This window comes from Lampetra planeri, chromosome 22 (genome assembly GCF_965212315.1).
Source record: "Lampetra planeri chromosome 22, kcLamPlan1.2.h2, whole genome shotgun sequence".
In the NCBI taxonomy this organism is placed as follows: Eukaryota; Metazoa; Chordata; class Hyperoartia; order Petromyzontiformes; family Petromyzontidae; genus Lampetra; species Lampetra planeri.
Genome location: NC_136128.1, coordinates 11196366 through 11301634, shown reverse-complemented (window position 1 = coordinate 11301634; position 105269 = coordinate 11196366). Strand labels below are relative to the sequence as shown.

The 105269-nt window shown below is 51.9% G+C and overlaps 3 protein-coding genes across 4 annotated transcripts; 1 reads left to right on the top strand and 2 right to left on the bottom strand.

Moving 5' to 3' along the window:
- Window positions 1-377: 377 nt before the first annotated feature.
- On the bottom strand, window positions 378-55804 carry LOC144725025 (rho-associated protein kinase 2-like). The gene is given in 35 exon segments (XM_078604461.1): window positions 378-523; window positions 1741-1975; window positions 2361-2409; window positions 2411-2632; window positions 3462-3540; window positions 3866-3954; window positions 4217-4287; window positions 10055-10226; window positions 11588-11776; window positions 12001-12095; window positions 12742-12835; window positions 13434-13620; window positions 14993-15096; window positions 15515-15584; window positions 16033-16217; window positions 16599-16759; window positions 17556-17706; window positions 18463-18569; window positions 19294-19540; window positions 19878-19969; window positions 20587-20722; window positions 21134-21182; window positions 21355-21443; window positions 21997-22008; window positions 23080-23155; window positions 23732-23894; window positions 24348-24439; window positions 27164-27302; window positions 28570-28714; window positions 29364-29448; window positions 29980-30155; window positions 30676-30813; window positions 31275-31375; window positions 35355-35436; window positions 55247-55804. Coding segments are annotated over 35 exon segments (4161 nt in total). The 5' UTR covers window positions 55322-55804; the 3' UTR covers window positions 378-519.
- A 1479-nt stretch (window positions 55805-57283) lies between these two features.
- LOC144725022 (uncharacterized) lies at window positions 57284-75318 on the bottom strand. Of its 2 annotated transcripts, none has more exons than XM_078604457.1 (12): window positions 75244-75318; window positions 70380-70441; window positions 69032-69227; window positions 66321-68042; window positions 65767-65857; window positions 64403-64472; window positions 63534-63762; window positions 62830-62961; window positions 61601-61690; window positions 60632-60775; window positions 59661-60106; window positions 57284-58994 (listed from the first exon to the last, which is right to left on the bottom strand). In XM_078604457.1, the coding sequence occupies exons 2-12, from the start codon at window positions 70430-70432 to the stop codon at window positions 58862-58864; spliced, it is 3306 nt and encodes a 1101-aa protein (XP_078460583.1). In that variant the 5' UTR covers window positions 70433-70441; window positions 75244-75318; the 3' UTR covers window positions 57284-58861. The 2 variants fall into 2 exon arrangements, with proteins under 2 accessions (XP_078460583.1, XP_078460581.1); XM_078604455.1 differs by lacking the exon at window positions 75244-75318 and adding an exon at window positions 73232-73899.
- LOC144725024 (transmembrane protein 256 homolog) lies at window positions 74342-80227 on the top strand. Its single transcript, XM_078604460.1, has 4 exons — window positions 74342-74558; window positions 75902-75939; window positions 76890-76970; window positions 78569-80227. The coding sequence occupies exons 1-4, from the start codon at window positions 74480-74482 to the stop codon at window positions 78710-78712; spliced, it is 342 nt and encodes a 113-aa protein (XP_078460586.1). The 5' UTR covers window positions 74342-74479; the 3' UTR covers window positions 78713-80227.
- Window positions 80228-105269: the final 25042 nt, after the last annotated feature.

Sequence of the window (105269 nt, the reverse complement as noted above, 5' to 3'; positions counted from 1 at the left end):
GATTTGAGGCCCTAAGCAAGGAAAAGGTTCCTCAAACCACCGGCTCGACAGAAAATCCTGCTTTGACGCCTTCCCCGTAAGACGGCAAGGACCGCAGAAAGACAGCGACCATCACCGCCACCGTCGTTTCTTCGGCTCCCCGCAGCGTTGCCCACAACTCCCTGGGGACAAGCAGGCTGGGCCACAGGCCGTCATCAACACAATTATACGAACCATAATTACAATCATCACAAGCAACGGAGGCATTAAAACAGCGTCGTGTTTAAGATGTGCCCGACGTGTAATTCCTTTCCGGCGGCAGTGTTCGCACGGCTCGGCCGAGATGGCACCCAACGATCCGAGCCGCGATTCTTCATGGCGATGGGGGGGGAAGGACGTTTTTTTTTTTTGAAGTAGAGTCTTCGTGTTTTGAACGCCGGGTAAACATCGCGCCGAGCGTTCCGTCTCGGGGGAATGAGCGGGACAGCGTGGGGGGATGATGGCGGGACACAGCGGGGTGGATCTTCACAATGGCCGACATTAACTAAAAGGCACGGGGGACGACAGGGGGGGTGGCACACGACACAAAAGCAAATAAAAGCGAACGTTAAAAATAAATCGCAGCAAAACTAAAACGGACAAAATCAACAATGGAAAGGAGATGGGGTGCAGACAAAAAACATGTAAAATTAAAGTGCAAGTTAAAAAATAATATGCGTGTGTGCTCAAAAATGAAACAATTTAAAAGTGCGAGGGACACGGGGAGAAATAACAGACAATGACAACGGTGGAGAACGGAATGACTGGCGGACAACGATGGATGGGAGTGGCGGTCGGAGCCTCTGACGTTCCTGCGCCCAACTCGAGCTGTGAGCGAGCAGCTTTGCCATCCGACGGACGGCCGGCCAGTCGGCCGGCCTTCTCCGATGCCCCGCTACCCACGCGCGCCAGCTCAGCGCCGCAACCAGGCTGCGCAAAACGTGCCCTCGTCCCCACGGCAAGCCGGTCCCCTAACCGAACCGATCCCGTGCGGTTCGTGAGAATAGCGCCACTGCGCGGAGGGCGAGGCCTCGTGGCTCACGGCACGAGGCCCGGCCCCTTGTGCCATAGGCCGAGACCCGGGCCGCTCCGAGCATGGCGGCGAACCGTCGGCGTTACTCGCTTTCCTCTTCGCCATCGACCGTTTCCGGGGAGGCCCCGGCGGGCGGTTCGGTCGACGTTCCGGCACGTGCCGGGACGTGAGCGGGGACGGCGGACCGGGCGACGATCGCCGACGAGAAAACCGACGCCAGCACGGAGGCGAGCGCGGAGGCCGACCCGGAGCCGTGCGGCGCCGGCTGGCCCGTCGCAAACCCCGACGAGGCCAGCACGGACGCCAGCACGGAGCCCGGGCCGGCAAAGATAGCCGGAAGCGACTGCTGCGGCCACGCCGCCGCCGACAACGGCGGCTCCGGAACCGTCGCCGAGAGCGACGGCGGCGGTTCCGGAGACGTCGACGCGGCCGGAACAGAAGCGGCCGTCGCGCCTTCCGGCTCGGGATCCGGCTCGGCCACGGCCGGATCCGAGGGCCGGGCCACGCCGGCCGGTGCGCACGGGGTCCCCAAGTCCGAGCCGGAATCCGTCTCGGACTCGCGCCCGGCCCAGCACTCCAGTGCCGACACCGAACCGTACGTGCACGCCGAACCCAGCTCCCCCGCCGACCCGGTCCACGCCGCGGCGGCGGCCGCCATGGCGGAGGCGCCGCGCTCCAGCGATGCTGACCTGGTCTTGGCGGCGGCGGCGGCATTGGGCGGCGGCGGGCGGGCCTGGCGCCGGAACGAGTCCTTGGTGGCCTGGGCCCGGCCAGAGGCGCGGGGAGAGCCGCGCAGGAATTGGTCGGCGAGGCCCGGTGGCTTCTTGGGCACGCGCTTGAGCAGACGGGACACCCACTGCTTCTGCTCGTCCGGCGTGGACGCCAGCAGCAGCAGCACCTTGGCGCAGGTTATGTCGAAGGTCACTGCGGCGTGGGAGGGAGCGGACAGTGGGGAGGGGCACGGGTGGGGAGAGAGAGAGACAGGGGAGAGATGCGTCCGTGGTGATATTGAAACACTAACGTTGATGCACCAGCTCTGACGGCTGCCAAACGTGCGCCATGCAGTGCTGCAAGGTCACCACCACCCCGGGGCGTCTCGGATCGCTTTGCGTGCGATAAGCGAGTCGCGTAACATCGCATCTCACACATTTGAAAGGACCCCCCCTCCCCCATGAATCGGACCTCTTGTGAATGGGATGACCGGTGATTGAGATGATCGGTGATCGGGATCACCGGGTGAGCGGGATTGACCGGCGTACGCGATCACCGGGAGAACGACTCCGTCGGTGTGGCACGCGCTGCGGCTCACCCTTGCAGAGCGGCACGACCTCCTCGCCGCGCTCCATGTGGTCGCGGTGGGCAGCGGAAGTGGCAGCGCTGGCACTCGAGCGCGGCGGGCGGCTTGAAGACGTTCCACAGCGGCTTGGCGCACGCCTCGCAGCCGGTGGGGAAGTGGTAGAGCGTGGGGATGAACTCGTGGCCGCGGTGCGGCAGGCAGGCTGCCGCCGGCGGCGGCGGCGGGGCGCCCGTCGACTCGGGGTCCTGGTCCTTGCGGCTCTCGCCCTCGTTCGCGTACAGGATCTGGGGAGAGGAGCGAGGGGAGAGCGAGAGGAGAGGGGGGGAGAGGGGGGGAGAGGGGGGAGGAGAGGGAGGGGAGAGGGGGGTAGGGGGAGGGTAGAGCGAGGGGAGAGGGAGGGGAGAGCGAGGGGAGAGGGAGTGGAGAGAGAGGGGAGAGGGGGGGGAGAGAGAGGGGAGAGGGAGTGGAGAGAGAGGGGAGAGGGAGTGGAGAGGGAGGGGAGAGGTGGGGGAGAGCGAGGGGGAGAGCGAGAGGAGAGGGGGGGAGAGGGGGGGGAGAGGGGGGGGGAGAGGGAGGTAGGGGGAGGGGGAGAGCGAGGGGAGAGGGAGTGGAGAGGGAGGGGAGAGGGGGGGAGAGCGAGGGGAGAGGGAGTGGAGAGGGAGGGGAGAGGGGGGGGAGAGCGAGGGGAGAGCGAGAGGAGAGGGGGGGAGAGGGGGGGAGAAGGGGGGGGAGATGGAGGGGAGAGGGAGGTAGGGGGAGGGGGAGAGCGAGGGGAGAGGGAGGGGAGAGCGAGGGGAGAGGGAGTGGAGAGGGGGGGAGAGGGGGGGAGAGGGGGGGGAGAGGGAGGGGAGAGGGAGGTAGGGGGAGGGGAGAGCGAGGGGAGAGCGAGGTGGTGATATCGACCGTCTTGGTGTTGCCTCTCTCGGCGGTGTGAAGCACAACCTGCAACGTACCACTCTGTGAACGCCGGTACTGGCAATAGGAGGGCCTTCATCCAGCAGTGGATTGATGATGACTGATTATGATGAGGATGATGCCCGTGGGTTTTTCCAAAGACGTGGTGGAGCAAAATGTTTACGAAGAGGCAAAGCGCAACAGCATCACGACCACCACCTGAAATATCTGCGGGATGTCCTTGGCGTCGGCCCTGTAAACGTCTCCTTGCGTGACCGCCCTCACGTGGAACAGTTTGCTGTGGACGCACACGCACGCACAGACACGATCACACGAGCGCACGCAATGCCCGATCGGCACTCAGCGCTCACCACCAGCAATGCACAATGGGAATTACGCAAACGTGTCCCGTGGCCCGGCGGTCGAGCGAGTTCAGCTCCCGCTTCAGGTGCCGAGTCCACCTCGCGCCTCACAGGGACAGCTGCCACTGGGGGTGCCCCCTTTCAAACGTGTTGTGAGGGCGCGCTCGCGATCAAAGCTGAAACTCGTGCTTGTGTTTATTATCGGAGCGGCGTTGCCGAGCGAGGTCAGGGAGCGAGGATGGAAGTCTGCGAGCGACTCACTCGAGGTCGATCACCATGCTGGGACTGGCGTGGACTCGGTCCTGCTCGTCGTTGTAGAAGAGGATCTTCTTGCTGCTGACCACCACAAACTGCGGCGGAGACAAACGGTGGGGTGACGCGCGGCGGGGTCGGGGGTCTGGGGGGACGCACGGCGACACGCACGCACGGGCGCAGAGGCCCAAACGGTTGCGCAGAAGCACAAAATGCGCGTGCAGACGCAAGGATTCTGACGCGCGGATATCGCTCGCAGACACGCGGACGCGGTCATCACAAGGGAGACAATGGCGGTCGTCTCCACCGTCACCGGGGTTGCATGCCGTGTGAGCGGCGCGTGGCGTAAACGGCGGTCACCTGCTTCTTCCAGCCGTAGCGCTTGATGTTGCTCTTGTTTGGCAGCGAAAGCCACCCTTCGAGGCGCGAGTCTGGAGGGCAGAGGTCGTCAAGGGTTGGGGACACGGGGGGGAGGGTACGGCATGGAGAGTCAGGGGTGGCAATAACGGCTCGCCTGCGCTGACGATTTCAAAGAAAGGTGAAACCGGGGCATCGTCGTACAGACGCATCATTGTCCTGCTGCTGACCACAACGATAGGGAAGACATCGGATGTGGAAAGCCCAGAGGGTGATGAAGGCAACGTTATTTTGGGGGGGGGGGAATTCAACGAAGCCGCGTGTTTTTTACAGAGTCGCAAGAGCGTCGACTCTGGCGCTCCGTCTGAACGGGCAGGTCTCCATCCACAAACGCCCCCTCCACCCCACTTCAGCTCCTCCAGCGTCCCGATCCTCTGCCTACCACTCGTCCCCTTCCCCCTCCGTCCTTCCATCCAACGTCCTCGTTCACCGACCCCGTGGCCTCGTATCGACTGCGTTCAACGCAGATCTTTCTCTCTAGCTCTGGTAAACTTCCATCGGCTTACAAGCACAACAACTTTAAATGTTATAGAGCGTCTCCCCGACAAACATGCCCATGTATACACAGGAATCGGGGAGGGGGGGGGGCGAATGCATTTCTACAGAAAACACAATTACAAGTACAGATGGAGCAAAAGAAAATAAGTTGGTTACGATGCAGAGATGGATTTAGCGGCACACAAAGAAGGTGCGCAGCAGCACTGTACGCAGGTTTCTGGGTGGATCGGTGGGTAGTTTGCTGGGTGGATTGGTGGGTAGTTTTCTGAGCAGGTAGGTGGGTAGTTTGCTGGGTGTGTAGGTGGGTAGTTTTCAGGGCAGGTAGGTGAGTAGTTTGCTGGGTAGGTAGGTGGGTACGTGGGTAGTTTTCTGGGCAGGTAGGTGGGTAGTTTGCTGGGTGGGTAGGTGGGTACGTGTATAGGTGGGTGGATAGCTTGGCTAGGCGGGTAGGTGTGTTGCTGGATAGACATGTGTGGGATAGGTCATCTGCAAAAAAACCACAGAGGCCACAGGCAGCCATAGAGTCAACAGCGCACAGCCGCCGCCACGCTACTCCCACGCACGGCAAATTCCAGCGGGTCGCCCGCCACCAGCGCGCCCGCCACCCCTGCCACGATCCTGTCCTGTGGCAGCCGGCCGCCCTACCTGACTAATAAATCACGAGGACAACGCTGGCCATTGTGAACGCAGCGTGAGAGCGAGTCTGGGAGGCAGCGTGCATCCAGGAGTACGAGTTTGGCAACTTGTTTGAAGAGTGGAGCACTTGGGGGGGGGGGGGTATTGGCGTGAAGCGTTGAAACCCGTATTTTTGAAAGGAATATTAAACACAAAAAGACGATAAGGTCGCTCGGAATCAAATTATAGACCTCTGTTCCATATCCCTGGGTATGCCCCACTGGCTCCGTCCACCGTCCTGAGACGCGCCCGCATTCGGACGCCCTGCGAGTCTACGCGGTAATTGTTGATAAAATAATTATATTAATTCAGTTCATCGGACTCCTGGACTTACAATAAAATCCGATACTTCGGAATAATTTTATGATGAAAGTGCAAAAATTGTTGCTTGCTCTTCAACATTGGCCGTATATTGGGTGGTTTAGGGTTAAAGTATTAAAAAAAAGTGGCAATGACATGACCAAAAACACATTAATTATGAATCGTAATATCGCTTGATTGAGCCGATGTATAAAGAGTGAAGAACATGCAGCTGCATTATGCGTCACAAAGCATCTCAAACGAAACGAGCGAGTGGGCGAGCGGGCGGGTCAACCGTTCAGCAGACCAGATCAAGCGGAGAACGAATTACAGCAGCGGGGCAGGGAGGGCTCTGACGCCGCAGACACAGGATGTGATGTGGCAACACGAGTGGGTAGTATGAAAAATAAGAATAGTCTCTGCCCTATCTGGCAATGAAACAGGAGTTGTGTTAAGACGTTCAAACACCAAACAAAAACCTTTTAGCAAGGACTCAACTCTGCATTAACCACACATACTTGTGGTGAGCATGCATGTAAACATGTGGCTCTGGTAATATTTGCATTGTCTTTTAAAATGATTGGCCTACACCAGAGACAGCAGCCTTCTTTATGGCCTTGCCTCACCTGTGTCAGACCAGAGAACGCCAAGAGGCGAACAACACAAAGACAATACGAGTATCGGAGCGTTTATAGCTCAGGTTGAGCAGCTGTATCCATGGAACAATCGGGTCGGTGGATACCGTCCGCTGGAAGTCGCACGAATCGGAAGCGCCGACCTTCGCGAGGGGAACACAAAAGCTGCCACCGAAGCGTTCACCTCTCCATGCAAAGCAGCACGGAGAGGTGCATGCTGGGAATGACACAGAGACAGGAAGAGGAGCACGTGCATGGGAGAACGCACGCAGGCCAGGGGACGGCACATTCGACTGCTAAGAAAAGTTCAGCGGCCTTGGACAGTGCGTGTCGCGAGAAGGCCGGTGGGTCGCGAGACGGCCGACGATGACCAGTGGCCCGAGACTAAACGACGGAACGGCAGCCCTAAGAGGCTACTCGCCCGAGAGGAGAGTGTACGTCCACCCGAGAGATGGAGCGATGAAATGGGGGTCGTGTGCCGGTGCCAGGTGAATCGCTGCATTGCAGGATTGTGAAGGACGTTGATGGCCTGGGAAGGATGTCATACAGCAGCGGACTGATCATGGCTGGTAGATGATGACAGTGGATAGACGACCCGCCACGCTTCTTGCTTTGTGCGGGACCAACAGTTTTCCCCATTGTGCACCAAGGCCTAAATATTTGTCTTCTTCGTGCCACGTGTCTTTTTAAACACTGAAGGGGTGTATATTTACACACGTGCACGCGCGTGCACGTGTGTGTGTGTGATGTCTTGTGGGGAGCGGTGGTGCAGCGGTTAACGCTACGCTGCGCAACGAACCTGAAGACCTGGGTTCGATTCCCGCTCACGGCCAACACCAGTGACGATTATTTGAACCGGTCAAGGGCCTCCCCTAGGTCGACTCAGCCTCAAATGAGTACCTGGTGCAATGTGTAAACATTGCCGCTAGGAGGACAAAGGCGGCCGGGCGTGGTGTTAGCCACCCGCCCCCTCGTGTGCCGTGCCGGCCTTTATAGGTGCTCGCTAACAACACTTGCCCCAACAGTCTGCTGAGGCTATACGGGGGAGCTTTGTCTTTTTTGTCTTTTTGACGACTCGTCTGACTCGGTCTCAGTTGCAAGTGCTGTTGCTGCTGACAATAGCATCACGGACAGACGGCTGTACACATACACACACGACGTACGTGCGCACGCACCCACGTACGTACTCCTGCTTCTGACAGACGGAAGACCCGGGTGGCTCTGAGGGTTCAGTGCGCCGCTCTCCCACCACTGAGATCCTCGGTTCGGATCGCCGGTGTTAACCGCTGCCCGTGATGAAAGCGGATTCTCAAGTGCAGCGAGTTGATGGTCTCAGCCCAGTCGCCGCAGGCTGCACCCCAATGTTGCTAAATTCAAACACTTGAGAATGATCGGACCGACCGCCATAGCGACAGACGTCACTCTCGGTGAACGAGAGGTCACTCGAAGAGATTTCAGAAGCGGTTCTGCGATGTCCGCTTTCCACTGCTGGTATCTCGCAGCACTCAGCCTGCACTAGGCCATCGCAGAGCAGAACAAAGTTGCACTCAGAAGGTCTCCGATCTCATCAGATAGCAAAAAGCTAAGCGGGCTTGAGAGCCTGGTTCGTACTTGAATGGGTGGCCATCAGAGTACTAACCTCATGCCTATGTGGTTGTGGTCGAACAACCCACAACCCTACTACTGACATGGCACGGGAGGGGGGGGCCTTCATCCAGCAGTTGATTGACAAAGGACTATAATTTATTGTTATTAGAAATTATGTCAACGTGCCGAGGTTTTGTGAAAAGCCTGTGTCAATAAACGCCACTTAAGAGAGAAGAACAGGCAGACGAGGAAGCACAATGTTATCGCTTATCAGACGGCAGGGCCTTTTCAAATCCTTCAGTAAATATTTCAAGAGGGCTCTCTCTCTCTGCAAGGCAACAGAGGTGGTGGTGGTGGCGGCACTGGACCCGAGTCGTCTCCGACTCCACCAAACAAACATTGCCCAAAGCTTTCCCAGCCACTGGGCGAGTGGTGAAGGTGAGAGGGAGGAAGGGCGGTGTGGGGGGTAACTGGGTGGTTGAGATGATAAGGAGGAGGAAGAGGCAGAGGAGATAAGGGACCAGATAATGCCGGAGTTAGCCAGAAGCCGGCGGCGGGATTTTCCCCCTGCACGCAACGTGTGGGTCAACGCGGAATACCGTTAGCGGCTAGCTGCGGGTAGAGTGGTGGTGCAGTGGTTAGCGCACTGCGCCATGAACCCAGCCGACACCTCCAGTATTTACTCCTGGTCACGGTTAACATCGGTGGCGAGTGATGTCTGAAACCGGTCCCCGTAGTCTTCTTGTTATTCACCCGCCCGCACAGGTGGTGAAGTATGGTCAAACAACCACCCAAGATCAAGACGACGTGGGGAGGCTTTTCATGCAGTGGTGGAGCGAGCGAGGGCTGAGAAATGTTATATTTCGATATATCCACGTGTGAAAGAAGGGGGTACACATTCAGCTCAAGTGATTCTTTTGCATAATCTAGAGATCAACTGTGCGTGTCTCTGTGTGTGATCAATTCCCAGCACACACACACACAGGGTCACGGGGACGAAAATGTTTAATCTTAAATGGCAGCTGAAGACAGCGAGACAGCAGCAGCAGCAGCAGCAGGAGTCCTTTTGGTTGTTAAACGAGCAGAAAAATTAGGAATGAAATAAAAGTGGGCAAACGAGAAAATCGAGGGCGGCTTCAGTTTCCGGGGGAAAGTGTTCATGGAAGCCCTCTGGCTTTGTCAAACGAATACCGAAAAATCCAGCGATGTTTGTTTAACAGGCCTGAGACAATGCCGATGAGAACCCATGAAGCCGAAACTGGTCATGTATGTTTGTTGAACTTCTTTCGCGACCGTGCTAATTGGAGGTGCAGGTCTGAAAATGATGATTATTACTCTTTGGTATTTTTCGGTAAAGTCACGTAGGTTAAAATAAAATAAATGAAAACAACTAAATTTAATCACGACGTTTCAGAGGCAACACAAGCTTACGTCTTCCACCTGAAGATTTAATTTAGTTGTTTTCACTTATTTAATTTTATTTTTTACCTACGTGACTTGACCGAAAAAACCAGAGTATAAATCCTTGCAGTCACGAAAGCTTAAAATCTAGAATTATGATTATTGTTATATGCTCAGCTCCGGCCCTCTCGACCATACGGCGTCCCACGACCACCGCTCGTCAGCTGCGTGCAGCCGAGCGGCGGTGGCTACGCTGCACGTGCCTGCCTCTAACCCACAGCACTGGGGCCTGATTGGCGCGTGCCAACGTACGATCGGAAATCACGACAAGGTCGCGACGAGGGACTGGAGTTGAGAAGCCCAGGTGGAGTTGGTGCAGAATCGAGTTCGTGATGATATTGCAAGCGATGCAGAACGATGCCCCCAACGCCCCGACCCCCCCTCCCGCACTCCGCCCCCCACCCCGGCCAGGGGGAGGGCGATGATGATAATGAGAAGGAGGATTCTATGGTGGAGGATGAGCAGGGAGAAGGAGGATGGCGAGGGGGAGCTAAAGGAGGAGAGATGAGCAGGATGATGGAGGGCGACGTTGACAACGATGACGACGTTGACGACGATGATGATGTTGACGACGATGACGACGATGAGGCGTGGTGGCGCATGCGACCCCCCCAAGGCCCCTCACCGTCGGCGAGGCCGTGCACAAGCGTCCACGCGGGGTCGGCGTGCGGCACCAGCGCCCCGGTGGCGTCCGTGCCAGCGCTGTGCTGGGCGGCGCGCAGCTGCTCCATGTCGCTGTCGCGGCTGTCCAGAGCCATCTGCAGCTCCAGCACCTTCTGGCTCTCCTCCAGCATTTGCTGTGCAGGGCAGCATGCCATGGGGGGGGGGGGCACGTGGGGAGTGGGGGGGGGGGCACCGGTCAAACATCACGAATCGCCATCATCGCAATCATCGCCATCCTCGCAATCATCGCCGTCGTGGGGTCAACTGATAGCTCACTGCGGCCGGGTGGCTCAGAGGTCAGATGGTTGAGCTGGTTACCACTGAGATCCTGGGTTCGAATCCAGCCACGGGCCTGGGATTATTAAACGGGGTACTCAAGGGTAGTGGGGTTGACGGTCTCTCCCTGGCCCCTCAATGCTTGACATCCGCAGGCATGCAGAGAGACTCACAGACTTCCACATCAAAGATCCCCCGGCAAACCTTAACAGACGGATGGGGCAAGTGCTGTCAGCAAACACCTACGAAGGTCGGAACGGCGCACGAGGCAGTGGGCGTGGCCAGCAGCCGCCTTTGCCGAGCGGCGATGTTTACTCACCGCACCGGCTTCAATTCCAGCGCTGAGAATTCGAAATCTCGGTTTGACTCAAATGCCATGGAAGTGACTCCCTGTGGCAGGGCGGCTTAGTGCTGCCCTCTACTGCATTGACCGGAGGTCACTTGCAGGGTTCTCGGAGGGAGCTCTGTGATATCCGCCTCCGCGGACCGTTCTCGAACACCATTCCGAATGTGATTCCTCGACATCGTGACCATGCGACTTCGATCGGCATAGAATTGGGGAAACATAGAAAAAAAACATTGCTGCTTTCAAGGCGACAGCGAGAGAGACTCGGCCAACATTAGGGCATGATCACAATCAGAATCTCTATTTATACTGCAGGAGGAATCCGGTGGTGGAGGTGGTGGAGGTGGGAAGGGGTTCCAAAACGTCCGAGCCTCCCACAAATTTGCCATCAAGCCACCGCAGCGACGACGACCGGCACGCGCACACACACCACACACACACACCACACACACACACACGCACACACACCACACACACACACCACACACACACACCACACACACACCACACAGACACACACTACCCACACACCACACACACACACTACCCACACACCACACACACACACACTACACACACACCACACACACACACACCACACACACACACACCACACACACACACACGCACACACACCACACACACACACGCACACACACCACACACACACACCACACACACACCACACACACACACCACACACACACACACCACACACACACACCTCACCACACACAATCACAACACACACACCACACACAATCACAACACACACACACCACACACACACACCACACACACACCACACACACACCACACGCACACACCACACACACACACACCACACACAGGCGGATGCGGAGAAAGACCCACGTTCTGCATGTCGTTGACCTCGCGCTGGTACTTGGCCTCCATCTGCCCGTACTTGTCGCGCTCCTGGTTCAGCTCCAGCTGCAGCTTGCGGTTTTCCTTTTCCTTGCGCTTCAGGTCGGTGGCGCTCGCCTGACGTCGGTCCATCTTCATGTCCTTGCGGTTCATCACCTCCGCCAGCTTGTTCACGGCCTGCCGGGCGCGCCCGCACGCACGCATCCAACGGTACGACAGGGCCCAACGTCAGTCTGTAGGTCCCTATGAGAGTCTACGGGTCCCTGTGCACGTCCATAGGTTTCTACATAAGTCTACGGGGAACTATGCGAGTCAGTGCACGCACACGCATGGACACGCAAACACGCAAACGCATGAACACACGGACGCATAGGCGTGCGCGCACACGCACGCCAGCGCACCTGAGTCTTGAGCGTTTTCTCCACCTGCAGCTGCTTCTCCACCTGAGCCTTGACGATGGACAGAGTCGCATGCTCCTTCTTCAGGCTGTCGAGCTCTGCTTGCCACACACATACGTGACACATGCATGACGCGCAATGATACACGTGTACGTATGAATGTATGTTGAACTTTTTTCGCGCCGTAAGTAGCTAACCGTGCGAATCGGAGGTGCTAACATGGCGCATACCGACACATGCATGACACACACATGACGCACATGGTACGCACACGACAGCCACGCGCTGAGCCGGCGCCAACAAATGCCCAAGCGCTGCGGTCCTCTACATATTAAGGTGTTATCGGTGAATTCATGAGCATTTTTTACCGGAGCACCCAGACAAAACCCCACTCGTGCGAGGGGGCAACACCCTATACCGCCTTCTCCTGGCGAGCCAGGGTAGCGGGCCCCTTCTCGACTCCCACTGGAAGAAGGGGAGTTTCAGAACACCCGTGTGTGTGTGTGCGGCGATCCGCCAACCCCTCGCTGCTGTCTCCACAACGCTGGATCGCAGCAGTCATGTGCAGCGTGGTTGCCACCATCGCAGGCCGGCTAAGGGTCGCTTGCGTGCGTGTGTGCGTGCGAGCGTGTATGCGTGTGTGCGTGCGTGCGAGCGTGTGTGCGTGTGTGCGTGCGTGCGTGCGTGCGAGCGTGTGTGCGTGTGTGCGTGCAAGCGAAGTTTTTTCTGCAGTGAGGTGCCCACCTTCTTGCATCGCGGTGAACTTCTGCGTCAGTTCCTCCTTCTCGGCCGTCAGAGCAGCGATGTCGTCCGTCAGCTTCTTGTTGGCCTCTGCGAGCTACAGAGCAGCCACAGGGGTCATCGATATCGCTTATAACATTAAAATTAATTAATAATCATCTTCTTCATTTATACGGTGTTTGCTTAAATGCATCGACAACTCAAAGCGCCTTGCACCGCATCTCGTCTTCAATTATTTGAAGGGCACCTTCCTAGTGGCAGCCATCCCAGAATCGTCACCAATAATTACCCAAGTTCTGCGGTCCGATATTGAAATGTTGGGCCAACTCCATCAACGTGTGTTTTTGTACACAAAGATCCCCCGTGTAGCCTTAACAGACTGTTGGGGCAAGTGCTGTTAGCAGGTTCCTAAGAAGGCTGGCACAGCACACTAGGGGGTGGGTGGCCAGCACCACGCCCGGCCGCCTTTGTCTCCCCGGTTGGCGATGTTTACACACCGCATAAGGTACTCATTTGAGGCTGAGTAGACCTAGGGCAGGCCCAGGACCGATTCAGATAATTGTCACTGGTACCAATTGTGAGCGGGAATCGCATGTGTGTGCGTGGGTGTGTCACTGTGCGTACGTGTCACCGTGCGTGTCACTGTGCGTGTGTATCACCGTGCGTGTGTATCACCGTGCGTGCGTTCGACTCACGGCGGAGCGCTGTGCCTCAAGGTCCCCGGTGTCGGTGCGGTGCCGCGTCACCAGCTCCTTCAACTCCAGCTCCTTCATGGTCTTCTCCTTCTCCAGGTCCGAGTACTGCTCCTCCGCGATGGAGCGCGCCAGCTGCTCCGAGTCCGCCTTGGTCAGCGTCAGCTCCAGCTGAGCCGCCAGAGAGTCCCTGCCACCGCCGCCACCGACAAAACAACAAACAGCAACAATCAACACAAAACTGCTTTTTAAAATCCTTTATATTAAGTTCACTTGCTTGCTTGCTTGCGCGCTTACGACCGTGCAAATCTTTCGGTCGTTTTTTAACCCACTTCCCGTGATCCAATCGAGCTGACATTTTGCACACAGACTCGTTGTGCGTGACAATTTATTTTCGTGAAAATTTTTTTCCAAAAATTTCCACTTTTTACGAAAAAAAATGTCATATTTTATTTAAAATACCAATGTGATAAAAATAAAACCCTTACTCAACAAAAACAGAAATGAATAATAAAATAAAACCGATGCCATGCATATAAAGGATTTATAGTGAAAAACTTTGTTTTTACGGGTTAATTTTTGTGTTTTATTTTGTTGGCCTTCCCCCGCATCTCCAATTAGCGCGGTGGGCTACGTACGGTGCGAAAGAAGTTCAACCTACGTACATACATAGAACTAGAATAACATCGTCATACATTAAATTCCAACGGTTAACATCAGGATTCAATCTGATTGCTTGTTCCTGGGAGGTCATGACACCGACTGAAAGAAGCTGGGTCAGGTGACGCGGTGGTTCCGACTTCCTGGGTCCTGACCTGGCGATGCCTAAATGCAGTTTCAAGCGACAAGTCGCGTATCGAACTGTAAAGTTAAGGTGAGAATTATTTTATTATGTTGATTTTTAATATTTTATTATTTCCCTTCTACGTGACTTTACCGAAATAACCAAGAAGATGAATCCCTGCAGTCACGAAAGCTTTAAATCGAAAGTTAAGGTTAATTATGAATAACAACAATACAAAAAGCAGAAAAGTTGTACAAAACAAGCTGTCCAGCCAGTCCACAAAGAGAGCCTCCAATTAAAGCAAAAACTAAAACTGTTGGCGTGAAGTGAGGCATGGCGATGGTGGTGAAATGGTGCGAGTGACGGTGTTGATGGCGACGTTGCAGTGCGAGCAACGTGCTTGCGGACGTAACGGCAAAGCGCTCAACCTCCGGCCGGGTCTGTCCGGTGTCGGGCGACCCAGGAAATATTCCCGCGCACCCCGGCACACCACGTCCAGCATACACCTCTCTCGCTGTGGCTGGCTACGAGTCACGTGTCACGTACCACCCTTGCTCCGCACTCGCCCAGCAAAACCGGAGAATACTTCAGCGAGGAACGGATCCCCGGGGTGAGGTTCACGGTGACGGTGAGGGTCACGGTGACGGTGAGTTTCACGGTGACGGTGAGTTTCACGGTGACGGTGAGGGTCACGGTGACGGTGAGGTTCACGGTGAGGGTCACGGTGACGGTGAGTTTCACGGTGACGGTGAGGTTCACGGTGAAGTTCGAGTCTCACCGCTCGTCGCGCAGCTCCTGCTCCTGCGTCTGGAGCTCCTTGCACGCTCTCAGCCTCTCCTCGGCATCCTCCTTCAGCTCCCGCACCTGCGTCTTGTACAGCGTCTGCGTGCCCACAGGAGGGCGGAGAGCGGACGGACAGCGGCCGGTCAGACCCTCGACGGCGCTCGCGGCGAACGGGGTGATGGTGGGCGAGTTCATTTGCGGAATAACCGGAGGTCACCCGGGGGGGGGGGGGGGGGTTAAAGTTCAAGCCAAGTTCCCGGCAGCCTCTGGCCGCCCGGGTGTATGTTGTCGCAGATCGGTGGAACTCCCCCGTCCCCCCCCCCCCCCCGAGGTCTCACAACAACAACAACAACCCGGCTCAATTCAAGAAACGCTTCTCTACTGCAACTTCAAAGGTGCTGCTTGTTGCTGGGCCCTGTGCTCAGCACCACTGATAATACAACAACAAAATACAAAAATAAAACCCGAAAGGGAATCGAACCCGGACGCTTAAAGCTTTGTGGCGGCGGCGACTCACGGAGAAGTAGTGCTCAGCCTCCAGCTGCTCCTGCAGCTCCCGCATCTGCCCCTCGTTGTCCTGCTTCTCCCTGCGCACGCGCACGGACGGACACAGTCATCGTTGCGTCGTCATCATCACATCAGCGTCACAATCGTCACATCACCACATTATCGTCGTCATCATATCGTCGTCGTTATCACCATCATCGTCGTCATCATCACATCATTGTCATCAGCATCACCATCATCACATCATCCTCGTTGTCATCATCACATCATCGTCATCATCATCACCATCATCTCATCATCCTCGTTGTCATCATCATCAAATCATCGTGGTCGTCATCATCACCATCATCACATCATCCTCGTTGTCATCATCATCAAATCATCGTCATCATCATCACCATCATCACATCATCATCGTTGTCATCATCATCAAATCATTGTCGTCATCATCATCACATCATCGTCACATCATCGTCATCAAATCATCATCACTGTCACCATCGCCACGCTCGTGCGTGAGTGATGCACCTGCGCATGTGAGCGAGCTGCTTCTCCAGAGCGATGCGCGCTTCCTGCAGCGCGTTCATCTCCTGCTTCAGCTGCTTCTCGCTCGTGCGCAGCGCCGTCGCCTGCTGCGCCTGCTGCTTCAGGTCGCCCTGCGTCAGCTGCCTCCGCTGCGCCTCCTGCTCCACCTTCAGCGACAGCGTCTTCACCTGGGGGGGCGGCCGGGGGTGAGGGGGGAGAGACGGGGGGGGGGGGTCGGTGGGTGGGTCAGTGGTTTGGTGGGTCGTTGGGTGGGTGGGTGGTTGGGTGGGTGGTTGGGTCGGTGGGTGGGTGGGTCGTTGGGTGGGTGGGTGGTTGGGTGGGTGGGTGGATCAGTGGTTTGGTGGGTCGTTGGGTGGGTGGGTGGTTGGGTCGGTGGGTGGGTGGGTCGGTTGGTCGGTGGGTGGGTGGTCTGGTAGGTGGGTCAGTGTCAGTGCGTCGGTGGGTGGGTGGCTAGGTCTGTGAGCCGGTGGGTCGGTGCGTGGCTGGTTGCGCAAGTGGTTAGGTCGGTGGGTCAGCGGGCGGGTGGCCCGGCTGGGGAGGGGGCTCACCTGCTCCTCCAGCGCCTCCCGGCTGAGGCCGAGCTGCGTCGCTTTGTGCCGCGCCTGTCGCACGTCGCACTCGGCCTCGTGCAGGCGCCTCTCCAGCGCGACGGCGTGCGCCTCGGCGCGCTGGCGCCACGACCGCTCCTCCGCCACCATCTTCTCCGTCTCTGCTCGCGACGAGCGCACGCAGGGCGGTGACGCGGCCCGACGGGGGTCGCGGTCAACGTGGGGCGTCGCGGGTCGAGCCCGGCCCCTCGTGTGCGCTCATGCCGCACGTGCCGCCGCTCGCCAAACACCAGCACTCACCACTTACCACTCAAAAGACACTCACCACTCCCCAGACACTCACCACCACTCACCACTCACCACTCCCCAGACACTCACCACTCCCCAGACACTCACCACTCCCCAGACACTCACCACTCCCCAGACACTCACCACCACTCACCACTCCCCAGACACTCACCACTCCCCAGACACTCACCAATCACCAGACACTCACCACTCACCACTCACCAGACACTCACCACTCCCCAGACACTCACCACCACTCACCACTCCCCAGACACTCACCACTCCCCAGACACTCACCACTCACCACTCACCAGACACTCACCACTCCCCAGACACTCACCACCACTCACCAATCAGCACTCTCCAGACACTCACCACTCCCAAGACACTCACCACCACTCACCACTCACCAGACACTCACTACTCCCCAGACACTCACCACCACTCACCACTCACCAGACACTCACCACTCCCCAGACACTCACCACTCACCAGACACTCACTACTCACCACTCACCAGACACTCACCACTCCCCAGACACTCACCACTCACCAGACACTCACCACTCACCAGACACTCACCACTCCCCAGACACTCACCACTCCCCAGACACTCACCACTCACCACTCACCACCACTCACCACTGCTCACCGAGCGCCGCCACTCACCGCGCACGGCTTGTGACTTGGCACCCTCGATGGATGTGTGCTTGTCGTCGAGCCGCGCCATCGTGGCTCGGTGCGCCGCCACCTCGTGCTCCAGGCTCTGCTGGGCGGCGCGCAGCTTGTAGCTCAGCTCGATCTCCGCGCCGTTCTTCTCCTGCGGTGGGAGGAGGGGTCACGGGGTCACCGAGTTGTTACAGAGCGGCCCCCTCACCCCGAGTCTCTCATCGCCCCCCCGTTCAGATTTGGCTGGCCGGCGTCAGGGGGCGGAAGTTTGCGACGGCTGAGCTTGCAACGTTGCGAATCGCGAGTTAAGCGCGGCGTGATGAAACCGCGTTCTAATGTGGAGCGAGCTGAATTGCAGATTTGAACCCAGGTCTCAAGTCGGTGGGGCTGGTTCAGCACTCCGACCCCCAGAACAACCCGGGCACCTCATCCCCCCAAAGATACAGCCGATATAGATGGGGAGGGCTGACAGAAATATCTATTTTTCCACTGCACATCCGAGCCGTGCCGAGCTAGCCCGGCACGGCTCTCGAGGCGCCAATGCTGGTTTTCCACTGCACATCCGAGCCGTGCTGCTGACGTCGCGCGCAACGGCAGGCAGCGAGAGACGCGTGCAGACGATTGCCGTGACGATGCCTTCGCAGACGTCGCGCGCTCGTTCAACGCATTATTAGTGTCGCCCCCTGGCCCTGCCTTGGCCCCGAGCCAGATTACAGGCGTCTTGCGAGGCAAGCAGCGCATCACGGCCTGGTTCCGGCTCGGCACGGGTAACGGCCAGTGGAAAACCACCCGTGCCCCGTGAGGGCCCCCGCGCTGGCACGGCTCGGGTGTGCCAGTGGAAAAGGGTTAAGAGACAGAGTTGAGGCGGGGGGGGGGTGATGAGAGGCAGGTCGGGGAGTGCGCTGACCTTCTCCAGGTCAATGAGTCGCTCCTGGAGATGCCGGCTCTCCGTCTCGGCCTTCGTCAGGCTGAGCTTCAGGCCCCGAGCCTCCTCCTCCAGCGCGGACACGCGACCTGGGGACACCACACGGACACACAAACGCATGGACACACGCATGTACACAGATAGAAAGATTCCCCGAATATCCTACAACAAACTCTTGGGGCATTTTCTTGTCCATGGACCCACCCACCCACTCACCCACCCACCCACTCACCCACCCACCCACCCACTCACCCACTCACCCACCCATCCACCCACTCACCCATCCACCCAATCACCCACTCACCCACCCACCCACTCACCCACCTACTCACCTACCCACTCACTCACCCACCCACCCACCCAACCACTCACCCACGCACTCACTCACCCACCCACCCAACCCCACTCACCCACCCAACCACTCACCCACCCACCCACTCACCCACCCACCCAACCACTCACCCACCCACCCGCTCACGCAAGAGATAAATGAAGCACTGAAGGCACTGAAGGCACATGGTTGAGCAGCACGGAGACTTGAAAGCAAAGAGAGATGGGAGCCGTCGTTGGTTATTGAGTGGTTTGTTGGGTGGTTGACCGGTTGAGTGATTGGGTGGTTGAGTGATTTGGTGATTGGGTGGGTTGAGTGGTTGAGTGGCTGGGTGGTTGAGTGGTTGGGCGTTTGCGTGGCTGGGTGGTTAAGTGGCTGGGTGGTTGGGCGTTTACGTGGCTAAGTGGTTGAGTGGTTGGGCGTTTGCGTGGCGAGTGGTTGAGTGGCTGGGCGATTGAGTGGCTGGCGCCGCCCGTCCGCACCTTGTGCCTCTGTGAACGCCTCGTGCCCGGTGGTGCGGTCCCTCCGCTCGGCCTCCAGCGCCGACTGCAGCGAGATGCGCTCCTTCTCCAGCGCCAGCTTGATGCCCTCCAGGCCTCGGGCCTTCTCCTGAAGCTCCGAGTGCGCGGCCTCCAGGGCGGCGAGCGAGCGCGCCGAGTCGGCCTGCGCCTTGCGGTGCCGCGCCGAGCCCTCCCCCTCCGCCTTGAGCAGGGACGTCACCTCCTCCAGCTGCGGGGAGACGTGCGGGGACGCGGGGACACGGAGACACGGGGACGCGGGGACGCGGGGACGCGGAGACACGGGGACACGGGGACACGGGGACACGGGGACACGGTTACACAGAGACACCGAGACGAGCTAACCCCTCCAACCTCCGCCTTGAGCAGGGACGACATCTCCTCCAGCTACATGGGGACATGCGGGGACGCGGAGACACGCAGACCTCTCCACCCCCGCCCTGAGCAGCGACAAGACCTCTCTCCTTCAGCGGTGGGCGGGCAAGAGAGGTCAAGAGGTCACAAGAGGAGATGGGGGGGGTGAGTGTGAGCGAGGGCGAGCACCCCACCTGCTTCTGCAGCTGGACGGCCCTCTCGCTGGACGCCTGCGAGCTCTGGTTCCGCTTGCGAGTCTCCTCCAGCTGCTCTTTGAGCGACAGCACTGCAAGGACGGCACAGCAGTAGCAGCAGCAGCAGCAGCAGCAGCAGTGTCGCAGACTTCAACCGCGGACGGACGAACAAAAACAGCAGCCGCCGTTCCCTATTAAGTGAAGTTTTTTTTCTTTTCTTGGGTTAGACGGCATAAGTACGTCGTACTCGACTTGTGGATGTTGTGGGTTTACTCTCCAACACACCGTTGTGCTGAAGTAGAAAGTAATTGTCAAGTTTAGTTTACGTGACAAACCTTACTAATTGGCTGCGTCGGGTGGTGACGGGTTTATATTGACGCGATCTATGTATGTATGTAGAACTTATTTCGCACCATATGTAGCCAACCGTGCTAATATAACCCAAAAAAAAAACCTTTTATTATCAGTAGATTGCGTGTTTATTATTTTATCTCGTGGGTCGCTCATTGCTAGGCCCGGAATGCACGACTCTCACGCGTCTCCCGTCAGCTCGCCCATCCGCTGGTCCGTTTCTCCTGGGGTCAACGTCAAGGTCAACTGTGACTGCCTAAGTGCGGCGGTGGGGCGTGGCGGTGGCGGTGGGGCGTGTGGTGGCGGTGGGGCGTGGTGGTGGGGCGTGGCGGTGGGGCGTGCGGTGGCGCTCGCGGACCTTCGGCCTCCTGGGCGCGCCTCCTCTCCGACTCCTGCTCTGCACGGCGCTGCCCGTCCGCCGCCCGGTGCTGCAGCAGCGCCCTGTCCCGCTCCAGCTGGCGCAGAGCCGCCTCCAGGGCCTTGCGCCCCTCCACCTGCGCAAAGACGGAGATCCCCCACCACCACCCCCCCGTGCAGCCTTAGCACGCTGTTGGGGAAAGTGTCGCGCGTATGAAGGCGAGTAGCACCTACGGAGGCCGGCGCGGCACACGAGGGGAGGGGGACGTGGCCAGCCTTCGTCACCCTCGTGGCAATGTTTTATACGCATCGCACCGGGTACTCATTTGAGGCCGAGTCGACCTAGGAGAGTCCCAGGACTGGTTCATATAATGGTCACCCGGTGTTGGCGGTGAATCGGACTCGGGTCGCTGGATTCGTCGCGCGCCGCGCAGACCGCTACACGCACACACATGCGCACGCACGCACCCACCCCGCGCGTGCACGAACGCACGAAGTGATCGTGCGTGGCCCAACCGCCCCCCACCACCACCACCACCACCCCTCACCTCCGTGTCCCACTCGGTGATGAGTTTCTCCAGGCGCACGTTGGTCGACCTGCACACGGGCGCACAGAGCAGCGGCAGAGATAGTCGCTCGCACAGCAGCGACGGCGGCAGAGTTCAGTACCATTGGTTCTGCCGGGGGAACAAACACCTCATTCATCCTGGACAAATGTTCGCGGGCGATCAAACCACTCTCAGACACTGGTAGCAGGCGCCCCCCCCACCTGAATTTCTGCTCCGTCTCATCCTTGGCCTGCATCTCCGCGTGCAGCTGCTCCTTCAGCTGGAGAACTTCCAGCTGCAGGGCCTCCACCTGGTGGATGCAGGATGGACGATGGTGGGGGGAGGGAGGGTGAGAGGGGAGGGTGAGAGGGGAGGGGAGGGGAGGGGAGGGGAGGGAGGGGAGGGAGGGAGGGGAAGAAGACAGGGGTGGATCGCGCCTCTAAGTTGAGGAGACACTGTGTGGGTGTTTCAGCAAAATTAGCTAAATAAATAAAATAATTTCTTGAGTATTTTGCTGCTGTAAATGTCCACATGATAAGCCACTTCGGTGAGCTATCATTTGTGGCCAGGTCTCTTTTGAAATAAGTAAATAGCTCAGTGGGCTTTAGCTGGTAAGATAAGTAGTTTAGTTTTCTTTGAATATTTTTTGCAAGTGATGTGTTTACCTTTCCTATACTTTGCACTCCTATCGTGTTTTTTGTACCGTTTGTTGTTGTAACTTCGTGACCAGCCCCTACTGGACACGTGTATATAGCTCATCGGTCCCTCCAGCGTAAAGAAATAAAATCAACATTCTGGTTGTGACTCGGCGATTCAAGGTGGTTGCTGCTGCGATGGCACGAAAGCCACGGCACCGCCCTCACCTGCTCCTTGGTCTGCTTGCGACGTGACGGCGGCGGCGACGGGGTCGGCAGCGTCGGAACACAAACGCAGGAAGAAAGAATAATTAGACGGCACGGAAGCACGGAGGTGGTGGTGGTGGTGGTGGCGAGTCGCGAGTCGGTCACGATCGGGTGGGTCGGTCACGGGCCCGTGACCAAATCACGCGGAACGCGCCCAACCTCGACACATCTCGGATGCCAAGCAAAGGTCAGCGGCGCAGGAGGCAGGGCCAAGTGCTGTTATGCGAGCACCTACGAAGGCCGGCACGGCGCACGAGGGGGTGGGTGGTCTGCACCGCGCCTGGCCGCCTTTGTCTCCCCAATGGCGACGTTTACACCCCGCACCAGGTACTCATTTGAGGCCGAGTCGACTTAGGAGAGGAGCAGCCGCGGATCAGATAACGGTCACTGGTGTTGACCGTGAGCGGGAATCGAACTCGGGCCACCGGGTTCGCAGCGCAGCGGGTGGTATACTGGACGTGGTGGGCCGTGTAGGGAAATATTTTTTGCGGGTGGCCGACCCGGACAGACCCGTCCGTTTCGACGCCGCTTTTGTTGAAATCACATCCTCGTCGCTCGGCGTTCCCGTCAACGGAAGCGAAGGCCGTCCCCCCGTTCCAGCTACGGCTCAACGACGACGACAACACCGGACAGATCTCCCACGAGGGTCCGGGTTGTACCACGCCATGCCCCACGTTTCGGGCCTGGGTTCGATTTCTGGCTCGGGCACTTTCGCTGCGTGAGGGTTTGTATGACCTGCCTCTATCCTGCAATGTGAGCGAGTGCAATTTCTACGTACGTGTGTTGAACTTCTTTCGCACGGTACGTAGCAAATCGTGCAAATATTGGTAGGTGTTAGTGTGTGCGTGTGAGAGTGTGGAGCTGATACGTTCTCCCCCCTGTTCTGCATGGTTTCCTCCGAAAGATAAACAAACGCACACGTGCAACGGAACTGATGTGGGCTAAAACATCTACATGCTGAAAAATGACACTGCAATTTACTCAATTGGGATCGTGCACGGCAGCAATCATCAGCACAGGGTGGCACAAGGGCAGAGCACTCGCCTGGTTGTCTCCTCCTCGAGTCGTTGTGCCACCTCCTCGTCCACACGGTGTGTCCACCTCGTCGGTTTCCAGCAGCCTGCAGTCGTCGCCGACACGACCAACGACAAGTCCACCGACACGACCGGCGACACGACCCGATGATCCGGGTTGCGCATTAAACGGTGAAAGTAACTTCACACGCGCGCCGCTTTAACTATCGCTGCTCCTCACTCACCTAGGGTCGGCTGACACGGCGCCGACAAAAGCCGATTACCTTCTTTAAAAAAATATGATTACTTTAACAAGTAATCATATTACTTTGACTCGCAATAAAAACCGACGGCGTGCTTAGCGTCTACACTCCCGCTCGGTCTCGCTAAACTCACGTGTGGTCTACATCCTCACGGACGCGAGTTTTACATCATCCCCAATTTTGTCTTATCCGGCCCAAGTCTTCGTGCCAATATTTATCCCGAATGCTCGAGAATTTCCTATTTAAGTGGGAGACTTAAAAAACCAGACAAACTTTCGACGAGACGAAGCGACGAATATCGGCTAGTGCTAGAATGGATTGTTACATCGCAGGATCGTGAGGCTTGGGGGAGGCCATCATCTAGCAACGGATAGACCACGGCTGGTGGTGATGACGAGCGGTAGAAAGCGGTCGGCGTACCGGTAGGTGCTGTGGTACGTGAAGCCGATGAAGGGAAGCTGGTTGCCCAGGAAGGCCTTGGGCACGGAGAAGGCCTCCTCCTCGGCCTTCTCCTGCTCGGAGACGTCGTCGAAGCAGCTGGCGTCCGCATCGCTCGCCAGCTCGGGCACCACGGGGGCCACGGCTACGCGGGGAGACACCCCGGGGACAAGGGGCGGCACGGGAAGACGGAGAGCGTTATGGAAATGTAGGGACATGGAGACGTGGAGGGTCAAAGCGACTCGGAGACACGGAGAGCTGGGCGCATGGAGAGACGGGGACATTGAGACGTGTGGACACGGAGACACGGGGACACGGGGACACGGGGACATGGGGACATGGGGACAAAAGATCACGGAGACGTGGACAGATGGGGACACGAAGACATGGGGGGATGGCGACATGGAGAAAGAGACGCAGAAACATGGACAGATGGTAAGATGAACAGGTGGAGACGAAGAGAGATACAGACGGATAGGAACGCCGACTAATCTAGACACGCTAAGGAACGTGGCGAGAGGCACAAACCGACGAGGACAGACGGAGACACGGGCGGAAGACCACAGAAACGGGAAACGACAGCGACGGGCGCACGCACTCTCTCTGATGTTCTGCCACGTCCACTGGTCGTTGCGGAAAAACGGGTGCCTCTTGATCTCATCCACACCGGTCCGCCCTAGGCGAACCTCCCTGGAATAAACAAACAAACAAACAATAAATAAATAAATAACACCAGCGAGTCGCTGCTAGCCCACGGGACCCAACACGGCGTCAAGCACACAAGGAATGTGTGCTCGACGCTGTGGGGATGCGAGTGACTCCATCAAGTAGATCCACGTGGCGATGACACCGCCACGCACTCGCCCGCCCGCCCGCCCGCACACACACTAACCAGCAAAACTGTTTTTTATAATGTAGTACGATACGCGTCACATTTCACCCGCGTGCTCGTGGACAAATCAATACGTTCATCAATAAGACCGCCCAGAAGAGGAAAGGAAAATGTATTGAGCGACGTCGTGGGCAATGGCCCTTCAACAAGGCTGATCTTTCTGTTACGAAGAAGAACCATCTGTTGTGAAAGCCCGACGTTCCGTTTGTCCGTCAACTAAATGACGAGAGCCTTTCAGAAGGCCTGAATCTAAAAGTTAAACAAAGTGGACCCCCCCCCCCCCCCAGATGTGGGTGTAAAAAGTTGATCCAACAGGTTGACAACAATTATCGACCTCCTCCCTACTAAGAAGTTTCACTCCCCCCTCACCCCCCTCCAATAAAAAAGACATTTCTTCTGTAGGCGCCTACACACACTACCCTACCCGATACCCGGCTACCTGTACCCGGCCAGGTACGGGTAGCCGTTTGCGACCCTGGTGCGGCCGGGTACGGGTAGGCCGTGAGTCACTGTTGAGTAACCGTTTGTCACTCATTTCGGGTAGGGTACGGGTAAGGAACGGGTACCTGTACCCGGCCGGGTACGGGTACCCATTTGCGACCCTGGTGCGGCTGGGTACGGGTACGGGTAAGGAATCAAAACCCGTTTGCGACCTCTGCCCTACATGCGGTCGAGTCAGTAGTGTCTGCACACTTTGGGGGAGTGAGGGGGGGGGAAGAAGAGGACATCAGTGGGGGCGACGGGAGAGGCGCGAAGTGTCGAGAAGCCCTTGGCAGGAACTAGAACAAGGCGGTCACAGGCCGCCCAAATCCTCGCGACGCAAAATGCCACCCCTGGTACAACGTTTCCTCATTCGTGCCACGGTGGTGTTCACGATCGTGTCGAGTTATTCGATATCCGTGCTGGTGCATCACTACCAGCGCGGTATCCCAACACTTCCGTGCGCGTCTGTCCGAGAAGGAAGCTCATTTGTTCCGTCAGGTTCAAAGTGGTTTGTGTTGATGCCGTTGAGACCGGGACGAGCCGACCAGGTGCCATGATCTACCATGATGAGCCACGCACAACCTACGAACTTTGACCTACGTAAACAAAAACACGGCCCGAGTGAAAATAAATATTCACGCCACCGCCACCAGAGGGCAGTCGCGACAAGGTCCTCCCCTTCCGTCTTTCGGTGTTTGCCATCGATGGCCAATATCCGAGTCACTCGACCAGATTGATGGTTTCCTACTCGAGGCTTCTAACCCAAACCTTCTGGCCGCTGTAACGGAGAGTCCTCAACAACGTGCCAAGCCGCACTGCTGGGGCGGAGACGCAGTCACGTGCAGCGCACGTGACGCACAAGCCGAGAAGCTACCAACAATTACCCAAGCTCTGTGGTCCTCTCTATATTAAGATGTTTTCAGGCAATTCGGGGGAAAAAACCCACAGGTGCGAAAGGGGCCAACGCTATCCCATACCAAAGAGACAGATGTTAGGAGTCCACATTTGCTGTACTGCCTTCTGACGAGCCAGGGTATGGCACCTCGATGCCCACGGGAAGGGAGTTTCGCAACGTTTCTGTGATCCACCAACCCTCGCTGCCTCCACGGTGCTGGTTTGCAGGTGTAATTCACAGCAGCAACAACAAAAATAATCGCCGTGCCGGCGTGCTGGAACATAATTTAGGGAAGTTAAAACCAAAAACGATCCAGGGATCTACCCTGCACCCGATGATACAAGTCCACATGTGTGGGCGCAGGGTAGAGCCCTGCATCGTTTTGGATTGACCAAGGTCAACTAGGAATGCACCCGATGAGATCGATGAGATCGGGCACATTTCCGAGTCGATTTGCTCATCCGCTTTGATGGGCGACTTCCACGCATTAGACAAGTAGGCCACAGGCTGCTGTGGAGCCACGCGGTGGTCAACAGGAGCCTGTGGCAGCAAATCCACCGCTGCACAGCGATGCCGCGCTCCCACTGCCCACAGCACGGGGGGAGAGGGCCCGCCATCCAGCGGTGGCCTAGACAAACAACAGGGCTGCGCGTGGCCGTGATTTCGTTGTAAATCTCGAACGGCGCGAGCGACCTTGCTATTCGTGCGCAACATCTTTTTTTTGTCGCCACTAGGTGGCGGACATGACCAACGATGGGGGCGCCCTTGCACAGCTGCACATTGGGAGAGAGGGGATGGGTTCATCTTCTTGGTTCTTTCGGTAAAGTCACGTAGAAGGGAAATAATAAAATAATATAAATAAAACATAATAAAATACAATTCTCACGATGTTTCGGCCGCAACGCAAGCAGCCGTCCTCGGGTGAAGAACAGCTCTGTCGGAAAGACAGCGTCTAAATTATTTTATTTTTATTATTTTATTATTTCCCTTCTACGTGACTTTACCGAAAGAACCAAGAAGACGAATCCCTGCAGTCACGAAAGCTTTAAATCGAAAAAGGGGATGGGTTATTCTTATTGTTTGGGGCCAACATGTGTGTGTGTGTATATTCAAACCCCCCCGTGGCTCCACAACCGTCTCGCACCTGTCGGTGAGGAAGGCGCAGATGAGGCTGCGCGCCTCCTTGGAGACGCTGGCGTCGTCCGGGAAGCAGAGCGAGTTGCGGTGATCCATGATCTTGCTGTACGTCCCCACGAGCGACTCCGCGTAGAACGGGGTGTCGCCTGCGTGTGTGTGTGCGTGCACGCAAGGCAGCGGTGGCGCAGCGGTTAAGAGCACTGCGCTACGAACGAGGCGACCCGAGTTCGATTCCCGCTCATGCCCAACACCGGCATCGAATGTCGGAACTGGGGCTTGTGCCCTCCCCTACGTCGACTCGGCTTTGTGCACCGAGTAAATATCAGCACTTGGGAGACAAAGGTGACCAGGCATGAGAGCCAGCCACACGATCCCTCGTGTGCCGTGCTGACCTTCACAGATGCTTGCTAACACAGCACTTGGCCAAGACAGCCTGTGTAGGCTACACAGGGGACCTTTGACTTTGTGTGCGTGTATGTCAGCAACTTGGTGGGCGGTAACCAGCAATTCTGAGATTTTGGGGCCTATCCCTGGGGCCGATTCACTCCCTGGTCTAAGAGGAGGGGGGGGTTATAATGGCCACGTGCAGCGAGCCAGTACTGCTAAGATCCTGGGTCCAAGCCCTGGGGCTGTGCATGTCTCTTTCACTATCTCTGGGGGCTCGTGAAGACCGTGTCAAACAAACTGCACAGCAGTGGAAGAGCATCTGGAACGTTCCTTACGATATCAGGAAGCAACTGGAGCTATGGACTTTCAAATATAGGTTGAAAACGTATTTCTTTAGAGCTGATTTTCGTGTTTAGTTTGTTGTCCTTCCTCCGCACCTCCGATTAGTGCGGTTGGCTCCGTACGGTGTGAAAGAAGTTCAACATACATACACACATACACATCTTGGTAACCAATGTGTGTCACTGAACGTGTTACTGAACGTGTTGGTGGTATCGGTTCGGCCACGCCAACAACACTCCCCTAGAGCTCATGTCTAAGAGGGCCAACCTCGGTGATTGGCTCGTGTCACATGTGACGTGGGGCAGTCTTGCGACACGGGGTGGTCATGTGTACGGTGCGGTGCGGTAGCGTGACGTGGGGGGGGGGGGGGAAGGGGGGCGCGATCACATGACCCGAGTCGGTGGACGACGTGGCTCAGAGATGGATCGCGCGACCCGGGGTGGCCGCACTGACCTAGCCCGACGGCCGCCACTTGGTCGCGGCTCGTCGTAGCCAAACAGGACCATAGAAGGACCACAGAAGGACCACAGAAGGACCACAGAGCCTCGGGCAGTTTGTTTCGGCGCCTATTCTGGCCGCGTTTCCCACTGCCTCTGGACGCGAGCCCCGTGGGGGGGGAAGGGGGGGGGGCGGGGGGGGGCGGGGGGGGGGAAGGTCGCTCGGCCGCCGTCGCGTGCGGCTCACCGACGAGCATCTCGAAGAGGAAGACGCCCACGGACCACCAGTCGCACTCGCGGCCGTAGTAGCCGTCCCCGCCCTGCGACTTGAGAACCTCGGGGGAGATGTAGTCCGGCGTGCCCACCGCCGTGTTAGAGCGCACCATGCCCTCCTGCGCAGACAAAGGTGCCCCCCCCCCACGGAACCTTTAACGGGGGGCGTTGGGGCGAGTGCCGTCACAGCGAGTGGCGCGGCACCCGTGAAGGCCGGCGCGGCACACGAGGGGGTGGGGGCGGCCAGCGTCACGCGTCCGGCCGCCTCCGTTGTCTCCCCAGTGGCGATGTCGACGCGCCACACCAGGTCCTCTTTGAAGGCCGAGTCGACCGCGTGCACGTTTAGATGCGCGAGTGCGTTGACGCACGGGTACGTGTACTTATACACGGGCACGCGCAGAGGTACACACGAACAAATATACACCCGCACACTTACACATACACGCATGCACATTTGTAACAAAGCCAAAGATGCCCCAATAGCCTGACCAGGCAAGTGCTGTTCGCATGGGACATTTGTTTTCGTGCCAATTTCTATTTGTTGCACCGCTGTACTTTATTCGATTCGCTTTGCTTTTGTCATTTCGAGTGACGCAGGCCACTCTTGCGAACGAGACTCGTCCTGCCCTCCCGCTGAGTTTCTCACCCTTGGTCACACGTGAAGCAACAAACCTGATCACCACTTGGGGAGACAAAGGTGGCCAGGAGAGCCGGCGAAGGCCAAGTGGGAGGTGAGGGTGGGGGTGGGCAGTTAAGCGGGTCACTCACGGCATCCATCTTCATGCAGGTGCCGAAGTCGGCGAGCTTGAGGTGGCCGAGCTTGTCCAGCAGCATGTTGTCCGGCTTGATGTCCCTGCACCGAAGACACACGTCCCCCCGCACAAAGAGGTCCACTGCATAGCCTTGAACGGACACCGTTGGGGCATTTGCTGTCAGCGTGCACCCGTTAACCCTTTCCCGTCCCTATGACGTCCGTAAATTTGCAGGCTGGGTGGTGTCCCGTTCGCCCCCGAATCTCAGAACGTGCAAGCGGTCAAGGGTTAATTGTATTTAGAGAGGCGTAGCGGCGCCGTTGTTTTTAAAGACGTTGTACTCACCCCGGAGAACTGTAGCGACACGACCGCACCCTACGATAGCTGGCGCCGAACTGTGCCACACGCATCACTCACTCACTCCCTCCAAGCTTCAGCGGTCGCAAAGTCACGAACGCCGTCAACGAAATTCAAAGACACGTTTTTGTTTTTTTGACGACTGGCCGCGCCGCCGTCACTCCGCTGTTACTTCTACAGGGAACGGAGGGCCTACACAATATGAGGGCCTAAGGCCTCATTGGCCTACGGGTCAATCCGGCCCTGGTGGCACCACGGCCGTGGCGGGCGCCCACCGGTGGATGAAGCCCATGGAGTGGATGGCGTCGAGGGCCAGCACCACCTCGGCCGTGTAGAAGCGTGCCCACTTCTCGGGGACGTCGTAGTTGCTCATGAGGCTGACGAGGTCGCCCCCCGGCATGTACTCCATCACCATGTAGAGGTAGCGCTCGTCCTGGAACGCCGAGAACAGCTGGGCAGAGAGCGTGGGGGGGAGAGGGGGTGGGCTCCATTGTGAGATGCAATTTTCGTGAACGACGCGATGTAAAATTCATCATCACGATCCATGGGCAGATAGCCCCGTAGGTGTCCACTGCACATTTCGTCGTTTGTTTTCGCTTTCCTCTCTGTCTTGTGTCAATTTGGGTCAAGTAGTGGCCACATCTTCCTAGCACCCATCTCTGAATGTCGTCGTCAACCCATTCTCTGTTAGCTCTTCCTCTCTTTCAATGCAAAACTAAACACTGTTACTCCCCCCGCACTTCCGGTATTCTTAAATATTCTTTCTTCCCACGACGACAGTTTCCTGGTATGTTGTGCCTTAGAGGTGCCACCCCTAGCGGCGAGCGACGCTACCTGTGACCGGGAGTCGAACCCAGGGGAGCCGGCATCGTACCGCGGCGTGCCTAACCGCTGCACCACCCACCACTCACGGCGATCATCACCACGATCACCGGCGGCCATGCGGTGGCGGCACGAGACGGGAGTCGAACCTGGATGATCCAGGAGCTGTTGGCGAAGGCCATGATGTCCCTCTCCTCCCAGAAGAAGGCCGAGTCGGAGCGCTTGAGCATCTCGCCCTTGTTAAGCCGCTTCATTGCGTGGACGCGCCGCGTCTGCTTGTGCCGCACCTGCGTCGCGCCAAGGGGCACCGGGATATGAGGCACCGACACATCATCGTGATCGTCATCATCGTTATAATAATGAGGCACGTCACATCATCACGATCATCGTCACGATCATCATCATAACGAGGCATGTTACATTATCACGATCATCGTCATAATGAGGCACGTCACATCATCGTGCTCAGGGGTCGCCAACCTGCGGCTCCGGAGCCTAAACGGGGCTCTTTAAGGACTGATTTGTGACGTTATTTATTATTTATTAAGGAGCCACCGTTTCGTATTTCACATGCAATGCGGCTCTTGAAATATTGAGGTTTTTTTACGGAATTCGAAAAAAATCTCTTCTTCTTATTCCGGTTTCTGACCCATGATCATCATCATCATCGTCATCGAAATAATCAAGGTAAAGAATCCACAAATTTGCATCAAAGAGCGACTTTGGATGGCACAGCGACCAAACTCACCAGCTGCACCACACCGAAGGCTCCTCTGCCGATCACCTTGAGGAGCTCGAAGTCGTGGACGTTCATGCGCAGGTCGTGCACCTTGCCCACCGCCTTCTCATCTGTGCGGTGACACGCGCCGGCGGTGTGCCGTTGGCCAAGGCGCACGCTTCAACTCGATTTCGCTCAACCAAGGTGAAGGTCGACCAGACACCGAACCGCTTCATTTCACCAACCGCGTGTGGACAGTGACTCGCTCGCTCACGCACACTTACGCTTGCTCGTTCACTCACTCACTCGCTCACCCGCTCGCATGCTCACTCGCCCGCTCGTCCGCCGACCCGCTCACCACACAGCAGCTCACAACGCTTATAGTTCAGCTTCTTCCCTCACACTGCTCCATCTTGGAATTCCCCCTCCTCCTCCTCCCATCATCATCATCATCTTCACCGTCTGTTTTCCCCAAGCTCTTACAATAACATGAATAACCTTGCACAATGCAAGAAATGTGTTAATGCCCATCCATGACAACCTTTATTGCGCTGTCAACCCGCGATTAATAATGCAGGAGGCAGCAGCGGAGGATTACCCTCACGCACTTCGAGTCTTCTCCGTGGCATTTGAATAGCGACAGACCGCGAGCGTGCACGTGTGTGTGTGTGTTTACGGAGCGGTAGTGTTGCAGTGGGCGCGCTGCGCTATAAATGTGGCAACCCGAGTGCGATTCCGATACACGGCTAACATCGGTGGTGAGTGAAATCCGAACCAGTCCTGTGCCACAGCGCTGTCCAGCACGGACAACATCGTGCGGGGAGGGAGGCCTTCACCCAGCTGCTAATTGACAAATGGCTGTAACAAAAAGAAAGCATTTGAGATGTGTAGAAATCACATATATACCTTGAGTGCACATTTAAGAGTGGATTATGGGTCCCGATTTTGCTCGTACGCAACAACGAGTGGGCGACACTTCACCGGCAGTGTTGCACAAGGAGACATAATGAAGACAACTCGACGATTCACCACTAACGACGCCCCGAAGGACAACGCATGCGATGGGCGACGTTCAGGGCAACAGGCCCCATGGGTCACGCGGATCAGTGTCTCGGACTCCTTACTTCAACTATAAACTAAAACAATATTTAATTTGACCAAGTAAGGCCCCCCGAGCTGCGTAGCTCTCTTTCAGAAGCGACCCTGGCCACAAATGATAGCTCAACGAAGTGGCTTATCAGGTGGAAATGTATAGCAGCCAAACACTTTAAATGAATATTTCTGACTGTGGAGGGAAATACCGGAGGACGACAGAGGAAAATCCACGCGACCACGGAGAGAGAGACACGCAAACTCCAAATATACTGGTGTCAGGGTCGGGATCGAACCCGCGACCTCCTGTATACCAGGCGAGGTAGTTAACACCTCCTAGCCACCGTGACACCCTGGAATGTCTCCTCTCAGACTTTGTCAGAATCAGAACGATTATTTATCCTGGAGGAATCTTTTTCACAGATGTCCACCAGTAGGGGTGGCTCAGCAAGTTACAACGACGAATAAATAAATATGAGAGCAAGATGGAGAAAAGGTAAGCAAGTCACTCAAAATAAATAAAGACATTTAAATTAAACATAGTAGTGCAAGGCAGCGAAACAACAATAACAACAACAGTCCAAGACAACAACAAAAACAATCCTAGACCACACCAAGACAACAACAACAACTCCCGGACCACACAAAGACAAAAAGTCATTAACCACACCAAAACAACAACAACAACAACAATAAACCCAGACCACACCAAGACAACAACAAACAGTCCCTCAATTACATTAACACTGAACTATCGAAAAGGTACGCGGCTAACGTTCAAAGTTACAAATCACATTTGCAAAATGTGTCCGTATCCGGCAACAATCTTCTGCCTCAGGATATTTGGTTTTGAAGGCAGACCTGACGATGTCAAGGGAGGAAACGGGGTTGTCCCAGAGCATCGGTGCCGCAACGGCCAAGTCTGTTTGCTCCCTCGCTTAGCAGCGGTGTTACTGCCCAGTGATTGTAATTCTTCATCTTGCCGCTCTTGTTCATACGTCTCGAGTGGCATTCATTACGAATCTGCCACCTCGCCGGGACCTCCCGGGATGCAAGACGGAATCTCAAGGGCCGCTCCCCGCCGATGAAGAGCAACGTCAATTATTCAAGCAGCGGTGTGTCGGTGGGGGGGGGGGGCTCGTCACATACACGACAACGCTAACATCTCCCCCCCCCCCCACCAAGTGATTTCCAACAGCACTCGGGTCAAGTGTCAAGTCGATGTTGTCACGTGGCCAGCTGACGACAACTCCGGGGGGACCAGGATGAGTCTCGTTTTGTGTGCGAGAGTGACTGACGTGGGTCGCAATAAAAGCGATGACAAAACAAATAAATAATAATAAGAAGAACAACAATGAAGGGTACACCAACATTTTGCGATTATAAACCGGAGGGGAAACCACCGCGTCCGCATGAGCTACCAAGGCTACTGCACAGACATGAATCTACGCAAACTAAAGTCGGCCCGGGCAGACGATCGCATTGTCGAATTCGCAGCGGCACACGCACACACACACGCAGCTCAAGTATTCTACGTGCACATGTGATCACATTACCCGTAATGCGCCCGAAATCATCGGATCTCGGAAGCTAAGCTGGGTTGAGCCTGGACAGCGCTGGGATTTGTGGCACCACCGTGTTGCAGGCTACGTTGTCGCCAGAGGGCAGTCCAGCAACGTCCATTGTTGTACTGCATTTCTACGCTCCAACAATGATGCTCCCCGCCTTTCACCAAACCGGCACGGACCAACGTGGTGAAGTACGATCAAATAGCCCCTCACAACCCCACGCGGCGCGGCGAGGCCCTCATCCAACAGTAGATTGTCAAAAGGGCTGCACGCATGCGGTCATATCCCAGGCACGGTACTGCGGCAGCAGTCATCGCACGTTGGCCAGAGTGGACAACGGCCAGCGGAGGACTTTCAGTGTAACCTCGTGAGGGACTGGGTTCAACGCCGGACTGAGCCATGGCCCATCCACTGCTGGATGAAGGCCAGCGACGAGATGTGGCCCAACGACCCTTACAACCGAACAGGGCGCTGCCGCGTGGGGGAGCCCTTCGCCCAACGGCGGAACGGCAAAAGGGGGCTGTCAATTCAACAATGTATTCATCATTTATTTACTCGCGTGGGTTATCATTTAATATTCCGAGCGCGTCAATAAACACGTGACGCGCGTCAGCCTGGATGCGTCGGTGTATAAGGAAATGTTGCCGGGTCTTGGGGGAGGGGGGGGGGGAGCGGGGGGGGGGGGTGGCACCACGACGACGCGGCGACGGGAAGTGTCGTTGAGTTTTACTGCTGACGCTGCGCACGCGACATCAGCTTGTAACACGGCGCCACCGCACGATACTCGCACGCCCGCCCTGGCAGTACTCGCCCGCACAAGAAGAGAACGACTCCCAGCTCCGAGGAGCCACAGACGAGGAGCTGGAAAGGAAGGAGGGCAGACGCAAAGCAGCGAGCCGGTGACAAATTCTCCCCCGCCAAGCTCTGCCGTCCTCTATACATCAAGGTGTTACTGGCCAATTCGTGAGCGATTACTACAAGCCGGAGGAAACCGGAGAAAACTCACACGTGCGAGGGGACCAAAGCTATCCCACGCAGAAGACACGGATGACACGAGTCCACAATTGCTGTACTGTCTTCTCCCGGCGAGCGAGGGTACGGGCTTCCTCCTCGACGCCCACGGGAAGGGAGTTTCGCAACATCCGTGTGTGGTCCACCAACCCTCGCCGCTGCCTCCACGGTGCTGGATTACGGGCAGCCACGTGCAGCAGCAGCAGCAGCGCAGCCACCGCCGCCCGGACTCATTCGAGAAGATGTCACGTTAGAAGTAGGGGGCTCGGTGGGTTCGTGACGGCAACGTCGGAGGCAACGAGCCAGCACCGACAACAACGAGCACAGGGTCTGTTGGTTATCAACCATCAGAATCAGCCACGGTCATTCCGCTGCTGGATGAAGGCCTTCCCAAGCCGTGAGCGGTCAAGTTCTGGAGCGCCGGCATCCCGAGACTTACATCTGTTGAGGAAGCTTTCGATGTTCTTGTTCTTGCGCAACGCCGGGAAGTCCAGGTCCTGCACCAACGCCTCAAAGCCGTCCTGCGAGAGAGACAGGAAACGTATCACTGTTAATCGTCATTAAAAAAATATCACAATTATTCACCACTAACAGACGTGATCTGTCCACCGCTGGACGAAGGCTTCCCCAATCCGGCACCACCTCTCACGGTCTCACGACAAGAGCATCCGCCCAGCGCCCGCTCACGGAGCCGGTTTTTCGCGGTTCCGTCTCCGCGGCGAGCGTGATCCAGGCCGTGGTTTCGCCCTCGTCTTGGTCTCTGGCCATGAGATCGTTCTTGTGACGAGTTCCTGTCAATGCCCACTCACTCTCATTGTGACGAGTCCCTGTCAATGCCCACTCACTCTCCTCAGCGCTCCTCTTCGTGTCTCCCGGTGTACATTCCAAGTGTGCGTCTCTCCGACGCTTCTTTGCGCACTCTGCCCTCTGCGCGGCATCGCGTGGAAATGGATCGTGTAGGAGTACACAACTCTGTGGGTCTGTACGCAAATCTATGGACCATGTAGGAGTACGCAAGTGTGTGGATCTCTATGCAAGGGCATCATTTGTTGCCAGGTCGCCTCTGGAAAATAAGTTCATAACCTCAGTGGGGGAGCCTTTACCTGCTAAGATAAAAAAAAAATTGTTTAATTGGTATATTTTTAAGCGACTCGTGTTTGCGTACTGTTTGTTGTTGTAGCGGTCTGGCCTGCCCCGACCGCACATCTCTGAAAAAGAGATTCATAGCTCATCGGATTTCTCCAGTCACAAGTACGGAGATTCCGATGTGACCCAGAGAAGAGGCGCGGCAGAATGGAAGCACGTGGGAGGCAGAAACTCATCCGAGCCGCCGACGCGACGCATCAACGCATCAACGCATCAACGCGTCAACGCGTCAACGCACCGACGCGTGACTCTCGGCTCAGAAAGAGAGAGGCGGCAAATATTTGTGGACGCTCATTTCCCACGGGCAGAACGAACGCCGGCCCGCGGCGGTAAAGAACTTCGTGTTGTGCTTCTGTCGCCGTCTGGAACGCACTTCCTTCCGATATTAGGAAACCACTGAAGCTATGCACTTTTAAATCTAGATTTGAAAACCCATTTCTTCAAAACGGCTTTTTGTGTTGAGCACGGTTGTTTACGTGTGGTGCGGAAGAAGCTCGACACACACGTACAGTGCCGAGTGCGAGCGTTCGGTCAATAAAGCGGCCAGTGAAGGCGCGCTCCTGTAACGGCGCATCCTGGAGGCGAGGGGGGCAGGATACGCGAGCCGCCGCGTCATCGCTTCCTCTTGGCCAAGGGAGAGGCGCGCGGGCGAGCGCTGAGCAAGGCAGATAAACACGGGCGCCCCGAAAACACAGAACGCGGGCGACGGGCGAACGCTGGCGGGCGGGCGGGCCGGGCGGGCGTCTCGTTCAGCCGCAGGGGAGATGGAGTGGCGCAAGCGGATGAGAATTCCTGGGGTCCGTTACGAAAGCGAACCTCTCGCCCGGGGAAGGGGGGCAGCGTGCCCTCGATAGCACGCGGGGCGGTGGTGGTGGAGAGAGGGAACGTGTCCCGCAAACTGCCGAGTGGGGGGTTATGGGTGGAAAGATCCCAAAAGTTGGAGATTTTAACAATTCGGAAATTGCATCCCGGAAGCTCGATGATGATGATGATGATAACAAAAGTGGGGCTTATGATGATAACCAGATATGACCAATAAAAAGACTGGATTATTTAGTCAATTACGGGAATAACAATGATACTAAAATACTGGCAATGAAGTCGGTGTTGGTTTAATCACTGCCGATGATGAATACAATGACGGCAAGACATATGGACTTGTAGTCTACTTATTGCAAGCCAAGTGCTCATTCTTGCACAAACAAACACACAAAGATCAAAAATCCCCCATATAGCCTTAACAGACTGTAGGGGCAAATGCTGCTAGCGAGCACCTATGAAGGCCAGCACGGCACACAAGGGGGTGGGTGGCCAACACCACGCCCGGCCGCCTTTGTCTCCCCAGTGGCGATGTTTACACATCGCACCAGGTACTCATTTGAGGCTGAGTCGACCTAGGGAAGGCCCAGGACCGGTTCAGATAATCGTCACCGGTGTTGGCCGTGAGCGGGAATCGAACCCAGGTCGCCAAGTTGATAGCGCAGCGCGCTAACCGCTACACCACCGCTCCCCACAAACACACACACACAGACATGCAGACAAACAGACACACATATACAGACAGACAGACACACAGACAAACATACATACATACAAACAAACACATACACAACTCCCCTCTCCTCCTCCTCCTCTATCCTCTCCTCTTCCCTCCCCCTCTCTCCTCTGACCCTCCCCATCCCATCTCTACCCACAGGTCCAGTGGCCCGGCCCCGACGAGAGAAGCTCAATCACAAGGCCCCCCCCCACTCCCTTCCCCCCACTCCCTTCACCCCCCCCCCCCAAATCCTTCCCCCCACTACCTTCACCCCCCCCCCACTCCTTCCCCCCCCCACTCCCTTCCCCCCACTCCCTTCACCCCCCCACTCCTTCCCCCCCCCCACTCCTTCCCCCCCCACTCCCTTCCCCCCACTCCTTTCACCCCCCAACTCCTTTCACCCCCCCACTCCTTTCACCCCCCCCCCGCCCCGGTGACTGACGTCAGAAACCGAGTCCCGCCGACCAAAAGCCCAGAGGCAGCTCCATGTTTGGCGTTGATGGTCGAGGGGCGTTGGGGACACGAGCCAGGGCTGGGGGAGCGAGGGGGGGGGTCTCAGACGGTGGCGAGCAAGCGACGGCATCGTTCGTTCGTTCTTTCATTGTTGTTGTTGTTGTTAAATTTCGATTTAAAGCTTTCGTGGCTGCAGGGATTCATCTTCTTGGTTCTTTCGGTAAAGTCACGTAGAAGGGAAGTAATAAATAATAAAAATAAAACATTTCTTTTATTATGTTTTATTTTATTATTTCCCTTCTACGTGACTTTACCGAAAGAACCAAGAAGTGAATGTTGTTGTTGTTGCAATAACTGTGTTCCGGACCCAGCGAAGCACAGTTTTAAGACACCCGAACCGGTGCTACGCCTCCCCCAACCCCTTCACCAATCCCCACTGACCAGCGTGGTGAAGTATGGTCAAACAACCCCCTGTGACAAATCGGACGTGGGGAGGCCTCCATCCAGCAGTGAGACTGTACATTCAGCGCGTGATGATTCCAAACAAAGCGTCCCTCTTCTGTACAAGTCGATGTTGAGTCAAACGGACGGGGAAGACTTTTATGAACAGACGAGAAATTTTGTTCAAATAAGCACAGCGAACACAGAGCGCAGACCCGCAGACTCACACAGAGAGCCACAGGCTCAGAGAGACCCACAGACTCACACAGAGAGCCACAGGCTCAGAGAGACCCACAGACTCACACAGAGAGCCACAGGCTCAGAGAGACCCGCAGACTCACACAGAGAGCCACAGGCTCAGAGAGACCCACAGACTCACACAGAGAGCCACAGGCTCAGAGAGACCCACAGACTCACAGAGAGCCACAGGCTCAGAGAGACCCGCAGACTCACACAGAGAGCCACAGGCTCAGAGAGACCCGCAGACTCACACAGAGAGCCACAGGCTCAGAGAGACCCGCAGACTCACACAGAGAGCCACAGGCTCAGAGAGACCCACAGACTCACACAGAGAGCCACAGGCTCAGAGAGACCCACAGACTCACACAGAGAGCCACAGGCTCAGAGAGACCCGCAGACTCACAGAGAGCCACAGGCTCAGAGAGACCCACAGACTCACACAGAGAGCCACAGGCTCAGAGAGACCCACAGACTCACACAGAGAGCCACAGGCTCAGAGAGACCCGCAGACTCACAGAGAGCCACAGGCTCAGAGAGACCCACAGACTCACACAGAGAGCCACAGGCTCAGAGAGACCCACAAACTCACACAGAGACCCACAGGCTCAGAGAGACCCACAGACTCACACAGAGAGCCACAGGTTCAGAGAGACCCACAGGCTCATGGAGAGACCCACAGACTCAGATAGACCCACAGGCTCATGGTGAGACCCACAGACTCAGAGAGACCCACAGACTCACAGAAAGACACAGGGTCATGTAGAGACCCACAGACTCACACAGAGACCCACAGACTCACAGAGAGTCCCACAGACTCACACAGAGACCCACATCCTTACAAAGAGACCCAATAGCCTTACAAAGACAACCATAGCCTTACAAAGAGGCGGGGAGTGGCTGGACGGCTCAGAGGTCATCATGCTGCGGTGAGATCCTAGGTTTAAATTCAGGTCACCAACGAATGTAACAAAAAAAATTAGCTCTGCACTTAATTCAGCCAAATACCAGCTCGGAGCTTTAAAAATAAAAGTTTGACGGTCGCGCGACGAACATTGCTCTTTGAAGCAGGGCGCTTGGCAGAGTGCCGCCCTTGACTCTGTGGACCAAAGGTCGCTGGAAGAGACCTCAGGGGTAGGTCTGCGATACCCTCGTCCGTGGGTTGCTCTCCGAACACGAAGGGTCGCGACATTTCCGAAAGGATTCTTCGTCTCGTGCCCACGTGACCGCTGACGGCGCAATCGCGATTAACATTGCGGAGCGGGACAGAAAAATGCACTAAAATGACTGCAAGACCTCACCGACCCTACACGGACAGCAAATTCCGAGAGTCACGTGACCACGCGCCATGGCATGATCGGCAACAGAAACGAGGATGCAGTCTTTGAACCAGAAAACACCTTCCAAACGCCGACTGGTCGGTCACGCGGCCCACGTACCCGACGGAAGAGTCAGACATTCATACACAAGTCCTGGAACGCATGTACGTGTGCTGAACTTCTTTCGCAGGGTACGTAGCCAGCCGTGCGAGTCGAAGGTGCGGGGGAAGAACAACGCCTCTGGTCAATCATCCATGAAAGCCACTACTCGGAGAATTAAGAGATCCTTTTATCGGGAGCGTGCTGCTCCATTGGTGATGCTCGGCGAATTCCATTGACGTTTATCTTCACGGGGAAGACAACGGGAAAACGCGGGGGAAATCTCCCACGGCATACGAGGGGGCGAACGCGCACGACACAGGAGCCGGCGTCTTGCGTCACGAGCGTGAGAATCGATTCCAGTCGATGAATCGACGGCGGCACTCCCAGCCGTGTGTTCAAGTTTCAAGTAGATTTTTCATTTTTTTTAGCCGGGTGAGAGCTCGTTTTCATGAGCGAGCCCTGAGAAATCCGATGAGCTATGAAGCTCTTTTTCACAGGTGTCCAGTAGGGACCCTCACGTGGTGTACAACTCGACTGAACGTTCCGCGGGGAGGTGGGGGGGTAGTGGAAATTTAGGGTTTCGTTTTTTTTTCCTTTCAAGTATTGGTGATAATCGTTGGCAAGAACCGAGAGTTCCCCTTCGGTAAATATTTCATGACACCCCGTAAGCCGGTGGAGCAACAGGAAGCAGTTTTAATCCTTCGCAGGTTTTTTTTTCTTCTGCTCCTGCAAAAAGATTATCAGGGAACCCAAAAGCGCCCCGCCGTTTGTTTTTTTAAGACACCGAAAAGCTATTTTGGGTTTGGGGATGAAGCAGCAATGAATTATTAAATATCTTGGCCGCGATAGCATGCGGAGGGCTAAACTATTCCCGAAACCGGCCGCTGCGAGATTTACGCGACAAAAAACAAGGAATTTAAAAAGCAAACCGAGAGCTGTGAAAAATGTTTTGGGGAATTTGTGTTTTTTTTCTCTCTCTCTCTCTGCTGTTTTCATTTCAGAAGAATGTTCGCGTCGGGTCGACTCCCCCCACCCCCCCACACCTCAAAGGCAGCGAGCGCTGCCTACGTAGCCAACCATGAGTCTACGGGTCTCTGTGTGGGCATACGGGTCGACGCGAGTCTACGGGTCTCTGCGTGAGCCTACGTATGCGTGCATGTTGAACTTCTTTCACACCGTAAGAAGCCAACCATGCTAATCGGAGGTGCGCGTGAAGGACAAACAAACTAACCGCAAAAATCAGTTCGAAAGAAATTCGTTTTCGATCTAGATGATTTCAAAGTGCATAGGTCCCAGCAGCTTCCTAATCTAGGAAGAGCATTCCAGAAGGACAAGGAGAGAACGCGACCACCGCCGGGAGAGCCGTCGCGGCGCCACCGCGCGGCATCGGCCGGGCATGATGCCCGACGTTTCGCACCACACGCCGGCAGCAGCTTCTTCTCCTCCTCCAGCAACCAAAGTGATCGTCGCGCAGGATTCCATTGTGCCCACTCGACGGCGTTGGCTGCGTTCACAACGCGTGGGGGAGGGGGGTGGCGATCAACACGAGGACACCGTCTCCAACCACACCAACTGTCTCCCCGTGACGCCCTCGCTTCGTGGCCTGCAGCAGCAGACCTCGACATCGGCATCGAGCTCCCGAACCGCATCGCTGCTGCCATCGTGCGCGAGAAGAGGCTAGAACTCCCATGTTAACCACCCACGTGACCACACACGTGACCACCCACGGGCTCGCGGTGTGGTGACCGCGATAATTAAGTGGGCAGCGCGGGGGAACGAGCCCCCCAATTTTTTGTTTATTAAGAAATGCAATTAAATATTTTTCTTCCACAAAATAAAAACTCCGAACTCTTGCCCATCCTCAGCGCAGCTCGCAGGAGGCAGCCCGAATCGGCGACGAGAAGCAGCAGAAGTGCCGACAGCAGACGACGGGAATTGTGGCGCTCGCCTTGGCGGACCGCGGATCCTTTTGGGGTCACTGCCGGTCCCAAGAAAAAAATCACCCAGCCTGCCCCACCCCTCCCCCCCCAGGACAAAAAGAAAACCACGGGGATCGTTGCAACACCAAATTTGTGTGCGAGGAACGAGCCTGGCAGATTTTTGGCGGAGAGGCGGAGTTGAGGCCGATTTAAAAGCCACATCTTGTGATAAACTGCCTTTTAATGGCAAAGTTTAAAAATATCTATGCTGTTAAAAAAATATATACATGCCAAATACCGCAGCTAAAAAAAGGAAGCAAATTAAGTTCAGAGCCGTGCTCTGAACGTGCGGGACGTTGTGTTTTGTTTTTCCCATCAGCGCCAAGACCGGCAACTGTTGGGAGGTTCTGCCATGGCTCCGCCTGCTGCTGCATGTTTCCCCACCGACCCTTCCCCTGTGGGCGAAAGGAGGCTGTTTAACCGCGTACTCACCGCTTGCGAGTTAACTTAAAAAAATTAGTCAAACTGGGACTGTGGTGCCAGCAACACAATGGACAACTCCTCCTAGAATCTGCAAACGCTCGCTGTGAAGGGGCTGCGTATTTTGCGGTTAATACACCCGGCAGCATTAGCCAAGGCTGCCTGTCCAATTCGAACCACGAAAATCACCGCGACAAGCTGCAAGAAACAAACGCGCTATGGCTGGGCCGTGTAACATTCATTTGTCATTGGACACAATTTGACGCCCATATTGTTGCATTTGCGAGCATTAGGAATGGGCGTTTTTACTCTCGGTGTATCGACGTGTCGTTTGTCCTTCCCCCACACCTCCGATTAGCACGGCTGGCTATGTACGGTACGAAAGAAGTTCGACAGACTTACACATGTACAACGTGCATACAAAGACAAAGATCCCCCGTATAGCCTTAGACTGTAGGGGCAAGTGCTGTTAGCGAGCACCTATGAAGGCCGGCACGGCACACGAGGGGGTGGGTGGCCAACACCACGCCCGGCCGCCTTTGTCTCCCTAGTGGCAATGCTCACACATCGCACCAGGTACTCATTTGAGGCTGAGTCGACCTAGGGGAGGCACAGGACCGGTTCAGAGAATCGAACTCGGGTCGCCAGGTTCGTAGCGCAGTGCCCTAACCGCTACACACACGTACACACGTACCCACACCTCGATTCTACAGACTCCACACCAAGGCCACTGGCAGGGGCTGCACCACGCCATGTTTGCCAAGCAAGGCCGCGTCTGGAACCATCACAAACTTGGCCCCACTTAAATCCCCCAACCGAGGGGCTACAGCGACGCGACGACTCGGAGTGGAAGAGTGGGCGGCCGTGACCGCGTCGCAAGATGCCGCCGCCGTGCGAACAGCACGAAGCCGTGACCCCAAGAGCGCATCGGAGCGGTTTGCACGACGGCAAACTTTTCGCACTCGGGTTGTACCGCGTGGTGTTCATCATGACAATGATTTCGACTCGCTGCGCCACCACTGCCGCCGCCGCACGGTATTCGCTCGTCGCTCTCGTCGAGAGAGACACAGAGAGAGGACGACTGGGAGGCGCGAGGAGGCACCGCAGAGGAGTGGGAAGTCAGCAGCAGGAGCAGCCAGGCGGTGAGCCAGCAACAACAAATGCCCAAGCTCTGTGGTCCTCTATATATTAAGTCGTTTTCAGCCAAGTCATGAATGAGACGGCGACTCGGATGGCTCGGACACGTTCTCACAATGGACCAGGGACGTACAGTATTCCAAAAATTGCCCACAGATGGACACCGCCGGGCAAAAGGAGACCCGGGAGAGCCGAGACCAACGTGGCGCGAGACCGTGAAGGACGAGCTGGTGGCAGCGATCGACCTCTCTCGGGGCGAGGCTCAACATGTTGCCAAGGACAGGAAGAGGTGGAGGGAAACTCATTGCGGCCTTTATGTCCCATATAGGGGATGAAGAGGATTAACTAAATAAATGAGTGTTTGCATGTGGCAATAAATCGGAGGGAGCGGAGAAAACCCACGGGTGTGTGCGAGGGGGCAACGCTCTATCCCATACAGACGGAACACTTTCGAGGTCCAACATTTGCTGTGTTGCTTTCTGCCGGCGAACCAGGGTATGGCACCTCGAGGCCCACGGGAAGGGAGATTCACAACACGAGTGTGATCCATCAACCCCCACATCCAAAGTGCTGGACTACAGGCGTGCCCGCTACCACCTCGGCATTCTGTCTCGACGTGCTGGGGGCTGCCGCCGCAGGGACTAAATTGAACGGAAACTCTGCTGCTCTACGCAGTTCCTGAAGAGGCTGCCGGCACGTCAGAGCGAAACGTCGGACATCGTGCCGCACGGCTCAAAAACACGAGGGAGAGCCGGACTCTCTCCCCCATGGATCGCAGCGACAGGTCACGGGGTCACCAACAGAAAGTCTGAGCACACGCACAGCTCTTTTGTCAATCCACTGCTGCATGAGGGCCTCCCCCACGTCGTGCTGCTTGTCGGGTTGGCGACAGCGGAGAGGAGCTTCGAGCCTCGGAGGGAATGCCCCCCCCCCCCTTTATTAAGATGACGATTCAAGACAAAGGCCTTGTGCCAATGCGGCACCGGTTGCCAGCATTCCATCACCGGTGCAGATCCGTCAGCGACGCCCGTAACCAGACGCAGGCAGCGCCCCGTACAAGCCGGGTGCAGGGGGACGCCCTTTCAAAAAGGAGGACCGCATGGACAGAAATGTGAGGGTGCCACAGCAGATCTGGTGTGTAACGTGGAAAGTCCACCCGAATTATGCAACGATGTTGTGAGGCCAGCGTGGGTGGTCTGGCATTGTCGTGATGGAGGAGGTGGAGGAGGGGGGTGGGTGGTGGGGAGGGCAGGGATGGTGGAGAGGGAGGAGGAGGAGGAGGGCTCCTGCCATCAAACAATCCGGACACATTTACCAAAATACGGACTGGGGCATCCTTCATCACCATCAGACGCGACCTATCCCACCCCAGGACGAATGGCCTCCCAAAATCCATCGCCATCCCTCACGACATTGCGGTGGCATGCGGGGCACACGAGCCGATCCCGCTGCTCCATCTCCACAGCCGACGTGCCCTCGGCGACGTCGCCTCCTCCGGCCGCGGGCCGTGACGCGTCCTGCCCCGTCGACGAGCATGCACCTCTCTTCCGGCGCGGTGGTCCCGACGCGCGAGTTGCATGTTTTCTGCGCTGCTTTCCTTACCAGGGTCCACATTCTGTCGTCGCGCCGCGTGCGTGCGTGCGTGCGCTCTAATCCGCGCGCTCCTCTTCCGCCTCGATGCAACTCCAGAATCAAATCAGAATGTTTATTTATATTGGAGGAACCAGGCGAGCTATAAAGCTCTTTTCTCACAGATGTCCACTCAAAAACAGGCACCACGCCCCCCCCCCTCACGCTTCTGCGTGCACCTTTTTTTTGGGAAACGGAACGGGGCAGGGGGGGGGGGCATAAGTGGGTGCTACGAGAGATGCTGGACTGTGAACCGCCGGAGTTGTAGGGGGGCACCTTCCCCTCCAGCGCGCCGCAGGAGGAGTTTCGCAGAGGGTCCCACTTCAATGAGAGTGCTCTTCTGCACGGGCGCAATTCTAAACAATCACTCCATTGTCATAAACAGCTCGAGGGGTCTCACAGGCGGCCATTGTGTTGAACGTGAAGAGAGCAAAGAACGTGGCGGGGGGGGGAACCACTGAATATTCACCAAGTTCCACCGCCGCCGTCGATGAGCTGCAGCTTTAGCGGTCACAGGGCGATCGACCCGCCGGCACTTATTGCAAACACTGCCGCAGCATCTTCGCACGTTGACGCGGCAACCTCGTCGTCGGGTGGTGGAGGGTCAATGGCACAACAACAAACGTCGTTATCATCGCCGTCCGTTAACCTCTACACCTTTGTCAAAGAGGTGTCAGGGCAACACGCTCGCTCGCTTGTTTGTTCACAAACTCACAAACTCATCTCTCAATCCGGACTTCCTCAATGTTTGCCTTGCGACGTAATTGCTATTGAGTTCATGAAGAGAAACGCTGCACTGCACGTGTGATACTCTAAACAGGCGGGTTTAACGACACATTTATATATTTAAGCGATCTAACCCAACAAAAACCTGTATTATCGTGAAGGATGCTACTGGCCAGTTGGAGGCAGTCGTCCTCCAACATATGGACCAACGTTGGCCTCACATTCCATCTTTACGGTGTCTCTACTACGAGCAACTTGTTGCAGAGGACGTCCACGCACAAGCGGTATCGGTCGCGTGCAACTCCGCCGCACACGAGCCACTCCGCTCGCCACTTCGGTCCGTCAGTCAGCCGCCGTTCCGTTCGACGCAGCGAACTACTCGGACGACAGGCGGAGAACAAACCTCGTCCCCGTCGACTGAGCGTAACAAGATGACGATCTGCAAGAGGGGGGGGGGGGTTGGGGGGGGAAGCACCGCTGCTCTCATCCCGCCCGCGCTGCTCGTACAGTGCGATTGTTTATTTTCTCTCTCCGAGTTTGAATCCCGGCTCTCAACGGCCCATCTCCGTTGTGGCTGCGCGCTTGTTTACACGTCGGTGGGTGCGCTATGTTAATTGACTGCGGTCGTTTTTGACCGTGCCCCCTCGGCTGGCTGGCAGCATACGGCAGCTCTCAACACGTTTGTGAATTTTATCGTGGCCCTTTTTTGTCGATCCGGCCTTTGGGATGCAACGTGTCCGTCAGGGGGTTGGGGGAGAGATGGAGCGATGAAATCAGCGGGTGCCGCCTGGCGAGCGTGGAACGTGGTTGGGCCAAGGTCGGTACAAGCACGTGCCAGCATTGGCCCAGCGTTGGCCCAGCATTGGCCCAGCGTTGGCCCAGCGTCGGCATGCTCACCGGGCGAGTTGATTATTGCATCGCAGGATCGCGAGAGGTGGCAGTGTCTTGGGGACACTTTCATTCAGCAGTGGATTAAGCATGGCTCACGACGACAATGATGACGATGTCAATGTATCTGCTGGATGAAGGCATCCCCAAGCAGCACTCGTGCAGCTCCAGATTGTATTTTGAGCGGCGGGGGCAGGGGGCTCCGGCCTGCCCGTGACGGAATAGCGCGTTCACAGCAAGCCGCGGACATCTGGCACAATCAGTGCGATTATTTTTATAGCGTGAGGCTTGAACCTCCGTCCGTTCTGCCAAGTAGAGTTTTGCAAGGAGCAATGCAATTCCCACTCCTCCCTCCAGCAACACCACCGGGCGATGGGATCGAAGATCGCCCCTCGCGAGACAGGCAATGCCGCGTCATGCGTCTTAATGGGTTTAGTTCGCCATGGGTGGCGAGATATTAACTACCTCGCCTGCTATACAGGATGTCGTGGGTTCGATCCCGACCCTGAGGCCTGCTGTATATTTGGAGTGTGTGTGTTCTTTCCGTGGTCAGGTGGATTTTTTCCAGGTCCTCCGGTTTTTCCCTCCACATTTCGAATCCACATTACGCGTTTTTGGCTGCTATAAATTTCGACGTGATAAGCCGCTTCATTGGGCTATCATTTGCGACCAGGTCGCTTATGAAAAAGAGCTGTATTATAGCTCAGTGGGCCTTACCTGTTAAAATAAAAAAAATAGTTAGTATTTATGGTTTAATAGTTTAACCATGAGGCACATGAATCAATAACCTTGTAATCAAGTTGGCAGACTACGCTTAATTGATCGGAGATATATTTTTACTAATTGCAATTCCAAGCCTTAAATGCTGTACTACACCTCTGTATCATCACTACGGTACAACACGTGGCCGTTATAAAAACTAATAACCGTCCCCAAGTGGCTCGAACGGCCTCACATTCAACATCGGCAACAATCAGTATAATAATGAATGGGGTTGAAATTTGCTCATTTAAAAAATGACATCGCAAATGACTCAATTGGGATTCTACATGCACAGCAGCAATCATCGCCCCCCAGCCGACAAGACAAATGGGCCTGGTCGCGCTCGCAAATGAAACTCATCCTGTTCCCACGATTCATCACCTTGTTAAACAAAATAAACGTGAAACTCGAACGGCCTGGCAAGCCCAGGCAGACGGTGACCTTGATGCATTTCACGAATCTGTGCGATCCACCAACCCTCGCCGCCTCCACGGTGTTTGCCACGCGCACAACCAGCGCCGGGTCGAATGCAAAGTTCAGGGAAGATTTCTCTTCCATCGCCCACTCACGTACTGCCTAGCAGATTTTACGCATCGGTCGATTTGTCACTAGTCAATTGCAAGAATCGAATGTCTTTTGCCCGCGGAGATGCGTGCTTGGGATTACGGAGGAACACGTGAATTAGAAAACAGGTGCAAGTTGGGAAACTTCACTCAAACTGTTAAGGAGAGTGGACAGGCCACGTAGCTTGCAAGGGATGATGGTCGGTGGTCGTGGTGACTCACGAAGAAGTCACAGGCCAAGGAGAGAAGCAACAAACTCAAGTTGGTTTGCAAGCGAGACATGGCTAACAACTTTTGGAAGCCTTCATTCAGCAGCGGACAGATCACGGCTACTGATGATGAGTGCAAGCCACTGAAGCTATGCACTTTTAAATCTGGATTGAAAAGTACTTTCTTTAGAACTGCTTTTTGTGTTTAGTTTGTTGTCCTTCCCCCGCACCACCGATCAGCGCGGTTGGCTACGTACGGTGCAGAGGAAGTTCAACATAATACGTTAAAAATAATTTGAATCAAGTAATTATTACAGTACTATTTAAAGGACACTGAAGTTATCCGCGAGAAAACTGGTATAACAGGAAGGGTAGCAGCAGCGTCAGTAGGAGGAGCAGCAGCAGCAGTATCAGCAGGAAAAGCAGCAGTAGCAGCAGCAACATGAGCAGCCGCAGCAGCAGCAGGAGCAGCAGCAGGAGCAGCAGTAGCAGGAGCAGCAGCAGCAGCAGCAGGAGCAGCAGCAGCAGCAGGAGCAGCAGCAGGAGCAGGAGCAGCAGCAGGAGAAGCAGCAAGAGGAGCATCAGCAGCGCGCGCAACACATCACGCCTGGGATTGCCAATCGCTAGAGGGTGGCTTCCTGCCCGGCAACAAACACCGACCCTGGTGGCCCGCACTTCCCGCTCGACGCGGGGCCTGTTTGGCGAGCGACGCGGATAATCGCGGCGCGATTTTGTTTCGTTTCCTACTCTTGTCCAGTGCGGCCCGGCGGAACGCGCCTCTTGCTTTCGCACGGCCGTGACTTCCCATGCATACATGTGGGATTCACTCAGAGCCAGGCCTGTGTGAGCACAACACTTAGATTGATTTTATTGGAATGAAATAAAAATTCGCGGCCGAGTCGCCAAGTCATGGGTGATGACGGCCCATGGGCCTTCGAGGCGTTACGTTACCCAGCAGAATTTGTTTAAACGCTCTCCAGCGTGACTTATCGGAAGCAAAACCGAAACAACGGTGTTTCAGTTCCATGAGATTTGTGAGTTGCAGGGAGCCCCCAACTGTGTTGAACATTTTTGTATCTAAGTTTTAATTTTATTTTACCAGTAAAGGTCCACACTGAGCTACATAGCTCTTTTTCAGAAGTGACCTAACCACAAATGATAGCTCAACGAAGTGGCTTATCACGTGGAAACTTATAGCAGGCAAGTCCTCTAAACGCACGTCTATTCTAAACGTGGAGGGGAAAACCGGAGGACCCGGGTGAAAAATCCACGAGTCCACAGGGAGAGAGGCATGAAAACTCCAAATATACAGCAGCAGGCGTCAAGGGTCGGGATCGAACCCACGACCTGCTGTATACCGGGCGAGGCAGTTAACATCTCGCCACCGCAGCGCCCATCCCCATGACAAGGTCTCTTCACCATGAGGACGGCGCTGACTTGTGACAGTTCGTAGGATCGCTGATGGTTAGAGTTGTCACGAGGCCCCTCTGTTCAAATGTAGCATTAGACTTGCAAACATATGCACGAATGGGTCATCACGGACGACAAGCCACCACGCTTTTATCTGATCGGCGAGGTCCATTATCTCACGCAATGGAAACCAGGACCAACTCTAGCTGCAAAGGCCAACTGATGTAGGCTTTTTATTTCATTATTTTATGTAAAGTACATTTTTGATACAGTTACCAAATGAACTGGAATGCTCCCGACCTCGTTTGAAGTCGGAAGCTGAGCTGGTTTGAGCCTGGGGTGACCGCCAGGGCATTCCAGGTGCAATAGGAGTGAGGCAACGGGCTGCAAGGTGGCCAGGTAAGGCAGTGGCCTTCAATTCACATTTTAATCGGCCATTGTCTATCCACTGCTGCACGGTGCCACAAACCGTCTCACTCCTGCGCATGAACCGATATCATCACTCATGTCCAGTGGGCATACGCATAACGAATGTATTGGGTCGGTTTGTTAACTGAATCTATGTTTGCGGAGTATTGAGCGTCACCTCCCCACCCGAGTATGCGTGGTGGATTTTCCTCAGGCTCTGCCGTTTCCTCCCAACGCGAAGATAAACTCTCAATCACGGAATTGGCCAAACGTCCCAAAACAGCAAAACCCTCTTAAAAAAGAAGAGTCTTGAGACTCAGTGAGGCTCTTCCTGAGTAACATAAACAGCAATATATTACATTACTAAAGTCTCTGGACGACAGGAATGGTGGCCATTTAGCACCCACACAAAAGACTTCAAAAAGAGGGCAATGAATCACAACGAGAGTGGACATCTCACGTCAGTTGAGAATGTTTGGCTGCTAATAAATGTCCACGTGATAAGCCACCTTCGTTGAGCTATCATTTGTGGCCAAGACGCTTCTGAAAAAGAGCTACGTAGCTCATTGGCGGGGCCTTAGCTGGTAAAATGTTGAAAAAATTAGGCAACTCGTGCACAGGAACGTTTTGCAGGAGGAAAGATGAAAGCACAGCGAGGATGCTTCAAATACGTTGCGACGGAGTTTAACTCTTAAGTAAAAAAAATGAAATTAAAATTAATTAAATAAAATTATAAAATAATTTTTATTTCATTTCTTTTAACTACGTGACTTTACCGAAAAAACTAAGAGTATGAATCCTTGCAGTCACGAAAGCTTCAAATCTAGAATTTAACTCTTAAGTCCACGACTCATTTCCCACCATCTGCACTCAATGTGCCATCTCGGTTTTAAACATTATGTGCAGATGACCAGTCACACCCATCCATTATCATCGTCGTCACAAGCCAATAACACTCCACTGCTGGATGAAGGCCTCCCCGAAGCCATTACCCTGTCTCACGACCCTGCTATGTCACTGAGCGCGTGCCCACAAGCCGATTTCATCGCTCCATCTCCGTGGCGGATGAGGTCTCTTAGCATGCGTATGTTCACTGCTCCACGTGTTCCATTAAAACACTCATTAACGGATCTGGCCAAACATTCCAAAGAGCATGGCTCCTCTTGAATAGCAGTCTTGAGACTCCACAAGTAAATATTCCCCGGATAAACAGAGGACGCATTTTTTCCCTGATCATGTGAACCAAGGTGTTTAACTACTGCCTGTACTGTACATGTCAACCCACTGATGGATGAGTGGCCTCTCCACACCGTGCAGATCATGGGGTTTCCGTCGACCATACTTCACCACCCTCGTCTGCGCAGGTTGGTGGAGAGCACAGATGTGGCGTGGGGCTATAGAAGTACAGTATAACAATGGATTATTTTTGTTCTGCTCTGGCCTCTATCCACCACGCATCCCCAGAGCCTATAGCACTTGTTACGCACCGCGGTCACCCTTCGAGGCACTGTCCACGCTCCGCATTGCTTAGATTCTGAGATCTGATGAGATAGGGCGCATTCCAGGTGAACTGGTCACTTCAACTCCACTTACTCCGACACACACCGCTGGATTTAATAATGGCTGTTTACATCACGACACCGCTGCTTCATGAATCAAACGTCGTTGTTTTGATTACTTTCACGTGTGTCAGTCAACAGTGTCTCCGTGCTCACACGCCCGATGGGCGGAGTCCCTGGGCCTGTGGTGGAAATTCCACATTCCTCTGGTGGGGCCCAGCACATACGTAACATGACCGCAAGCAAATTACAACGGTGTTTGTAGGGATGGCAATACGTATTACAAATCCACGTTTGCAAATTCATTTGTATTGCAGAGCCCACGGATAACATCAGTGTCTTGCGGTATAAGAACCTATCCTGGTCCTTCTTCGAGTTATGAACATGCCCTTTCATCAATCCACTACCGGATGAAGGCCGACCCCACGCACCACGGTGGCCATTGCAGGTAGCGGTCCGCCAACTTCATCCTCAAATGAGATGCCAAGGTCGGTGTGCAAACATCGCCACTGGGGATCGCAGCGGCAGCTGCAGCCTCACACTCCACGCGACAAATACCAAGGAGGGCGAGAGACGGAAGCGAGTGTGGACCGTGGCCCACGTCAACGTCCAACGTCGCGTGCGGAGACCCGACCAGCGAACCTCCCCGGTTGCAACCTTCCACGCCGCCAGCGATCGACCCGTCACCCGAATCAGGGAGCCGGGGCCACGTGGCCGACGCGGCCGCCCCAACGATGCCACAGATGGCGCCATCGAAGATTCGGCGGCCTGCGAGTGGTGCGGCCACGGATCCCAAACCGTCGTCGGCTCGCGCATTGTAAACACTCCGCCGCCGCCGCTGCTGCTGCCACATTCACCCCTTTGAAGGAGGAACGGGACGAGATCCACTCCGCTTCTGAACAGACAATTGAGTCAGATAACAACATCTAAAATTGCAACTTTAATCTGCGGCTATTCATCCATACGAAAAGAGAAGAGGCACCGAGGGAGACAAAGACGGCCGTGGTTGCTGGTCACACGCCACCCGATTCCAACCTCAAACTGCGTGAGAGGTTCCCGCAAGCGGCATCGGAATGCAAAATTGGCGATCTTTATCTGTGCCATTATGAAACAGCCACCAATCGTGATGGTCGCCCTCTCTCTCTCCGTCTTATCAGTCCTCTCACTCGGCTGAGATTCGCTATCTCTTTGTGATGGAGGGCCAGAGACCACCACCCCACCACCACCACCACACCTCAACTTGTCGGGAAGATTCGTCTCACTGGAGCCCCCCTGGAGCTCCACAGTGGCAGCTCTTCCGCCAGGAGGAGTGGAATCGTCGTCTTCGTCGTCTTGCCGTCGTCGTCGTAAGACCGACGATGTCGATGGAGAGCAACTTCTACAATGTCGCATTCAGGTACTGCGATATTTTGCTGTCTTTTCTTGGATTTTCTGTTTGCACATAGTCACTTTAAGATGTTTTCTTGTTCATGTTTTTTGTTTTTTGCGGTTGCACCCGATTCAAGAGCCGAATGGCTCACAGGGCTACACCAAATAAATGAAACTTGAGGTGGCCAAGCCCTGATAACCGCGTAAGGAGCAGCGGAGTGGTCTGTCACCATCATCATCATTCGTGTGAGGACTCCTTCGCATTTGTGGATCGGGGCATTGCGTCGCTTTACGTTGTCACGGTGTCTGCTCTGGATGGCCACAGTTGAACATTTCCCCTCTGTGCATCACCAGGTTGGCATCTGCGTCTACTGCTGCCACAGCGGATGCGGTTTTAGGGTGGACCACGGCCAACGGGGGGAAGATCTAAACCCAGGAAGATCTTCTGCATTGGGTATTTCACAACGAGCTTGTCCGTCCCGTGAGTTCTTTCGGTCTCCCCAATCAGCTCTCCAAGCGTCAGGAGTGGAGCGAAGCCCACTTGTGATAACTTCTGCCGAGTGGCCGAGTGACATTGGTTCGAACTTTGGCAATGCCCTCCCGCTAAGCCGACAGCACGGCTTGCCCTGCAAACAACCTCAATACTTTTCCTCCAAGCAAGGGGCGTACAGTGTGCCCATGTCCCAATCTTTGGAGCGACTTCCCCTTTCTGCATGTGACCCGGAGAACACGCACAAAGAAGCAACGTTTCGTTCACCCAACGAATACACTCAAACACGCTTTCGAAAACCTTCGCACGCACGGAATCGGTCACCCGGTGGTGGGAATCGGACCCAGGTGGGTTTTCGGTGCCATTAAACACAACAACAGCAACAACAAAAACTCAAAGACTCTCCCTACAGTCTTACACAGGCTGTTGTTAGCGAGCACCTATTAAGACAGGCACGTGTACGAGGACATGGACATGCGAACCGGCACCACGCCCGGACGCCTTTGATGTTTTAAACACACCAGACTCGTTTACGGCTGAGTAGACCTAGGCGATGCCCAGAAACGATGTAATTTTGCCACTCACACGGTCATGTTAACCGTGGCGGGGGCTCCAACTCTGTTCACCAGGTTCGTAGCGCAGTGCGCTAACCGATGCGCCCACCGCTCCTCTCCCAAACAAAGGTCCCCCGTATAGCTTCAAACAGACGATTGGGACGAGTGCTGTGGGCGAGTAGCACCTATGAAGGGTCGGCACACACGAGGGGGCGGGTGGCCATCATCACCACGCTCGCCAGCCTTTGCCCACACAAGCGCCGACGTTTAATTTCAATGCCGAGTCGACCTAGGCTAGACCCGGGACCGGCTCGGATTACGCTCACAGACAACTAAATACCCGCAATGGAGCTGTTGACCCCGAGCGGGAATCGAACTCTGTTCACCGAGGTTGGAGCGTAGTGCGCTGATCACTGCACCACCGCTCCCCCCCCCACACCCACACACTACACACCCACACACTACACACACACTACACTACACACACACTACACACACTACACACACTACACACACTACACACTACACACACTACACACACTACACACACTACACACACCACACACTACACACACTACACACACACACACACACACACTACACACACCCCACCCACCCACCCCCCACACACACCACGCCCACACACACCACGCCCACACACACCACGCCCACACACACCACGCCCACACACCACACCCACACTACACCCACACACTACACACACTACACACCGCTACACCACACCCACCATCACACACACAGCCACACCACATACACACTACACACACCCACCACACACACCACACACACCTACACTAAACCCACCCACACCACACACACTCCCACACACTACATCGCCCACACCACACACCACTCACACCACACACAGCACACCACTACCCACGCCCCACACACACCACACACACATCACACACCACACACACACACCCCACACACTACACCCCACACCACACACACACACCCCATTCCTTACCAGCAGAGTCCCGGCGCTCACACGCGAGTGGCAGTCCCGGACCAACTTGTCCAGAATCTTCATTCGCTCCTCCATCGCGGACTCGGGGCAATGGAGCCAGCCGCTTCGGGCGGCTGCCGATCCAAACACTGAAACTATCACTCGCGTCAATCAATTCGATTTAAAACTGACTTAAGGTGGGGGTGGGGGGCAGCCCCCCCTCCTCCTGGGGGGGGGGGCTGTTTGCAAAAACGAGCCTCTCCAAAAATTCCAAATCCTTTCGTGAGATATGAAAAAGACAACAGCTTTTGCGCCTCTCCTCCAAAACACGGGGAGGGAGGAGGCAGGGTGGGAAGACCGCTCAGACGTTTCGAGCGACGCTAAGCTTCTCAAACCAGCCCCGTGGCTTATGAAAGGACTTTCACGCTGCCTGCTAAAGGCGTTCGTCACAGCACATCGAACCGGCCGGCAAATTGGTGGTTGTGGAGGCTCTTAAAAACTGATTTGCCACTCCGGGACTTGCTGCTGCTGTCTGTGTGGTGTGGTGCCTGCCTGCTGATGATTCTCCTCCCCCCCACCGGTTCGGCACGCCACGTGGGCGTGGTTGAAGCCTGGCTCGGCCGAAGAGTTCCACTCCTCCGATTAGCCGGCGCTGTCAGCCAATGCGATTTGTCCGTGAAAACAAACTTTGGGGAGACGGGGGAGGAGGAGGAGGTGGCGGTGGTGGGGTTGGTCTGTGTGTGTGTTGGGGAGATGGAGGTGATGGTGGCAGTAGTGGAGTTGGTCTGTGTGTGTTGGGGAGATGGAGGTGATGGTGGTAGTAGTGGGGTTGGTCTGTGTGTGTGTGTTGGGGAGATGGAGGTGGCGGTAGTGGGGTGGTCTGTTTGTGTGTGTTGATTTTCTCTCGGTGTGAAACGGGGAACGCACCGAATAGATTTAAATCAGGTCGTGGTTGATGCTGTCAAATATATTTCGAGAGTAAAAACAGATAGGTGGTATTAGAACGCTGTAAGATATGGGGTAGCAACGGGGCATCGCAGCCTGTTGCATCCTTATCGAGCTTCTATCGCTACGACCAATGCGACGTGTTCCCATGGACTTCACTCATCGATATCCTCGACCGATGTTGAGGGCTGGGTGTACCACACGGTCTCGTCTCATTCACTGTTCAGTCCCCACACGTAACACGACTTTCCCTTTCTACCTTCTCACATTGCTCGGCTTGGAACTCCCTTCCACGGTCTGTTTTCCCCAAACTCCTATAACCGTGGTTAATTCAAGAAGTGCTCTTTTCTATTACAACCGTGATCGCGTTGTTTTTGCTGACGTTTCAGGCACGTGCTCAGTAATGGTGCTGAAGTTCGTCCTGTTATTGCGTGGGGTTTTTTTTATTCTGAAAATCCTCACTAAAGCTCAAGTTATTTTTTCACGCGCGTCCTGCCATTCACATATTTCCATCATGCTAAGCTACATTTTGTTTGGGCGGAAACTGGACCGAGACATCTAATTTCAACTGTACTGCCACCTCCTGGCCACATCCACCCCGCAGGCTTCAGCTTCAACATCCGATCCCACAAACCAGAAGCTTGCCCCCCTCCCCCCCCGTCAAATGTATCCTCCTGGGCACCCCCCACGTCAAATGTATCCCCCCTCGGTGCCCCCCTCCACCGTAAAATTTACATCTTTTCCTCTTTATTGTCCAGCGCATTGGGCCCCCTTCGGCCTGTGGGTTCCATTGCACTGTGAGCCTTGAATTCAAAGCAGCAGACTACGTATAGGCACGCTCAGTGGACAAAGGTTTCACTTCACAAATACTATTATACTCTGACTCTGCAAACATGTACTTTGCAGACTTTACATTGCCTTGTACGGTATTCTAGATTTAGCCATGCTGTCCAAATTCAAATATTTTAGCCAAACAACATGGTTATTTTTTTTAGCCAAAAGAAATATTTTCTAAGTTGATTGCAGATCCTCTTTGCAGAAAATGTGTGCGTGGCTTGTAAGACGGTTGTTAGCACCAGCACGCACGACCATCAAAAACAAAGCACAAGAAAATACAATCAATGTTTTATTCCTTTTTAAAGGTTCAAATAACGCTTTTTGTTAAAAAAAATGATCACAACATATACTAACTTCATCCCAAAATAAATGTCTCAATGCTGCAACACTCATGAACAGGATGAAATACTCCAATGCCCCAACTGCTACCGTAGGCATTAAAAGCAAAACGGACTCTCAAACGCACTTTGATTAAGCAACACTGTCGAGTGTTGGCACTTGGTCTTGAACTTGTGAAAAACTTCAACACTCCCTGCCATCAACAGATGCAGGGGCAAGACGAATGGAGGGGGTGGGGGGGGGGCAGCTGATGGCCACACATACCAGGAAGGCACGCAAGGTAGCAAAGGTCCGAGTGGAAATGCTTATGCAGTGCAGTGGGCTTTCCAGATCCCCCCCGTGAAAGGTTTGGTTAAATACCAGCTCTGTGCCATACTAAAAGGGCACTGACCAGCATAATAAAATATGGCCAAAAAAACCCTCATGACCAACAGAGCGTGTGGTGACCTTCATCCAGCAGTGGATTGACAAGGGGCTGAACATTATTGTTATTTTATACTGAAGGGCACACGGCAATGGGCACCATTAGTCATTAATCCTAGGAAAGGGCTTTTACACGAGCTGCTAGGATACTGGCTCAAATTTATCCCAAAAAGGGTATTTTCTGATCGCTATCAGGGCAAACCCGTGGCTAACAGTTTCCGTAAAAAGCCCAACATGGTAGTGGCCTGCAGCTCTTAACAGCCACATTCTCCCAAAGTGAGGATATCTGGGCACAATCCACCCACCACTCTAGTACTGTACATTCATATTTACGGCAACTTGCAAGCCAGCTTTCAGGTCTCGGCAAATGCGCTGACAGGGTCTCCGATTCACGTGTTTTGAGAATTTTCTCCCTCTGTACCATTTCTGGCCAAAAGTGTGACGATGTCTTCTTTACTAACAATGTTGAAAATTGCGCAAGCAAAGAGTGTTGGCCACTTGGTTTAGATGTAAATCTGACCCTTGGCGTATAATAACTTGAAAATGCCCACAAGGGTTGGATCTGCAGCACAGATTAATCGGCAGGGTCGTAGCTATCAAGTGTGCAGTTAAAACTGCAGCAAGGCCCATAGGTTGGATGGGCCCCAGCGTCGGGCTACGAAGGAGTGGACCATTTTTGACAGGGGCCCCAATTTCACGCCTTGCACCAGAGCCCATGGCAACCACGCTATGCCATTGAGCATGGATGTGGCTGCTGCAGAGGCACAGGCTTGATGGTGCACGGACGAGAGCGGGTGGAAGAGACAAAGTTAAAGCTCTCTGCGGGCTCCCGAGGTCACGCGCAGCGCACAAACCGCAGCACAGGTAAACTTTGAAGGCATTTAAAACGAAATGAAAACCAACGCTTACAGTGGAACCCACTTGATAGCACTCTCTAGTGGCCAATGTAGAAAAATCGACCTGTAATCAGCAAGGCTCCACCATCATCTCAACATCCTGAATTAATCCTTGCCGCAAACACCAGACATCGATCTTTGGCTGCAGCAGTCGGGAGGTTTCACAGCACGACCCGTCCGTCCCGGGCGGGTCTCGTCAGTTGATGAAGTTGTAGACGAGGAAGCGTGGAGTCTGGCAGTAGCGCATGGCGAACAGCTTGCCGTCCGGAGTGGGGTCCGAGAAGGCCAGCTCGTTCTTGCTCAGGTACACTCCGTACGAGAAGTTCCTCCTGTGACACCCATGCAGCAGGAGTAAGTGGTAAAAATGGGCATCGTGTGGACATAAAGCGCAGTCAAAGCTTTGCATTAGGGACTTAAACACATTGTAAAATGTGGTCTCATAAACAGAGTACCGAAAATATATCTGGCTTCCATCTCTCTTCTGCAGATCCATTACCCAAAACCTTACAAAATCCTTCACTTTCCATTAAAAAGCCACTTAAGTGCCTTACAGTAGGCATATTCCAAATAACACTCAATCGTAACCGACTATATATTTCTGCTGTGATTAGGGGTCGGCACGGTTTGAACCGACTCAAACTGGTTTCAAATTGAGCAATCCAAACCAAACCAGCGACGACTGAACCAAACCAAACCAAAACCAAACCAAACTAAGCTAAACCAAACCTCTTAAGTTGGCTTGAACCAAACTAGTTTGAGCCGGTTCCACCCTGTCCGAGCCAAACCGAGTCGGTTTTCGTAGCCCCAAACCAAACCGAACCAGTTCAAACAGAGCCAAACCAAACCGATTTGGTTCGGTTCAAACCGCGGTTTGGTGGTTTGAGCCAAACCGTGCCGACCCCTAGCTGTGATTCAATGAGATGATTTGGTCTGTGTGAACCACCTAGTGCCATCGTCCTCTGGTTACCTAAACATAAGGACAAACCGTCGCTCACCGCAGACAGTCCACCATGCGAGTGGCGATGCCACGCCGGCGCATGAGGCTGAACACCCAGATGCGGCTCACGCCACAGATGGCTGGCTCTGCCACGGAGGAGCAGCACCACGCCTGCTGCCTCTCCAGAAGCGCCTCGAGCGGCTCGCCGAGACCCTGCGCTGCTGCCGCCACCGGCACCGCCGCCACGGCCACCGCCGCTCCATCACCCTCTCCTCGCCCGACCCCTTCCTCGGGGGGTCTGCTGCTCTGCTCCGGTGAAGCCTCAACTTTGGTCGTCGCCGCCGTGGGCTGCGGGGATCTGGTTGCCCCATTGATGTCAGCCAGCTCGCCATCCAGCAGTGGAGCCGCTCCGGGTTTCGTGTCGTCGCCAGCGCTGGCCGTCTGTGGCGAGGCGGCGGCATCCTGGTCTGGCTTTGGCTGCTTATCTGGCAAAACTCGGTAACCCTGCAGCGTAAATAATTGCAGCATGGATTAAAAGTGGAAGAAACCGGATGAGTCTTCAGGACCTGGTGAAGGATCGAGAGATGAAGGAGCTTGACTATACATTAATAGCCAGACACAGCCTAAAGACCCTAACCTGACATGATTAATTAATTATGATTTAAGGCTCGCAACCTTCCAAAAGCTGATGATAAACAATCAATAAAATGTCATTAAGAGTGAGCAAATCTATGGTGGGAAAATTAAAAACCAACACACACTGCAATTAACAGGCAGGGCCAACATGTATAATGATTAAATAATTCAATGGCTATCATATGTAACTGCCAATATTCATTAGCAGCATTCAATAATAAACCATCCATTATGGTTAGAGATGAATGCAGGACTCACAAAACTTACTTCAAAATAAAAAAAACAGCAAACCATCTACTTTCCCAGCAGCTGCTTTAAATATACAACACACGTTTGGAAGTTCCAATGAGCAAACAGCAATGAGTGAAATCATCAAGAGGATGGACATCTTACCTTGGTGATGTGCTCGGCGATGAGACAGCCCACCACCTTTTTGTCGTTGGACACAAAGAGCAGAGTCTTCGTGCGGGATGGATTGCGCAAGCCCGCCACGTGGAAGCCGAGATCTGCGTCCACCAACTCCCGCACCTCCTCTACCTGACAACATGAAAACCAAAAAATAAAAACCGTCATTCACGAACTAATTGGCGGTAATATCACCAAGGCACATGAGTCAGGTGAGGTACACAGCAACAAAGGAAAGTGCAGGACAGATGCTCACAACAAGCATTGCGCTGGGTGGATTAAACTTTAACAGATCTCAAATTGCACCTATCATGCTAACCACATGCCCACTCACGCACACATCCCGCCCATGCAATAAAAATGCCATTATGCCAAAGCACATGCCGAGAAGTGCAAACTCATACACATCAGTTTTGTAAAGAACAGTGAGTGCAGTATGTTTTGTGGGTTTTTTTGTGCCACACTAATACACACCTGACATTGAACAGTGTTGAGTGTTTAACATCGAACCCATAATCCACCCAAAACTCCCTATAAAAGGAGCAGATACTTATTTTAACAGGCACAGCCATTGGTTACGATCCATCATGCAAGCGCAACACAAGAGTATTCTATATCTGCCAAAAAATGCTGAAAAGTGCTGATATTGTAACGGTGAAGACATATTCCTCCCAACAATTCCCATCCACAGCTGATGAATCATTTTGACGAAAACACCCATGAAAGTCATAATATCTTTAATTGTATTTTGCCCCATGTTAGGGACACACATTGTACACTGTGCAGACAATTATGCATATTTCACTGTCACATATCACAACAATAAACTACCTACATGCAAATAACAGACTTGAGCCCTCAGATATTGACAGCCTCATCGCATAAAAAAAACTATTAAAAACACAACTTTTTACACAGAAGGCAATATTGACAGTGTGAATGTTTGCGCTGGAGCACCTTTTTCAGAGCGTATTTGGGGTCCCCGGGAAGTACTAGGATGATCTTTCCGTCAGGAAACTCCCCAATCACCCTCTCTTTCTTCCAGCCCTATACGTTACACACCACGTGTTAGGAGAACCAGTGCTTGCACAACGGTTTACAACAGCCCTTTGAAATAAATGCTGGCAACTATGAAAAGCACATCATGTTCCTCTGTACCTGCCAACAATATTCTTGTTCTACTTTCCATATTAAACACTACCCTGTGCTCACTCTAAAACCATTTCTTTGAAGGATCGATTACAACTTATATTAATGAGATCAATATAATTAAATTTTAGTTGTCACACTGTCTGGCTTAAGCTGCCATTATACCCACTTACATAACCCCTCATATGCACTACAGTCTTTATTATTTAACAACTGTGCCCACCATATACTTCATTACACTGACAAAAACACAAACAGGGTGCTTCAAAAAACTGTTCACACTTCTGAGAATTTGCAATAATACAACAAGATGTGTGCCTCCGCACTCTGCAGTCCACCTGGAGAAGATTCCAGGCATGTGTTGACAATGATGGCGAACAAGTGGAGACGGACTTTTTGAAGCTATTAAAATACATGTTACAGTGTATTATCCATTCTTTTTCCATTAAAAACGATAGTCCCATATAAGTGCTAACATTTTTTTGAAGCACCCTGTACAATAGGCTAAGTATTGAGAAATGTCTCTTCTTCAAAATAGGAAAGACAGACGTTAATATACCTCTTCTTGGTTCTTTCGTTAAAGTCACGTAGAATGGAAAAAATAAAATAATAAAAATAAAACATAATTAAATAATATATTTTATTATGTTTTATTTTTGTTATTTTATTAAAAATAAAACATAATAAAGTAATATAATAAAATATGATTTTTTTTATTACGTTTTATTTGACTTATTTTATTATTTCCATTCTACGTGACTTTACCGAAAGAACCAAGAAGATGAATCCCTGCAGTCACGAAAGCTTTAAATCGGAACGTTAATATACGTTGACAAATTACCACATTTTTAATTGCTACATGTCGTGGGGTGTTTTTTTGCCAAAAAACACTTCATTACACGAATAACAAAACTGACAAAGTATGAAAGCGCCAAGGATGACGGAATCCAAGTTAATAAAAACATTGATGGTGACACGTTTAGTGTAAATGTGAAGTTGAGAACAGGCAGGCGGGCAGGCAGGAGGGGGCACCTCACCACAAAGCGGATGGTGCTGATGAAGCGCTTGTGGAATTGCAGGTGCTGGGCCTCATCCTCGGGGCTGGCAGCCGAGTACATCATCCCGCACGTGTCACAAGTCTGCACGCCCACCCGCGTCTGCCCCGCATCCTGCCAACGCACAGCACCGTCACACACTGCGACACGTGGTGGCTCTCACAGCGCCTGCTCCCCCCAACAGACCCTTTTGTCAATCCATTGCTGGATGGCATGCCCACAACATGTGTCGTGGAGGTTATTTTAACCATACTTCACCATGCTGGTCGGTACGGGTTGTTCAAGGCAAGAAAGCTGTCGAGACTACAGTAATGGTCTGATGCCATTACTATGGGCTGTACAAAATGAGTATTAAAACTTTTAATGAGAAAAGAGGACTTTTAAAGTGATTTTCAGGCATACCCAAGTGCTGCCACTGATGTGACAATTTTTTTACTTTTCACTGCAGTGAATGCTGCGAGGGCACCAAAACTAGATAAAGTTAATTTTAAAAGCTTAAATTCTTACTAAAAGCCTCAAACTCAGGCCAGAGCCCAGGACACAAAGCCTTGGGTGGTTTTCAACAAGAAAGATGGTTTTTTTTGTGATGCAACTTCCTTTAAAACTCCCATTATATGCAGGAGATGATATACCCGCCAATTTTATTTGCGGGCACACGCTGAACGCCGCTGCCACTCGACACTCACAATGATGAGCTGTTCGTCGTCATCCGTCTGCTTGCGAGGCCTCCGGAGTTTGTGGGTGGACACGGGGTCCGGTTTGACGGCAGGAGTAACAGCGGGTGGTGGCGACGACGAGGCAACGTCCACAGCATTTTCCGGGGAACATGGTGGTGACGGAGGGGGCAGCACGGGTGTGGTGGGGGGCACCGGCGTGCCCTGCCGTGGTGAAAGTGGATGCTTGCCCCCCTTTAACCTGCAGAATCACGTCAAAATGGCCTTGAGAGATGCATGCATCTGAAAAAAGTCAATATAGATCAAGAGTTCAATGTATCCAATGATGTTTATGACCAAATAACCTGGAAGGTGCCAACTCTCCTTTTGTATCTCAGATGCAAACCAGGGTTGAGCTTGCAGATCAGATTGTAAGTAGCTCCAAGGCCATACTACGTGGTCAGCAGTACATCAGGATCAATTGTTGCACTGCACTTATTTTCACCCGCATCTACGCTCCCAAGCTTTCACCTTCCTGTACGTCTTCTTCTTTCGTACGGCTGATGATGTAAATGCAGAGCAACAACTACAATAATTTCACTTTCAGGTGGATTAAGCCAGACAACTGGGTCAAGAACAGCAGCGGAGTGTATCGCTGTGTTGTCTCCTTTTGTATTTGTGGATCGGGCATTGCGTTGTTATACGCTGTACAGTCTGCTTTTGATGACCAAAGTCTGGATGACCACAGCCCACCTGTACTAACCAGCGTGAAGCGTGGTCAAATAACCGGCCCACAACCAATACGGCGTGGGGGAAGGCTCTCATCATCCCGCAGTGGACTGACAAAAGGGCCAAAACGTTTCGACGCCGATGTCGCCTGGTGCGAGGTACCCCCAACTGACCTCCCACAAGGTGGTCCAGGGCGGCCTGCCGTGCCGAATATCGGGTACACGGCTTTCGTCACCGGAGACTCTGAACACAGCACAAAACAACCACGATTACAGCACATGTCAATGCCTGACAATTGTGTTCGCGATTCATATGCAATAAACACGGTAACACCCAGGCCGAGGTTTTACCTCACAGCACTGGGCAATAGCCCAGAAGCCAAACGTGCTAATCGGAGGTGCATGGGAAGGACAACGCAACACAAAAAACTATAATGAAAAAAAATGCAAGACTCATATGCGGTCTTGAGTTATTGTTCCAAGGGTATAATTTTCTTTCCACTATTTAAAGTTGTATCATGTGTTAAAACGTTCTATATTTTAGCATACAGTGGGATTGTTATCATCTTTTGTCTTGCCTAAGCTGAGGACACTCACAATTGATCCAGGACAAACCTGTTTGACTGAATAAGAGCAAATATGAACACACCTCTGAATACCAAATGTAATACTTAATTACCAGCAACCAGTTGGTGTGAAGGGGTTATATTAAGAATGTTTGTGAAGAGAGAAACCCCACTAGAAAATCTTGAATGCATAAAAAACGTACTTAGGGTTCTTTTGAGGTGTTCGATATGTAGTAGACAAGCACTAGACTAAGCCGTGCTATTGTAAAACCACAGCACTGATATAATAAAATATATGGGAGTGACATCACAGTCATCCATGCCATGGACACACCTACCCATGATTTTAAAGTCTATTTTATCAATAATAAAACTTTAAAGTCATTTCAGACACTCCATGATGCACAAGAGCTATTATATTTTGAGGTTGAATGAAATTTCCTGCGTGTAAATATTGTATTTACAAGTATATCACAATCAGAATATGGTTATGCAATGCCACCAAAGGGTTTCTACAACATGAGCAGCAAAAATTGCAATTCATGAGAATACACAGCCTGGACAACAACATTTGCAATGTACACAATAAACTGGAAAATATATTTGTGCTTCCAGCTGAGTGGTAAATAGAAGATAACAAGTTTGGAAACATCATGCATATACATGGATTATTTCATTCAGAAAGTTTGTGCATCTAGGTTTTGGCCAACGTTGATCAATTTGGCCCGTTTCAATACAGGAAGTCCCCGATAGTATCAACACTCTACGCTACAGGTTCTTTCACAATGGATCATCTTTCTGAAAGTTATAATGTGCCATTACGAATGGATAGCCAATTAATGCACCAAACATTTTCAACCTTAGTTGTAAAGCATGAACAAAACCATGAGCTGTGGCTCTATCGATGTACTCGTACATATATAAACAATTAAAACTGCTTGTGATTGCGACAGACGTCGCAGCAAGTGTTACCATTGCTCTCCCTGTCGTCCCCAGCTTTGCAGGCATGTTTTTTACATGACGATAGCGACACTGCATCCTCCGATGGCGCCAGCTCTGCGTCCTGAAATGAAGCAAGTGGATATTACACGCTTACATCAGCAGCCGTGAAGATTTGTGAAACCGCGTAAATCGGCTGAGCGGGACGGGTAGATGGTTCGGGAAACAGAATATCCAAACTTTTAGAGTATTAATCCCATCAAAGTGTGAGTTTTCTCCAATCTCATTCCACATGCTATGCACTCATTAAATAGTGGAACGAACACTAGGCAAGTTACAAGAAATTTGCAAAAATGCTTCAATGCAGGTTCTTCCTAAAATAGACTTCGGTACTCGGTGAGGCTTTTTAAGACAAATTAAAAGTACAGTATAATTTTTTATGCCATCATTAAATCAGGATATGCAATTAATGTGACAATAGACAATTTAATATTTTCATCATAATAAGCCATACCATTTGTAAGACCACCACCCAGGGACATGCGGAGGCTCGTGGATTAGTGGGGGGGGGGGGGTTAGATAAGCACCTTGGACAAAGCTGTACCACTCTCAGCCGCAATCTCCTCCCAGTCCTCACATAAGCTCTTCACGCTGAAATTCATCCCTCTCGATTGTCCACTCCCACATTCACCACCCTCATCCACCGCTTCCACTGCCGCAGTGCCATCATCTGCATCATCATAATGACTGATCCTGTCGGCGCCAGCAACTGGTGCAACCACTCGGGGTTTGCAATCGGCGGCCGATGCTTCATACACGAAGGATGTAGAGGGAATCAGCATCTTTGACTCGTGGCTCTCAGCAAAGAGTCTGGAGCCTCTGCTAGTGCCGGTGGCTGGTGAGGCTGTCCCAATCGCCAGCTTTCTAATGCCATTGCTTGCATTGCCTACCCGTGCCACGTTACTGCGCATTTTTCCTGGCCGAATTAGCTTAGGGCTGAAGAACGCAGCTCCCACGTAAATCCGTGGCTTCTGTTTGGCTGCGTCCGACTCCGTCTTCTTCCAGATCTTCTTCCAGGGCTCCTCTGCCACTAAAGCAACGTCGTTCGCTGCGCTTTTCTCCGCCTCTTCATCAGTCTCATCGGCTGGCACCTCGTCAAATACGTGTTCACCATTGCTGGTCTCGCCATTCTCAGCTTCACACTTTTTCCTCTTTGCCTCCTTGAGCTCCTCCTCCGCCTCCTCCCCCAATTCCGCGAATCGTTTTCTCAGGTCGGAGAGCTGGTTCATGGGGCTGGTCGGACTCCTGTCAGCACTACCACTACCGACCTTGCTTACGAGATGCCCTTCACCCTTCGAAGATGACGGTTTCACTTCCGCTGTTGTGGCTGCCTTACTCTGGACCTGTATTACTTCTGTCTTTGAGATGTCTCCAGAATGAGAAATTTTGTCGCAAACAATCTTTGCTTGTTTGTGTACCTCCTCCTCCTCTTTGAGTCGCCCTGCCTTCCTGTCCAGTGGTGTCTTGTAACAAGCTTTTCCACTTTTGTCCAATATAGTTCCGTAAAATGACTTTATTGTCAGCTTATTTTGAGAATTATCTTCAAGCGGTGAATTTTGGGAGCTTTGTGGAGACTCTCGCTCAGGGCTGCAGGTTTTTTTGTCTTTCGTTGAGGAGTCTACTTTCAGCAGTTCGCTGGAGAGACTCTTCACAACTTTACTGAGTGTTGTGGAAAGAGAAATTCCCTTACGCTGCGACCTCAGCATCCGCATACCACTCACAGAGCTCTCTATCTCCTTGTCGTTCTTCACGCTGCTGGGAGACAATTTTACGCAGGTTGTTTCAAGCTTCTTTAAGGGCGTGAGCCTCACGATAGGCATACACTTTGTGGGCGACAGATTGTTACGCTCCAAAGCATGCAAGAGGCGGCTCGAGCTGGGCAACGAAGACGGAACTGGCAGCGTCCTCCTCGTCCTGGTGACGGGCGACCTCTGTGTCACAGCATGCCCCAATTCCACAAGCAATACCGGAACCCTGACGACCTTGGTTAATTTTCTGGATGAAGACGAAAGTGCGGGCGACTGTGGCTGTTTTGGCGAGCGGCTGAGAGTAGAGTTCTTCCCCTGGGTGGATGGACGCGAGGAGACCGCAAACGAGTTGGGAGTTTTGATCGAGGCCGGCCCAGATGGTTGCTTGCTTGTCCTCGGCGCCGGAGATTTTTGCGGTGTGCGTTTGGCTGAAACCGTGGCCGGTGAAGCACTGCTACCTCTGGTCGAACGGCGAGGCTGTGCCACCTTCTGCGTCGGACTCTAAAAGTGTGAAGCGAATTGACATGCAAATCATTAGTTCAATTAATACAGCACTGGTCATTCATGAAAGACAGAACAAAATTGCTTGCATTTACATTACATGATAGTCCTTGTTCAAGTACAATTTTCTTCAACATACGCCAAACAGGAAAAAAATGTGATTATTAATAACTATATTCAATAAAACGAATAGGAAACTTTCTAAATGCAACTTCTAATGTTCATTGCAAAGGGGAGAACAGCATGCGGCAATCCCTTCTATTTCATGAGAAGCCTGTATTAATGTGCCTCTTTATTTAATGCAATACCAATAAAAAGCCTACATTGATTTTATTACACTAACAGTACATGCAATGAACATTAGAATTATTTACATTTCACACAAATTATGTTCAAATGTTAACTTGAGGCAAATTAAATGGGTCAAAATAAATGAGACCGCAGCAGAAATAATGCTAACTAGACTACATATTAGATAAAATAATCAATGTCACCTAAATTATTGGAAATCAAAAAACTGATCGAATCCCAGCATGTTCTTGAAATACCAGGCTCATTTTGGGGCATACATGCCTTTCCTCAAAAAACCCCTTTACACCAATTTAACATATTTATAACATGTAACATTGTTTACATAGTTTTTTAGTTCATAAAAATACAAGAGGAAAAATATTAATTCCATTAAAACCACTGAAAATCTGGATCGCACAATCCAATGCAAAAGTAATTACATGGCAGTACTAGCCTAGGACTGCCTGGTACGTGACGTTCCTGCACAGTGTTAAGATGCAGCTAATAGTCAGCATTTCCTTGCAGGCTTTTCATTATTTCCAGAGTGCAATTTAGATTTTTCTCCCGACTCTTGGGTTTTGACACGATATATCCGCCTGCGTAAGTCCTTTATTTATCCAGACAGGTCCCCCCGCCTCCAACCCTCAGAGCTCTTTCTGCAGAGTTCTGCCTCAAAGATGGGAAGAAGGGAACCGCACCCCGTGCTTGGCGGGGGAGCGCGGCTTGTCCGGCGAGCGAGTGGCGGGTGTACGCGGCGCCGCGCTCCGCGGAGACTCGGGACGCTGCCGCAGGGAGGCGCGGCCGATGAGGTTCGGGGTCCCCACGTGTGCGCATCGCTTCTTGGTGGCGGGCGAGTGTGGACTGCTAGGCCTGGAGTCCACCGCTTTCACGGACCTAGCGGGAATATTTACATCCAATTAACAGCGCGCTTAAGACCACACTTAAGAACATATTCTGTTGGTTTGTACTTTAAGACAAGGTTATTAAAAACTCGTCGGCCATGGGCCAGATGTGGCCCGCTAAGGCTCTTGCAAGTGACCCGCCGAGTTACGATCCACTGGGCGACACGGCTTGCCATATAGATGAGTGATGAAAGAGATAAACAGGAGATAGTGGTGAGAGAATTGTGGACAATGAATATTAGCGAGATGAAAATTAGTTAAACAAGAGAGAACAGGAAAAACCATGCACAGAACTGTGATCACAAGTACATGTGGATTGTCTGTACTGCCATAAAATTCCTACTCCTGACACAATACATCAAGTCGTCCTCTGCAAACACAATGCTATTTTGTGGTCTGCCAGAAAATTAAGTTAAAGAACATTGTTTTAAGACGTTTTAATGTCAAAGCAGCAGTCACTGGAGAGCCATGCATTTTAAGAACTGTTCCTCAGAAAATTTGAAAGTGGCCGATCTCTCCTGAAATGATCATGAACTCTCTCAAATAATTTATTTGAGAATGGTCATTTTTAATTGGCCTGTTCAGCCTTTATATATACTTGACCAAAGCATGAAAAAATAACGAAGCTAATAATGCTTTTGATTGAACGTAGTACATAATAAACAATGTTGTATATTGCAATGGTGTCTTAAATGCAAATTATAAAATTATCCCTCGTTTTATATTCATGAACAATGTACACCCTAATGTGGATTTCATCTACATGCAGTTGGAAGGCCCTCATCCAGCCATGGATTGACAAACGGCTGTATTATCTAACATTTAACACAGGTTCTATGCTCTGAATCTGGCAACCAGTTATATTTTTGACTACAGCTAACATCAGTGGTGAGCGATATATGAACTCGTGCTGGGTCTCCCAAGTTCACCAACCGGCAATCACTACAATTATGAGATTTGATAAATCAACTACTCTCTTCATCGACACAGCGTGGTGAGGCCTTCATCCAACAGTGGACTGATACATTTCCAAATAAAATTATTTCATTGTAAACACAAGTTCTGTTATAGATGACCCAAATGAGGTGTCATTTAAATGTGTAAAATATGCATGCAAGGGAAACATGAAACAAGTAGATCTTACGCGTGTCCAGCCAGCTCTTTAGGCTCTGCTGTCTGTAAGTTTCTGGTGTGCATTACGCAAACCTAAATAATAAACACAAAAAAAACAATGAGTTAAGGATAAAACAAGTTATGAAATGCGGTGAGTGAATCATTGGTTTTATACCAATTGTGAAATAATCATTAAACACAACTACACTGCTAAGTTACAACCAATCCGGGGCTCACATGCAATTTCATAAATAATTTCACATTTTGGAGTATGACCACATACAATTCTAGAGAACAATGCACTTTTCACACCACGTGTATAAAGTTGATTTCTATGTTCAAATGGCATTCTAAATACTGAAATCTGCCGAGGCAAATAACTCCAATTGGAATTATGCCTAGCAACCACCGCCCCCTAATGGCCGATTAATGTCTATGCAGACCAGGTGCTGCCAGTGGTGGGGGGGGGGGTGCCCTTTCAAATGTTTGAGATGAGATGTAACGTAAAGCGCTGTACAGGGCGCTATCAAAAAATCAATACAGCAATTCTTAAAAGGGAAACCTGATTTGTAAAAAACCAAGCAAGTAATTTAATCATTGTAAAAACTAGTATGACTTCAGGGTAATTAAGCATCTCAAAACAACAGCATACAGCGGAACTAAGTTCAACACAGTGACATACAAAAAGAAAGCAATCTTTCGGTAAACAAATAGCAACTGCTATTAAGGCAGTGGAAGCACTTTAATATTCCAAAATTGTATAATTTGCAGGGTTTTGTCAATCCACTGCTAGAAGAAGGCCTCCCAAAGCAGTAGATCATGAGAATTGTTCATGATTATCAGTGTAGTAATAATGTAACAATTGATAAATAAATAACAATGATCAGTGCAAACTGCACTCAAGTCAACACGACCAAAGATCGCATTGCTAAGGGTCACTCATCTACAGACAAAATGTCATCTACCATTGTGGCACAACATCAAATTAACCATGACCATAAACTTTCATTCAAGATCATCGAACCCATCCGCCGCCACCTCACAATACTGCAATGTACTAAGGGGCCGTCCATAAATGACGTCACGCACCTAGGGGGGGGGGGGGTCAGACATTTGTGACGATATGTAACGAGGGGGGGGGGTTTGAGAAATGTGACGTCACCTCAAAATGCGCAACTTTAAATAAACATAAACATGTTTTACTTAATTAAGTAGACTTTTTAATAAATGTTTTCTCCTACAACATCAGAGTGCAGCGCCACATTAAATACGAACTGCAATGACAATAGTTTAAAGCAATTTGAAGCATGTGTTTTTCTTGGGGGGGGGGGGGGCAGAGCTTTGTGACGTCATATTTGAGGGGGGGTCTGACTTTTGCGACGATGGGGGGGGGGGGTCAAAAATCGTCGAAAATCGCGTGACGTCATTTATGGACGGCCCCTATAACACCTTTTCTTGGCTGTCACTGTCTTTATTCTTGATCATCCTTTATCATCCTCCTCTGAAGCCATTACTTATCATGTACAAACCAATTGCCTGTTCTTAAGTTTGGTTTATGCCATTAACCAGCATGTTTTCTGCGTCTCAATGTAACTTTCAAACATCTCTCCATGCTTCTCCGTGCACTTTTCAGTCTTTGTTCCGTACTTTTCGTGAATGACCACGTTACGTAAAGACAAAACCCAAATAAACATCTAATATTGCTCCGACACAAGTGAGATGATTATTCGCCGACGACACGTTGAGTAACAACATCACATATTGGCGCGGCGACAAACACAATTATATAACGCCATTAATACTGTATTGTGCATCGCTATCAGCGTCGTGGAGAATGTAATGAAATAAACAAGCACACACACGTCTCCTTCACTCACGTCCCTATACACACACATAGAAAAATCAAGGTTTCACGCATTTCATTAGCAACAGCAATGGTTCAACACAAGTACAACTCTTGGGTCGGTTTTGACATTCAGTGCCTCATCAGCAGCCAGGCTGGTGAACTGCCAGATGTCCACGTGTTTATATACATATCCCTTATCGAAGTTATGGGTCCTAGTTCGCCATAAAACTATATTATACGTAACACAGCAATCAGCATCGTTCTGGAAAATATAATTAGTGGCAACTTGCATCTTTTTTTTTAGGGAACGATTATATGAAGGCGTGCATTTGCTTATTTCAGTGCTACAACAGCACGAACCGTTGTTTTAAACATTGCTAGAATTCCATTACAACATTATTGACCGCAATATTAAAGTGTTATTCCCTATTTATTGCAGAATATAAACTCACGTCAGACAAGCCCGGAACAAACCATATGCATCTACAATTTAACAACTATTTCAGTGGGCTACGTATAAATCCAATAAATGCACAATCAATATTGCAGCAACAACAACAACTGTTTGTGTTCATTCTAGATACTATTGTAATAGTATTTAAAGTATAAAGTTAAATTTTGTGAATTCAAGGGGCCTGGGTCCAAACAGAGGGCCTTCACATGGACCCATCTCGCCCCACCGACGAATCGCCACGAACCCCACAGCCACACACAGTCCCAACAATGCACGCTCGCAACCGCAGACCAATTAACACAACTTAATTCATGTCGGCGATTGCAAATAGCGGTAATTTAATTGTAAAACGAGTCACTTCTCAGCAGCGATTTGACGCCAACCGAGGCCAGCAGGTGCCGCCATTTTGAGCGAACGGACCCCGCCGCCGCTCGCGAACCTGAGGCGAGCCAAGCGACAGCGGAGAATTCCCCTCAAAATCGCCGGCGGGAACGTATCTCGAGAGGAGGCGTTGAGGTCAAATCCCCCCGCCGAAAGAATGAAGGCGAAAGACGCCGATAACGACGCCAACGACGACCCTCACCGCTGAGAGAAGTCGCCTCCGCCAACCTTCCACTGCTGATTCTCGACAGCGAGCGCGGTGGGGTGGGGGGTGGGGGGCGCCGCACCTGATTGGCCAGCGTCGTCAACCCCTTTAGCCAATGGCTGCGAGGCAACGGCGATGACGGCGGTGCTCTCTGCCAATGGGCGAGCGAACGAGCGAGCGAGCGCGCGCTGTGGGAATTTAGCAGTTTTGGCGGGAAACGTTTTTCAGTTTGTTTTCATTTATTTGGTACGAGGGGGTGGGTTGACAGTAGCACGCCCGGCCGCCTTTGTCTCCCCAGTGGTGATGTTCACACACAGCAGTTACTCGTTTGAGGCTGAGTCGACCTAGGGGAGGCCCAGGAGCGGTTGAAATAATCGTCACCGTTGGTGGCCGTGAGCGGGAATCGAACTCGGGTCGCCGGGTTCGTAGCGCGGCGCGCTAACCACTACACCACAACGCGTGACGCTTCCACGTGCGCGGGTCACGTGACAGATGTGACGTCACAGCTCACTTGCCGTGCAAAAAAGCTATGCATTATTGAGCTCCCCCGCCCCCCCAAAAAACTAAAGTGTATTTTTATCATTTTTGCATGGTGTACAGTCTGGAAAGTACCCACATGGGAAATTTCAAGTTTGTTGCATGTCGGGAAGTACGCTAAACATTTTGAACAGACACACAATCACAATTTAACACGTAGGCTAATATACACATAATCACAACTTTGCCTTTCATATATATATAGTCCTGTGAGCCATCCGGCTCTTGAATCGGGTGCAACAAACAAAAAACACGAACAAGAAAACATCTTAAAGTGACTACGCAAACAGAAAAAATCCAGGAAAAAACAGCAAAATATTTCAGAAAAAGCATATTTTTGAGGGGGGGGGGGTGTTTGCACAGCGAGAGGGACATCCGCCGCGGAGACGGAGCGTTGAAAGATCAGCCGCGCGTGCGAACGCGACGTTGGATTTGGCCGCTTCGCGACTGCAGAGGCTTGCGCCTTCACCTGGAGGTAAACCCTCTGATGTGGCAAGGTGAAAGCTGACTTCCGCATTACATTTGTTACACTGGACAAGCATGCACCGGCCCTATCCGCTCTATGTTATTGCAACAGCGAGCTGCAGTTGCTTAGGTTACGCAATCGACGCAGGCCCCATAGGCGCAACGTTTCCTACTCATCTCTGCTCGAGCCGAGTAAACTAACTTATTTTTACTTCAAAGCATTACATCGATTATCGGGACTCCATGGCGGAGAAAGTGTTCCTGACGGTGGCCGGGATCTCGGGGTTCTTAGCGGTCGGTCTGGGCGCGTACGGAGCGCACAGTGCGTACAGTGTAGTGCGTGTACAGTGCAGCACGAAGACTACGCACACACACACACACTACTACTTACTACATCTTACTACTTCTTACTACTTACTACTTCTTACTACTTAACATACTCTTACTTCTTTACATCTTACTACTTACCACACACTACTTAACATCTGAACTTACCATACACTTCTTAACACTTACCACACACTACTTTACATCTTACTACTTAACACACTACACAACACTTACTACACACTTACTACTTACTTCTTAACATCTTACTACTTACTACACACTTACTACTTAACATCTTAACATACACTTACTTCTTAACATATTACTACTTACCATACACTTACCATGTTACTACTTACCATACACTTACTACTACTTACTACTTAACATCTTGCTACTTACCATACACTTACCATGTTACTACTTACCATACACTTACTACTACTTACTACTTAACATCTTGCTACTTACCATACACTTACCATACACTTACCTCTTAACATCTTAACACTTAACATACACTTACCTCTTACCACACACTTACCTCTTACTACTTACCATATACTTACCTCTTAACATCTTAACCCTTACCATACACTTACCATCTTACCTCTTAACATACACTTACCATACACTTACCATCTTACCCATACACTTACCACTTACCATACACTTACCAGTCACCATGAACCGAGATGTCTGTCCAAGTTGCACGCCTGTCAGCAGAAGTGTTGCCACATTAGGAGACGTCTCCTCCTTGCCCTCTTGAGACAGATTCTATCAGACGCGCTCTGACTCGCTGCTATATTGTCTTGAGCAATTAAAGTCGGGGAGGGAGCCTCTTTGTTAATGTTTTGCTTTACACATATAGTCATATAGTATATATGTTGATCCACTGCTGGATGAGGGCATCCCCTGCGAAACAGGTGGCGATTCGACCATACTTCACCCATAGCTGTCAACCCATACGGTTTAACCGTATTCTTGTACAGGGAAATTTAGATTTTAGTCTATTTGTGTTTCTCCCTTGTGATAGGATGAACGTTGAGATTTATAAGGGCACGGGGTGACCAATAAGATCTGAATTGGTCTGTGATAAGGTGATAAGGGGTTGACGGGTATGAATAAGGTAGACACTGCAGTATTTGCTCATTCATCCAGTCAGCGTGCAAAAGTCGGGCTTATTTTGGTCCAAAGTTAAATTTTTACCAAGTAGCCTCAGCCTATGTGTGCTCTGTCACAGTGTGTAGAACCACCATCATTAAACTCACTTGTGTGCGTGTGTTTTAGTCCACGTGATCAATGCATGCAATATACATTGTCTCTCCTGTGCAGAGTTCAAGCCTGCGACTTCAGATGCTTACCTCAAAAGTGTATGTACCTCCTACACACGCACACACAGACCATATCACTGGGGGTCGTGCGACTGTTTACAACCAATAGCCAGAATCTATTCACTGCTGGATAAAGGCCTCGCCTGTCGCCGGACCACGTGGTCTTGCTACCCAACAAGCCCATAGAACTTCTATCTCATGCACGTGGGCTCATGTTGTTGCTCATGCTGAGTGAGTTCCCTCTTGGCCGCATGAATCGTGAAGTCTCCACCTCCGGCCATGAACCTCCTTCAGCCAAGTGTCCTGACCAAGCCCCACTCCTCTACACTACACTACGCACTACATTATACACTACACTATACCATACCTGTCAACCCCTTATCAGAGCCCTACCTTATTACAGACCAATTCAGAACTTATTGGTCACCCCGTGCCCCTTATAAATCTCAACGTTCATCCTACAAAGTTCTCCCATCACAAGGGAGAAACACAAACAAATTAGACAGATTTTTTTTTGTTGCCTTTATTGAAACGGCTGTACGCCATATGAACTTGAAAACTAAATTTTCGTGTACAAGAATACGGGTAAACCGTATGGGTTGACAGAAATGGGTGGTGCACGTTCTTCAATCCACATGTTCCATTTTCCTGTCTCAATGCGTGCTTGCTGCCCCCTGATGGGTGCGTTGACACGTTAGGGTGCAGCACTTACCTACTCTGCCACCAGGAGTAACAACGTTCTGTCGCTCGACAGAAACAACTCATATTTTTCATTCTTGGAGACTAAATTTATCCAAGAAACAAATTCTGGGGAGTTTTTTGTACGGTCTTTACTGACCAGCATGAGACCATAACTTAACCATACCAGAGAACCCCGTTCAATCACAGGCGCCTGCCTGGTTTCAAACCCAGGATTTCGTTCATTCCAGCTCAATGATTTGACGTCTGAGCCACCCGGCCACCGACGCATGTGTTGTGCCCGTGTGCAGGTGTTCGAGACGGCGAACCGGTACCACTTCATACACACGCTGGCGATGCTGGCTGCCCCGCAGGCCAGTCGGCCCTTGCTGGTGAGTCTACAAATGTCTGCGTGGTGCTCAAGCGTTGCGTGAGGCCGAGTGGAATCATAATTTACCGTAACGGGGAAACGTGACCAAATCGCCATGCACCCGGAATGCATCTCATTGTGTCATATATCGGAAGCAAAAGTGGGATTTTGTAGCCTGGACAGTGCTTCAATGGGTGACCACCATGCACATCAGGTTGTTATAGGCTCCAGCGATAAGTAGAGGGCACTGCAGCACAGTCCATCACAATCCTCAACCCACACTGACCAGCATGGTGAAGTATGGTCAAAACTCCCACAACCCGCATGGCATGGGCAACCCCTGATCCAGCAGTGGGGTGATCATGTACATAGATGTAAGAGGAGTGTGTGGCATTTGTCCGGGTACCACATGACAAGGATGCATTTTGGTTTATGGACGAGAATTGCGAAGGAGAATGTCAGCCGAATAAGAAAATCTTCTTGAGAGGATGGAGCACCACGGAGATGGAGAGAGATGGATGCTGGCATCACGGGATTTAATGGGTGCTGGTGGAATTTGGGGGCCTTCATCTGGCAGTGGATAGACAATGACCGATGTTGATTTGACCATGCCCGTTGTTTGAACTTGAAAATAAACCCACGATTGCTCAATGGGGTTGTGCGTCTGAGGATCAATTCCCATGCTTAATGATACGAAAGTAATGTTAGCATTATTATTATTAGTCAGCAATGTGAATTATTAGTGTTTTTATTAATAGATGATATGTATTTAATAGCCCTGTATAAATAAGTATCGTGCAGAAATAGAATGGACTTTGCCAAGGTTAATAATAACTGACATTAATCTTGATGCACATGGTGTGTTGTCTGCCCTAGACCTTATTTGGCAACCATTGCAAACAACATGGGATAGATTTTTAAGAATTGGGAAAATGTGTATTGTGAATAGTTAGGCTTACAACAACACTGCTTGTCTGGCTGATGGTGAAACCAAACCCTTTTATTTGAAGTATTGTACAATGCAATTGGATTTTGCATTTCACCCCTCTGACTTTCGTTTTGTGGTCTGGCCTTTAAAACTTACCCTTTTACTACTTTTAATAAATGTTAAGCACTGTTGTTCGAGATACGTTGTGTGCCCCTGTTTATGAATACATCACTTGGGTTCATTTACAAGGATGGTAGGTGAATGATGTCTATAGGTTTGGCACTTTGTATTGTATTGTACGGCAGGGAGGTGCCTTGGAGTGGTCCTCCAACAAAAAAACTTCTCTTTACTGAAATGAGAAATTGACGGGCGCAAACCTTTCCGAGCGAGTGGTAGAAATTAAACATTTTAATGGAAGGAGTTAATCGCAGCTTCGGACAGCCACTGTTTATTTCCTCATAAAGTGGTACTTATTGCATCGTTCCTGGAGTGATGATGGGCTGACTCAATTCTCAACCAGCTTTTGAACTCGCAACCTTCCCAATGTGAGCCGCACTATCTACGGCTGAGCCATGCCTACTAAGGCATGATGGAATATTACTGAGTGTGCATGCCCTTTGCTCACCGAGCAGCTGTGTGTGCCCACCCGCTCGCCACGTGTGTGTCCCTACCCATCTCTGCCGACCTCACAGGCAGGGTCGCTGATGACCACCGGGATATTGCTCTTCTCCGGGTCATGCTATCTGCTCAGCCTGACGGGCCATCGCTCGCTGGGCCGGGTCACGCCCTTCGGAGGCCTGTGCCTCATGGCCGCGTGGCTCGCCATGGCACTGTAGCCTGCACTGGGACCGGTGCTACGGGGTGACGCACAACAATACTCTGCTACGCTGTGGAAACTGGGAATGTAACGATGCGTCCATCCGGTGATTAAAAATGTTTCCCTCGCTAGCGGGCGGGGGGGCGGCGTAGCGTGGTTTAATTAGTTCAGAATCTATATTTAGACTGGAGGAATCCGATGAGCTATGAAGCTTTCTTTCACAGATGCCTTCGTAGCCCGGCAACTGATGCTCTCTGGCCTGTGGGCCCTGATGCAGTTGGACTGCCTGCACACTCGATAGCTCACCACTGCTCGATTGCCCTCATGATGCATGCATTAAGTTGCGTGTGAGAAGATGTAATGGTGAAATCCGTCTTATCCTCGTGTCTGTTATTCATTGTTTCCGCTATCTGTGACCCTGAATCGATTAGGTGCACAAACTTTATTTTTTACTTGATTCTGTTATTCGAGTATTTGTGCGGAAAACAGAGTAATCTGAAATTGATGGGAATTTCATCCTATTTGCCACATCAATTTCGCTTAGAGGTGATTAAATGTGTTTATGATTTATGCAGCGAGTATTCTAAGTAAGGTTGCATAGCTTTCGAGTGTGCAAATGGTGCGACTGCACTGGGAACCACGGGCTGGAGGGGCCCAGACACGGCTACAAAAATAAAAAATAAACTTCTTCTTGGTTCTTTCGGTAAAGTCACGTAGAAGGGAAATAATAAAAGAATACAAATAAAACATAATAAAATAAAAATTCTCACGACGTTTCGGCCACAACACAAGCAGCCGTCCTTACGAGGGCTTGTGTTGTGGCCGAAACCTCGTGAGAATTTTTATTTTATGTTTTATTTTATTTATTTTATTATTTCCCTTCTACGTGACTTTACGGAAAAAACCAAGAAGATGAATCCTTGCAGTCACGAAAGCTTTAAATCGAAAAATTAACTTGTTTTTTTTATTTACCAGGTAAAACCCACTGAGCTATGTAGCTCTTTTTCAGAAGCGACCTGGCCACAAATGATAGCTCAACGAAGTGGCTTATCGTGTGTAAATGTATAGCAGCCAAATACTCTTCAATGCATGTTTCTAAATGTAGAAGGAAAAACCGGAGGGCCCGGAGGAATATCCACGCGACCACGGGGAGAACATGCAAACTCCAAATATACAGGTGTCAGGGTCGGGATGAAATCCACGACCTGTATACCAGGCAAGGTAGATAACATCTCACCTCGGCACCGATCTCGCCAAAAAGGCGGACAAGCGGCCCTGTTTTGTCAGGGCCCATGCCAACCACACCATACCAATGTACGCTGTTACATTTAGGCTAATGGAGCAGACTAAATTGTACCGATTGGATATTAAGAAATGAGGAATACAAAAGAGGTGTTAAAACTCCGACAAGAAAATACGAATTGCTATCCTGAATCGTGAAAAATAAAATCGCTGGGTTGGTGAATTGTTACATGCCTACTAGATACGCCACACTTACAACTCATTACAATAAAGTCAGACAATCTGCTCATGATTTGCTCCTTGTATACTTTTATAATAATATTTTATAAAATTGTATCTGAATTGAAATCTGAAGTCATGAGACATGAATTTTCACTGTGTTGATATTCACGCTTGTGCTGTATTTCTACGATATGTTATTGGGGTTCTGCTGTGTGTTGTTTGGTGCGATGTCCGATGTTTTTCTGCACGTGCTGGGAGCTTCCTCAGGATCTGAAAAAAAAAGGATCTGAAAATGTTTACTTTCTAATGTTCAATTCCTCAGGAAGCTCCCCGCATGTGTAGTCTTCGTGCCGAACAACACACGGTAAAACTTTACAACTCATCGGAGGGCCAACCGGAATTAGTATTTACAAGTTTTACACAAAATAAGCTCTGAAGGGTGACATTGCCTTTCGTCTACACTAGGTGGTGCATCTCCCTCATGCTCTGATACATACAGAGTGATTAGGGAGATGCTGGAATATTCCAAAAGTGGAAAGGAATTTTTGAAAGGAATATTAGATTTTTTAAAAAGTTATTCACACTCGGGGGGGATGTACCCCCCCACATGCCCTGCTACTACAGAGATTTGTTATTGCGTGGCAGGCAAACTAAATGGGGTTTTTTTTAATTTCATTTCACAGCTAAAAATGTGCCAAACTACGTGATTAACCAAAATGTATGTGGAGGTTTTATTTAGTTTGTAGTCATTGGCGATCGTGCCAGGACCGTCAGCTGGCTACAATTTGAGAACCTGGAGTGATAACCGGCGGCTGAAATATAAATTCCAATATTCGGCAAACATTTTGCCTCCTGACTTATTTGTACCCCGGGATGAGGATTAGAGGTCCAGGGCGAGATTATCGAGGACGGCGTTTGGCCCCAACATTGTATGAGAAACTTTAAACTATCCTGAAAGAAAACCGAGCAGCTGTTTCACAAATATGTTTGGAAATTACTTGGTTATAGACTTATGCGCAACAACAAAAAAACACTTTGTTACACCAAAATAAGGGGGTGCAAAAATATGTAAGGGGAACCAATCACCATGAATAGTCAGGATCATTTGTTGCTGTGGGGAGATCGTATGTATTACCCGGGAGAGCATGTAATCGGAAAAAAGAGTAAACACATTGTCCTGCGGAGGGAGCTGGTAGGAACGTTGGGTTGCTCGGTCAATGGCCAGGGTCAACGGCGGCGTGGTGTATTCCGCAAATATGCCCGACTGTGAGGGCGGGCACAAGCCGGCGTGAGTAGGTTAAACGTTGAGTTTTATAAGGGCACCACGGGATGACCAGCACCTCCCCACTCCTCACACCCTCCACCCAGCCCCTCCCCACCCAGCACCTCCCTGCACGACGGACGGACACAATAATCCCCTGTGGGCTGGTGGATCCAGGTGGTTCCTACCAGTATAATACGCTTTCCATCCTAGGACCCCAATCCGCAGACAACGGCTCGGTGCCCTGCCCCTCTGCTGATCCCCTGAGTCACCTGGACACCTCATGCCTTTAGAATTCTGTGCACTCGTAGCACTTCACTCGGAATTATGTCATCTCTTCCGCTCTGTCGAGCAGCATTGACCACGGTCGCTTTAGAGGAGGGAGCTCATAAGCTCAGCGCTTTATCAACAACCTCCAATCCAACCGCACCCATACTTTCCACTCGTACGTAAGTCTCGCTATAAACATTAGCTCACGTGCAGGTGATTGATGGATTGTTGCATCGCAGGATCGTAAGAGTTGGAGGTGGCTTGGACGAGGACATCCGGCAGTAGATTAATATCTCATATTTGGTGGCTGAAGAGCAAGCATTCCATTGTTTGATGGAAGTGATGTGCCCATTGAATTGCTTTGAGAGTTGGTGAATGAGGGAGTGGTGTGACCGACACAATGCCTGTCCGCCTTTGTCCAATGTTCATGTTTTCACGCTGCACGATGTATACTCATTTAAGACTGAGTCGACCTAGGTGAGGCCCATGCCCAGTTTCGTTCCTACTCGCCACTGACAGTGACAGGGACTCAAACTCACGTCGTCATGTGTTGTAGCACCGCTTCCCATACAATTACACAAACTCGCTCTGTACGTCATGAATGTACCGACGCATGTATTTCATTTCACGCTTAGAAAGGAAAGAAAGTATCCCCATATAGCCTTACACATTTACACACACGTGTGTATGCATTCATGCATTCATTATACCAGTGATGTACACCGACTTAGCCTTATGAATATGCAACCTGACACCTGCAGTACTGCCCTCGAATATCAATCATAAGCCACACACGAACTTATGCATTGCGTATATATCGTGCTTGTGAACACAACCGCTTTATGCGGAAGTCTATCGATATTCAAAACTATTTACAACGCTTTTTTTGCTTCGAACATTGGTGCGCGGTTAGAAAGGTTCCACATTGGCAAGCCTATCTCTAAGATCAGTGGCGTTGGCAAGTGTGACGTCCATGTTCACCCACATGCGATGGCGATTGCCTCCTGTTCTTTCGCAGAGCGCAACTGAGTTGGAGCGAGATAATGATGCAAGCGAAATGGGGAAAGAAAAAACACCCATAAATCATTCCTTAAGCCATTCTTATAAGGCCGCACCTGCCACTGGAACGCTAAAACAACAACAGCAGCAGCAGCAAACTGAAATCTTAAAAGCCAGACTTGGCTAGAGAGACGACCAGCATGGAACATCAAGTTTTCCAAAGAGTAGCAGGTGGGTCAGAGCACGGAGCCAGCATCCCTGAGAACCTGGGTTCGAATCCATGCAGCTGTTTGTGATGAAGCTGGGCTCTCAAGTGTCATGAGTTCGATGGTCTTAGCGCCGGTCACATTAATGCGTAATCTCGTCATTAGATGTGGTTTTGCACGTTCGGCTACATTCCAGCTCTGAGAAAAACACATTGGGTTGTCATGCCACAAACTACTTCCATGTGTAGGGCGAGGAGAAACAAGTTCTCCCCCTTATTGTGTGGATTAAGTGGCTTAAAGGGATGTCAGAGTTAGCTTTGTGATATCTTCTTCTATGGGCTGTTCTCTAACAAGAAGTGTTGCATGATTCTGCACAAGATCCCAACTGATATTGAGTCTTGTGACGACGCCGATAGCACAATCAGGATAAAACTATGGGGGGGGGGAGGGAATGAAAACATTTAAGAAATAAAATAATTACAAAGTAAGTTTCCAAACTGTATTGAAAGTTGATATTGATCATTGGTGTCTTCAGTGTCCCATTGTCTGCACACACAAGCACGTGGTCAGGATTCAAACGAAGGTTTCATCGCGATATGTGCGAACCACTCCGCCACAGTTCCACCCCAAAGTCATGAATGTGGGAATGTAATCACGGGTGATGTTGTCTTACTTGAAAACGCCGGAGTTTGTATATCAAAGGTTTATTAGGGCTGGCAGGATATCAACACTTGAGGAGCGGGCGGGGGGGGGGACCACCAAGTGGGAGCCGGCTGAGCAACACATTCTTGTAACGTCCTCCCCACTGTGGCACAAACCCTGCCAAAGAAATCAAATGCCACCGCACAGATGGTTGGAGCGAGAAACTCTGCGGCACACGAGAACGAAGCCGCGTCGGACCCCGACGCAATCACGCGTCTCGCGCTGGCTCCATCCCACGGGTGGAGGAGGTGGGGACGACACTCGTTTCCAATGAAGTGACCAACCCTAACAAGGAGTTGCAGATCGAATGTTTTCGTGGAGGAAGTCGGTAGGGGAGGAGGGGAGAATGAGGTTTGTAATAAGTATAACCCGTAAAAACAAAGTTTTTCACTATACATCCTTTATATGCGTGGCGGCTAGAGTCCTCTCGTCCTCTGGCTTGAGATGGCTGCCACCTATGGGTCAGATGATTGCATGGCAGCATTAAGCAATTGGTAATTAAATATAATATTTTTGTCCTAAAAAGTGTAAAATTTTGCAAAAAAATGTTCACGAACATTAATTGTCACGCACAACGAGTCTGTGTGGAAAATGTCAGCTCGATTGGATCACGGGAAGTGGGTTAAAAAACGACCGAAAGATTTGCACGGTCCTAAGCAAGCAAGCGAACTTAATATAAAGGATTTAAAAAAAAACTATAATCGATTGTGCCAACACCGGCGTTGCGTCGTGAGAAAATCACGGTGTCGCAGAATGGGTCGTGGAAGGATGTTTCGTCGAATGACTGCCGTGACACCAGAGAAGTAGCCTTTGTTGTTGTGCACGTCACGGGGGGGGGGCGGGGGGGGCAGCGTGCTTTCAAACACGCTCTGCTCGGGAGAAATGTTCGTCGGCACGCCAAGTAGCATTAACGAGACCTGGCTTGTATCGTCGTCGGGGGAAGGACGAACACGGCGATTGGAACCCAGGTTTTGGTCGACGCTTTTGTTCTCAGCGCTCGTTCCTACCCCCCCACCACCCCTCTCGAGGCCGTTCGACCTGGTAACAACACGTTTCTGTTTGAACGTTCGCCGCGGCGAGAAGGATCGCAGACAATGTGCGAACGTTACGCGTCTCGGTCGGGTGAGCCTCGGCACAGCCCCGTGAGTGGAGCCAGCTGGAGGGGAGGTGGACGTGGCAAAGGTAATTGTCAAATTATGCGAGAGCAAATCTGGGTGGCTGTTCCATTAGTTAAAACACACTCCCCGATAAAACCTAGCCGCCCTTAATCGCTTGCACACGCCCCTAGACAGCCGGCCCTATAAGGGCACCCACGTGTTGACTATTATGTGTGGGATGTGCCACTTCGTGTGTCGGGGGGAGATGTTTGGTTGCTGAATCTGTCACTCCTGAATGGGCCGTGCCACTTTCACTAAACGGGGGGGGAGGGGGGTACAAACATCGCGGATAATATCTACGATGTTGTAATTAAATGTACCCCACTTATCAACAAAATATTGTTTTGAATGTATCGATTGAACTTCATTTATCCGAGGGAATGTTGCGGATTACAGGATGTTGCTCCTTAAATGGGGGAGAGGAGAAAATGCGAATAATCGGACGCAGTGTAATCGGGAAGTGTAGGAGCGCAGATAACTGACTGCATGGCCTTTCCACCGCCCCTGCAGCTTTCGCGGATAACAAAAATAATAAAGAGTTGCGAGCAAGAGAGTTGCAGATAAGAGGGGTTATGTAGTTTGTAGTTGCGCTACACATTTTACACTAACACAGATATCCACAGACAATAAAACACATTCCTGCGGAGGGAGCTGGTAGGAACGTTGGGTTGCTCGGTCAATGGCCAGGGTCAACGGCGGCGTGGTGTATTCCGCAAATATGCCAGACTGAGGGCGGGCACAAGCCGGCGTGAGTAGGTTAAACGTTGAGTTTCATAAGGGCACCACGGGGTGACCAGCCCCTCCCTCCCCACCCCTCCCCACCCTCCCCTCCACACCCAGCCCCTCCCCACCCTCCCCTCCCCACCCAGCCCTTCCCTCCCCACCAGCTCCTCCCTGCACGACGGACACAATAATCCCCTGTGGGCTGGTGTAACCAGGAGGTTCCTACCAGTATAAGGTTCTGTAGTTTGTCGTTGCGCTACACATTTTACACTAACACACAGATAATTATCGGCGCTGCGAGACGGCCGATACAATCCCACCACGTGGCTTTGTTGTGGCGTTGTCGTTATTCCGTTCGAAAACAATCTACGTACAGTATACGTATTCAAGTGATTGTGAGAGTAACAATGGCAGTAGTGTGCGTTTATGATATACACGTTGGCGGACAATTAATCATTTATTTTCCAAACGGTGTGAAAATACATTGGGAGGAGATCCGGGTTAAAAAAAAGGGGACACGGGGCAAAATGAGAAATAAAATATATTTCTCAACAAGAAAATTAAGTGTCAAAATATGTCTAAAATACACCCTTATGAGGAAGACAAGAGAGTCGAAAACCAAACGGAGGCACGGCAAATGCCGTCGGATATGAAGCGTGGAGGGCCGGTGAACGACATCGTCCGGAATGCTCTCGCCCGCCCTCATCGGGTCTCGGAAGCTCAGCAGATTTGAGCGGAGACGGCGCTTGGATAGGCGGCCACTATGCACAACAGGTTGTTGTTGTTGTCATAGGTTATAGGGGGTTTTCTTTTTCGCGGCACTACCCCTTGGTGCAGTTCAGCAAAATCTCTTGCTCAGCACACGTGAGTGTGGTGTCTGTGTGTGTGTTCGTTCCGGTTGGCGCCTCTTGAGTTTCAGTGGAAACCCAGGGACGCGTCGAGAGAATAAAAATGTCAGAAGAATATCTCGCGTATTCTTGGTTCTTTCGGTAAAGTCACGTAGAAGGGAAATAATAAATTAATAAAAAATAAAACAATAAAATTCTCACGACGTTATGCTTTAGTTGTATTATTTCCCTTCTACGTGACTTTACCGAAAGAACCAAGAATATGAATCCCTGCAGTCACGAAAGCTTTGAATCGAAAAATATCTCGCATTGCCAGAAGCGGTGAGAACAGCGCGTCCTGCGACGTGGTGTGGGAAGGCTTACGCGTTTCCCAGAACTGTTAGCACACAAAGAGGATGACCCTGGGAAAACCAGAACAGGTGGCAACCCTGTGTTGTCTACACACGTTTGTGTCAATAACACAAAGATTGAGCAATCGTTTGTCAACATATATCAATCTTCTCTCCGCGTACAAAAATAGCTTTTTTATTTTTGGATTCTGTAAAAAAAGGGCATTTATATTTTACGTGGAGAGACAGACACATTTGCCTGCTTGTCAGTTCTGTTACTTATATTCTCCACATGGCCGCTCATGATTGTTTTGTGTCGTGCGTGAACGCATTTGAACAAACGCCACTACGGATGTCAGCTGTTTTGTTTGCTTTCCCTCTGTACCAACTTCTTACGTACAAACGCAATCAAATAGGCTCTGCTTATCGGCTGCCATCCTTACAAACAGCGCAATCTGCCAAATCAAAGCTGCCTCAGCTATTTGTGGGCGCATGGTGTGCGCAGAGAACACAAGCCACGTGGAGGGAGACGATGTCCGTTTACCGTGTGTCCAGGTCGCATTGCGCCACAACTCTTCACCGCCAAGTAAAATAAAAAATAAAAAATCGCTATCAAAGTGATGTCTTGCTCACATGATGGAGCATCGATGCGGTTGGTCATCTCCCGTTTACAGCCCTGAGCCGAGTGGTGGAAATCCCCCGTTCTCGTGGCACGGATCGATCACTCCACAGGATAACCCAGCTGTTGATTTCCCTACAAAGTGGTGCTTATTGTATCGTCCCCGGAGAGATGATGGGCTGAGTCGACCCCCGGAACAGGATATGAAGTATACTCATTGTTTTTTTCGGTAAAGTCACGTATGTAGAAATAAAATTAAATTAAATTAAAATAAATCACGACGTTTCGAACGCAACACATCATCATCCGGTGGAAAAAGCCAATGAGTATAGTAATTTCTGCGGTCACGAAAGCTTCAATTCTATAGGATATGAACTCGCAAGCTTCCAATAGCACCCGGCTGGCAATAATCAGCAGAAATCGTGACGAAGTCAATGCCACGGTGGAGTCTCTGTCTGCTGCGGGCTTTGTCGAATCTCTTCCGTCTGTTGACCACACCATTGTGTACGACTGTATTGGGATATGCTGCCGCGGTGTGATGGTTAATCAGCACGCCGAGATTAAAATCATGAGGACGACGGCTCGATTCGAACTCCCCACGCGGCAGCTGAAACAATGGGGGCAAATGTATTAAATGCAACCTTCGCCGCCTCTGACCACCCAGGCAATATAAATGGGTAACACCACACAGTGTTAGAGGAGTTAAAGGATGAGTACTCACACATCTTATAAAGATTAACTACCTCATACGCTTTGGTTCTTTCGGAAAAGTCACGTAGGTAGAAAAATAATAGATCACGACGTTTCGATCGCAACACAAGCAATCGTCATCAGGTGGGACTGCAGTTTTTTCTCTGCTTTGGTTGTCCCACCTGATGACGATGGCTTGTGTTGCGATCGACACGTCGTGATCTATTATTTTTCTACCTACGTGACTTTACCGAAAGAACCAAAGAGTATGGATTCCTGCAGTCACGAAAGCTTCAAATCAAGATTCACTACCTCGCCTGGTGTACAGGAGGTCGTCGGTTCGATCCCGACCCTGACGCCCGCATATTTGGATGTTGTGTGTGTGTCTCTCTCTCTCTCCGTGGTCGTGTGGATTTTTCTCCGGGTCCTACGATTTTTCCCTCCATATTTAGAATGAGCATGCGCTTAGAGTATTCGGCTGCTATAAATGTTCACATGATAAGCCACATCGTTGAGCTGTCATTTATGGCCAGGTTGCTTCTGAAAAAGGGCTACATAACCCAGTGGGCCTTACCCCGTAAAATACAACGTAGTTTAGTTTTTCTTATAGGACTTTTTTGCCAGCATCAAAGTATGAAAAATAAGAATACGTTTTACTCTTTCTGGCAATAAAACTAGTGTTAAGATGTTCAAACACCAAATAAATACCTTTTGCAAGAAAATATATTACCAGACCATGTTTGTTTGCATGTTCACCACATGTACCTGTGGTTAATGCAGACTTGATTCCTTGAAAACGGTGTTTGATCATCTTAACACCTGTTTTATTGCCTGAAAAAGGGCAAAACCCTATTGATTTTCATAGTTTAGTTGCAATCTGGCCAGTGTGCAAGAAGTAGGCCAAATATCAGATGGCTTGACACACTCCCGGCGATTTGCTCAGAGGCAGAGAGCAGTGGCCGGTTAACCGAACTAACACGCTGTGTGATTAATAGTCCCTTGGACACAGAGGTACAACAACAACAACATTGGTACCACGTTAATGGTTCCCATTTATTTTTGCGGCCAATAAAAGTTAATTCGGGCGTGATAACCTTTGCAGAGGGGTAGGTTATCAGTGTTACTGTTTAACATGTCTACCGTATACAGTACTTTGTATACAAGCGTGCGTGACCTTTCGTCAGAGCTGTTCGTAGGCTAGCTGGATATACAGTAATGGTGACCCATTTGCAGACACCACAGTAACGAAGATAACTTCTTATATTACGAGCGGTCTGCTTCACGGGAGGGGGGGTGTTAAAGATCCCGTGACGACATTCGCAAGAGTCGGCCCGCTGTGCCGACGTCAAGGTCCAATTTTAAAACTTATAAATGCATGTGTGTACGTGTCGAACTTCTTTCGCACCGTACGTGAACGGCCGTGCTAATTCGGAGGCGCGGGCGGGGAAGAACAACAGGCGCAAACACGCAAACTGCAGTTCGAAAGAAATTGGGTTTTCAAATGGGAACACGGAGCAGCATCGACCACCGGGCTGCGAAAACTTGGAAGGATCCTCTTGGAAAAACATGTCGTGAGACGCAGTCTTTGCTGGGTAAACAAGCACAATGACGATGATGAATTAATGATGAAGAGAGAAACCTAGATTTGTTTTTAAATCTCCAAGCCTCTACACGTCTCCCATGCACCGATGCCAAAGCACGTATTTCGTCTTGGGATGCTCTCTTCTGGAAGACATGGAGCCATCGCTCTCTCAGTAGCTCTCGCCTGGTATACAGGAGGTCGTGGGTTCGATCCCGACCCTGACGATGCCTGCTGCTGTCTTTTTGGAGTATGCGTGTCTCTCTCCCTGTGGTAGCGTGGATTTTTGTCTCTGCGTCCTCCGGGTTTTCCCTCCACGTTTAGAAACACGCGTTTAGAGTATTTGGCTGTAATACATTTCCACGTGATAAGACACTAGTTTGAGCTGTCGTTTGTGGCCAGGTACCTTTTTTTATTGTATAAGAACTTTGGGAAAATAGACTATGCCAGGGAGTTATATTTAACACATTCCTGCGGAGGGAGCTGGTAGGAACGTTGGGTTGCTCTGTCAATGGCCAGGGTCAACGGCGGCGTGGTGTATTCCGCAAATATGCCCGACTGTGAGGGCGGGCACAAGCCGGCATGAGTAGGTTAAACGTTGAGTTTTATAAGGGCACCACGGGATGACCAGCCCCTCCCCACCCAGCCCCACTCCTCCCACCCCCCACCCAGCCCCACCCTCCCCACCCAGCCCCTTCCTGCACGACGGACGGGCACAATAATCCCCTGTGGGCTGGTGTAACCAGGAGGTCCTATCAGTAATATCATTTCCTGAATACCCGTGTGTGTGTGAGCGAGTTGGAGCGGTGGCGCAGTCGTTAGCACACTGTATTTTGGACCCAGTGACCCCGAATTACAAACCGGGCCACGGCTAAGATCAGTGGTGAGTGGTAACCGTTTGCAGGTCATCGTCCAAGCTGTGGATTCACAGAAGGAGTGTACACTCAGCATTCGTGGGCAAACATCCCAGTGTCGGAGCCTCCTGGAGAAAGAGGAAGTCATCAGACGCCTTGAGGCTTCCCTGGATAAATTAGTCTACAGCCGCTATCCTACAGGAAGACACGCACCCCCATCGTGGGAATATAGAATTTCCACCACCGACGTATGTATATCTTCTTGGTTCTTTCGGTAAAGTCACATAAAAGGGAAATAATAAAAATTAAACATAATACAAATTGTATTATGTTTTAATGAAATAATAAAAATAAAACAATATTTTTTTTATTATGTTTTATTGTATTACTTTATTATTTCCCTTCTACGTGACTTTACCGAAAGAACCAAGAAGATGAATCCCTGCCGTCACGAAAGCTTTAAATCGAGACGTATGTATAGTTGAACTTATTTCCCATCGTACGTAGCCTGCCGCGCTAATGGGAGCCGCGGGAGAAAGACAACAAGCTGAAGCACAGGGCTGCAAACTGCACACAAGCACCGCCTTGTTGCTCGTGCGCGCCGGGACATCACGCTCACTTATTGACGACTGTGAGTCATTATGAACTCTGCAGTCACGGGCGTCCGCCTCGTTGGCTGTCATCAGACAGAGAGAGAGAGACCAGTGGAATGGTTGGGGGGGGGGTCGATCATTAAACAATTACGCCCTTCAGGAGCGGCATCGCTCATCGCGATGGAATTATGGTCGCTCACCTATGTGGCTCTTAGCCCACTGACTCGGAATCGTTGTTGTTTAGTTACTTGGTGTTTTCTTTTGGGTGAGTCGGGGCCGGGTGGGTGCTCGAGTCGCGTCTGAGCGCATGACCCCCCCCCCCTCCTTCCATCGTGCGTGGGACGCGTTACACTAAACAAAGACAAGAGATGCCCCCCAAAATAGACTTTAATAGACTGCTGGGAGTGAGTGCCGCTGTCGGCTTGCGCCTATGAAGGGCGCCTACACCGCACGAGGGGCGATGCAGAGTGGCTAACTCCACGCCTCGCCGCCTCTGTCCCCCACCCGCCCCGCGTTGATATTTAGACAAAGCCTCAGATCTTCGTCACCGATGTTGGCCCTGAGCGGGAATTCGAACAGGTTGGCTGGGTTCGTAGCGCAGGGTTGTCACAGCTGTATGCCCCTTATCAGTACCCTACCTTATTACAGACCCATTCGGACCTTATTGGTCACCACGTGCCCCATATAAATCTCAACGTTCATCCCACAAAGTCCCATCACAAAGGTGAAACACAAACAAATGGACACATTTTTGTGCCCGTATTGAAACGACTGTACGCCGTATGGACCTGAAAACTCAATTCCCCTGTACAAGAACACGGGGGTGGACCCGTATGAGTGGACACGGTATGAGTTGCTAACCACTGCGCCACCGCTCCCCACAATCGCACACCGACCTATATCCCCTGCTGTGCGGGCGAGGGCCTACTTCAGGGTTAATGTATAACCATTCACTCTCCCCGCGTTGCTCGCAGGTTTATTACCCCCCGCGTTGTCGCCGAGGCTGTATAACGCGCAGCACTCATTGTCGCCTCTACGGATTGACTGCTCTGCCGGACCGCGTGGCATCACCAGCAGAAGCCAACAACAACCGCCGTTCACCACGAAGTTGGCGGTGGCGCCACCACGGCACTTGTGCCAGGCTAGGTGCACGTTGAGATGCACGCGAAGTGTCAGGAAGGCCTCGCTGGCAGGAGGCCACGGGGCAGACCCAGCAGCTGCCATGGGTTGACCGAGACGTGTACACAAAAAAGCAAAGATCCCCCGTATAGCCTTAACAGACTGTAGGGGCAAGTGCTGTTTGCGAGCACCTATGAAGGCCGAAACGGTACACGACGGGGTGGGTGGCCAGCACCACGCTCGACCGCCGTTGTCTCCCCAGTGGCGATGTTTACACACCACACCAAATACTCATTTGAGTCTGAGTCGACCTAGGGGAAGGCCCGGGACCGGTTCAAATAACCGTCACTGGTGTTGGCCGTGAGTGGAAATCGAACCCGGGTCGCCGGGTTCATAGCGCAGCGCGCTAACCGCTACACCACCACACACACAAACGGAGACGCACAAGTTCAACTGCACAATCACCTTCCAGGGACCTTGTAAAACGTCAAGCGGTGGGTTTGGTAACTCAAGAGGGTGACGCCGCAAGGGGCCCCCAGGCACAGCGGCACGAACCTTTCGGGTCACGCGGCACACGAGGAGTGGGGTTTTTTTTATCCCTTTGAATTGTGGAATTATTATTTTTGGATCCGAGTTGGGGCGAAGCGGTGGTGAAGAGGAAGGAGGCTGGACTGTCTGCCTGTGCGTCTGTGCGTACCGTGCGCTCGAGAGTACGGCACCGGGGGGCAGCTTCACTTCCTCTGCATGGCGAAGAGGGGGGGGGCCCAGCGAGTGGCTCTCGAAGTTTCCGAGAAGCGCAAATCGCAATCCTGTGCGGGTCCGCACGTATGCGGCGACAAACTCCTCCACACGCAGATCGAATTCGCTCGCGCGTGGCCATGCGGTCGGACGTGGGACGTCAAGTGCGTCAAACTTCTTTCGCACCGTACGTTGGTCAACGGCGATCTTCGGAGGTGCGCGCGGTGAACGACAACAAACTAAACACAAAAAGTAGTTCCAAAGAAATTAGTTGTTTGTGTACTGTGTGTGTGTCCTATGTGTACTGTGTATACCGCGTGTGTGTAATGTATGTGTACCGTGTGCATTGTGCGTACTCTGTGTGGGTACGGTGTGCGCTACGAGGCAGCCAGCTGTCTCCTCGTTCGGTTTCGCCTTGTTTTAGGAACGCATCTACTACAACTGGCGCATCGCGCGCGGGGGGGAAACCCCGCAGGAGTAGCAATAACAATGACGGAGCGGCAGCCAGGAGAGTACGTCCACCGCAGCGATGGAGCGATGAAATCAGCTCTCGCGTGCCGGCTCTCGATAGGTCGGTTCGCAGGACCGTGGGAGTACGGCGACGGCTCGGGGGAGGCCTTCACCCAAAACTTCCGTGGGCGTTCGGCGCCGTACCCTGGCTCGCCGGCAGAGGGCGATACAGCGAGTGGACTAATCGCCATCCCGTGTCCATCTGTTCGGGGTACGGAGTGTTGCCCTCCTCGCGCGCGTGGCTTTTCTCTGCGGGTGCTCCGGCTCCCTCCCCACTTGCGTAGCAAGACACGCGTCATTCATTGGCTGAAAACGTCTTCGTTAAGTCAAAACACAATGTAGCGGCAGGACCCTGCTGAAAAAGAGCCCTGTACGACTCAGTGTGGATTTCCTTGATTAATGAGCAAAATATCATTATGAGGTATGGTAAAACAACTCCCCTACGACCCACACACACGCGGCATTGTGGAGTAACAAAGGTGCTGTGAACGATGACAGTCCTGTCCACGTCGACACGTGACCTGCAATTGTTCACTGCTTTCCGTGCCAGACGAGTTTTTCAACTTCACTAAAAACCCGACCGGAGAGGGTGGATACATCTGCTCAGGTGCATTGTTCCCGGCGTGAGAGTAAGCGCACTAAAACTCAACCCGTGCCCTGGAAGGTCAAGACCACAGAGTGCATATCGGTGACCTTTCGGTCGAAGCCCTTTCTTCAGCAGAATCAGAATATGTATTTATACTGGAGGAATCCGATGAGCAATAAAGCTCTTTTTCACAGATGCCCAGTAGACATAGCAGACCGGTCAACGAAGGCGAGAGAGCATTCACCTCTCTCTCTCTCTGCCTACGAATAAGGGCCATGACCTGAAACGTCTGTTTTATTAAAAACGAAAACCGTTTAGGGCCACGGTGCTATTGACAAAAGTATGGAGCGCTGTTGTCGCTTGTGTGGCACTGCCGACGCAGCGCCACGCGCATCATTTCGAGGGTGCACGTTGCGTCTCCTTTAGTGTTTGAAAGTGCGTGCTCATTCTCCTGCTCGCCCCCCCCCAAAACATGGGGCTTGCAAACTCTTAGATTTAGCGTCACAGCGAATTACTTGGTCCGCCGACGACAGGGACGGCGTATTTACGAATACTAAAGGCAAGAAGTGAAACAACGAAAGACTTCAGGCTTTACATACACTGCGTTTGGTTTGCTGGTCCTTCCCCCGCACCTCCGATTAGCACGGTTGGCTACGTACGGTGCGAAAGAAGTACAACACACGTCCGTACAAATCCACTTTGCCTGTGACAAATGCTCTGCTCTCGAGCCCTTCGTGAACATCAGCACATCAACGCCATCGGATCAGCCAGTCGCTCAGTCACGATTGCGCTCGTGCCTTTGATTATTATTTGACGGATTGCACAGCAAGCACCACACGTTTTGATCCGTTCTTGCACAAGCTGCCCTTTCCCGCTTGTTTGTGATTCCTCCTCCTCGCCCCTCCGAGTCATGCTGTGTCTCTCTCTCTCGCTGTGTGTGAGAGCGAGCGAACGCAGTGCGGTGGCGCGCCGCGGTACAAAGTTGACATTATTATTTGGCCAGAGAGTGGGATGGGAACATGTGGTCACAAATTCCACATTTGTAGCTCTCGTAATGAGCAGAGAGGCAAGTCTGTTTTTGATTTCCCGGCAGTCGTCGTGTGTGCGGTTAGACAACACGAAGTCGCCCCATCGGGACCCAGGCCATCTGACAAGTCAAACTTGGCAACAACGGAACAATGAGTTATTTAACTGGGCTCACAACTCGGGGCATCCACAGCTCACGTGTGGCGGATGGATTGGAATATGACGCATGGTATGAATCACCCCCCGCCGCGACTCAATGGGTTGTGGTGAGTCATGGTCACAGCTTTATCAACACTTTGTTCGTTTCCTTTGTGCGTCCCTTCTCTGTCGTTCGCTCCTTCGTACGCTCCGTCTTGCTCGAGCTTCTGCGGGGAGTGGCAGTGTAACGGGTAGCGCGTTGCCGCAGTCAAACCGGGGACGCCTGGAGTTCGATTCCGGGCGGTGGCGAACGTCAGCGGCGTGTGATGTCTTGAACGCAGTCCCTGCCTCCCTGGGCGAACCATTTCACTAAAGCTGTGCTGACCGGCGGGGTGAAGTATGGTCAAACAACCCCCGCGATAAACGTGGCAGGGGAGAGAGGCCTTCATCCAGTATTGAATTGACAAAAAGGTTGTACAATTGAAGTCAGTCTGTCGATCTCGAGGCACGTTAACATGTCATTTGCATTATGGGAACCTCATTTGCCAGTAAAAATATGATAATTGGTTCTTTACCCTTCTGCTGTTGCTACTCCTTGTAAAAAAGGTGTCAGTTTTGTTGCCAGATAGAAGGGTAAAGAACCAATTATCATGTCATTTGCATGTTGCAAATAAGCATGGCAGTTGTATGATGCCATGCAGGAACTGTGATGTCATAGTTGCTTCTGGTTTTGAAACCGAATAACAGAAGCATAATAAATTATAATTTTGATATATTACATTTACCAGGCCGCCATTTGAGAACTCAATGTGCTATTCGTTAGAAAATAAAAAAATAAATAAACCAGAGGGCCAAGGAGGAGGAATCAAGAGGAGAGAAGCTGCTTCAGGGAAGTGATCGGGAGGTTGCATCGAACCGACGACCTTTAGGCTCGCAAGACCCACTGTCAAATGTGCTGAGACCACTCCTGACACCACGGCAATCAGCGGGGTATCTACAACTGGATCAGCCTGGACATGGTGGTCCAGATGTCTTGTGACGGGAAGGGGGGCGGGGCTATGGTTTCGCGTTATCCGTGACGTTCGTCACTCACGATTGCGCAACAACGAGTGACGCGGGCGTGCCTCGCTCCTTCAGGCTGACGTCGACGTAACCCCACGACTGCTGCTGCTGCTATTGCTGCTGCTGGGGCAGCTGCTGCTGCTGCTGGGGCAGTTGCTGTTGTTGCTGCTGCTGCTGGGGCAGCTGCTGTTGGGGCAGCTGCTGTTGCTGCTGCTGCTGTTGCTGCTGTTGCTGTTGCTGCTGCTGTTGCTGCTGCTGCTGTTGCTGCTGTTGCTGCTGGGGCTGTTGCTGGGGCAGCTGCTGTTGTTGCTGTTGTTGCTGCTGCTGCTGCTGGGGCAGCTGCTGTTGGGGCAGCTGCTGCTGCTGCTGTTGCTGCTGCTGCTGCTGTTGCTGCTGTTGCTGTTGCTGCTGCTGTTGCTGCTGCTGCTGTTGCTGCTGCTGCTGCTGCTGGGGCTGCTGCTGCTGCTGGGGCTGCTGTTGCTGCTGCTGCTGCTGTTGTTGCTGTTGCTACTGCTTCTGGGGCAGCTGCTGCTGCTGTTGCTGCTGTTGCTGCTGATGCTGCTGCTGATGCTGCTGTTGTTGCTGTTGCTGCTGCTGTTGCTCCTGCTGTTGCTGCTATTGCTGCTGCTGCTGCTGGGGCAGCTGCTGCTGTTGCTGATGTTGCTGCTGTTGCTGCTGCTGTTGCTGCTATTGCTGCTGCTGCTGGGGCAGCTGCTGCGGTTGCTGATGTTGCTGCTGATGCTGCTGTTGTTGCTGCTGGGGCTGCTACTACTGCTGCAGCTGCTGCTGGGGCTGCTGCTAATATCCACGTGACGACGCAGGCCACCACCGTTGAGCGGTTGTCAATTGTGTGGCCAGGTGACTTCTGAATCAGAGGCCAATGGCTCGGTGGGGTTTGCCTGGTAAAATACAAAACAAAAACTGTTTCGTTTTATTCGCATGTTTTGTTTCAGCGATTTATTTTCCTTTCCTCTACTCTGCACTTCCATCGAGTCGTTGTATTCGTATTTGTTGTCGGAACGTTCTGATCCCCCCGTGTCCCTATTGTACACCTGTGAAAAAGAGCTTTGCAGCTCATCGGATTCCTCCAGTAATAAATAAATATTCCCATCGTTCGCAGCATCAGCTACATCGTCGGCAGCTGCATCACCATCATAACCCACAGGAACGGATGTAACCCTCACTAGCATCAGCTGCTGCTGATGCATCATCGGTAGTAATGACCACAACTCCGCGCCATATTAATCAGGAGACTCAGCAGCAGCAGCTGCTGCATCGTCATCGATGAAGGCGACGTCGTGAGAAACGTCGTCGTCATCATTCCCGGCAGCACAGCAGCAACAACACCATTGTTGTGACTGGAATAACCACCACCACCACCATCATCATCGTTGTCGTCGTTGTCGTCATGAGCAACATCACCGTCGTCTAAGTACAGCAGCAGCAGCAGCCTAAACATCATCACCGTGGTGGTGGTGGTGGTGAAGAGCTGGAACAAGAATTATACTGGTAGGAACCTCCTGGTTACACCAGCCCATAGGGGATTATTGTGTCCGTCCGTCCGTCGTGCATCCAAAAATGGGAGGGGTGGGGCTGGGTGGAGAAGGGAGGGTGGGGAGGGGAGGGTGGGGAGGGTGGGGCTGGGTGGGGGGTGGGAGGGGTGGGGCTGAGTGGGGGGTGAGAGGGGTGGGGAGGGGCTGGGTGGGGGGTGGGAGGGGTGGGGCTGGGTGGGGAGGGGCTGGTCACCCCCGTGGTGCCCTTATAAAACTCAACGTTTAACCTACTCACGCCGGCTTGTGCCCACCCTCACAGTCGGCCATATTTGCGGAATACACCACGCCGCCGTTGACCCTGGCCATTGACCGAGCAACCCAACGTTCCTGCCAGCTCCCACCGCAGGAATGTGTTTATTTCGCTTGTTTACCCAAGCAGAGCCTCACCGAGTCTCGAGACTACTTTCAGGAGGGTCTCTGCCACGTGTTCGCGGTCAAGGGGGCAATGCTGTTGCTGTTGCTGCGGTAAATTGTCGGTAACTTACCAGCATTGTGGGTTGTTTGCTTGTGGTAGGGATGACATCTGAGAAACCGGAGGGAACCAATTCAGAACTGGGCGAGAACATGCAAACACCCAAGACAAAGATCCCCCGTGTAGCCTGTAACTGACTGTTGGGGCAAGTGCTGTTAGCGAGCAGCACCTTGCACCAGGTACAGTACTCATTTGAGGCTGAGTCGACCTAGGGGAGGCCCAGGACCGGTTCATATATATGTCACCGGTGTTGGCCATGAGCGGGAATCGAACTCGGGTTGCCGGGTTCGTAGCGCAGCGCGCTGACCGCTACACTTCCACTCGCCATATACCAGCTCGACGAACTCTCACATCCTGCAGAACACGGGGAGCACATCCATACAAACATATCAACTACACACCGACATTCAATTCCGTAAACTACGGAACAATCCACCACGCAGAAAGTCGCCGAGTCGGAAGTCGAACCCCCCAGGTTCTTCCTGCTGTGCGGCGCGAGTGTGACCGGGAATGGTTTGCACGTGACCCCCCCCCCCCCCCAGGCCGCCCTCGCCACGCACACCGCACGGCACCCGGGTTCGTATCGCGTCGCGTACAGAGCGCGACCTCTATCATCGCGCGCCAATGACTGCCACAGGTCCCATCTGCAGCGTGTCCCACTACAGCTGCCCGAAAACCACGTGTTCCCCTGCGTAGCAACCCACGTGTTTCACTGCGTAGCAAACCACGTGTTCCCCTGTGTAGCAAACCATGTGTTCCCCTGCGTAGCAAACCACGTGTTTCACTACATAGCAAACCACGTGTTCCCCTGCGTAGCAAACCACGTGTTCCCCTGCGTAGCAAACCACGTGTTTCACTGGATAGCAAACCACGTGTTCCCCTGCGTAGCAAACCACGTGTTCCCCTGCGTAGCAAACCACGTGTCCCCCTGCGTAGCAAACCACGTGTTTCACTGCATAGAAAACCACGTGTTTCACTGTGTAGCAAACCACGTGTTTCACTGCATAGCAAACCACGTGTTTCACTGTGTAGCAAACCACGTGTTTCACTGCGTAGCAAACCACGTGTTTCACTGCATAGCAAACCACGTGTTTCATTGTGTAGCAAACCACGTGTTTCACTGCGTAGCAAACCACGTGTTTCACTGCATAGCAACCCACGTGTTTCACTGTGTAGCAAACCACGTGTTTCACTGCATAGCAAACCACGTGTTCCCCTGCATAGCAAACCACGTGTTCCCCTGCATAGCAAACCACGTGTTCGGCGGTGGCGGGGTGGGGGGGATTGTTTGTTCATACTTCACCACGTTGGTCATAGCGAGGTGGTGAAAGCGGGGAGGGTGTGAGTTCCTCAGACCATTTCAGCTATCACGTGCCATTGATGTTAGTTGTGGCCATGAATCGAACTTCGATGGCCGGGTTCGTAGCGCAACGCGCACTGCACTCCAGCTCCAAACAAATAACCAACACGCCGTTAGCTAGCCACAGCAAACTAGCCAACCAGCGACGAGTATTAGCTCTACCCCTAACCAGAACATTCATACTTCTTGCTAGCACTAATCATAGTGAGCCACTACTAACTCTCTACCCTTAGCCATGACTAACTGTATCAAACCAGCGATGAGATTTAGCGCAACCCCTAATCGACCAGATGTGTGTACCAGCTATACGTGCAGAGAGACTCTACCCCGAACCAACAGTGTGACGATTCAAAAGTTACGAGCACTCTTCCCCGACTCGCCCTGTCCCCTACCGCTCACCCCGGCCTTCTGCCAGGTCTCCCCGTTCACGTTTTATTCCCTTCAGTTGTATTGGTTCCGGCGATGCCAAAACACATTCCGTTTTGCCCATGTAACCCTATTGGCATTTGCTTCTCAACGTTAGCCGACGGCCATTCTGTTTTCCACATTATGTTCTATGGACATTGGTTTTCTTAATGTTGGCCTACGGGCATTCAGTTGCTCGGTCATTCGCTTTGGTCTGTCTGTGCCCCATCTCCTGCTGTACAAAAACAAAGATCCCCCATATAGCCTTAACAGGCTGGTGGGGTAAGTGCTGTTTGCGAGCACCTATGAAGGCCGGAACGGCACACAGACACGCATATATACGTGTGGGGAGACCAGAGTGAACACCCACACGTGCACTCACTCCCACTGCATGTGGATGGTGATGAAGCCACGTGTACATTTTGCTGACCATCTGTAGATGGTGGTGTGTGTGTGTGCAAGTCTTTGTGGAGAGGGGAGCGGCAGTGTAGCGGTTAGCGCGCTGCTCTACGAACCCGTTGATCTGAGTTTGGTTACCGCTCACGGCCAACACCGGTGACGATTATCTGAACCGGTCCTGGGCCTCCCCTAGGTCGACTCAGCCGCAAATGAGTATCTGGTGCGATGTGGAAACGTCGCCACTGGGTTCGTTCCACGCTGCTTGCGTTGTGGCCGAAACGTCGTGAGAATTATTTTATTATGTTTTATTTTAATTATTTTATTACTTCCCTTCTACGTGACTTTACCGAAAGAACCAAAAAGATGAACTTTAACTTCACCGCACGCGACCCTGCCTGTCGACAGGCGTAGTGAAGCAATTCAGACCGCTCAGTGGGACGGAGGCGGGCAGTGGATTTAAGAAACTGTTCCCCATTGTTTCAACTGCGGTGCCGGGAGATAGTCGAATCCAAGGCCGTAATTATAATATTCGTATATGCTCAAAATGTCCCCTCCAAAATATTGCTATAAAATAGATTTCTGTTTATATGATTGTGGTTATGGTTGTACTTTAGAAATCCCTAATCTCTGGCATTACATACAATGAAACAAGAAAAGGTAAAAAAGAAGAAACATAGCAATGTAATACAATACACTATTAGACATTATTGTTAAAAGGAAATAAAAAGTCAATCCCATGCGTTAGTGAATTTTTTAATCTTTTAGGCAGGAAATTCGTTATCAAATTTAGATTTTTTTTTCTGGGGGGGGGGGGGGGGCCCAGACTCCCTGGAAGATTTGGGTCCCCCCCCCCCAATGTTGACTCCATGGCTACGGCCTTGGTCGAATCTAACCGGCGACCTCTGGACTGCAAGGCCAGTGCGCCTGCTCACCATTCTCGCCCCACCACCACCAGCAGCAGCACTGCGCTTGGAAGAAATCCCTAATAATAATGATGATGCAATATGGAACGTAGAATGGGACAATATAAATAGCCCTCATCTAAACCCAAGCCACCTGTTGCAGCCGGGAAATATCGGTTCACCCGCGTGAGACGTGTGACATTTGAGCCCTGCAGACGATTTTGTTGGGATTTTTCGTCGTTGTAAACGCAGCAACACAAAACACGCCGCGCTAGAGACACGCGCACTGCCACACGTGAGTTTATCCAGACAGGCGTGCTACTACGACACGTTTCAGTGAGCAGGGACGTTCACAGCGGGTGGGGAGGGGGGGCTGCGGGGCCCGGGGCAACCCACTCTGTGTGCCCCCCCCCCAACACCTTCAAACTAAACCGGGAATATCACATATACAACTGTGACGTCACAGAGTGCCCCCCCCACCCCCCAAAGCTCGGGGCCCGGGGCGGGCGCCGCAGATTCGCCGTTACTCCTTAGGGAACCGCTCTGCCGCGTGAGCTCACAGCCATCCAGGTGAGCCGAGGTAGCGTGCGAAACAACACCGAACAACGCCCGGCGTTTCCTGCGTTAAAGCCAAAATAATAATGTCCTGTAACTTACAGGTTTAAACCCGATTGTGATATCGGTGTCGCGCGAAATCTCGCGCAGCGGCGGAGCGAGAACTGTCCGCGGAAGTGGACATCGCAGAACTACTCATGAGATGCATGTCAAATGAAGAAGGGCCATTGCACACGCCGCCTATGATGTCTATATTATATCGCTTTGAAGGTCACGCGGTGTTATTGACGAAAGTGTTGCGGGTTTTGTCTGTTATCTGTGATTGTTGCACAACTACTGCCAACGCAGCAGAAGCATCCAAATAATGCGTTCACTTTATGAGATCTCGGGGTGATCGATCGGAGTTCACTGTGGTGGTGGTGGTGCCCCAGGTGTGGAACTCCCGATTGGAACCCCGCCACCCCAGGTTGGAGAACTCGCTCGCGTGGGGGATCAGCCTCTCGGACAATGTCGATTTTTTTTTTTAAAGTTCTAACTTTAATCTTCTTGGTTCTTTCGGTAAAGTGACGTAGAAGGGAAATAATAAAAATAAAACATGTTTTATTTGTATTATTTTATTATTATTTTATTATTTCCCTTCTACGTGACTTTACCGAAAGAACCAAGAAGATGAATCCCTGCAGTCACGAAAGCTTTGAATCGAAATTCTAACTTTAAGTTCTAACTTTTAAAATAAACCCATCCATTCTTTGTTAACAACAGCTTTCTTCCAATCGGCTACATTCCTCTCTGGCTATTATTCGAAATGATTATATTTTATCTTTTTCACGCACGGCGCCTTGAGACATCGTAAAAATGCGCCTATTGAGTTTAAATTATTATTATTAGTATTATCCCATCGAGGAGTGCCACGTGGTCCACACGGTTAGAGGACAGACCCCCCCCCCAAACAAAGACAAAGAGCCACCGTTTAGCCTTAACAACACACAACCGGCGTGCCGTACTAGTAACGAATCGGTGCGTTCTGCTTCCGTGTCAAAACCTTACCAATTGGCTGCGTCGGGTGGTGGCGGGTTTAACGACACATTGATATATTTACGCGATCTAACCCGCCCAAACAAAACCTGTAATATGGATGATATTGGTCACGACAGCGACAATTATTTCCTGCGGACACTGTCCCAAGTCGCTGGGCCTCTTGCGACCGCCGGGCTCGGTGATGAGAAAGTCGCGCTCAGAGCGCGCGCGGGGGACTGCAAATTCCACAGTTCGCTGGGTCTCTCGTGGCCCAGGAGGCGGTCAGGCCACTGACTTGCTTCAACAACAACAACCACAACAACAACAACTCCCCGTGCGCGTTTCTAATTCTGTTTGCGACCCTGCGTCGGCAGTGGCGCTTCGGAGACAAATAACAAACACGCAAAAACGCATTCTCGTCAACAACGCCGTGGCCCCAAGCGGATGATATTTTATCCTGTCAACGTTTCGGGGCTAATTGAGCGTGTTCGCTGTTCTGCTGTTCGTCAGGCAAAGTACACTCAACAGACTGCGCCCGGGCGACTGGTTTATGCTGGTCCTGGATCCGACTCGGATAAGATAAGCAATCTACAACCAACGAAGAAGAATACCCCGTCTGCGTAATCGCCTCTTCACATCTCGGAGGGGCCGCGTGAAGGGAGGCGAGAGCTGAAACGCGCACGGGAGAGGCGCATTATATATTTATTTATATTAAAAGGTCCAAATACCAGAGTGTCACATACCACATCTAAAGCCACAGAGTTTCCAACACACACATATACACACACACAAAAGACAAAGACCCCCCGTATAGCCTGTAACAGACTGTAGAGGCAAGTGCTGTTAGCGAGTAGCAGCACCGATGAAGGCCGGCACGACGGGGTGGGTTGGCCAGCAACCACGCCCGGCCGCCTTTGTCTCCCTCGTGGCGATGTTTACACACCACGCCAGGTGCTCGTCTTAGGCCGAGTTGATCTAGGGGAGGCCCAGGACCGGTTCAGAGGTTCGCCACTGATGTTGACCGTGCCAAACTCGACACAGACACACAAACACAGACCGTGACGCGGGTGGGTGGGTGCTGTGTATTGATATTGGCAATCAAAAGGGACACCACCAGCCAGGCTTACACAAAAACACACAACACCACGATCCCCCGTATCGCCTACAGAGACTGTCGGGGCGAGTGCCGTTAGTGACTAGCACCCATGAAGTTACGGGACAGTACACGAGGGGGTGGTGTGGTCAGAATCACGCTCGGCCGCCTTCGTCTCCCCAGGTTCCACGAGATGACACAGGGGAGGGTTCTTCACGATCACGGTGGACAGGGCCACATTCATGTTACGAGGGGGCTAAGGCTAATAGCAAGGAAGGCTGAAGTATTAATTACATATGCTTGCAACAACAAAACATGAAGTCATCAAACATTTATTTGTAAAATTAACAAATGTATTCGACTAGAGGTGGATTCATCAAACGTAAATCACTCGCTCCACTAATTTTTTTTTCAAACAAAATTAATCTTTCCTAGATCAAGCTGTGACAAAGTCAAGCACGGCGTCATCGTAATTCAAAACCAAAAAATGCTCAACTATGGACTGGAGGGTCTGACGGAGGAGGGCCTACAAAATGTGAGGCCTGATTATCGGATGGGTTAAAAACCGGCTCTGAAAAATGTGATGTCAGTTGACCTTCGGTTTTAAATGTTTTTTTTTACCGTATTTTTTGTTTCTCCGAGTTGTCTTCCAACTTTTGCTTTCGGAGCCACGGTGTCTTGCGACGAGGACATGTCCACCTGGACCTCTTGTCGTGGTGGGCAGAAAGTGACGCCGGGCAATAATGGGATCCACTTCTAGAGGTCTCTCTCCACGCCAGATGCCACCATCTAGCCCGGTGGTCTTCGCCAATCTTCAGAGGGTGGGCCGCTTTCGCCGATAGGACATCGTCAGTGTGAGGGCCGCCACGCACTTGAAACCATTGAGGGTTTGACAGCAGCACAATGATGATAAGGGGGAGGGGGGGTCACCATTTGTGCATCGTCGGAAAGCCACAATAAAGGTCACCAGAGGCCCGCGGGCCTTGCAATGAAGAACACTGCTCAATAGGGTGGCCACAAATGAGTAGACATACGGTCATTTAATTTATTTTAACGTTGGCATTAACAGTGTTTATTCTTTTAGATCATATTTTACCATTATCAATATTCATATCGATGTGTCTTCTTCTTCCAGTGGGGGTCACCTCAAATCTATCGTTTACAAAACTCCACCAAGAGAACCCGGAATGAATCGAGACAAAACGTTATAGATGAATGTTCAAAGTTTACACCTGTAATCGTAAAATAAAAGTTCTAAATTCATTTCATGGGCTGCCTGACATGGGCTGTGTGAGTCTTTGGGTCTCTGAGTCTATGGGTCTCTGCGTTAGTTTGTGGATCTCTCTG

Excerpts from the sequence above, each read along its gene's own strand:
- LOC144725022 (XM_078604457.1), bottom strand. The coding sequence starts at position 70,432 with ATGCACACCAGAAACTTACAGACAGCAGAGCCTAAAGAGCTGGCTGGA. Across the intron at positions 68,043-69,031 it reads GCTCCCCCGCCAAGCACGGG|AGTCCGACGCAGAAGGTGGC; the intron begins GTGCGGTTCCCT and ends TCACACTTTTAG. Across the intron at positions 65,858-66,320 it reads GTGGTACAGCTTTGTCCAAG|GACGCAGAGCTGGCGCCATC; the intron begins GTGCTTATCTAA and ends GCTTCATTTCAG.
- LOC144725024 (XM_078604460.1), top strand. The coding sequence starts at position 74,480 with ATGGCGGAGAAAGTGTTCCTGACGGTGGCCGGGATCTCGGGGTTCTTA. Across the intron at positions 75,940-76,889 it reads CAGATGCTTACCTCAAAAGT|GTGTTCGAGACGGCGAACCG; the intron begins GTATGTACCTCC and ends GCCCGTGTGCAG. Across the intron at positions 76,971-78,568 it reads AGGCCAGTCGGCCCTTGCTG|GCAGGGTCGCTGATGACCAC; the intron begins GTGAGTCTACAA and ends CCGACCTCACAG.